The sequence below is a fragment of the Danio rerio genome, chromosome 17 (assembly GCF_052040795.2).
Source record: "Danio rerio strain M-AB ecotype USA chromosome 17, GRCz13ab, whole genome shotgun sequence".
Lineage (NCBI taxonomy): Eukaryota > Metazoa > Chordata > Actinopteri > Cypriniformes > Danionidae > Danio > Danio rerio.
In genome coordinates, this window is record NC_141037.1 from 32323993 (window position 1) to 32432651 (window position 108659).

Genomic DNA, 108659 nt, shown 5'->3' on the forward strand with positions numbered 1-108659 from the left:
TGGAGGGATGACGTAATGTTAGAAGTCCGGAGATGGTGGCCTCTGCTGGCCAGCGAGGTGGAATAACTGGGACCGAGTCGGTGACAGAGCCCCCCCCCAACGAACGGCTCCTGAAGTGAGGCGAGTCTCGACGCCGGGGTCTTCCACGGGGGCGAGGGGCCGGCATATCCGGATGTTGTAAGTGGAACTCTTCCAGTAGTGTTGAGTCAAGAATGTCCTTGCGGTTGATCCATGATCTTTCCTCCGGGCCGTACCCCTCCCAATTGATGAGATATTGGAGTTGTCCACCCCGGCGTCTGGATCTCAGGATTTCGTGGATCTGGTAGGCCTTCTCTCCATCGATCATGAGAGGCGGGGGACCCTGTTCACCGGCTGCCACCTCCCTATCCGCCTCGGCTGGACCAACAGCAGGCTTGAGCAGGGAGACATGGAAAGTGGGAGAAATACGGTACTGATTAGGGAGTGTCAGTCGGAACGAAACAGGAGATATTTGTTTATCTATTTGGAAAGGACCCACGTACCAGGGGCTGAGCTTCTTGCAGGGTAGTCTGAGGCGTAAGTCACGGGTGGAGAGCCATACCCATTGTCCTGGGGAATACGTGGGACCAGGACGTCGGTGTCGATCGGCTTGTTCTTTGAAACGCCGTACGGCGTGAGAGAGATGGGTGTGAGCTGCATTCCATACTTCCTCGCAACTTTTGAACCAAGTTTATACAGTGGGGAGTTCAGTGGTCTCGCCGGACCAGGGGAAGAGAGGAGGTTGGAAGCCCAGGACGCACTGAAAGGGAGTCAAACCTGTTGATGCCTTTCTCAGAGAGTTTTGAGCGTATTCTGCCCACATAAGGAATTTAGCCCATTCAGCCTGATTGGAATGACAGTATGTGCGGAGGAATCTACCGATCTCCTGGTTCAGGCGCTCTGTTTGACCGTTGGATTGGGGATGGTAGCCGGATGTTAGGCTAACGTTTACTTGGAGATTCTTAAAGAAGGCGGACCAGAGTCGGGAGGTAAACTGGGACCCTCGATCCGATACGATGTCTTTAGGGAGACCATAATATCGGAACACAAATTCGCAGAGCAGTTCAGCCGTTTCCATGGCTGTAGGCAGTTTGGCTATGGTAATGAGGCGACAGGATTTAGAAAATCGGTCCACAACAGTGAGGATGGTGGTATTTCCTTGTGATACAGGTAAATCGGTGACGAAATCTATGGCAATGTGTGACCAGGGACGACGTGGCACCTCCAGGGGTTGGAGCAGTCCAGCTGGACGGTGACGGGAGTGTTTGGACATCTGACAGGGTGAGCATTTATTAATGAAATTGATGATGTCCTTGTTTATAGATTACCACCAGTATCGGGATTGGATTAATTGTGCTGTGGCAGTGCTGCCTGGATGACCGAAGCTGGGGTGGTCATGTACCTCGGCGATGAGTCTCTCACGGAGTGACGGGGGAACAAAGATCTTGTTTTCAGGACAGGACTGTGGCGTGGAACTGTGTTCAGAGGCTTAAAGAATTTCATGCTCGATGTCCCACTGAATGGGAGCGATGATCAGGGGATCTTTGAGAATGGGCTCATCACCGTTATCTGATGTTTCCTCGTCTGAGAGGCGGGAGAGAGCATCTGCCTTAATGTTCTTCGAGCCAGGGATGTATGTGACTTGAAAGTCGAAGCATGTGAAGAACAAAGCCCATCTTGCCTGTCTAGGGTTCAGACGTTTGCAGGATCGAATGTATTCCAGGTTTTTATGGTCTGTGATGACGGTGAAAGGATGTTTGGTGCCCTCAAGCCAATGTCTCCACTCCTCTAAAGCAGCCTTCATAGCGAGGAGTTCACGGTTTCCCACGTCATAGTTCCTCTCGGCGGAGTTGAGTTTGCGAGAGTAGAAAGCACAGGGATGGAGCTTCTTCGTAGATAGGGATCTCTGGGACAGAATGGCTCCAATGCCAGTGTTTGATGCGTCGATTTCAACCACGAAAGGTTGCTCGGGATCAGGATGAAGCAGAATGGGTGCACTGGAGAAGCGGGTTTTGAGCTGGGTGAATGCTCGAGTAGCGTCTGGGTTCCACTTGAGGCGAGCATTATTTGCCTTAACTATGGCGGTAAGTGGAGCAGCAACTGAGCTAAAGTTTCTTATAAAGCGTCGATAGAAATTGGCAAAGCCCATGAATCGTTGCAGTTGTCGGATAGTTTCTGGTTGTGGCCATTGCATTACTGAATCGACCTTCTGTTGATCCATGGCCACGCCCTCGGGGCTGATGATGTAACCCAGGAACGATATACATGTTTGATAGAACTCGCACTTGGAAATTTTAGCGTATAACTGGTTCTGGATGAGGCGTTTGAGCACCGCCCTGACGTGCTGAATATGCTCTGATAAGGAATTGGAGTAGACCAAGATGTCGTCAATGTACACTATGACCCATTGGTTGACCATGTCTCGAAATATCTCATTTACAAAAGCCTGGAACACGGAAGGACTGTTTGCTAGGCCTAAGTGCATAACGAGGTACTCGTAGTGGCCGTTGATTGTAGAGAACCCGGTTTTCCACTCGTCTCCCTGTCGGATGCGGATGAGGTTATATGCGCTGCGGAGGTCCAATTTGGTGAAATGCTGGGCTGAGCGGAGTTGTTCGAGGGCTGCTGGAACCAATGGCAAGGGATAGCGATATTTGACAGTGATTTCGTTCAATCCTCGGTAGTCGATGCAGGGGCGTAAACTGCCATCCTTCTTTTTCACGAAGAAGAAGCCAGCTGAAGCAGGTGATGTAGATGGTCTGATAAAGCCCTTTTCTAGCTCCTCGGAGATGAAAGTATTCATAGCTTCAGTCTCAGGTTGAGAGAGAGGGAAAATTCGACCACGAGGGGGCGTGGTGCCTGGCAGTAGTTCGATGGCACAGTCATTTTCACGATGAGGAGGGAGCTTGGTAGCTTTCTGCTTATTAAAAGCCTCGGTTAAGTCGTGATAAGCCTCGGGAATTTGACAGAGTTCAGGGTCTTCGGTGCTGGTAATCGTGTTGATCTGGACTGGGGAAACAGAATGCAGACACTGGGTAAAGCACTGATCGCTCCATTTAATGATCTCACCAGTTCTCCAGGAAACTTGAGGGTCATGTAGTTGTAACCATGGTAACCCGAGGATTACAGAGTGTCGAGGGGAGTCGATGGCAAGAAGGGAAATCTCCTCTTCGTGGAGAGAGCCTATTTGAAGAGAGATCGGTAGAGTCTGGAATTTTATGTGTCCCTCTCCTAGTGGGCGCCCATCTACAGCAGTGATGGCTAGGGAGGAATCACAGGAGGTTAGAGGCATAGAGTGAGTGATAGCAAACGTGTAATCGATAAAGTTGCCAGCGGCTCCTGAATCGAACATGGCCATGGTCACAATCTCATCTCCTTTGTGTTTCAAACTGACAGGTATACTCAATGTCATTAGTGGTCGTGAACATTGTGGTAGCACTCACCGGAAGGATTTTAGGGGGAGGCTTGTTGGGGCATAAAACCTTAGTATGACCTGGAAGTCCGCAATAGATGCACAGGTGATTTCTCCTCCTTCGTTCTCGTTCCTCAGGGTTCAGGCGGGTTCTGCCCAGTTGCATGGGTTCAGCGGAGGTTTCAGGGGATACAGGACTGGAAGCAATTGAGCACAGTGGGTTACGAGTGCGGAGGAGAATGTCTAACCTTATGGATAGTTCAATCAGCTGGTCCAGTGTTTTTCCCTTGTCACGACATGCCATCTCTTTTTGCAGTTCTGGTTTCAGAGCCTTTCTGTAGAGCGTAGTAAGTGGATCATCAGCCCAGCCTGTTTGCGCTGCCAGAGTGCGGAAATGCAGTGCGAATTCAGCTGCAGAGCGATCTCCCTGTTGGATACACAATAGCTCCTCGCCAGCATTACGACCACCCTCAGGGTGATCGAACACAGTGCAAAAACGTTTGAGATAGTCATTAAACGAGGGAAATATCGGGGTGCTGTCTGGCCAAACTGCAGTAGCCCAGTCTAATGCTTTCCCTGTGAGCAATGAGCACACAAAAGCAATTTTCCCATTCTCGTCCTTAAACAGATGGGGCTGTTGGGCGATAAACAGTTTACATTGCAACAGAAAGCCTTTACATTTTGGTGGGTTACCTGAGAATTTGTCAGGAAATGCCAATCGAGCTCCGGAGACCATCGGGGGTTGTGTCACAACAGGTGGACTCAGAGAGTAGTTGGCGGTGAGTTGCGCTGTGGGAGCAGCTTGCAGGTTTTGCAGTGATTTCACAAGTTCGTCTGTCAACTGAGTTAAGTGCGTTAGTTGCTGTTGATGAGTGGTCAATACCTGAGCTTGAGCTGTGACTTCGTGAGACAAAACCTGTATGGCTGCAGGATCCATGTTGGGCGAAGTCTTCTTCCATTTGCAGTATTTATTAAGTCACACTTAATCAACATACAACACGCACGACTGTGCGAACATACAACACACACATCAATGAGAATGGGCTGGAGATGACAGACACAGAGTGATTACCAGGCATGGGTCAGAGGCAGGCAGCGTGATTCAGAGTCCGTGTAACAGGCTTTGGTCAAGGGCAGGCAGCGAGTATCAGAGTCCGTGAAACAGGCTTTGGTCGTGGGCAGGCAGAAGACAGAGCAGAGTCAGGAAACGGGCTGAAGTGATAAACGGGAGATCAGGCAGGATAGAACGCTCAGAAATGCTGGCCGGGGCTAAACAAGACTTCGCACAGAAGAGTGAGTGTGAGCTGCTTATAAAGGGTACGTGGGTCATTAGCGGAATGGATATCAGGTGTGCTGGAATCAGAGTGGAGGGATGACGTAATGTTGGAAGTCCGGAGATGGTGGCCTCTGCTGGCCAGCGAGGGGAATAATTGGGACCGAGTCGGTGACACACGCACACGCCTCGGTGCATTGATACATTGTATATTTATACAGTCCACACATGATACATTTTATACATATACACACATTACATGATACATTCTATACATATAGGCAAATTATACGTTTTATACATATACACACATTATACATTTACACACATGTATTATACACTGATGTCTAGGCCTGGGATAGAACGCGGGTCTCTGGCTTGAAAGGTGAGTGAATAACCCACTGAGCTACTGGGGACTGATGATGTGATGCATTATATACATATACACACGTGATACATTATATACATATACACACGTGATACATTATATACATATACACACATGATATATTATATACATATACACACATTACACATACATAATACATTCTATACATATTCACAAACAATATGTTCTATACATGTGCACACGATACATTCTATACATATAGGCAAATGATACATTTTATACATATACACACACCATACATTCTATATATATATATGCACACATGATACATTCTATATTTATACACTCCATACATATACACACATATTACATGATAAATACTATACATATAGGCATATGATACATTTATACATATACACACCTTATACATATGCACACATTGTATACATATAAATATATATATAAATATATACATACATACATACATACACATTATATATATATATATATATATAAAGGCAAATGATACATTTTATACATATACACACACACCATACATTCTATACATATGCACACATGATACATTCTATATTTATACACTCCATACATATACACACATGATACATTCTACACATATACACACATTACATGATACATTCTATACATATAGGCAAATAATACATTTTATACATACACACACATGATACATTCTATACCTATACAAACATTACATGACACATTCTATACATTTTATGCTTATACAAACATGCTACATTTTAGACATATACACACATTACGCATACATGATAGATTTTATACATATACACACATTTCATGATACATTTTATACATACACACATTACATTTTGTACATATACACAAATTACATTTTATACATATACACACATTACATGATACATTCTGTACATATACACATATTACATGATGTATATTATACATATATATTCTATACATACACACATTACATAATACATTCTATACATATAGGCAAATGATATATTTTCTACATATACACAAACATTACATGATACATTTTATACATATACACACAATACATGATACATTTTATACATATATGATACATATACACACATTACATGATACATTCTGTACATATACACATTTTACATTCTATACATATACACATGTATGATACATTTTATACATATACACACACATTACATGATACATATACACATATTACATTTTATATATATACACACATTACATGATACATTCTGTACATATACACATGTTACATGATACATTTTATACATATACACACACATGATACATATACACACCTGAAACATTCTACACATATACACACATGTATGATACACTGATGTCAAGGCCTGGGATAGAACCCGGTTCTCTGGCTTGAAAGGTGAGTGACTTACCCACTGAGCTACTGGGGACTGAAGATGTGATGCATTATATACATATACACACATGATATATTCTATACGTAGACACAGTTACATGATACACAATCTATACATATAGGCAAATGATACATTTTATACATATACACACATTACATGATACATTCTATACATATACACACCTTACATGATATATTCTATACATATAGGCAAATGATACATTTAATACATATACACACATTACATGATACATTCTATACATATACACACATTACATGATAAATTTTATACACACAAACACACAAGATAGATTCTATACATATACACACATTGCATGATACATTCTATACATATCCACACATTACATAATACATTTTATACATATAGGAAAATGATACATTTAATACATATACACACATTACATGATACATTCTACACAGATACACACATTACTTGATACATTTTATACATATACACGATACATTCTATACATATAGACACATTACATGATACATTCTATACATATACACAATTACATGATGCAATCTATACATATAGGCAAATGATATATTTTATACATACACACACACACATGATACATATACACACATTACATGATACATTCTATTCATATACACATTCTATACATATACACACATTACATGATACATTCTATACACAATCTATACATATAGGCAAATGATACATTTTATATATACACACACACATTGCATGATACAATCGATACATATAGACACATTACATGATACATTCTATACATATACACACATTACATGCTATTTTATGCTTATACAAACATGCTACATTTTAGACATATAAACATATTACACATACATGATAGATTTATGCATTCCATACATATACACAGTTACATGATGCAATCTATACATATAGGCAAATGATACATTTTATACATATACACACATTACATGATACATTTTATACATATAGGCAAATGATACATTTAATACATATACACACATTATATGATACATTCTATACATATACACACATTACATAATATATTTTATACATACACACACACAAACAGATTCTATACATATACACACATTGCATGATACATTCTATACATATCCACACATTACATAATTCATTCTATACTTATAGGCAAATGATACATTTAATACATATACACACATTACATGATACATTTAATACATATACACACTTGCATGTTACACACTTGTATGATACACTGGTGTCAAGGCCTGGGATAGAACCCGGTTCTCTGGCTTGAAAGGTGAGTGAATTACCCACTGAGCTACTGGGGACTGAAGATGTGATACATTATATACATATACACACATGATATATTCTATACGTAGACACAGTTACATGATACACAATCTATACATATAGGCAAATGATACATTTAATACATACACACATTACATGATACATTTTATACATATACACACATGATACATTCTATACATATACACACTTGTATGATACACTGGTGTCAAGGCCTGGGATAGAACCCGGTTCTCTGGATTGAAAGGTGAGTGACTTACCCACATGATACATTCTATACATATACACAATTACATGATACAATCTATACATATAGGCAAATGATACATTTTATACATATACACAGATTACATGATACATTTTATACATATACACACACACACACACAAGATAGATTCTATACATATACACACATTACATGATACAGTCTGTACATATACACATATTACATTTTATACACACATTACATGATATATTCTGTACATATACACTTGTATGATACATTTTATACATATACACACACACACATTACATGATACATGCAGTACATATACACATATTACATGATACATTCTGTATAGAACCCGGTTGCAACGATAACCTTCCACATTTGTTGTGAGCTGCAGGCTTTACATTTTCATGTGTTAAGAGTATTCATCTTGTATTTCAATGCAAATCAATGTATTAAGTTCTACATTTAGAAAATATTTTCTTTATTATTGTAGCCGTTTTTTTAATCGGTGTAAAGAATAACTGGTTGTTTATAAGCATTTTGATATTGGTAAAGGCGTCTGCAACTTTTGTGAAGCATCAAATCACTGGCATATTAACTATAAAAACATGTTTATGACTGCATAAATGTATTATTACTTTAAAAAAAGTGACATATTGTGCATTTCTATTATACACAATTTGTAATAAAGCAATCTAAAAAGTTCATATAAATAGGTTTTCTCTTTGCACCACCAGTCTTTGTACTTTCATTTCGAGGTTGCAGATTGCATAAGTTTTATTAATATGTATAACTTTATTTATTTTATTAATAACTATAACTTTATATATATAGTTAAAAAATATGTACCATTTTCCCAAGTGTATATAACTACTACTGTAAGAAAATATCAGAATTCGGAACATACTTTTTGTATTATCTTTGCTTGAACTGAGCCGATCTAATCCTGTTTATATGAATTGAACCTGCTCCCGATCAGGTTTGACCTAGCAGAACTGTTGCTATGACAAAAACTCTCGGATTAGCTTTGAAGAACGAAACGATCCTGGATCATGTCAAATCGTCAATATCCAAATCCAGCTAACTGAGTAATCCACGTACGAAGAACGGACCCCAGAACCTGAATCTCTGGCTTGATAGGTGAGTGATTTACCCACTGAGCTACTGGGGACTGATGATGTAATGCATTATATGCATATACACACATGATACATTATATACATATATACACACATTACATGATACATTCTATACATATAGGCAAATAATATATTTTCTACATATACACACACATTACATGATACATGCAGTACATATACGCATAACACATTTTATATTAATACATTACATAATACATTCTGTACATATACACATGTTACACATATTACACGATACATTTTAAATATATATACACACATGAAACATTCTATACATATACACACATGAATGATACACTGATGTCAAGGCTCGGGATAGAACCCGGTTCTCTGGCTTGAAAGGTGAGTGACTTACCCACTGAGCCACTGGGGACTGAAGATGTGATGCATTATATACATATACACACATGATATATTCTATACATATACACAGTTACATGATACAATCTATACATATAGGCAAATGATACATTTTATACATATACACACATTACATGATACATTCTATTTATATACACACATTACATGATGCATTTTATACATATACACACATAATACATATACACACATGTATGATACATTGATGTCAAGGCTTAAGATAGAACCCGGTTTTCTGGCTTGAAAGGTGAGTGACTTACCCACTGAGCTACTTACCCACTGAGCTACATGTGTGTATATGTATAGAATGTTTCATGTGTGTATATGTATCATGTATACATATACACACCTTACATGATATATTCTATACATATAGGCAAATGATACATTTAATACATATACAGACATTACATGATACATTCTATACATATACACACTTTACATGATACATTTTATACACACAAACACACAAGATAGATTCTATACATATTCACACATTGCATGATACATTCTATACATATCCACACATTACATAATACATTCTATACATATAGGCAAATGATACATTTAATACATATACACATATTACATGATACATTCTACACAGATACACACATTACTTGATACATTTTATACATATACACGATACATTCTATACATATAGACACATTACATGATACATTTACACACATGTATGATACACTGATGTCAAGGCCTGGGATAAAACCTGGTTCTCTGGCTTGAAAGGTGAGTGACTTACCCACTGAGCTACTGGGGACTGATGATGTCAAGCATTATATACATATACACACATGATACATTCTATACATATACAGACATTACATGATACATTCTATACATATACACACATTACATGATACATTCTATACATATACACACATGATACATAAACAGACATATTACATGATACATTCTATACATATACACACATTACATAATACATTTTATGCATCTACACACATGTATTACATGATACATTCTGTACATATACACATATTACATGATACATTCTATACATATACACACTTGTATTATACGCTGATATCAAGGCGTGGGATAAAACCCGATTTTCTGGCTTGAAAGGTGAGTGACTTACCCACTGAGCTACTGGGGACTGATAATGTGATGCATTTTATACATATACACACATGATACATATACACACATGATATATTCTATACTTATACACAAATACATGATACAATCTCTGCATATAGGCAAATGATACATTTTATACATATACACACATGATACATATACACATACATTACATGATACTTTTTATACATATACACACATGATACATTCTATACATATACACACATGTATGATACACTGATGTCAAGGCTTAGGATATTATATCATGTATCATGTAATGTGTCTATATGTATAGAATGTATCATGTAATGTGTGTATATTTGTAGAATGTATCATGGAATGTGTGTATATGTATTAAATGTATCATTTGCCTATATGTATAGAATGTATTATGTAATGTGTTAATATGTATAGAATGTATCATGCAATATACATATACACACATTACATGATACATTCTATACATATAGACACATTGAATGATACATTTTATACATATACACACATGTATGACACACTGATGTCAAGGCCTGGGATAAAACCTGGTTCTCTGGCTTGAAAAGTGAGTGACTTACCCACTCAGCTACTGGGGACTGATGATGTGATGCATTATATACATACAGTATACACACATGATATATTCTATACATATACACAATTACATGATACAATCTATACATATAGGCAAATTATACATTTTATACTTATACACACATAATACATATACACACATTACATGATACATTCTATACATATACACTCAATTCAGATGATGTGATGCATTATATACATACAGTATACACACATGATATATTCTATACATATACACAATTACATGATACAATCTATACATATAGGCAAATTATACATTTCATACATATACACGATACATATACATTATATATTTTATACATATACACAGACACATTCTATACAAATACACTCAATTTACACACAGGTATAATACACTGATGACAAGGTCTGGGATGGAACTGGCTTGATAGGTGAGTGACTTACCCACTGAGATACTTGGGACATGATACATTTTATACATACACACACACAAACACACAAGATAGATTTTATACATATACACACATTGCATGATACATTCTATACATATCCACACATTACATAATTCATTCTATACATATAGGCAAATGATACATTTAATACATATACACACATTACTTGATACATTCTACACATATTACACATTCTATACATATACACAGTCACTTGATACATTCTATACACATACACTCAATTCACACACAAGTATAATACACTGATGTCAAGGTCTGGGATAGAACCCAGGTCTCTGGCTTGAAAGGTGAGTGACTTACTCACTGAGCTACTGGGGACTGATGATGTCTCTTTACATATAGGCAAATGATACATTTTATACATATACACATAGTACAAGATACATTCTATACATATACACACCTTACATTATACATTCTATACATATAGGCAAACGATACATTTAATACATATACACACATTACATGATACATTCTATACATATACACACTTTACATGATACATTTTATACATACACACACACAAACACAGATTCTATATATATACACACACATTGCATGATACATTCTATACATATCCACACATTACATAATTCATTCTATACATATAGGCAAATGATACATGTAATACATAAACACACATTACATGATACATTCTACACATATACATACACTCATGATACATTCTATACATATACAGACATTACATGATACATTCTATACATATTCACACATGATACATTCTATACATATATGATACACTGATGTCAAGGCCTGGGATAGAACCCGGGTCTCTGGCTTGAAAGGTGAGTGACTTACCCACTGAGCTGGGGACTGATGATGAGATGCATGATATATATATATATATATATATATATATATATATATATATATATATATATATATATATATATATATATATATATATATATATATATATATATATATATATATATATATATATATATATATATATATATATATATATATACATACACACATGATATATTCTATACATATACACAATTACATGATACAATCTATACATATAGGCAAATGATACATTCTATACACATACACACATTACACATTCTATACATATACACAATTACATGATGCAATCTATACATATAGGCAAATTATATATTTCATACATTTACACACATGATACATATACACAAATTACATGATACATTCTATACATATAGGCAAATGATACATTTTATATATATATATATATATATATATATATACACACATTACATGATACAATCGATACATTTAGACACATTACATGATACATTCTATACATATACACACATTACATGCTATTTTATGCTTATACAAACATGCTACATTTTAGACATATAACACATTACATGATACATTCTATACATATAGGCAAATGATACATTTAATACATATACACACATTACATGATACATTCTACACAAATACACGATACAATTTATACATATATATGCTATACATAGACACAATTACATGATACAATTTATACACATAGGCAAATGATACATTTTATACATACACACACATTACATGATACATTCTATACATATATGTCAACGCCTGGGATAGAACCCGGGTCTCTGGCTTGAAAGGTGAGTGACTTACCCACTGAGCTACCAGGGACTGATGATACACATACACACATTCTTTACATATAGGCAAATGATACATTTTATAAATATACACACATGATACATTCTATGCATCTACACACATGTATGATACACTGATTCTCTGGCTTGAAAGGTGAGTGACTTACCCACTGAGCTGGGGACTGATGATGAGATGCATTATATATATATATATATATATATATATATATATATATATATATATATATATATATATATATATATATACACACACACACATGATATATTCTATACATATACACAATTACATGATACAATCTATACATATAGGCAAATGATACATTCTATACACATACACACATTACACATATACACAATTACATGATGCAATCTATACATATAGGCAAATTATATATTTTATACATTTACACACATGATACATATACACAAATTACATGATACATTCTATACATATAGGCAAATGACATATTTTCTACATATACACACATTACATGATACTTATACACACATTACATGATACATTTTATACATATACACACATTACATGATACAGTCTGTACATATACACATTTTACATTCTATACATATACACGTGTATGATACATTTTATACATATACACACACATTACATGATACATGCAGTACATAGTCACATATACACACATTACATGATACATTCTGTACATATACACATGTTACATGATACATTTTACACATATACACGATACATTTTATACATATACACACATGAAACATTCTATACATAAACACACACATGTATGATACACTGATGTCAAGGCTTGGGATAGAACCCAGTTCTCTGGCTTGAAAGGTGAGTGACTTACCCACTGAGCTACTGGGGACTGAAGATGTGATGCATTATATACATATACACACATGATATATTCTATACATAGACACAGTTACATGATACAATCTATACATATAGGCAAATGATACATTTTATACATATACACACATTACATGATACATTCTATACATATAAACACATTACATGATAAATTTTATACACACAAACACACAAGATAGATTCTATACATATACACACATTGCATGATACATTCTATACATATCCACACATTACATAATACATTCTATACATATAGGCAAATGATACATTTAATACATATACACACATTACATGATACATTCTACACAGATACACACATTACTTGATACATTTTATACATATACACGATACATTCTATATATATAGACACATTACATGATACATTCTATACATATACACAATTACATGATGCAATCTATACATATAGGCAAATGATATATTTTATACATACACACACATGATACATATACACACATTACATGATACATTCTATACATATACACATTCTATACATATACACACATTACATGATACATTCTATACACAATCTATACAAATAGGCAAATTATACATTTTATATATACACACACACATTACATGATACAATCGATACATATAGACACATTACATGATACATTCTATACATATACACACATTACATGCTATTTTATGCTTATACAAACATGCTACATTTTAGACATATATAAACATATTACACATACATGATAGATTTATGCATTTCATACATATACACAGTTACATGATACAATCTATACATATAGGCAAATTATACATTTTATACATATACACACATTACATGATACATTCTATACATATACACACCTTACATGATACATTCTATACATATAGGCAAATGATACATTTAATACATATACACACATTATATGATACATTCTATACATATACACACATTACATAATATATTTTATACATACACACACACATCACACAAGATAGATTCTATACATATACACACATTGCATTATACATTCTATACATGTCCACACATTACATAATTCATTCTATACATATAGGCAAATGATACATTTAATACATATACACACATTACATGATACATTTTATACATATACACACATGATACATTCTATACATATACACACTTGTATGATACACTGGTGTCAAGGCCTGGGATAGAACCCGGTTCTCTGGATTGAAAGGTGAGTGACTTACCCACATGATACATTCTATACATATACACAATAACATGATACAATCTATACATATAGGCAAATGATACATTTTATACATATACACAGATTACATGATACATTTTATACATATACACACACACACACACACAAGATAGATTCTATACATATACACACATTGCATGATACATTCTATACATATCCACACATTACATAATTCATTCTATACATATAGGCAAATGATACATTTAATACATATACACACATTACATGATACATTCTACACAAATACACACATTACATGATACAATTTATACATATATATTCTATACATACACACAATTACATGATACAATCTATACACATGGGCAAATGATACATTTAATACATACACACAATTACATGATACAATTTATACACATGGGCAAATGATACATTTTATACATATACACACATGATACATATACACACATTACATGATACATTCTATACATATATGTCAAGGCCTGGGATAGAACCCATGTCTCTGGCTTGAAAGGTGAGTGACTTACCCACTGAGCTACCAGGGACTGATGATGTGATCCATTATATACATATATACAGATGATACATACTATACACATACACACATTCTTTACATTTAGGCAAATGATACCTTTTATAAATATACACACATGATACATTCTATACATATACACACATTGCATGATACATTTTATGCATCTACACATGTATGATACACTGATGACAAGAACCTGATTATCTGGCTTGATAGGTGAGTGATTTACCCACTGAGCTACTGGGGACTGATGATGTGATGCATTATATGCATATACACACATGATACATTATATACATATATACACACATTACATAATACATTCTATACATATAGGCAAATGATATATTTTCTACATATACACACATTACATGATACATTTTATACATATACACATACATTACATGATACATTCTGTACATATACACATGTATGATATATTTTATACATATACACACATTACATGATACAGTCTGTACATATACACATATTACATTTTATACACACATTACATGATATATTCTGTACATATACACTTGTATGATACATTTTATACATATACACACACACACACACATTACATGATACATGCAGTACATATACACATGTACACATATTACATGATACATTCTGTACATATACACATGTTACATGAAACATTTTACACATATACACAATACATTTTATACATATACACACATGTATGATACACTGATGTCAAGGCTTGGGATAGAACCCTGTTCTCTGGCTTGAAAGGTGAATGACTTACCCACTGAGCTACTGAGGACTGAAGATGTGATGCATTATATATATATATACATACACGCATGATATATTCTATACATAGACACAGTTACATGATACAATCTATACATATAGGCAAATGATACATTTTATACATATACACACATTACATGATACATTCTATACATATACACACCTTACATGATATATTCTATACATATAGGCAAATGATACATTTAATACATATACACACATTACATGATACATTCTATTCATATACACACATTACATGATAAATTTTATACACACAAACACACAAGATAGATTCTATACATATACACACATTGCATGATACATTCTATACATATCCACATATTACATAATACATTCTATACATATAGGCAAATGATACATTTAATACATATACACACATTACATGACACATTTTATACATATACACACACTTGTATGATACACTGGTGTCAAGGCCTGGGATAGAACCCGGTTGCAACGATAACCTTCCACATTTGTTGTGAGCTGCAGGCTTTACATTTTCATGTGTTAAGAGTATTCATCATGTATTTCAATGCAAATCAATGTATTAAGTTCTACATTTAGAAAATATTTTCTTTATTATTGTAGCCGTTTTTTTAATCGGTGTAAAGAATAACTGGTTGTTTATAAGCATTTTGATATTGGTAAAGGCGTCTGCAACTTTTGTGAAGCATCAAATCACTGGCATATTAACTATAAAAACATGTTTATGACTGCATAAATGTATTATTACTTTTAAAAAAAGTGACATATTGTGCATTTCTATTATACACAATTTGTAATAAAGCGATCTAAAAAGTTCATATAAATAGGTTTTCTCTTTGCACCACCAGGCGACAGTCTTTGTACTTTCATTTCGAGGTTGCAGATTGCATAAGTTTTATTAATATGTATAACTTTATTTATTTTATTAATAACTATAACTTTATATATATAGTTAAAAAATATGTACCATTTTCCCAAGTGTATATAACTACTACTGTAAGAAAATATCAGAATTCGGAACATACTTTTTGTATTATCTTTGCTTGAACTGAGCCGATCTAATCCTGTTTATATGAATTGAACCTGCTCCCGATCAGGTTTGACCTAGCAGAACTGTTGCTATGACAACAACTCTCGGATCAGCTTTGAAGAACGAAACGATCCTGGATCATGTCAAATCGTCAATATCCAAATCCAGCTAACTGAGTAATCCACGTACGAAGAACGGACCCCAGAACCTGAATCTCTGGCTTGATAGGTGAGTGATTTACCCACTGAGCTACTGGGGACTGATGATGTGATGCATTACATGCATATACACACATGATACATTATATACATATATACACACATTACATGATACATTCTATACATATAGGCAAATAATATATTTTCTACATATACACACACATTACATGATACATGCAGTACATATACAGATAATACATTTTATATTAATACATTACATAATACATTCTGTACATATACACGTTACATGATACATTTTACACATATACACATATTACATTTTATATATATACACACATGATACATATACACACATGAAACATTCTATACATATACACACATGTATGATACACTGATGTCAAGGCTTGGGATAGAACCCGGTTCTCTGGCTTGAGAGGTGAGTGACTTACCCACTGAGCTACTGAGGACTGAACATATACACACATGATATATTCTATACATATACACAGTTACATGATACAATCTATACATATAGGCAAATGATACATTTTATACATATACACATATACACACATTACATGATACATTATATACATATACACACTTTACATGATACATTTTATACACACAAACACACAAGATAGATTCTATACATATACACACATTGCATGATACATTCTATACATATCCACACATTACATAATACATTCTATACATATAGGCAAATGATACATTTAATACATATTACATGATACATTCTACACAGATACACACATTACTTGATACATTTTATACATATATCATGTATCATATATGATACACTGATGACAAGGCCTGGGATAGAACCCGGGTCTCTGGCTTGAAAAGTGAGTGACTTACCCACTGAGCTACTGGGGACCGAAGATGTGATGCATTATATACATATACACACATGATATATTCTATACATATACACAATTACATGATACAATCTATACATATAGGCAAATGACACATTTTATAAATATACACACATTACATGATACATTCTATACACATACACAAATTACACATTCTATATATATATACACACATTACATTATACATTCTATACATATACACAATTACATGATGCAATCTATACATATAGGCAAATTATATATTTTATACATATACTCACATGATACATATACACAAATTACATGATACATTCTATACATATACACACATTACATGGTATTTTATGCTTATACAAACATGCTACATTTTAGACATATAAACATATTACACATACATGATAGATTTATGCATTCCATACATATACACAGTTACATGATACATTCTATACATATACACACCTTACATGATACATTCTATACATATAGGCAAATGATACATTTAATAGATATACACACATTACATGATACATTCTAAACAAATACACACATTACATGATACAATTTATACACATTACATGATACATTTTATACATATATATTCTATACATAGACACAATTACATGATACAATCTATACACATAGGCAAATGATACATTTTATACATATATACACATGATACATATACACACATTACATACCCACTGAGCTACCAGGGACTGATGATGTGATGTATTATATACATATACACAGATGATACATACTATACATATACACACATTCTTTACATATAGGCAAATTATACCTTTTATAAATATACACACATGATACATTCTATACATATACACACATTGCATGATACATTTTATGCATCTACACACATGTATGATACACTGATGACAAAAACCTGATTCTCTGGCTTGATAGGTGAATGATTTACCCACTGAGCTACTGATAATGTGATGCATTATATGCATATACACACATGATACATTATATACATATAGGCAAATGATATATTTTCTACATATACACACACACACACATTACATGATACATATACACACATTACATGATACATTTTATACATATATGATACATTTTACATTCTCTACATATACACATGTGTGATACATTTTATACATATACACATATTACATTTTATACACACATTACATGATATATTCTGTACATATACACATGTATGATACATTTTATACATACACACATTACATGATATATGCAGTACATACACATATTATATATATATACACACATTACATGATACATACACACATGTTTTATGATACATTTTACACATATACACATATACATATACATATATACATTTTATACATATACACACATGATACATATACACACATGAAACATTCTTTACATATACACACATGTATGATACACTGATGTCAAGGCTTGGGATAGAACCCGGTTCTCTGGCTTGAAAGGTGAGTGACTTACCCACTGAGCTACTGGGGACTGAAGATGTGATGCATATATTCTATACATAGACACACCTTACATGATATATTCTATACATATAGGCAAATGATACATTTAATACATATACACACATTACATGATACATTCTATACATATAAATACATTACATGATAAATTTTATACACACAAACACACAAGATAGATTCTATACATATACACACATTGCATGATACATTCTATACATATCCACACATTACATAATACATTCTTATTATTATTTATGTATGGTGTGGTCAGAGATACATTTGGTAAATCCTTTATTTTGAGCCCTGAAAAGTGATGTGAAATAAAAGCTAATTGTAATTTGACACTATGAAACCATGACCCATTTGTTCATGCTGATTGAGCAAGCTCATATGCGACACACATAAAGTTAAATAAATGAGGAGGCATGTGGACATTACAAAATATAAATCAAGTAAATTTACCATGATAAAGTCAGATTTATGCATATTAAATATATTTTCCCAACAACATAATTGTGGCTAGTGAAATTGCTGAGTGGCTGGTAATGTTGCAAATCTACTATCCACAGTGGCTGGTGATCAAAAAAGTTCATGTCAAGCCCTGATTATTACAGTGAAATAATTTATTAAATATGACGGGACAAGGCGAGATTGTGTCACAGACTCGGTACAACAGAGACAAGAACTGTGACACCGCGGTTCCGCCCGCTTTGATCATACAGGTTTGGTTTTCAGCAACGGTGTGGAAGGAGCCGCCCTCCACTCTTTCTGTAACTAGCTACAAGTTGTTTATCTAACTAACTTAATCTTACTTATCAAACAAAACATTGATTCACTAGCTTTTCTTAAACGTATTACAGTAGTAGAATATAGCCTTAGGTGGATAAGGTGAAAAAAAAAATTATGTTATGTTGCGTTGTGCACGTTCTGGCTAAAACTCAGAATCGTATTATTATTATTCAAACTTTGTATATATTATTCCATATATTTATGATGTATTGTTTTTTTTTTTTTACCAAATTAAGATGTTTGACAATGTTTGTTGCATATTGGCATGGTTTTTGACTTATTTATGAGCTATTTATGGACATAAAATTAAATAAAAAATATCCTGGATTTGAAAATATTGTGTTCCTGGCCTTCACTGAGCTTAAGTAATAGTTTAATGTACAAAAATTGTGAATGAACTTGACTGTTGATGTCTTAAATAATAATGTCAAATAACCAACATTCCTCAAACTGGATATATCTCGTTTTGCAACGAAACTCTTCATATGTTTAAATCTGTTTTTCTCAGTGAGTTTTGTTTATCATGTCTTAAAATACATTAAATCATACAATAACCACATTATTATTGTACAACACGTATGTCTGTCATTGAATGTGTGTGTGTGTGTGTGTTTATTTATTTACTTGTATTATTATTATTATTATTATTATTATATTACATATTATAATACTAGACTATTATTTGCTGTGTTTTTTTAATATGTGATCATTTTAATGTAAACTTTATAAATGCTTTTGCAATACATTTGTAAAACTTGTCATGCCAATAAAGCAGTTATTGAATTGTGTGTGTGTGTTTGTGTGTGTGTGTGTGTGAGAGAGAGAGAGAGAGAGAGAGAGAGAGAGAGAGAGAGAGAGAGAGAGAGCATGAACGCCCCCGCGCGGTGATGTGACGCAAACCTGTCTAGACCAGAATTACAGGACTGTGAAATTGGACATTGCTTAAGTAAATTCAACTGCAAAAGTATAAAAAACACACACACACACACACACACACACACACACACACACACACACACACACACACACACACACATATATATATATATATATATATATATATATATATATATATATATATATATATATATATATATATAAACATCCACTGCATATTACGACTATGTCCTCGCATTGAAGTCACGTAGCCAATCATTCCACTCTGAAGCGTTGTCAAGTAGACTGTACAACAGGCTGGGGTGCTCGCTGACTAACCCGATCTCGTTAGTTCACAAGGGTTTCGGTTGAAGTTAGTTACCGTTGGCAGTGCACTGACCTGACAGGCACACCTTCTCCCTCTCTTATCTAAGAGGGCGTGTCCGAAACGAGTCTAGTAAGCGAGGAATCACCTGAGCTCATTACAAGCAGCAACGCACAGGTGTCAAAATGGGCAAAGCAGCAGGACGCTGGGACTTTGAATGGGTGTATAATGAACAACCGCACACGTGGAGAAGAAAAGAAATATTGGGTAAGTTTCAAGTTATTGACAGAAATACACAATAAGTCAAACTAATTAAAACATGCTGATTAGATGTGATGTAATTTGGTTAACTGACTTATTTTAACTGAGTTTAAATATCCACTGAACCATCTGAGAGCGTGTTAGATTTTTTATCGTGATGCTAATATAAATAATACTCAAATGTCAGTTAAGCACTTTATCTTAGCTCAATTAAGTGTCTTGTCACAAAACAAAACACTAATTTTAAACGATGAATATGCTATTTAATGGATATAATTAGTAAAATGTAAGTTACTTCAAAAGCGTTTAATTTTGAACAACAACAACAACAACAACAACTACAGCGTTATTGCTCATTTTCGCCGGATGAAAGCGTGCGTCTTTAAGATACAAGTCTGGGTGATCTCAGACAATGGCTTCAGGGGTGATAATTTGTAAAACGATTCCTGGCATCATAAGTGCGTCTTGTTTGGTAACAATTGTCTTGTGACCATAGTTCTAAAGATGTATGTCACGAGCTCAGTTGCCTTATAAAATACATTTATGAGCAGAGGCGGACTTAGTGCTTTGGGGGCCCTAAGCAATTGCAGGTATGGGGCCCTTGCAGTTAAACTCAAAGCACTCTCTTTCTCTATAGATTTTTTTTCTCTGTAAATTCTGGATTTATTTTTTTAATTTGAATTTATTTTTTATATTTGGCAAATAAAGTGCATTGTACAAATATATTTTAAGTGGGACCTTTATATTTTAAATGTAAAAAAAGTACAGTTATAGCCATTTGCGATTAGATTTTAATATTTGCATGTGCACTATGGAAGCAACGTTCCGCTATTTATGGGGGCCCCTTGTTTTGGAAATAAGTAATAAAAATGGGCTTAACCCTTTAACTGCCCCGAAAAAAAATGTAATGGCATTTTTTAACTCCTATTGTCATTAGTTAACACACTCTGCATTTTTTTCAACACATCCCATGTGTTGGTTTATTGTAAAAGCACCTGAATTAATACATATACTATAAAAAATATGAAGTTTAAGACCAATTTATTCAAAAACAATCAAAACAAAATATTTTTTAATACCAAGACATCTTTGTTTTGTTTATTTTAAGTATGCTTTAAAATATTTCAGATTCTCATTTCACATATTTGCTTGTTTGTTTGTTTTTACAATAAAACCAAAATTAAATGTACTAGAGCAACAGGGTTATGTTTGTTTGATTTGTTTTTTTGTAAACCAGCAATGTTGTATAGTGTAAACCATTATTTAAAACAGACATTTTTTAAATTACTTTAACACTTGTTATTAAAAATGGTAAAAACATGATCAGCCATTTGGTAGACCAAGCAGTTAAAGGGTTTAAGGAGCGGACCATGATGAAATGACTAGTTCTCTATCTGGAGCATCTAGCCCCTGACACAATCCCACCCCTCCACACCCCAAAAAAGCTAAACAAAACATGGGTAGGTTTACACCTGAACTCTTTAAATATTAATAATGTATTCTTCCATCATCTTCAGACTTTTCCAGAAGGAATGTCGACACGGATACTATTTACAAAATATTACGTAGTATAGTATTACATTAATCCAAAAAAATGTGTATGAAAGAGTTCAAAACTGCTTGTTTTAAAGCAGTTTTTACAACAACACTATCTAGGGTTGAACCGGCATCTGTCAGTGCAGTTTATGGTAATTTTATTTACACACTTTATGGCGTTTGGCTATTCATTACACAGGTGAACTTGCCCAGTGTTTAAAAGCGGTGCGTACACACTGTATTACCTCAGGCTCAAATATGACTCCCAGGAGCTGCATCAGGGGTTGTTCTTAATAAACCTGTTTGAGCGTTTCCGCGACAATAGGCAATGACGGGTGTGATCTTGCTCAGCAGATACTCAAGGAGCAGCAAACGGGGCATCCAAGTATCTCCACATGCATTTGTACATGAACATTATCAAACTTTAAAGCCTGGTGCTGTTGATGGCCACAGCTGTGCTTGTTTTGTATGGGCCATTTGTTTGACCAATATGTAAAAATTTAAAGGGGGAAACAAATACATGGATAATTTGACATCTGGAAGAAAAACCAGGAACATTTCTGTGTTTAATGATAATAATAATTTTCCTTCCTGGCTAATGCCATAATCAAAGAATGATTCACTTGCTAATACAAATTAGTAAAAAAAAAATAGCAATGTGAACACTTTGCAAACAGACATTATTCAAATTGCATGAAAAAGTGTTATGGTAGATTTGCATTTGGGTCACATGTAATTTTACAGGTGAAAGTGGTCAGTGAGTCTCTTTGTGGAGCCTCTATGAAGAGATTCTATAGCAGAGGATGATGGGTAAACAGAGGGTTAGCTGGGCAAACAAATCTGCTAATTAAAAAAACGCACTCTGCTAAGGGAAGGTCTCTCCCATGTGGGGAGGATTAGTAATTACCTAACTACCTATGCAACACTGCGCCTTAACATGTTTGGTTACCACTAGCAACTGTAATAATGTGATAATCTCTATTAATCCTTTAAGTATATACTCTCAAATTCGTTATTGCAAAAAAAAGTTATAATTAAATAAAGCATTCTATAGAAAATATTAATCTAAAAGAGTTGTGTGACGTGTACTCATTTATGCTGAACACTGTGTATACATGTATAAAAGTTAAATATTATTTTTCTCCTATTCAAAGTATTATTTTGAATTCTAAACATTTTGTTATCTCTCGCTCCAGCTAAGTATCCTGAAATCAAGTCTTTGATGGGTCATGACCCACAGCTGAAATGGGTGGTGTCAGGAATGGTACTCACTCAGCTCCTGGCGTGCTACATGGTCCATGAGCTCTCCTGGAAGTGGGTGTTGTTTTGGGCATATGCGTTTGGTGGTTGCATCAACCACTCTTTGACCTTAGCCATCCATGACATTTCTCACAATGTGGCCTTCGGCACAAAGAGGGCACGCTGGAACCGCTGGTTTGCCATGTTTGCCAATCTCCCCATTGGCCTGCCATATTCCGCATCCTTCAAGAAGTACCACATCGACCACCATCGCTATCTGGGTGGAGATGGCTTGGATGTGGATATTCCTACTGACCTCGAGGGCTGGTTCTTCTGCACTCCGGCCAGGAAGGTGCTCTGGCTGTTCCTCCAGCCTTTGTTCTATGCGCTCCGGCCACTGATCGTCAACCCAAAGCCCGTGACCAGGTTGGAGATGCTGAATGCAGCTGTACAGTTTGTGGTAGACATCATCATCTACTATTTTTGGGGTCTGAAGCCCATAGTCTATCTCATCTCTGGCTCTATACTGTGCATGGGCCTGCATCCAATCTCTGGACACTTCATTGCTGAGCACTACATGTTTACGAAAGGTCATGAAACGTACTCTTATTACGGCCCACTCAACTTGATAACCTTCAATGTGGGATACCATATGGAGCATCACGACTTTCCCAGCATTCCTGGAAGCAAATTACCTGAGGTACGATTTGGGCTTTATATCAATATTTTTATGGATGCATGGTAAGAAGTTGTAAATAATAAAGGTATAGTTCACCAATAACTGAAATTGTATCATCCTTTACTCACCATGCACTTGTTCCAACCATTTAAGTTTCTTTATTCTGTAAAACACAGACGATATTTTGAAAAATTCTTAACTTGTATTGTCTTTCATAGTGTTTGTTTTTCCTACTTTGGATGTCAATGGTTATTGGTTTTCAGCTTTCTTCTAATATGAATTAAGAAGCTCAAATATTTGGAACCACTTAGAGTAAATAGTGAGAGAAAGTTTTTGGTGAACTTTCCCTTTAATGGCAAATATTATTTATGATTATACAATATTTAAAAAAATATAACGTCCATATTTTCTTCCCAAACAGAATACAAAGAAACTTGCATTGACCTTTTATATTATGCACAATAAATTTAGTTTGTTGGATAAAGCAAAGGCAATCTTAATGCAATTGAGAAATGACAGCTAAATTAATTTCCACGTCTAACCAATAAAGTACAACCAAATATGGTACATTGCACATCCCTATTGACCTTTCATTTTCTCTGAGAGCCATTAACACAGCACCCTTTATCAACTACACACACAGTGCCTGCTTTTTATGAGCCTAAAAACAACATTTTTCACTTCTTTAAATGAGAAAAATTGTAGGTTTTACAGGATTTTTATAATGATTTCCAAGTCTTCGTAATGTAAGCTGAGAATTACTTGAAAGGTTACATTAGAAAGTGATTGCCACCTACTGGTCTACAATGCATGTGGTTTAATCATATTAACAAGCCCATGTGAATGAGAATAATTTTCAGAACACTAGTGTCTGTTTGCAAACTAAATAAAATAACCCTCAACACAAAATCCCTTTCGCTTTTACTACTTTGTTTTAGTGTAAATGCAAAGGTGGTCTATACTGTCAATAAAGTGCCATTACCAAGAAGAAACCCTATTTTTAATACACCTCAGGAAGTTTACTTTTCAGTCTACAGCTGAAGTGGAAATGTCATGGTAATGCCCTGCATTGATTCTGGCAGTTACTGATTAAGAGAAAGAATTTGACATTTAGTTCCATGAAACTAACAATGAATTCAAATATTTGCTTAATTTCCCCCTCAAATTACTACTTTGTCCATTTTAACTGTGTTAAGAGATTTTAGAACTCATAACTTCAGCATAAAAGAATCATGTCCTATCTTTAAACTGATTACCCATACAGTACATTTGTTTCTGTTAATGTTTAAACCTTGAAATAAGATATGACGACAGTCAGGAACCTGACCACCGCTCCACCCTCACTTTACACCTCAGCTGCTTTATTGTTCTTCATTCTTAAGACTTTATAGTTTGCATAATGCATTTCATTCCTAGACATTTCCCAATAAGTATTTGTTTATTTCTGGATTTTCTTTTTGTCCAGGTGAAGAGGATTGCAGCAGAGTACTATGACTCACTCCCTCAACACACGTCCTGGATGCGAGTTCTGTGGGACTTTGTATTTGATGACTCCATCGGCCCCTACGCCCGAATTAAGAGACAATACACACTTGGCAAAAAGGAATAAACTAGGTGTAAGACTACTAATCTAACCAAACATGCTACTGGGTATATACACAATATATTACACAAATCTGCAAATGAGACATAATTGCTATTTGCAGGCTCTTATTTGGGACTTATTCTATTCCATTCACAGTCGCTGCATTTCATTGCATCGCAACATCCTTACAATATCCAAAGAATAATTTCACACTATCGTGTTACAGTACATGATCTACTATTTGGGTGTATTAAAGCACTTCTCAAAATATGTGCATACACTCATTCATTCCTAAATCGTGAAACTTGATGTGCATCTTATCAAATACATGTACCAGGCCATTGCAGTTTTTGTTTGTATTGTCATTTATCACCACTCTGTTCTCTCAATTACTGCATCTCAAGAAAAGAAGAGCTGAGATGGAATGGCGGACTTTAAAAAATGCCTTTATATCAGTGAGGCTTTTTTGAAAACAGAATATTCAATTTTGTGCGCTTTTGTGACAAAGTTCATACTTTACGTTCTGTCGTTTGCACTGTGACAGTTTAACACTGAACATTATTGTGATGTTGTTGTAGAATATGTTTGTTTAGCTTAACTATTTCAATAAATCTCTTTCTTACAGCCTTACTCTGAAAGACAGCAGATTTTACAGGGGAGCAGAACTGTCTGTTTTAATATCTAATGAAAATATGAGTTATTCATATTTTTAAAAAAAATTGAACGAAACGAGACTTTATAAAAGGGGGAAAAGCTTTTAAACTTTTAATTACATCAATCTCACACTCTTACCACGTGTTTAATTCTCATTTCTGTGAAACATTAACATCAACTTAAAATCAGGATCAACCCAATTAAACCAAGATACATTGTACGTTCAAACAATTCATCCCATACTTTATGCCACTTCCAATAATTGCTCACATTTTCGTGTGTGTATATACTTCAATATTTCCATGTCCATCTCTTAAACTCATCGAAAGAGTATTTATAACCTTATTTATTCATACCAATGTAAAACACAATTCAAGTGAACTTCAGCAAAAAGGAAAAGAAAAAGTTGCTGGTCGTTCAGCACAAACGTGTGCAGCTTGTACTTAAAACCAAAGGATAAGAGGGGTAATATAAAATATAAAAGGCTGACAATAACTGTCGTGCAACTTTGTATCTCTCTTATTTAATATAATACAATAATAACAATGACCAAAGAAACAATATAAACTTAGAAAACAAAAATATCTTCATTAATTTCCAACTTGTTGACTTTAAAGACTTGAAAGAGCGAGAGCAGCAAGCTGCACAGTGGACTGTCTCAACGTTCATACTGGAGGAAATAGAAAATTCAGTGAGAAGGTCTATATTTCCATCTGCTCGTTCATTCATACACAGTCACTCACTTTCCTCAGCTTTTCCCTTGTCCTTCTTGGTAATGCCTTGTGTCTGTGCAACATTTCTGCAACTGAGGTCTCCGTCCCGTTGCAGACATGTTGTCAGAATTGTTTCACGTGCGCTTTCTTGTACTTCCCCGAACCTTCAGCCATTATCAGTCGTCGTCGTTGACATTTCATAAAACTATGTGGAGCCAATTCTCAGCAGTTCCCTTCTAATGGCTAAAAAAAAAAAAAAGATAACATTGTTAACATTTGCAAGATATGAAAAACTTTTTTTTTTAATAATCCTGGATTCCTCAAAACCTACCATCAATTATTTCCTCTTTTACTTTCTGCAATTCACGAACGACCTCCTCCAAGATCTCCTTGTGAACGCAACAGATTTTATCACTGTTAGCCAACCAGTCCGTTCTCATTTTTTTCCAGCGCAATACACAGTACAGTAGTAAAGCATGATATTCTCAACCAACCTGTTTCATTCTGTCAAAGTCGAATGACTCTGCGTCACTGGTGCTTCCGAGTGGTTTTGCCCTGTACAGTGTTCATCAAAAATATTTAAGCGTCAAGAGTTCACACTTCGATATTGCTTATTAATAATAGCAGGTTTAGCATGCTGTCAAGGGAGAGAAAACCCTGAGCTCTGAGACGTCTGGTCAATGAACATGTACGGGGATATGAGTTAGTTCTCGAGAGCTCTCCCTGGAGATGGGGTGGATTCTTAAAAAATGATAAGGGAGTAATGCTAGACGAGCTATTTAAAGTGAGTTTGGAATAATCCGATTGGCAAACTAATGATTACAGATGAGAGGCCAGCCACGATCAATCAGATCAAGTGCTCCTCTCAAAATTAGTTTGTGAAACTTCACGTGAATGATCAAATATTTACCTGCAAGTCAAGCTTAAACTTCTAGATAAAGTAACTATTAACTTTTTGATGTTTACTGATGTAATCTCAGAAGCTGTTCAAATGACATTAAAAAGGTTTCATGCATTATAGTTTTTAATGCCAATTTTAATGACTGTGGTGTTTTGGGGGCTTAAAAAGCTTAATTGTGAAAACGTTTCTAAAACAAATTGCTAATGCGCAAAATTCACAATAAAAAATGAATAACAAAAAAGTATCCAAAATCAAAACAAATCTGCTGCTTCTGTGAATAGAGACATCAGCCTTTAACTTGAAAAGTTTTTGTCATTAACATCAGTCATATTTATATAAAATATAAATTTTGTGTAAGTATAATAATGGCACATTTGAGCAGCATTAGTACACTTTTCACAAGACTTGACGTGTTTAACGGTCATTATAATCTTAAATCCTTGAAAGTGTATAATATTTAGATAAAAAACTGCATCAATATATGCATTTATGCATGCATTATATCATATTTGTGTCTAATTACACATTTTAAAAAAAAATTACCGCTTATGCACGGTGTTTCTAATGCAGCGTCTATGGGGCTTAAAGTTTTTCTGAAAGTCTTGATAACACCATCATGACATTTTTCTTTTATTATTTCAACAAATGGGACTGTAAAAAAATGTATTGCACTCTCCCATTGACTGCACCGTAAGTTTACCCAACTATGGCGACTTCTGCTGCTAAGAAACCCTGAAATGTGAAAAGGGTTCATCATAATTTTTTAATGATATGAAACATCCAGTTTTTTCTATTTAGAATGTGTTTTTTTAAAAAGTTTTTATAAGAATTTTGTAAAAAATGTTATTGTATTTATTTTTGTATGTTATTATTTAGGGAGCATTTATGAAGAAGAGATCTGACAAGAGTCCGCTGCACACAATTTCATAAATGTCACATCTGGAGGAGAAATACATACTCATTCGTTTTCTTCACACAAACATTTTTGTGAAAAGATCATACAACAAACTCAGAATAGTTTTTGCACAGCATCAATGAGGCCTTGTATGTTCGAATCCTTATTGTGTTTCTTTAGACACCAAATACTGGCCTGACAAACATGTTATAGCAATTTTAGTCATTTTGCCAAATCTGCGTGAACGGATTTTAACAGCGTTTTTACTTGTAGAGCAGAGCCGCAGAGGAAATGTTTTCTGATATTAGTACATTGTTGTCATAAATGTAGCCTCGTATAGGCTCATTTTCAGAGTTATTTTCTCTGTGTTTACCCTAAACATAACACCTATACTTTTCTAGTCGTCTGAGAGCAAGCAAAACCGGCTTTGTTTGGATTTAGGTCATTGCAGGCTCATGTTGCATGAGTTTTACTATGGCCTTAACATGACCATTTGTACAGCCAACCAAGACATTTAGAGAAAACCTAGGCTGGATTAAATCTGTTATTTTACTGCGATCCATCAAGGAATGCTTTAACAAATGGCAGTATTATAAAAAGAAACATCAAAAGCCAGAACACAAAGAACTCACTGAACAGGGTCAAGAATGTGATGTTTACTGAAGCATAAATCTGTGAAAACATACCTTGACACAGCTGAAGACTTGTCTGCAGAGTTCGCCCGTTCCCATGGCTTTTTTACTGGATCTGAGAATCAATATTTACATAAAGGATGATGCATCTGCTCTACGACATTGAATACAACTTGGAATTTACCATAAAAACTTTTTTAGTTTTACTAATTTATAGTATTTTAATTTTGTAATGTATATTTTGAATAATAAGTTTGCAGTAGTTTGTAAAATAATTATGCAGCATTGTTAATAACAACAACAACAACAACAACAACAAAACAATGAATATCATGCATTAATATGTTCAACAAACATGTTTTGGGCAGACTGAAAACGCAAACTTTGAAAAATAAGATATAATATTATTGTTTCACTATTTTTTAAAGCATTAGTAAAGATACTTATTTTTAAAATTTTAGAAACAGTACTATACATTTAATGTAGTAAAAAAGAAAGAAACAAACACCTGAGTTTTGTCCACGGGAGGAAGAAGGGGATCCATTAGACTCTTCCTGCAAGTGAGATATACAGTACAACACTAATGAGATATGATATAACACACAACAAACATAAAAAAACTTATATGAACAGCATGTGTGTGTGTTTTTTTAGACAAATAATATACAAAAGTCCTACATTTTGACTGTCTTCTGGTTTCTCTGAGGCCTTCCTCCTACAGAACAACCATAGTAAACAATCAAACTTTTGTATAACCACAAACCACAGATCAAATGATACAGATCACAGATAGCAGGGCTGCAGGGAAATCTCCCATTGCGAAAATTAAGTTTTTCTGCAAAATATATTAAGATGAATACAATTTCACCAGATAATTTGAATAGCCTAATTTGACAAGAATTCATATGTTTAAACTCATTGGGATTAGTAATGAGTGCATCTGTATTAAATTCTATAAACAACCTTTAGTTGATGTGTAATGTATCTGTATGAACATACACAACATCTCTAAATGTAATGCAAAGGGAGACACTAGCTTTTACAGAGTTAGCTTAGCAAAGCCTACAGCGAACAAAGTTTGGGGACTACATCCGGGTTAGTGAAATCACAAACGCTTCAGGTTACACGTATTCACCACAAGCTTACACCCTGTGCAGCAAAGGGGAGTGGCCAGAGGTGCTGTAATGTAGCAGAGAAAGCTAAAATGCCATCTAAACGCTGCTATTTCCACAGATCTTCTTCGGTTTCTGTATTTGGGCTTCCAAAGGACATGACACACAGAGAGAAGTGCTTACAATTTAATTTTAATTATGTTCCAGAGAATTATAAAAATATATAGCTAGCATTTGACAAAGGACAGCTTCCAGAACCTCTCCCAGTTCAGTACTGAAACTCCTCAGAGGAGCAGCTTCAACCATAATAGATGAAGCTGTGGATTATGAGCCACAACCTGGAAGTATTTTTATTTGTTAAAATTGATCTATTACTTGCATAGTTTCTAGTGTAAACAACTTTCAGAGGAACTAGGAAATATGTAGTTTTGATGTTAGCCGAGAAGTTGAATAAAATAAAGTAAGATATATGAAAAAATAATGTAGTTTTTTACAAATGTAGCATGAAAACACATGACTTTGCATCTTATAAACACAACCAAGCTTTAAAATTACACAAAAAAGTGACCACCCCTTTAATAAACACATGCAAAATATATTATAATTTGATTTCATTATTTATTATTATTTGACTCTATCATGATTAGACTCCGTAGCGACTCTACAACTCCTATGTGTTCTCCACTGTGGCCAATTTTAATCCCAACTTAACATAGCACATAACTTGATGCTACTATTGCAGATGCACACATCACAATGTCAATGTTGAAACAGAATATCATGCAGCCAGAACACATAGTATGAAAACAGGACATGGATTAAGTCAGACCTCCTTGCTAAAAGGGCGTTCATCTCCTGCATTAAACCTTCTCCACCTCCACCACTGCCACCGCTGGAGCGACTGGCATCGTTCTTACTGTTGCTACTGTTGTTGCTGCTGCTGCTGCTTTCCTCTGGCTGGAGGAGATCAAACATTAAACAATCAATCAGCCATAAAGATCAGAGTTTCTACAGGTTTCATCAAGTCAAATTTAAGACTTTTTAAGAGCTTTTTATGATGGCTATGAATGAACTTTTAGACATAGACAAGGCTAAACGCCAAGGATTTTTTCTAATGGCCCAGTTAAAACATAAAAAATGTTCTTGAAAGGAAGATAAATAAACCATATTGGTAAGTAGAGTTAATAAATAAACTTTTGTTAAAACTTTTACTGAGCTGAAATGTCAGTGATCGGATGGGTGTTGGCTTGATTGGGTAGCTTTACACGGACATTGAAAAATTAAACCTGTTTAAAATTATTTAAGACCAACAACAGTAAATTTAGGACTTTTTGAGGGCAAAAAATTAGTTTTTGATATTTTTAAAAGTCTTTTTAAGACCTCTTGGATAAGACCTCTGAAATATACTCACAACTTATCACCTTATAGATTATCACACCTACTGCTAAAACAATTATTGACGTTTGGGGAAAGAATGTGCCGCTCTCACCCGCTGAACTTTACGTAGCTTGGCACCGGCTAGTGCTGCGGCCAGACCTGACGGAGCAGGACCTCCACCAGCCGGCAGTGGAGGTGGCGTTGGAGGGGGTCCTGTGACAGGCGGCGGTGGTCCAGGTGGAGGCGGACCAGGCGGAGGTGGACCGGGAGGGGGCGGCGGGGCTGGTGGTCCCACCATGGATGCTGAGGTAGGGGGGTGAACAGGAGGGGCGGCAGAGAGCATAGAGGGATGACCTGGTGGGACGGGAGGACCTGCTGAAAGAATGGAAAGAAACACTGTTGTATTGTAGACTTAGGGGTTAGTTATTAAAATGCAGAAATGAAATTCACTGGAACAAGGAACATTTGTGTTGACTTAAAGGTGAAGTGTGTATGTTGTGTGATAGGAACCAGAACTGCAAACAGGTTTACAGGACTCTCACTCTGTCTGCTACTAGTCGAGTAAATGGATAGACCCGCCCTAGACTCACACCATCGATTCAGGAAGTATTGCAGAGTGGCTGGTTGGGATGATCAAACAAACACTGCAAATGTTTTGATTGCACTACAGTGTGTTTAGTTTCTGGGAAATCATACTAATAAGGGCTCAGCAGTAAGAACTTTTTATTTTTCTGCCGGCTTAGTAGAAACTAAGTCAAGAATGAACATTTACATCAAAACATTTCTGAGTTTCTTTCTTCTGTTAAACACAGAAGTGGGTATTTAGGAAAATGTTAAAACCTGTAGCCACTGACGTCCACTGTAAGAAAAACAAATACTATGAATATTAATGGTTACAGGTTTCCTGATTTCATCAGAACATCTCTATTTGTGTTAATCAGAAGAAGGAATCTCAACCAGGTTTATGAAAAGTGAGGATTGAGTAAATGATGATAGATCTTTTAGTTTTGGGATCCTTTTAACTGAACTAATGTTTGTTCTTAAAAAAAATAATGAATATGTATTTTTGACAGCATATTTTTTTGTCAAATGTGATTAGGTATAAATAATTTAAAATATTTAATTTTGAATAATGTTTTCTTTAAAATGTGTATCTTATTATATACACTGTTCAAAAGTGTCGAGTCTGTAAGAGTTGTAAGAAATTAATGTTTTTTTTTCGGCAAGGATGATTTAAAATTGATTTAAAGTGTCAGCAAATACATTTTTTGATATACAAATGATTGTAAATTTGAAAGGAAATGACTTTCTCTTCATCAATGGGTCTTGAACAAAAATATTTAAAATAGCAGCACAATTTTTTATCATGATCAAATTAAGAAACGTTTAACATCATATTAAAATGATTTCTGAAGGACAATGTGACATTAGTTGTTTCCATCCAAAGATGCAAATTAAATTTATGTGCAAATCTGGAATATCGCTTAAAAGATGTGCAAATAAAGCAGCGTTTCCATCCAATGAGTCAAAGAGAACAAAATAGTCACTTCCTGATTAACTGGAACCAAATTTTAAAAGTAAAAACGAAATTTGCAGTGGAGAAGCTGCGTGAATCTTTTCCTTATTTATTAAATTACTTGCCCCTCTGAAGACAATGCTGACACGCATTTTAAAGACACGAGACCCTGAGCAAAGATGCTCTTGACAGTTCTGGAGATAATTAATAATATAAAAACACTAATGCTGAACTGGTTAAAGCATTTTAAAATGACCAAAAAAACATTTCAGATGTTTTACAATGTGCTCAGCCTGCTGGTTTGTCCATTCACACATATTTTTATCACATAATGTCTTATAACAAAATCACATGACCTTTTTAATGCGCATACTGGAATTTGTTTGGTAAACATAATACCATCGTAGTGTGTAGAACATATTTTTTGTCAAATAAAAAGTTTATCTTACTTAAGTATGTGTACATGTTTTTAATGCACATTTTCAAAATTGATGCATATCTTGGCATTTCCATCAACTGTTTTATGTGCATACTCAAAATGCACACAAAAAATAGGTGGATAGAAACATAGCTACTGAAGTCATAAGTAATGATTGCTGAAAGTTAATTTTTCACAGAAATAATTTTTTTTTTCTATATTATATAACAGTAATAATCATTTACAAATAATATTTGTACTGTATTTTTGATCAAATAAGTACAGACTTGGTAAGAATAAGAGAATCTTTATGGGGAAAAACCCAAAACATCTGCATGGTGATATGTGTGTATATATATATATATATATATATATATATATATATATATATATATATATATATATATATATATATATATATATATATATTTTTTTTTTTTTTTTTTTTTTGAAAAAGTGTTTATGAATTTACATAATGATTTTGTGTATATATATATATATATATATATATATATATATATATATATATATATATATATATATATATATATATATGTATATATATACACACAAAATCATTATGTAAATTCATAAACACTTTTTCTAGAAAAAAAAAATTGCATAGAATGCGAAACATTATCAATTGCCTTTTAGTTCTTGCATACTCCAAGGCATTAAGCAAATTTGACAAAGCCTCATCCATGTTAGCCAGCTAGATGGTGTTATCTTAGTGACAAACTGCCTGGATTTGCATTACAACACATCACAGAAAACCAAGCATTCAAACTTGCAAAGTAGATGTTCAAGATCAATGAACATTCAGTGCTGCAAGGTCTATAGGCCACTGTATCTATTGCCTTTTTCTGATCTTTCATTCAAATATTGTAAAATGACTTTGGGACAGTAGGTGGTATTTGTGGTAAAAAGTTTGTTTTGGTAATCTTTAATCAATATCTGACTATTTGTTTCTGCATTTGGAGTGTTGGTGCTTGTGTTGACATCAGTTTGAAGGCTTCTGCCACAATATTCTTGCCCCTACCAGCATGTAATGATTTTGCCAAGAACAAAAAACAGCATTTTTGTTCATACCTGTTCCCTACCTGTAAACCCAACCATAACTGTAATTTTTCCCCAAAATCAGAGAGGAATAATAGTATATCAGGATAACACTTGTGTACACAGTAAAAAAATATATGATCAACTAGTCCTGTAGGCATATGTTTTTAGGTCATTGTAACTTATTGAACTAAGGTAGTCATGTTTTCTAACTTAATTTTCTAAGTTGTGCAAACTGTTTTAAGTCAGTTTAACATAATATAGGTTCAATGACTCATAAGGTTAATTTGATTCAGCTTAAAAATTTAAGGCAACAAGGATTTTTTTGCATAAACCTAACCGTAAGCCTAAATATTAATCGAATCACTTAATTCTGATTGGCTGATGGGAATTTTGTTCAAGGATCAACATAGATATTAATCCAGGAACATATCCTACTTGGAGAAATCAGGTTGGTGCCTTTTACCATTAGTTTGCTATAAGTGAATGATGTGCAAAAAGAAAGTGAAGATTTCTACTCAATATTCTTTTCAGATGAAAGTACATGAACATGCTGAAATAAAAGTCTCAGCATCTTCCAGTTCATGTGGACATTAAAGGGGTGGTCCAGAGTGTATTTTTAAGGCTTGGTTGTGTTTATAAGTTGCAAAGCAATGTGTGCTCATGCTACATTTGTGAAAAATCACGTTATTTTTTTATATACATTACGCTGATTATATACTGCTACTCCGCTAACATGAAAACGACTGTCATATTTCCCAGTTCCTCTAAAGGCCCGCCCTCAAGAGGCTCTGATTGGTCAGCTAACATAATGTGCTGTGATTCGTTATATGTCTCCTTCTCATATCTTTTGCTAGTTGGTTATTTCAGATGTAGAACTCACAGTAAGATGCCGTATAGAGAGACACTGCAGCTGAAGATTGTGGCTGTTTACAGGGGTTTGACTGATAAATATGAGTGCCAAGCAGCATTTCATGCATGTAATTGATAAATTTTAACACATAAAAATACATACAAGTTGTGGCTCACAATCCACAGCTTCGTCTATTATGGTTGGAGCTGCTCCTTTTAGGAGTTTTTAGCCAAATCCAGCTCTGAACTGGGAGAGATTCTGGAAGCTATCCTTTGTCAAATGCTAACTGTATATTTTATTATAATTCTCTGGAACATAAATGAAATGAAACTGTAAGCACTTCTATCTTTGTGTACTGTCCTTCAGAAGTCCAAATACAGAAACAGAACAAGCTCTGTGGAAATAGCAGCATTTTGCACGACATTCTAACTTTCCATGCTATAACATTACAGCGCCTCTAGCCACGCCCCTTCACTGCACAGGGTGTGCGCGCGAGGTGAATGCATGTAACCTGAAGTGTTTGTGATCTCACTAACTCGAATGTATTTTTTGTAGTCCCTAAATTTAGTTCGCTGTAGGCTTTTCTAAGCTAACTCTGTAAAAGCCAATGTCTCTAACTAACTTTGAGAATATTACATTCAGAAATGTTGTTTATGTTCACACAGCTACATTACACATCAACTAAAGTTTAAAGTATGATATCGTTGTGGACCACCCCTTTAAAACTGATTCATTCAAAGAGAAAAAGCCAATACGATCAAACATAAAACCAGGGATTAGTGTAAAGTGTGATGCAACTCTTAACAAATCACTTTTGAGCAAACACACATGAACATCACTGCAATGTACATGTATGTTTACTCATAAAATCTTAAATCATCCTTCCTCTATTCAAGAAAAGAATGACGGCAACTTTTGAATTAGCTTCTGTGATTCTACGGCATGACACATACAAAAGTCAACAGCATCCCTAACAATGCAGACAGGCCAGTATTTGCATATGATTTTAATACAAAGATTGTCCTGTTCCCTTTTGAGATTAGCATATCATCGGCTCAGGTAAACTTAAAGGATGTGAGAAAGTCTTACGAAGAAAGTGCAAATCGGGGCAGCTGAAATACTTACTGCTGGCTGCTGCTGCATTCTGATAAACTGGTGAGGGAGACGTCTTGGGCGTGGTGTGAGAGGTGGGCGTGGTTTCAAAAGGGGGTGTGGTCTGGTATAGCTGCTGTGGGTGGAGGCCGGGGCCTTGGACTGGCTGGCCAATGAGAGGTGGAAGGGGGCAAGACGATTCTTGTATGGGATAATGTGGGTGCAGAGGACCTCCAGAAGGGCTTTGATACGGGTAACACTCCTCCGCCTGGCCATTGGACGACTGCTGGAGGTGCATTATTGGGTCCAGGTGGGATGTGTTAGAGGGAGCTTTGGGGCCATTATTTAGGGGTGGCAGGGGAAGGGCGACAGGCAGGCCAGGTTGCTTGACTGCCATTACAACTGGGGGCGATGCAGCGGGTAAGGGGGCATACATGTGGGCAGAGGACCAAGTGGCGTGTTTGAGGTCCTGCTGGGATGTTGGAGGGGAAAGAGGGATTTGTTTGATGTTGCGAGGTGGAGGGACCACCCCTTGCTGCACAGGGGAGAAAGCAGAAGCCAGAGAGGTGGATAGCTGGGAAAGCTGCTGGGCCTTTTTTTGAGGCGAGTCCACCATGTGGTAACCACCCTCATGGAGAGGAGGGGTGGCGGTATGGGCGGAGGATGCAGCAGGGTTAAGGTGAGCATAGGAAGGGGGCAGAGTGTTAGCCCGATATTGTCTGAGGTCATGCAGAGAGGTTTCGGACTGAGAAGCAGATGCTGACACTTTAAACTGAAGGGTGGAGACTGAGAAACAGAGAAAGAGACAAAACGGTTCAACACAAATGACAAACGAAAAGAGAGAAACGTGAGAGTGATGAAAATCAGGCATCAAAGTGTACAAAGGAAACTCAAAAAAGATGAAATAGGAGCAAAATATATGACTTTTTTAAAAAGCATGTCACATCATATGCCTTGCAAACAGGTGAATCTCACAAAAACTGTTTATTCAAACCATTATTCATAATCAGTGTCAAACTTGTGAGCATATTTTATAGTTATTCTTAAAGGTAATTGTCAAATACTCTGAAATAATCATAATTTACTCAAACCCATACCAAACCAATCCAGTAAATCCAGATCAATTTCAGGAGAAATAAAGAATTTTCAGGTTGCTAAACAATTCCTTTTTTTTATTTGAGGAAGAAATATCATTTCCACATGTATTTAAGACATTTCATGAGATTCACCAAAACAAAACTTACAAATATGAAAGATGGCTATCTCAGCTGAACTGATAAATGCTTAAGCAGAAACAGAAAGAGAGCATGTGTTTATGAGAGGGGATGGACAGTGTGAGCTGTTTGGACAGGGGATCTGTTTTGTGGCCAGAGAATTTGATATTCCTCAATGTTAACACTTCAGCAGACAATGAAGTATGTAGGGTTATTCTCTGAGTGGTTGTGTGTGTGTGTGTGTATTTGAGAGTATGTAGTCTCATATCATACTGCACAGGGGTGCAGCATCTTCAGTCTACCTGCAGAGCCAGATGTTCGTCGTTCCCGTTCCATCTGCATCTGATGCTGGTCCATCATTTGCCTAGGAATAAACATTCACTTGCGTTAAAGTTAGGCTAAATTAATTATCTCTTAGTTCTCTGTATGTTCTGCTTACTGACACAAAAGCACGCTCATTGCAAAGTTTACATTGATGTTTCCATTTAAGCTCACATTCACACATGATCTTGAATGAATTTCTTTTCACTGTGTTTAACCCCATTTTACCCCATGTAGAGAAACGTTTCCCACCTGCAATTTAGAGGCAGAATTGAAACCGTTCTTTAAACCTTTTTATTCAGTTTTAACTTAAACATGTACCATGCAAAATTATGCAATGATATAACTGATATGCATATCATATCCATCATATTCATTCGAGTGGAAAGATTTTTAGTCCAAAAAAGTCCATTCATAAACTTGATAGTGAAACGGCTATATACAAATCATATATACAGTATATATATACAGTATATATATATATATATATATATATATATATATATATATACAGTATACACACACACACACACACACACACACACACACACACATATACACATTATATATACACATCATACAAATGATTTAATATTATATTAGTCTTCATTTGCTGAATTCATCCAATCAATGACACTGACACACACAGCAAATGATTTAAAAAGTGTTAATCCAGTGTTTAGTAGTGTGCTGTACAATGTGAAGCGTCAGTTTATAGATGTGCTGAATTAATTGATAACCTTGGGTAAGTACGATCAGTGTAAAATATCAAGCAAGGTACCTAAGGTATTTGTTTACCTGATCTCACCATTTACTATTTCAAACATGAAAACCCCTAATGAGTTTAAAAATGCCAGACTGCTGCTCGTCATCTGACCACTAGATGGCACAATCTTATCTAAACTTATCATGTTTTGACAGCAGTCATGACCATCTTCATGACAGCAAATATGTGAACATTTCAAGTTTAAAATAAATCACATTCAATTCATCCAATTCATATGAACTAATTTCCTTAACACTTCTGACTGGCTTTTAGAAAGTCCTGTAAACTCATGTCATTGGTTAAGCCACAGTATCTTAGACTTTACAGACCTGAAACTTGCCTATAGCACTTATTCATTGTTGCTCTTATAGTTGTGTAAATAGCATCCTTGTCCTCATTTGTAAGTCGCTTTGGATAAAAGCGTCTGCTAAATGACTAAATGTAAATGTATCTGTAAAGTGTCACAGAGAAACTGAACCTTTCAAGGGAGTCATAAAACAGCATTATATAACCTGAAAAATCAGAAATAGTCTGTAATTCAGGCCAATGCCCAATGTTTTAAAGCTTGATAAAAGTGTGACAGATGCCTCAAAAAAAGCTAATGTCATCAGAGACTCTCTTCGCACCTCCTTTGAGCCTCGCCATCATCTGTCACCGGTCCGTTCTGACGATGTGCTCCTGGACCTGAAAAAAAAAGAAGAATGTTTAAATGTAACTGTCTTTCAGGACCTTTCCCACTACTGGCATGGGACTAGAAAGGCATAAATATATGCGGGAATAGTTGGCGGATCATTCCGCTTTGATAACCCCTGATGACTATTGCCGAGTTCAGACTGCATGATTTTCAAAGTAGTCCTATCATGGATGTTTTCACACTGCATGATTATCTGGGGTAGCTTTCTATCGGTGCTGTGTTTACACTGTAGGATGGATCAGTGAATGGTGGTTTCACACTACATGACTTTAAAATAGGAAGAATCGCCAACAACATTGTCCAAACTACGTCTCACAATGGGTGACATGGGTGCTCCTGCCAAACTTTTTCCTCCACTTTTTGGGACCAAATAAACAAAAAAAAATCACAGACAGCTCCAGATATTTAGTACGCCAAATATCTCAAAGGTGTCGGCGACTCATCTGCGATTCTCTCAGGTCACATCTTTGATAGTTCATACTGTGTGATTGTTATTCACGTGAACGAGCACAGATTTGCCTGTGTTTTCAGGCATTTGTCTGTGATTTTTCAAAACCTGTCGGCGAGTCAAAATCTGGGCTAAAATCATGCTGTCTGGACTTGGCATAAGGAAAATGAATGAATGTCTAACAGGAGATGTAAAACAGCATTTAGGTTACCTTAAAGTTCCCTGATTGTGCTGTTTTAATGGTTCCTTTAAGGTCTGTTTTGTTGTTCTTTAGTAAGCTTTTCTACTTATAAAGTGGAGAAACAATCTTTCTTTTAAAACTTCTCCTTTTCTAAGACCTACAGTACTCTGCTCTGATTGGTCTTCTCAATCCGTTTAGATTGGTCTAAATCAGAGATGCCCAAAATAAGGCCCGCGGGCCAAAGTTGGCTGATGTAACCTTTGATTTGGCCCACCATCCCATCTGAGAGAAGAAGTGAGTGTGATGGGGAGGGTTGAGGTGAATGCCTTTAACACAGAGATCCTCATTTTTAATTTGACGTAACCTTTTTTTGTTTGTTTTATTACTGAGCTAAAGAGCCAACTGACATTAAATGTTTCATTTAAATGTTGTAAATGAATCAGATTTTTAAGAAATGTAAATACTGTCACTCGATGGATAGAGGACTATGCACAAGACAACGACAAGCAAATCAAGGCAAAAACTAGTGCAATTCTGTTTTCAATTAGATTATTTTGCTTTTTATTGTAATAAGTGCATTATTAAATGTAAAAAACTGTATTAGTTAATATAAAGCAGTGTTTTCTAGTCATTTCTAAACATTATTAAATAAACTAGGAAATTACCCATGGCAACTTTATTCACCTTCGACCCACTAGCCTCAATCATGTTTGAATTTTGGCTCTTCTTAAGAAAAAGTTCAGGCACCCCTGGTCAAAAGCTTACCACACTAGTCAGAAACCAAACACACAACACTGTTTTTAAATTTTAATTTCAGCTCCAAAGACTTCCAGTATCCTAAGAAATTATGCAAACTAAAGAAAAGTAATTAATTCAATAGTGAAATATCAAAAAACTAACTAATCGACACAAACCTCCATCCCAAACAGGATTTGAGAAGGAAATTCCTTAATGGTAAGTTACAGCAAGTGTACAATAACTAACCACATAATTCTGCTGAGATTAATGAAAACGCCAGACTTCTGTTGAGCACTGAATTTTGTGCTTCAGCCAATTCCCTCAGAGACAACACAGTGCATATATGATTTAAGTAAGAAATTTATTTAAAAGCTTCAGCGATACTAATAGGAGTTGAATATCCTTTTCTTATATAGCCCTATATACAATACAAATTGTGTCAAAGCAGCTTTAGAGAAATGCGCAAGAAAAGCAATAACAGAAAATGTATGTGCCGAGGTTTTATATCTTTTTTTGACTAAATATTAAAGTCAGATTTTCCCTCAAACCCAACACCCCATTACTTATAGACTTAGCACAGTCATTCCATAATGGTTATAGGGTGTTAAGGAGCTCTGCTAATAATGGTAAACATGGCTCTCGGGTTACTGAGAAGATGACTATTTACGTCATATGACATTCAGGCACTCAGTATGAAGCATGAGAGCTGAAGGGAAGAAGGAAGGCCCACAGTGTGGGCAAATCTAATGCGCTTGATAATCAATGGTTGCTAGGTATCATCAAACACAATTGAGTTTAGCCTGTCAAAAATCTGTCTGCTGTGAATATAAGGTGGCAAGTTAGAAAGCGGTTCAGTATGATGAGGTCTTTAAAAGTTCATTATTAAAAGTTAAACAGTTTATTAGTGGTGTAAGGATTACAAATCTCACGGTTCGAATCACGTTATGGTTTTTTTGTCACAGATAGGACCATTTTTTTGGTTCAGCCAAAAAGAGGAGATGAAAAAAAATTTATTTACTTTCCCATTTATTACAAAAACAGTACTGCAAGACACTTCTGGTTTTAAAAAACAGAACTTAGAACCAGTAATTTTATTAAAATAAAATGAAGAAATAACAAGCTGAATAAAAATAAATAGTAAAATATTCAGTACTGTGAAAAATTCACTGTTACTCCTACTGTTGCTGATAACGCTAAATGTATGAATCTAACATTATAATTTGTACAACCCATATTTATTTTTATTTTCACTCACTCAAAACTTCATATTTCATTGCTGGATGTGTCATTTTTGAAGAATTATTCAGTGGCATATTCTTGATGACTGGTTGTCGCCACCTACTGATTAAATAATGTAATTGCTGCCAACTTTCATTTTTGAGCATCAAGTTAAATGCATATGATGGTGATTTTAATCTTTACCAAAAACATCAGTGATTTTATCTAAACTATAAACTGTTTTCCCAGTACTCCTGTATTATTTCACTGTTTGTAACTTCATAACTAACTCAAAAGACTAAAGACTGAATCTCTTTCTTGATTTTTGCATTTTTCAAACACAGAATTTGAAAGCAGCAATTGGAAATTAATTGTGCAGCTTACACTGAATGCATTCATGCAGGCTAACCAAGTAGTGATAGAAAACACTTTTAATGAAACCTACCACATCCCTATTAACCTACCACAACTTCTCCCGTCATCATTAAATATTACAGGAAAGCTTAAATGCTTTCATACATGTGATTTAAATGATGTGAGAGGTGATCTTTCAACGATTGTTACAAATTTAGGATTAATCTACAAGTAAAAAAAAATAAGTATTAATCCGCAGGTCAGGGATGTTCCGAACCTTGGGTTGTGATCTGTACGAATCACCGATCAACCGTAATCCGTTACACACCTACTGTTTATACACATGGTTTTAAAGGTGTTCATGGAATTTAAAAGCTGACAAAAAAGAGCAACATTTACCTGTGTTTAACAGTGTGTGTTAAATTGCAAGTTGTTTACAGGCGAATTCATAACAAGATTACAAAATATAATATAATGTTGGATTATGGCAGTTCATTTACACAATAATGGCATTTTGAAAATAATTTTAAAGCACAAGTGAAAACATTAATTATATAAACATTTATAAACAGAGTCATTTTCATCCGATCCATGTGAACGGGAGAACTTGTATGTGAAACTAACATAAAAACTCTTAAAAACATCATAACTCATCCATTTTACATCAGTTCATTTTTATGTAAACAAACTCTACTATTTTTACAGGTGATAATGATAAACAATCGAATTCATCAGTCAATTCTCAAGTATTTAAAGCTGCAGATGACAAAACAGCAGCGAAAAAAACAAACATACGTAATCTTCAGCAACAATATTCTTAACTACACCCTTTTTACCATTAGCTTCTGTGAGGTAAGGATAAGCAAAAAGAAAGCCCCGCCCCTACTCAATATTCTGTCTCTGTTGGAAGAACATACTGAATTAAATCTCTCAGCATTTTCCATTTCATGCGGATTATAAAGTGATTTGTCTTATTATGAATGGACTTGAAAATTTTGGTTGTGTTACTGTAATGATAATCACAAATAAATACACATTCAGCCATCAGCAAAAACAAAATAATCTTTAAAAACACAAGCTAAACTAGAAAGGGATTAAAGAAAGTGCCCACAGAAGAATTTTCAGCTGTCTCCTAAATATCATCAGGGATTTAGCATTAAATATGGTCTCAATGCAATCTCAGCATTAATCCAACACTCAAAATCTTCACTCCAACAATGAAAAACAACCATCAGCCATCTAGGAGAGAATAAGAGAAGTTTATTTATAAACAAATGTCGAGAGGATCACGTGCTTTTGATTGTTCACAACTGTTCCAACTTTAGCTAATGACTGATTATCCTATCGGACGATCCTTAACTCACCATAAATAACCAGACTTTACTGATCTCAATATATTCGTCTTGAAGAACCCCCCCACCCCCCCCCACCCAACCCCACTTTCCCTCCTTTCAAACGGGCGTCACGGTGGCCAGCGATTAGCACTGTTGCCTCACAGCAAGAATGCCCCTGGTTTAATTCCTTTCCAAACCAGGCGGCATTTCTCTGCGGAGTTTACTGGTTCTCCCCGTGGTCGCGTGGGCTTTCCCCGGGTCCTCCGGTTTCCTCCCACAGTTTAAAACAATCACTCTAAACAATTAATCCACAATATTTTAGCTAAACTCTGAGTACACCTTTCAACATCCATATCTGACACTTAGCTACAATAAGCAAGAGGGGGAGTCATCGAGATCTACCTGAGCTCAAACTCCCCTCTCACCTTGCAACGGGAAGGGAGCCCAGGGCTCGAGGATCTTATATGCTCAGGGCTCTCTCCCGGGACAGCACGCCAAACTAGCTTTATTATCAATCATCAGCTAAGTGTGAACTCTTGAAAGAACATTAAGCGATAAAAAAATGACTAACGGAAGTAACCAAACTAATAAAAGCAGCAGTTTGTGTTTTCCATATTACATTATTTAAACCTCAGGGCAGCCTTATTGATCATCAACAAAACAAACTCCTACAGGGCACTGAAGGAATACCTATTATATAACAAACAGTAAATACAGTACTGCATGATTAATAAGCCAGAGAGTGACGTATGCGGTTTCTTTCAATGGTTCTTACAGGCTGAGTAAAAGAGAATGATAAATGAGACCTTTACACCAGCACTTGTCAGCAGGCTCAGTCTGAGTCTAAACAAGCTTGAGAGGAAGCAGACGACAGGTGGGACTCGGCTTTCACATTTAATGATGAAATGATCCATGTCCTTAAGGTGATTATGGGAGTCGAAGCTCACTGAAGCATGCATCATATCCAAAAGCATCATTCAAATTATTGCGAGATCCACATTTTAATGAGAGTACAAAAATAACCCTGTCATAACTCTCAATGTAATGAAATTATGCATACATACAAAGCTGAAAAGCTAGTGTGCATGCTGTTTTTACATCTACGAGGGAAAACACAATCAAAATCTGAACATCCACAGAAATAAGTACATTGTTCATGTGAAGCTGCTTTTCACATTTTCCCAAATCACTAAATCACTGATAAACTTTATACCACATGTGACATAACTAGAGGTTTAATGGCACACAAAAACAATGGTGCGGATCACAAAAATGGTTCGGATTAAACTGTAAAGTTATGGGTTGGTATAGCTGGGGGAAAGCTGAACATAAATATTCTACTTGGTTGATAAAATTGCGTAACAAAACAACAACAAAAAAACTATGGTTTATTATACAAAGTATAGCTCTGCCTTTAAATAACTTCAATTGTATTTATAGTTTGCCTAAAATATACACTCATCGGCCACTTTATTAGGTACAACTGCTTGTTAACGGAAATTTCTAATTAGCCAATCACATTGCAGCATGGTCAAGACGATTTGCTGCAGTTCAAACCGAGCATCAGAATGGGGAAGAAAGGTGATTTAAGTGACATTGATGGTTGTTGGTGCCAGATGATCTGAGTATTTCAGAAACTGATTTACTGAGATTTTCACGCACAACCATCTCTAGGGTCTACAGCAAACGATCTGAAAAGAGAAAATATCCAGTGAGTGGCAGTTCTGTGGGCGCAAATGCCTTGTTGATGTCAAAGGTCAGAGGAGAATGGCCAGACTGGTTCGAGCTGACAGAACGGCAACAGTAACTCAAATAACCATTTGTTACAACCGAGGTGTGCAGAAGAGCACATGAACACATCAAATCTTGAGGCAGATGGGCTACAGCAGCAGAAAATCCCACCTGGTGGCACTCCTGTCAGCTAAGAACAGGAAACAATCCCCAATTCAATTGTGAGGCTACAATTCCCACAGGCTCACCAAAACTGGACAATAGAAGAATAAAAAATGTTGCCTAGTCTGATGAGTCTCGATCTCTGCAGCGATATGCAGATAATAGGGTCAGAATTTGGCATTACAACATGAAAGTACGGATCCATGCCGCCTTGTATCAAATGGTTTGTTTTTTTAATTGTAAATTTTCATCAAAAAGTATATAGTAAACATATATGAATATAATAAAAATATAAAAAAAGTATTTATTGTTTGAATTTACTGATAAAACAAACTGTATTTGTTTATCAAACGTAACTGTTGTAAATGAGGGCGATGCCAACCCTCTTGTGCACCACCAGAGGGAACCATCGCCAGAATTCTGATTCGACTCACGGACTCAAAATCCCATAAGCCCTGCTACCTGGCACTGATTACGGTCCAGGTGCAACTCATCAGCTCTCGTGTATATATACCACACTCACGCTCCGGTTCTTTGCGAAGTCTTGATTTGCCTGGCTGTCATTTCTGAGCGTTCCATACTCCCTGCTTCGGACTGATCTGTGTTTCTGACCCTGTGCTTGTTCTACGATTACGAAAGACATCTGCCTGCCCCTGATCTCCAGCCTGTTATTCTGACCAGTAAGATATCTGCCTGCCTTTGAACTTTTGCCTGTCCCACGTTCTGTCTCCTGGATTGCCCCTTTGTGTTTGTTTGTATGTGTGCTCTTAATAAAGCTTGCAAATGGATTCAATGCCTTCTGACTCATCACAACAGAAGACTTCGCCGCTACAGAATCCAGCAGCTTTAGCACAAGTCTCGACTGAACTTTCCGCTCAAGCCACTCAGTTAGCCACCCATCATCAACAACTCACCCATCTAACTTCTCTCACGGAGGAACTGGTGAGAGCTATGCAGCAACTCCGTCATCCGAATCCTGCAGTTACCCCGCCTGCTACCATGACAGCTTCTCAACCAACGCATGTCTCCAATGCTCCGGCTACCGTAAGTCCCCGATTAGCTTTTCCTGAAAAGTTTGATGGGTCACCTTCTCGCTGCAAAGGCTTCTTATTGCAATGCAAACTATTTGTTAACCAACAACCTGCATTATATCCCACTGATTCTAGTCGGGTGGCTTTTGTATGCAATCTGTTAACGGGGAAAGCGCTGGAATGGGCTACAGCGATATGGAAGGAGGAGGAATGTAACTATCCCACATTTGAAACTTTTCTCAAGCAATTTCGGGAAGTGTTCGAACACCCAGCAGATGGGAGAAGCCCCGGTGAGCAGTTACTTTCTCTTACACAGGGGCGTAACACAGCTGCAGAATACGCCCTGTCATTTCGCACTCTCGCCGCTCAAACTAACTGGGTTGAGGATACACTGAAGACACTATTCAGACGGGGTCTGAATACCAATCTACAATCTGAATTGGCTTGCCGTGACGAAGGAAAGAAATTGAACGAACTCATTGAACTTACCATCCGTCTTGATCATCTGATTCGCAGCCGTAGAAATCCTCGCACACAGCTCCATGTTTCAAGTGACACGCCCCCTGATGAACCCATGCAACTGGGTTTCACCCGTCTCACCCATGAAGAAAGAATGCATCGATTGCAAAATCATCTATGCCTGTACTGCGGTCAATCAGGGCACAGGAAATCCACCTGCAGCGTACGACCTCAGACACCAGTTCAATCGGTGAGTCCTTCCCATGTTCCTGCACTTTTCAGTGTACTGATTCCTGTAATTATTAAATTTGATAAAAGAATGATTAATACTACGGCTCTTGTCGACTCTGGATCTGCCGGAAACTTTATATCTAAGAAATTTGCTTTATGTCACGAACTATCTCTCAGCTCATATGATTCCTGTCTTGCAGTGGAAGCACTAGACGGTCGTCCTGTGGGTGAAGGACGCATCCGTATGATTACGAATAAGCTACAGTTACAAGTTGGTGTTCTACACATTGAAGAAATGCAATTCTACATTATTGATTCAGTTAATCATCCACTGGTGTTGGGACTGCCCTGGTTAAGGCGACATGATCCTCATATCTCCTGGAGGGACGGACAGATATTGCAGTGGAGTGAGTCATGCATGAAACAGTGCATCCAGCCCATTCACAAAATCCCATTACGAACCACCAATGTGTTACCTGAACTCGTCGATGAACTAATCCCCATTGAGTACCATGACTTACATGAAGCTTTTAGCAAACAAAAAGCTACTCAACTTCCCCCACATCGACCAAGTGATTGTGCTATTGAGCTAATTCCAGGTTCAAGTCCTCCCACGGGTCGAATATTCCCTCTGTCACAACCTGAGCACAAGGCAATGTCTGAATATATCGACGAGGAATTGGCCAAGGGTTTCATCCGCCCTTCTACATCTCCTGCTTCAGCTGGATTCTTCTTTGTAAAGAAGAAAGATGGCAGTTTACGTCCCTGTATTGATTACCGAGGGCTCAATGAAATCACCGTAAAATTCCGCTATCCATTACCCCTCGTACCTCCTGCCCTGGAACAATTAAGAAAGGCTAGATATTATACCAAGCTTGATCTTCGCAGTGCATATAACCTTGTCAGAATCCGTGCTGGTGACGAGTGGAAGACCGCGTTTTCCACCACTAGGGGGCACTATGAGTACACGGTAATGCCCTTCGGCCTGTCAAACTGTCCATCCGTGTTCCAATCTTTTATGAACGATGTCTTTCGGGATATGCTGGATCGCTGGGTCATCATTTACATCGACGACATCCTCATATATTCAAACACGATGAAGGAACATGTTGAACATGTACGTATGGTGTTGCAACGCATGATTCAACATCGTCTGTACGCCAAATTAGAGAAGTGTGAATTCCACCAGACACAGGTCGCCTTTTTGGGATACGTCATCAGTGCAGAAGGGATTACCATGGATGATACGAAGGTACAGGCAGTTCAACAATGGCCGTTACCCCAGAATCTCAAGGAGTTGCAGCGATTTCTAGGTTTTGCCAACTTCTATAGACGGTTTATCAGAGGCTTTAGTTCAATAGCCGCACCATTAACAGCCATGACCAAACGAAATTCCCACAAACTATCCTGGTCCTCTGAAGCACGCCAAGCATTTAGCGATCTGAAGACTCAATTCACCACAGCTCCTATTCTCCGTCATCCCAACCCAGACCTACCTTTCATTGTGGAAGTGGATGCATCCAACACAGGAGTCGGTGCTGTGTTATCTCAACGTCAGGGTCAACCATCCAAAATGTATCCATGTGCCTTCTTCTCCCGTAAATTGACCAGCGCAGAACGAAACTATGATGTGGGAAATCGCGAATTACTGGCAATGAAATTAGCCCTGGAAGAATGGAGACACTGGCTGGAGGGGGCTAGCCAGCAATTTACCATATTAACTGACCACAAGAATCTGGAATATCTTCGCTCAGCCAAACGTCTAAATCCCAGACAAGCTCGTTGGGCTTTGTTCTTCACCAGATTCGACTTCATTGTCACCTATAGACCCGGGAGTAAAAATAGTAAGGCAGATGCACTTTCCAGGCTATCAGAGGATAAAACCCCAATTAGTGATGAAACCATTATTCCTACGAACTTACTAGTGGCTCCAGTACAGTGGGACATACTTACCGAGATCCAAGAGGCCAACCGAGAAAACAACCCTCCAGTAGACTGTCCGAATCACCTGATTTTTGTACCCAATAACATACGTACCAGATTACTGACCCATATTCATGACACTCCCAGTTCGGGGCATCCAGGCATCACGGCAACTTTGGAGTTAGTCAAAGCCCGTTTCTGGTGGCCGTCCCTCACGAAGGATGTAATTAATTATGTTCAGAAATGTAAAATTTGCCAAAGCACGAAGGCATCTCACCAAACCCCTGCTGGCCTGTTACAACCGCTACCGGTTCCGCAACGGCCCTGGTCCCATATAGCGGTGGACTTCATTACGGATCTCCCTGTTTCCCAGAACAACACAGTCATTCTCACGGTGGTTGATCGTTTCTCCAAGGCTTGTCGCCTAATACCGTTGCCCAAATTGCCCTCTGCCTTTGAAACCGCAGAAGCCCTGTGCAATCATGTATTTCGAATGTTTGGCTTACCTGATGATATCGTCTCAGACAGGGGATCCCAATTCACTTCCCGGGTATGGTCCGCTCTCTGTAAAAATCTAAATATTAATGTTAGTCTCACCTCAGGGTACCATCCTCAATCCAACGGCCAAACTGAACGTATGAATCAAGAAGTCATTCGATTTCTACGTTCCTACTGTCATCAGCAACAGCACGACTGGAGTCGCTATCTGATGTGGGCAGAATATGCACAAAATTCATTAATAAAGCCAGCCACGGGTATTACGCCATTCAAATGTATTCTTGGCTACCAACCATCCCTGTTTCCATGGTCCGGAGAACCCACTGAGTTACCTGCTGTCACGGATTGGCTGCAGCGGAGTGAGGATGTCTGGAACCAGGCTCACAGACATCTCATGAGGGCAGTCAGGAGGAGAGAGATTCAGGCGAACCGTCACCGACGCCAGGGACCCACGTATCAACCGGGGCAGTGGGTGTGGTTGTCGACACGAGACCTTCGTCTGAGATTGCCCTGCCGCAAACTCAGTCCCAGGTATGTAGAGCCATTCAAAATTGTACGCCAGATTACTCCAGTGTCTTTTCGCTTAGCCTTGCCTAATCATTATCGTATTTCTCCTACTTTCCACATGTCATTACTCAAACCCGCTGGTGGTCCACGAGAGGAGGCGGTTGAGGAGGAATCGGAAACCAGGACCCCTCCACCTGTCATGATCGAGGGCGAGGAAGCTTACCTCGTTCGAGAAGTGCTGGACTCTCGACGTCGGGGTGGCGCCCTCCAATATCTGGTGGACTGGGAAGGGTACGGTCCAGAGGAACGGTCCTGGGTGAATGCTAGAGATATTCTAGACCCAACTCTCACGGAAGAGTTTCATCAAAGGTTCCCAGAGAAACCAGCCCCCCGACAGCGCGGTAGACCCCGGCGTCAGGTGCCTTCTCGCTTCAGGAGCCGCTCGCAGGAGGGGGGTTCTGTTGTAAATGAGGGCGATGCCAACCCTCTTGTGCACCACCAGAGGGAACCATCGCCAGAATTCTGATTCGACTCACGGACTCAAAATCCCATAAGCCCTGCTACCTGGCACTGATTACGGTCCAGGTGCAACTCATCAGCTCTCGTGTATATATACCACACTCACGCTCCGGTTCTTTGCGAAGTCTTGATTTGCCTGGCTGTCATTTCTGAGCGTTCCATACTCCCTGCTTCGGACTGATCTGTGTTTCTGACCCTGTGCTTGTTCTACGATTACGAAAGACATCTGCCTGCCCCTGATCTCCAGCCTGTTATTCTGACCAGTAAGATATCTGCCTGCCTTTGAACTTTTGCCTGTCCCACGTTCTGTCTCCTGGATTGCCCCTTTGTGTTTGTTTGTATGTGTGCTCTTAATAAAGCTTGCAAATGGATTCAATGCCTTCTGACTCATCACAACAGTAACAACACAAAAAGCTTATTGATAGTATTAAACATGAAATGCTCTGTAAAATGTCTAGCGCAGCCTAAAAAAACTTACATTAAATATTTAATGTTGGAAGAAGTAAAAGATTAAGAATGTTTGATAGCTAAAACTACATAGTACAAATACATACTAAAATGAAAAACCCATACTGGACATTTTAGACATGAGTATATGTTTACCATAACACCCCTAAATATAAATACTAAAACTTCAAATATTGAAAAGAAACATGACAAACATAGATCACTACAAAAAAGCTTAAATAGGTTAAATTATATAACAAACAAACTTTTAAATCTGAAGATCCCATACGCTTGTTTGATTTTTTATTAGTTTTGTTGCCAAAGAAGGGCAATTGTTGTTTCCCTCAAGATTCTTTTAGTTGAATAATTCTTAAAAGAACCAATGATGGTTCTTCATAGACACATAAATGGCTTTCACAATTTTTACAATAGAACGACTGGGAGAAGTGTATTTGCCATCTTCACGTGAATCACGTCACAGGAACTGGGAACAATTTCAGTTAATGATTCACCATTTTGGGGAACTATATTAGCTACTAAATTAGCTCCAACTTTAAAGCAGGATCTAACCCATCACAACAGGAACTGCAGTAATGCAAGTATTAAATAAATAGTCATTTGCATGTCATATAAAAACACCAACAGTGTTACAATGCATACACATTGAAAAAGCTAATGTAGGTGCAATAATTTGTCTAGTGGAATAAACAGTGGAACAGCTTTGATAATATATATTAGAGCCCTATAAATGGTCAGAATCTTTCAACTTATACTTTCTAGAGAATTATACTTTTCAGACTTATACTTTCTTATCTTTTTAGATTAGTTCTGTCTCTATTACCATGAAACAAACAAAACACAATTAAAACACTGCTTCACACTATCCTCCAGTTGGTTTTTTGTTGAAGGTCACACTTGCAGACATTTAGTTCATATAAATAAGCCCCATTAACACCAGAACTACGGAGGGTGTCATTTTGACCACTTTTAATTTTTGGAATTTAATTACTTTTTTTTAAATAAAACCAATATAACTACAGTACCCTGATATTTCCTACATTTCTATACATTTCATTTTAACATTTTTATTTTTTTAACATTACAAAACAAAAAAGGATTACGTCTATTTTCACCTTGAATGGCCACTACGCTCTAATTTACTGCATGTATTTTCAGCATTCACTGCTTATTCCCATGCCTCTGAATATGCATGCCTCTGTCACCTAGCAACTTTCTGCTAACAAAAACATAACTTTCAGACATGTCTTTCAAACTATCAAAACGACATTTTTACAGTGTTGAAAAAACCTGCTTGCTGGACAAAGTGAGATACGCATCTTCTGGGAAATTTAGAAACTACAAAATTGTAGGCAATATTACTAAATAAATCTTCATAAAATATGATGGCAGACATTTAAAGCTTAATTCTAAAATCTCAATAGAAGATTTCAGTGTAAAATTGACAAGGACAGAAATTCAATTCAGTCTTAAGCAAATGGTCAGAATAGCTGCATTTCCACTATCACGCCTAAAGCGAGCAAGCCAGGGCGAGCCAAGGCCAGTCGCGTTTCCACTGTCACTTCCGGGGCCTAATCAGGCCAAATTGGGGCTTTCTTGGGGCCAGCGGCCAGCCTTTTTTCGGCCCGCCGAATACCTTGGGCCAAAGAGGGCCAACTGGGACTTCGAGCCGGAGTGAAAGGAGAGGCGGGCACAATTTTCCGATCGCACACGAGTACATGCGCCAAACACATAAACAAATAAATAAATAAATAAAAAAGGGACAGAAAACATCTGGAACAAATTATAGGTTGGGGTCTTTTTACGTATGATCGCCCTTATGTTTCTCTTTTAAATGAAAGGCTGTTGCATAAAATAATAAAGTAGTTTAAATTTATAAGTGACTTCTTTGCTGCGTCCTCCTTGATATTTCAATAACGCATAATAATCTTTACACCATATTAAAGACACAACAGACAGTAAAGGTTTTCGAGAGTTTTTGTCAAGTTTAAAAGGTGTGTTGTGCGTGTTTAGATGCCTGTATGTGTGTGTGAGACCGAGGAAAAGAGCGCTACCTTCACAGCTCTGTTGATGCCGCGAGCAGCTTTTTTTCTTTTATTTTTCTTGTTTTTTTTTATTTTGGAGATAATACATAATACACACACGAATACAACAAAAAAACATTAAACTTTACAAATTTCGTGTCCACTTTTGTAGGCTCAAAACAATAGTGTCATATCTAGATAAAATAGCCTAAGCTATTTTGAAATAATTTAAAGAATTAAAAATATCAGATATAATAAATTCACATTAAATAAATAAACCAATATAAAACTAACAAAAGCTAGCTATAACAATTAGGTAGTATATCAAACTGTTTTAAAGCCATATTGAACATTCGTTTTTTAAAAGCCTCTCTGAAAAAAAAGATTTTAGATATTTTCTAAAAACCATAAACACCGGAACATGTTTTAAATATTATTTATAAAGTATTTGGATACGATGATATTAATCAAATGATGCAAACAGAGCATTTTCGGGGTGAGTGAAAGCAGAAACTAGGCGACCTTTTTTTCTGTCGCAGCTACGCAGCACTTTACAGACGCATCGGGGAAAACTGGAAGTTCAAAATGTGTTCTGTGTCCTCAAACAAGTGTGTATGTTTTTATATGACATGCTAAACTTAAAAAAGGAAATTTTAAATACATAAAGAGCTTTATTAGTGCATGGCTGCTGAGCGCAACGAAATACAGGCTATATTTTATTACGTGTTGCTCTTATGTGCTGAAACACTTAACACTTTTCTTTACTTAAGATATAATAAGCAACATCTTTAAATAAAGGGAATCACCTATTAAGTGTCATAAAGCCTTTAGGGAAAAATTCATGTTTCAGTTTTCTCCGGAGCATTTGGGATGAATATTGGACAGCGTCTGTCTAACTGAGGATGTTTTAAAATACATTTTATATGGAGTTATTAACAGAGAATTTTATATATGTGGTTTTATATTATGGATGTGTCAGTGTGCGCTCACTGCGCTGGGTCCCTCCGTTAGTGGCAAGACCACTGGATTTCGATGCCAACAGCCGGTCAGCGAGTAAATGAATATGATGAATGAGAACACAGGCATGTGCGTATAGACATACATTGTACTGCTGTACAGTAACGTGTCATTTGTTTGTTTCGGTTATCCTAATTTTAATAGTTTCGTGATGATGTGGTGTGCTTTATCTGCCTGATTCCCGCTGAAGTGGGCGGATTGAGTGACGCTCGATTCGGGGGATGTTCTAGAGGCGGGGTTTGCGTGACACGCTGCGAGCTACTAGCCCGACAGCTAATCAGATCCAAACTCACTATAAGTTGCCTGGCTAAAACTATTTCCTTATCTTCATTTTCTGAAGACACCCCCATCCACCCCATCTCCCCCCTTCCTCTTTACCAGGGGTAAGAACAACCTGATCTTGTACCCCCAAAATCTATGTATATTCATGATACAAAAAGAAAAATGTCCACTTGCACTCCATAAACCATTAATCCAATACCGTTTAAGCATTTTCTGAGTAATGGATAAATGTTATTTGCACGATTGCAGAAGTAAGAAACTGCGTTATCGAGCAGCTTGGCTAATGAGAAGTGTGTGAAATATTTATTTACTAATAAAAAAACATAATTCTGTGTTCTTTGGATTCAACTATAATTCTTCATCTCATTTAAACTCTGCAGTGTCAGTGTGTTTCCAGAAAGCATACAAAACATATTATATTATATCTCTACTGCAGGTTAAGGCAGTGTAATATGATTTATTAGATTAACATGATGATAAATGGCTGCATTTGGAGTGTATTAAAAAGGCTGATGTGACTGATGCTGAATAAACTTAATGGATTCTTAGTTTTAAAAGTCTCTCGAGAGTAAAATCCAGAGCACTGGATGTGACTGTGAAATATGGGCAAAAGCTTGGAAGAGAAATGCTGAGCAAATCTTAAGATTACTTTCTGAGGAAATCTTTGGAGATTAAATATATTGTCAATATTTGCAGTGGTTTATGACGCACATACTTTATCTTTTGGTGTTTGCGTGCAGCAGTCGAGTCCCTTTGGACCACGTACACATACCCTGATGATCAGTGAGCAGAAATGATGATGTCCACTGAGATAACAAGTGGAAACACAGATATAATCTGATTGGGTGATGTAGCCGCTGGCCATCTAGTTAATAAACTCTGACATTTTCTCCTTATAATACAATGTTGCATAATATAATTAATACATAATATCTGTAATGTATTTTTTAATGCTAATATTGACTTGGGACAAAAACACAAGTTTAACCTAAATTTAAAGGTTCGATCAGGTAAACCTGCTCTTTAAAATACCAATTGTTAATTATGACTATTGTTTGTTTGCTGTTACTGTCGTTTGCTGTTACCAGCCTCAACCACGGCGAATGAAGCTCTGCACAAGACTTTTGGCCAGCGGAGAAATTAAAATGGTCGTGCCAAACTGAGTCTGGTTCTCAAGGTTTTTTTTCTTCACTCCATCAGGTGAAGTTTTTTTCCCTCTCCGCTGTCGCCACTGCCTCGCATGGTTCAGGATTGGCAGAGCTACGCATCGATGAATTTGCTCTTCAGTGTTTGAACTCTCAGTAATGATTAAATCACACTGAACTGAGCTAAACTGAACTGAACTGAACTTAAACACTAAAACCTGGACCACACTGTTCCAGTTACTATGACCATTTATGTGAAGCTGCTTTGACACAATGTACATTGTAAAAGCGCTATACAAATAAAGCTGAATTGAATTGAACTGTATTTATTTATTTGTTTGTTTTGTCTGCTGCATACATTTAATATTCTAAAGCACTAAGCATTAAATCACTTCATAAGTTTAATTAATCATAATGATGTAGCAAATGTAAGTATCCTTCCTCAAATTCAGTTGTGTAGCAAACTATATTGTAAATAATATCTTACTAATGTTCTTCCACTTGCATTTTAACTGCACTGAATAAACATCCTTACATTATTATTTATTATAAGAAACATTTTTGTTCAATGCTTTAAAAATTTTAGACAATGCTGAGAATTGTTTTTGCTTTAAACAGTATTTATCAACAGTTCAAATTTGTATTATTGCAATTGCAAATGATTAAAAAAGCATTTAAGTACCAATAACAAAATTATTTAGCAATAAACTGACAATATCTTAACTATGTTTTATTTAAGATATTGTCGGTTTATTGCTATTAAATGTTATGTTCATGTTGTCAAAATTCCAAATAATAAAAATAAGCCCTGATTCATAATTAATAAAATTCATTCATTCATTTTCCTTCGCCTTAGTCTCTTTATTCAACAGGGGTCACCAAAGCGGAAAGCAACCTAATACTGTGGAATACCTTTACACACTCATCACACTCATACACTATGGCCAATTTAGTTTATTCAAATCACCTACTGTATAGTGCATGTCTTTGGACTGTGGGGAAAGCAGAGCACCTGTAGGACACACGTACACAGGGAGAAGATGCAAATTCCACACAGAAATGCCAACTGGTGCAGCCGGGATTCAAACCAGTGTCCTTCTTGCTTTGAGGCAACAATGCTAAACCCTGAACCACTGTGTCGCCCATAATTACTAAAATAACTTAGTAAAAACAAGAATTGCTTTATTATTTAACCATTATTTTATATTTAATTTAACAATTTAACTTTATATGATTATTATGGATTGTAATCTTTTTTTTTAATTTAAATTAATAATATTATTTATTTTCATTTCACTTAGTCCCTTTATTAAAAAGGGGTCGCCACAGCGGAATAAACCACCAACTTATTCAGCACATGTTTTTTACACAGCGGATGCCCTTCCAGCTGCAACCCAACACTGGAAAACACTTACAGCCAATTTAGCTTATTCAATTGACCTATATGCATGTCTTTAGACTAGTAGGGGAAACCAGAGCACCCGGAGGAAACCCAGGCAAACACGGGGAGAACATGCAAACTCCACACAGAAATGACAACTGATTTTTTGTATTTATTATTTTTACTTTAGAACTCTTTGTTTTGTGTGCACATCCATATAATAGCAGGGCAATTCATTAAATTATATTATATATATTTTTAGTATTTTAAATAACATTATTAATATTTTTGTTTATTTTTCTTGTTATTATTATTATTCATTCATTTTATTGTCATTTTATTAATCCAGGGGTACCACAGAGGAAGGAACCGCCAACTTATCCAGCACGTTTTTTTACGTAGCGGATACCCTTCCAGCTGCAACCCATCTTTGGGAAACATTCACACACACACACACACACATACACACACACACACACACACACACACACACACACACACACACACACAACGGACAATTTAGCCTACCCAATTCACCAGTACTGCATGTCTTTGGACTGTGGGGGAAACCAGAGCACCCGGAGGAAACCCACGCAAACGCAGGGAGAACATGCAAACTCCGCTCAAACCAGCGACCTTCTTGCTGTGAGGTGATAGCACTACATACTTTACCACTGCACCGCCATTATTATTATTATTATTAGTATTATAATAATATTATATTTTAGCTTGATGTGGCTAAATTTGATTATTGTTTTGAACCAGAAAATGTTTTATATTCTAATCTGAATTGTATGCAAAAAATAAATGAACGATCATAAAATCTGAATTTATATGATTTTATTTAAACAATATTAACAACATACTTTGTGTAAAGTAAGTTAGGAAACAGTTTTGTTTTGAACTAGTTGCACACAGTTGAAGTCAGAATTATTAGCCGCCCTTTTGATTTTCTTTCTTTTTTAAATATTTCCCAAATGATGTTTAACAGAGAAAGGACATTTTCACAGTATGTCTGATAATATTTTTTCATCTGGAGAAAGTCTTATTTGTTTTATTTTGGCAAGAATAAAAGGAGTTTAAAAAATTTTAAAGTCAAAATTATTACCCCCTTTAAGCTATATTTTTTTCGATAGTCTACAAAATAAACCATTATTATACAATATCTCATCTAATTACCCTAACCTGCCTAGTTAACCTAATTAATCTAGTTAAGCCTTTAAATGTCACTTAAAGATGTGTAAAAGTGTCTTGAATAATATCTAGTCAAATATTATATACTGTCATCATGGCAAAGATAAAATAAATCAGCTATTAGAAATAAGTTTTTAAAACTATTTTCTTTAGTGCTGAAAAAAATCTTCCTTCAGTTAAACATAAATTGGGGAAAAAAATAAACAGGGGGGCTAATAATTTAGAGTGACTAATTTTGACTTCAACTGTATAATTATGCTATAATATGCTTTTGTTGTTAATAATACAAAAAAACATATAACATGTAACATTGGTACTGTAAAAATCGACATTTTTACACATTACAAAATAAGTTGATGCCAACTGTAAATCAAAACTCAGTATTAAATCAAAATATCAATGTTAACATCATGATATGTTAAAATAAATGTGGCAACCAAACAAACAACCCAAATCAGCCGAGCACTAATGATAACTCATCAGAAATAGTCCCAGCAAACACACTCGACCTCCCAAACCCGCACACAACACACCTCGTCACGAGCTACTGACCGGCACCCCGCCAAAAGCCACTGCTCAGCTTCCACAACCACATCCTCCATCAAAACCCCACTACGGCAGCCCATCCTAGCCTTCGCAACCCATTATTAACACACTTCCCATAAACAATACTCACTGCTGAGCTTTATTACTGTAGAACTGATCCTGCGGTTCGGCCCTGGGGAAAACTCCGGCCCAAGCATCGCTCCGCGCCCTGCTCAGATGCCAGCAAATCTAGCCTCAGATATCTACAATGGTGCACTTTGAGCTCCTCTAGCAGGTGGGAAGCGGTAATAACAGTCAAGAGTTTTTGACTTCAGGCAGGTAAACAGTAGCTTCTCTCTTCTTTTCTGCATGCTCCACTTCTAACAACATGTCTAATATGCCCACCCCGGAAAGCCAGAAACACTGAGACTGTTTGGCTCCATGGGTATTTTAACCAAGGCTGAGCACCAATGGCAGACAAGCCCCCCTCCACATACGTCTTATAAGTAGCAGCAGGCTGAAACCAGAGAGGCTCGAGTGCTGTTCTTAAATAAGAGTTATAGTACACTTGAGGGCCTTAAACAGACCTAAACAACAACATTTTCTGAATCTGACTATGAGTTTGTGTACAATAGTCAAGTGGATCAAAAATGTTTTTCAGAATTGTCCTAAGACAAGAACAGGTGTTAGCTGAAAGGTTTGATGGACTTTAAATGCTGGCTGCTTTGTATTTATATGCAGATAGTTTATTTGGAATATTTAATTGTAATTTGGGTGTAAATCTAACTGTTTGTCACTATGTTATGGTACCTAATAACATTCACTTTTCTGATTCTTATTTTAATGCAATTATGTGCAACATTTGTAAATCTTCTTAGAAAGATTAATTATTGTGAAAAGCTCAGTACAAATAAACCTAAATCAGTCAATTTAATATGTCCATCTGATATTAATTCTTTAATGTAGCGGTGTGATATTTGGGCATACATTATAAAATTTAGTGAAAGGAATGTGGTTTAAATGGATAGTTCACTAAAAAAATGTACATTTACACACTGTTTGCTCAGCTTCAAGTGTTTTCAAGCTCATATGAGTTTCTTTTGTTAAACACAAAGGAAGATGTTTAGACTAATGCAGAAATATATATATATATATTTCTTATATATTTATATATTATATATATATATCTTAAATATTATATATATCTTTTTATATATATATAAATGGAGAGATTTCTTAACATTTCTAAACATAATAATTTTAATAACTCATTTCTAATATACACAGTATATATATATATATATATATATATATATATATATATATATATATATATATATATATATATATATATATATATATATATATATATATATATATGTATATATATATATATATATACAGTAAATAAATAGTATTTTTATTATTATTTTTTTAAACAAATTTTATATATTAAGAATTCATTCTAATCTCACGATTTGCAGAAAAATAATTGATTATTAACAATAATGAAAACTTTTGGGCTACATACTATTTTGCTAAAACTGTGATGGTTTTATCAGGATTACTAAATTAATTAATTACTTTTTAATAAATTAGAAACCTTTCTGGTGACACTTTACAATACAGGAAAAATACAGTAGGTAATGTTATTTAATGTATTTACTAACAGGAAACAACAATGAAAAATGTTGTACAGCATCTATTAATTATAGTTCAACATTTGCTAATGCATTTATTAATGCACTCTTAGTTAACATGAACAAAAAATAAATATTGATAAACAATTAACAAATACACATTAATGAACTTTAACAAATACACTTACAAATAATCATTAATGTATTTTCATTAACTAACATTAACAAAGTTTAATAAATACTGTAATAAAAGTATTGTTCATTTTTCCGTTCATGTTAGTAAGTACATCAACTAACATTAACTATGTGACCCATACGGTGCTTGATTTTTAAATGAATAATTTCCAGAACAAAACCAGGAAACAAAAGTTACCATGACTGATGTCTGCCATACAATTTCATATTTCCCGGAACATGACTTTACTTAGTCGTTATATCGAAAAAAGCATATTATATGATATTTAATTATTTTGTGCAATACAGCGTTATGGGTCAAACACTGTTAAAAAATAAATAAATATGTGCCTACAAACATACATCGCATGAAACATCACTATTCACGTCACTTCACTATTATGTGCCAAGCGAAAATGACTCACTCTGTCTAATATTCAAGAAGAGCCCCCAGTTATCTCTTCCATCATGTTTTCTGGCTGACTTGACTTGCTTTGCTTCCGTCTCCTGCTATTCTGATCCAGGGGCGTGCTTTCGATCAGGCTCATTATCAGATTTACTCGTGGTTTTAAAAAAAAATAATATATGCTTGACTGTCTCTTGGGCATTTTGAAAATACAAATAATATTTAGGCCGTGCCATTAGTTAGAATAAATACAGGAACGCAAAACACGAATATCTGACATTTCCGGAACAGGATCCGGCAAGATCCATTTTAAATTAAGCACTGGACCCATATTGTAAAGTGTTACCATCTTTGTTAATATTGTAATATTGTGTAAATATCTTTATTGTCTTTACTGTCACTTTTAATCAATTTAATGCATGTTTGCTGAATTGCTGTTAATTTCAAAGTGTTCAATCCAAAATCCTGCTAGCCATGAAATCCAAAAGACTTGCAATGACTTTATATTTAAAAATCATGTCAAGCAAGTCTCTAAAAATGATAATAAACCGAAATGATCCAAATAACTCTACATAACAGTAATGCATGAGACACAGTGGTAGGAAAAAAACGGGTTTATGTAAAAATTACCTGCATCTTGAGAGCCCAGGACATTGAGCGCAAACAGCATGGCAGTGGAGAAGGTGGTGGCCTCCTCTTTGCTGGCAAAGTTCAGCCCGTAAACTTGCCTTGCATCACGCCATTGGTGGAACGTTGGTGTGGCCTGGTTATATTTCAGACCCTTTACAATGGAGTAGTTTATAACGACCTGGAAGAGTGGGAAATGCACTTATATATCTGCATCGGTGACATTCTTCCTGTCATCAAACTTTTCAAATGCTCATATCCATCTAACTTATACATATATAATACTGTATTTTAAAAACCACCCTACTTCAAAAATAACACAACGTGTAATAAGGTCTGAATAAACTGACAATCATAGCATTTCTTTTTAAATCAAAATTCTGAAATTACAACTAACAAAAATTACTGTGCCGTTTACCAGAGATTCTGATCAAATGTTAACTGTTAAAGTCAAATATTTCATTTAAATGAATTATTTTTAAAAGTTCATTTGAATGAAGGATTCAATGATTCATGCACCTATAGTAGACATGACTAGTTTTAATGCTGTGTTTATTAGCATTTTTGAATGAATCAATTAAATAAATGATTCAGTGACTCACTCATAAATACTTAACTTCATCAGTAGATGAATCATCATTTCTGAACGATTGTCTTGAATGAATGATTCAGTGACTCACACATAACGGCTTCACTAGTTTCACAACTGAATGAATCAGCATTTTGAATGAATCTCTTGAATTAATAACTCTATGACTGCACTTAACCAGTTTCATTAATGGATGAATCTGCATTTTTAAATGAATCTCTTTAATAACTGACTAATTGAATTATTCATAAAAAGTTTTTATCGAATCACCTGAATAAATAGTTCAATGACAAATATCAATTGATACAATGTTAAACAGAGTCATTGAATTGAATTCTAAAGGTGCTTTACGCCATTTTGATTGCTATAGAGATTAGTTCTATTTTTGATTACTATACAGAAATTATGTGTTTGAAAAGATTAAAGACTGTAGCTGTTTCAAAATTCTTTATCCATAAACTTTGCTGTAACACTTTTCTAATTTTTAACAGCTGAACTCTTGTAATTCAATAGGATTAAGAGAGTGTGTTATGTCAAATCTTTAGTGACAAAACTAATCAAACATTCAATAAGTAAACAGTATTTCTGGGCAAATTCATTTACTGTACAGTCTTATGCAAAATATTGGCCACCCCTGATTATTTTCATTATTGCAAGCCATAGAACTGCTGGCCTTTTAAATCAGCAATTTCATGCAATAAAATGTAAGCCATAACAAGGGCAAAAATTTGGCCACCCCAACAGTATAATGACATCAATCTTAAGTACAGCCCCTTTTCACTGAAATAACAGCATGTAGACACTTCTTATAGTCAAGGATAAGTCCCTGAATTGTTGCTGAAGGCCTTTTAGACCAAGTCTATGGACTAAGATGGCCATTCTAGAACAATGTATCGTGTCTAATCTTGAATTCCTTGGTAGATCTGGAACTGTGCTTTGGGTCATTGTCCTGCTGAAACATCCGACCCTGCCGTAACTTCAGACTCTTGACTGATTCCTGAACATTATTCTTCAGAATCTGCAGATACTGGGTGGAATTCATGCGACCTTTAAATCACCTTTAAATGACAAGGTTTCTAGTACCTGTGCTTGCCACACATCCCCACAGAATAATGGGGAAGAACCTGTTCCATCATATTTTACAGTAGGGAGCAAGTTCTCTTGGAATGTAGATTTTTTCTGCCATGCAAAGTGCCTAAGATTGGGGCATCTGTCCACTGACTGTATATTTTTTAAAAATGATTGAGGCTTGTCCAGATGAGATAAGATAAGATGAGATGAGACTGTAAACATTTGAACCATTTTTCGCCTTTGCCTTTCAGATATTTTTCTTGGTCTAGTACATCTTTTCTTCACAAGAACTTTTCCTGTTGCTTTCCATTTCCTTATATTTCTTACTGTGGAGACTTTAAACCTTTGTTAAAACTTTTTGCATGCTTCTCCAAATTCATGTTGGATTCAATTATCCGAGTTTTTTAGGTCATTAGGGAGTTATTTTGAGGTTCCCATGTTGCTACTTTCAGGTTCACAATAGGGAGAAGCACAACTAACAATCAGCTATCTTAAATATCCTTTTTATGATTGGTTGCACCTGTGTTGGGATTGTTAAGGTTCGAGTCACTCAAATCATTTTTGTGTTGTAATCAATCAGTATTAAGTGACTACAGGTTTTGCAATCCACAAAAAAAAGAGAAGGTGCCCAAACTTCTGCACAGCCTACTTTTCAGTTTCAATTTAATTTAACACATCTCAATACTGCTACACTACGTACATCTGTCTGAAAAACATGACATTATCCAGCTTTCTCTAGAAACCGAATGGCATTTCACTGCGATCTTCTCTTATAAAGAAAGAGCACATTATTATGCAGCCACAAAGGGGTGCCCAGATTTTTGCATAAGACTGTATGTGATGGTATTTTAAAAGTCATGAAGAGCTTTTAAAATCTTAAAGGGGTCATAACAGCACCAGGATTTCCTCTATCACACACAAATGAAGATCTACAAGGAGACAACTTCTGATGCCTGTTTTGAACTGTAACAAGCAAAAAACTAGTACGCTTGAGCACCGGCCACACTTCTAAATTATTTTCCTTCCCACTGTGTACAGTAGGATCATATAACACACTCTCTTCTCTCTGTGATGTTGTGCCATGCTTATTTCTCACCTGCTGGTCCTGCAGTTTGACTCCCACCACGCGGAAGCTGTTGTTGACAGTGTTGTGGTAGATGTTGATGCGACTGAAGCCCTGCTGACCCGGTTTGACTGGCACCCATTTTTTGCTGGTGTCATCATAGATCATGACAGAGGCTCGGGCTTGACATATACTCTGTTCACTGTGAGGAGGAAACAAGGATGCTGGTTAACCATTTACTGTGCTCAACAGTAAAAACCACAATGGCAAATTACGACGAGACAATGATATACAGATGTCAGACTGAGGCCCCGTTTACACTAGTGCGTTTTAGTTTTAAAACGGCGTTGTAGAATGAAAACGATCCGCGTCCACACTCGCGTTTTACCCAGCATTTCTGAACTGCTCTCCGTCCACACCAAAACGCTGAAAACGCACATCACGTGACCACACACACACTCTCGGGCAAGCGCTCCAGCATTTCTACCCAGATGAGAGCTCTGCTTCGGACTGCTCATCACGCATCTCCCGCTGGATCTAATCTCACTATATTTGCTAAACGTGATATTTCATTCATGTTGTTGTCTTTATCTAATGACATAGGCCAATTCCCTGACTTTGATCATTGGAATCTATTAAGTTACTTGTTCACGGGTAACATGTTTTGGTTAAGCGCAAAGATAAGTTAATGATTAATCCAGGTACATTGACTGATCGCTCGTCTTTATTTCCTACAATGTATAAACTTGTATGTTATACTTTTATAATTATCGATTATTAAAACTGATATTCAGCAAAAGAGAGGGTGTGTTTCGTATTTTCACTGAAATTGAAAGGAGGCAGTTGTTATCGGCTCCGTTTTGTTATAAATATCCACACAGTGAAGATGACGCTCATGCAGCACAGCACCTCAACATTTCTGCTGTCTGTTAAGTTGCTAATATTAAAAAGGAAATAGGCAGTTCCTTAAATCATGTTTACATTTTATTGTTGAGAAAGTTAAACAACGTAGCCAAGGTGATGTGAATGAAGTTATAAAGTACACTGTTCCCTTTGAAGATTTACCCGTGTCCTCGGTATGTTTTCCATATCAAACTGGGAAGGGGGAGACTGCAGCCTTGATCAAACTTGCGAAGTCTTAACTTACAAGAAGAGGTTGCGAGACTGAACTGTGTGTGGGCTACTTAATATTGAGGAAAAGCCCCAATCAGATAGGCGAACGTTTGCAGCCCCGCCTCCGTTTTTAGATGTCTCCGTCTTTCCCCATCCACACTGAGACGGAGCATCAGCGTTTTAGAATGAAAACGGCCTCTCCAGCGTTTTCAAAACGCTCCGTTTTCGGCGCTCGAGAACTCCGGCGTAGTGTGGACGGATGGCGTAACCGTAGCAAAACTTCTGCGTTTTCAAACTAAAACGCATTAGTGTAAACGGGGCCTGAGTATCATAGAGACAAAATTAATGTCAAAACTCGCAACTATCTGTGTGTGAGTGCATAATATTTAGAAGCAATCAACATCTGCATGAGCTTGCGATCGCAGAATTTAAAGCAAAATCAAAAATGATGCAAAAATAAAGAGTTTGCCATTTTTTTTTGCCATTTTCAGATTTTGAGCAACCTTACATTCATCACTTGGCTCACATTCAGCCAAAGCCATTTTGAAGTAAACTGTGTGCTCTAATGCAATCACTCAACATTTCTTTAACTGTGATACAAAGAATAGGAATGAAAAAAAAAAAAACTGCTCAGTATTACTTAGTGGCTCAAACTGGGCCAAAATAGCATATGACCACAAATCTAAATAAATAATATTTACACAAGAGTATAATAATAATAATAATAAAAATAACAATAATGCACTTTATTTTTGAATGCATGTTTCTTAAACCCAAAGGGCTAAAACATAAAAACAGTACAAAATAAACTATTTACTTAAAAACAAGCTCAAATAAATGAGTCTTAATCAACTCTATAAAGTAATCAAAAGTTTTGCAAGACAGGAGTGTAACTTGTTGTAAGTTGGAGGCATAACTTATCAAGATCCCATTGAACCATGCGAGATGTCACAACGAGATGTTGGCAAGATGGCGGAAACACTTACAAGAGAACATTTTCATCAAGTGTTTTCATGAGTTTTCTCCAAATTTATCCACAATCAATTCATTTGATATATTATTATTTTCATTCATTTAGCAACTCTACTCGCTGACTTCATCTGCTTTGTTGCCCCCTGTCTTTGCAAACAACAATGGCGATGGGTCAATTATGAAAGCCTCCACAACTCACGGCTGTATTTGTTAATATCTATGATGGTTGAGTTCCGGGTTGAGAAAGATGTAAATGAAAAAGCTCTTGCACTTATAATCTTATAAGCGTTTAGAAGACTACATACAATGAATGCATATCAACATAGTTCATTTCTCTAAATCTCCTAATTTTCTTAGTAAGACAAAATTGAACTGTTTAGTTTTTATGATGAAAGCTCAGTAAATTTAATTACGTTCGATAAAGCACAATGTAATGCAGTACCCTTACAATACTGCTTGAACAAACAAAAACATCATATTTATTAAGGAGATTTAACATGGAAACATTAATATAGAAATTCATTTTTGTTATTTAGAGTTCTTTGTATATCAAATGGAAAAAGATCAAGTGACACTTTAAATTCTCTCTTTGTGTTTTCAGGGTTTCCATTAAATAATGTTTGTTGAGGTCTAAAACAAAATCAATACCGTTATCATTTTTTACAGCAAGTCACAAAATAAATTCTGCAATATAAACATAGCCATAACAAAAATCACAAATTTTAGGCCACAAAAAATGTGACTGAATAATCAACCAACAACAGACTTAAATAATCAGCGATATACTACCCCTAGCTAGTCAGATACACATCAATTATAAAAAGGAAATGTTTTATAGAAATGCTGTAAAAAAAAAAAAGTTTCTTCCAAAAAGACATAAATTAGCCAAACCCACGACGAACACTTCAAAATGTCCCTTGCCCCCTCGCTGTGGTATTACTGCACAGTAATTGCTCCAGTGATTTTGTTTGAAGACGGTGAGCGAGAGGCGGGTTTGTTTTTGCTACTAATTATATAGTGTAATAGGCAGCTAACGAGAGAAGCAGGAATGCAACTGTGTTGACTGCTTGATATGAGACCATGGTTTAATTAAAGACATGAGCTTCTTTAGGTCTCTAAATAGAAATCTTCTGTTGTCAGGGTGAACAATTAACATAAAGAGAGAGCAAAAAGTGTGGACTGTATAATCTTATCTATTGTTTAACTCTATTATGACACTTTTATTGTTGTTTTAATAGATATTATAATCATTAAATAATTTTTCTTCTTTTTTGATTAGTAATATGAATTACTAGGAATGGAATTTGAAAAACGTTAAAATAAATGTTCTTAATATTTAGATTTTTTTAACTCTCGCACTCCAGATTTTAAAATCTTGTTCAAATATTATCTATTTATAACAAACTATACATCAATGTAAAGCTTTATTATTTAGCCTTTAAAGGATGTATACATCTTAATTTCACAAAACTGGCTTAAATATATATATTATGTTCCATGTTAGTTTTTTTATGTGTATTTATTTTTCTCACCCTCTTATTTTCCTCAGTTTTACTGTGGTAATTTGAGTTTACTTGTTAAACTTTGTTGGCTTTAAGTAAATGCTTTAATTGTTGTTGTGTGATTCTAAACTGAGCCTTATGACAATTGTTTTAGTTTAACTTGTTTTTTTTTTGTGAAATTAGCTTGAGTGTTTTGCCCCCTTGAGTGTATAATTTTAAGTTTGTAGTTTAATTAGTTTAGATCAGGTGTCGTGTGCACTGAAGATATCAGGTTTCATTTTCATTATTTTCGTTGCCTAGTTTAGACGTTAGACTTATGGATTGTTTTGTTGATTTTTTTGATTTGGCTTACACTCATTGTTTTCCTTTAAAGAGAATATTGTAAATATTTATTTCTTTTTTCCATTATTATTGATATATTTTTTGTTTAAACCATTGAGTAAAAAGCTTAAATTCAGAATCGATTTCTGGCTTGATTTGTTGCATACATTGCATTTTTTTCACCAATGTTACAGCATCCCTTTTAAACATCGTAAACACATACAGTTGAATTATTAGCGCCTCTGTTTATTTTTTCCCCCAATATCCGTTTACGGAGAGAAGATTTTTTTCAACACATTTCTAATCCAAATAGTTTTAATAACTCATTTTCAATAACTGATTTTTTTTTATCTTTGCCATGATGACAGTAAACAATATTTGACTAGATATTTTTCAAGACACTTCTATACAGCTTAAAGTGACATTTAAAGGCTTAACTAGGTTAATTATGTTAACTAGGCAGGGTATTGTAATTAGGCAAGTTATTTTATAATGATTTTATAATGTTTGTTTTGTAGACTATCAAAAAAATATAGCTTAAAAGGGCTAATAATATTAACCTTAAAATGGTGTTTAAAAAATGTAAAACTGCTTTTATTCTAGCTGAAATAAAACAAATAAGACTTTCTCCAGAAGAAACAATATTATCAGACATACTGTGAAAATTGTCTTGCTCTGTTAAACATCAATTGAGAAATATTCAAATGAATTCTGACTTTAACTGTATATATATATATATATATATATATAGATAGATAGATAGATAGATAGATATATAGATAGATATATAGATAGATAGATATATAGATATATATTGATATATCATTCATTCATTCATTTTCATTTTCACAGCTGAATGAACCGCCAACTTATCCAGCAAGTTTTTACGCAGCGGATGCCCTTCCAGCCGCAACCCTTCTCTGGGAAACATCCGCACTCACATTCACACACAAACTCATACACTACGGTCAATTTAGCCTACCCAATTCACCTGTACCGCATGTCTTTTTTCACAGTATGTCCGATAATATATATTTTTTCTTCTGGAGAAAGTCTTATTTGTTTTATTTTGCTTAGAATAAAAGCAGTTTTTAATTTTTTTTAACTTTTTAAGGTCAAAATAATTACCCCCTTTAAGCTATATTTTTTTCGATAGTCTACAAAACAAACTATTATACACTAACTTGCCTATTACCCTAACCTGCCTAGTTAAATGTCACTTTAAGCTGTATAGAAGTGTCTTGAAAAATATCTAGTAAAATATTATTTACTGTCATCATGGCAAAGATAAAATAAATCAGTTATTAGAGATTAGTTATTAAAACTATTATGTTTAGAAATGTGTTGAGAAAAATCTTCCTTCCGTTAAACAGAAATTGGGGAAAACAATAAACAATGGGCTCAAAATACTGGGGGGCTAGTAATTCTGACTTTAAATGTACAAACAAATATTTACTACATATGTGTATCTATCAATATCATTTGTCAGTTTATGTATTTTATTGTCAGTGATATACTATTTTCTGAGGGCACATATCCAGGAAAGCCATCTGTCAGACAGCACGTTGTGTGAGCAATAAACTTTTCTTTAACATCTTTAAACTTCTCTTAAGCGTCAAATACACACAATGGCAATTATTTATGGTGATTGTAAAAATAAAGTGCTGGATTTTATATGATCTGCACATCAGTTTTCAAGTACCATTTAAAAGTTAATTTAGTAAAATGAGTTCCCTTTAATGTATGTTTTTTTAAATAATCATTTTATGAACACTAGCCATTAGATTAATAGAAAAATAACTATTCATTCATTTTGCTATACTGGTGAATTGTTTTCTCAAAATTTAGACTAATTAAGTGAGTTCGGAAAAGGATTAATGAATACTGAATCCAATTTAAAACAAATTTTAAAACAAATCTCTAAGTCTTTCACAAAAGTCAAACACATCAAGCATCTGCAGATGTTTACTGAACTGAACTAAGATTCTCAAACCCTGATTGCTTTGGCTTCATGCTGGTGTGCTAAGTTAAGCTAGGCAGATTTCCACCCTGACTCCTTTATACTCCAAAACACACAGTACACCACCACACCCTTCTCCCACAGAAACACCCAATTCTAGCCACACACTCCTTACTGAAGAGCAGCTGCATGTCACCAAAGCAATCCTTACAACACCAAAACCAACCAATAAATGAATGCAAGATGAATCACACTCACCGCTTTTCTGACATTACACCAAAATCTGAAATTCACACTCTGAACTTGAGAAAACCAATACATGAATGGACCTTATGAAAAAGGTGGAAGATAAAAAACACATCACAAAGCAACAGGCATTAAGGAGAAGTGAAAGAAGGGAGTTTCTTTCATTTTGTTTTTTGGAAAGGATGTGTTTGTACAAACTCAGCTCAATTGAATACAGTCTCGTCACTGCATGTTTGACTTTCAATGACAATGTCAGGACAGACAGACAAACAAGAAAAACCCAAAACATTGACCCAAATATATACTTTCCACTTATAGTGGTCAAAAGTGGATAAAAATGTGTCTCCATCTTAAAATGCATTTTACTAGCAGGGACTAAGGTATTTCTCACACTACCAGACAATTAACTATGGATTGTTACTACAACTTGAAAAGCACACCACCAATTCAAATTAACAGAATTCATATTACATACAGTGCTCAGCCTATATGAGTACACTACTTACAAATATCTCTTTTAAATTCATATTTTAAATAGGAAGCTATATAATATTATATTTGTTCATTTACATTAGATTAGTCAGAAGCCAAATCTGGAGCTCATCTAAGAAAATAACTTATGATAACGGTTCAAAAACAAGTACACCAAAATGTATATGTTATGGAAAAATATTAAATAAAAATTTTAAAAAGAAGAAAAATCAAGAGAAGCAAAACAATTGAAAAGTTTTGCTGAAATTTTGTTGGTTGTCATTTTTTTTTGTTGTTGCAATATTTAGCTTGAATTTAATTATCATTCATTTATCTTCTTTTCGGCTTGGTGCCTTTATTAATTTGGGGTCGCCACAGTGGGATGAACCACCAACTTATCCAGCATATGTTTTACGCAGTGAATGCCCTTCCATCTGCAACCTACTGTATCACTGGGAAACATCAATACACACTCATTCACACCCACAACAGCCAATTTAGCTTACCCAAATCACGGAAACCGGAGCACCCTCCACACAGAAATGCCAACTGACCCAGCTGGGACTCGAACCAGTGACCTTCTTGTGTGAGGCAATTGTGCTACCCACTGTGCCACTGTGCTGCCCCTGAATTTAATTGTATCGTCTTTCAATTTCTTAATATGTTTGTTGACTAGGATATTATTTTATAAAATATATTTGTTTAATAAATCTGTCTTGTTTAAATGCACCAAAATACATTGCCTCTACTCACTGAGAAATTGAGAAACATGTCCATTTTCAAAATAGGATGTACTCAATTATGCTAAGCACTGTAAATGTAATTAATAAAATTGATATTGTAACAGGGCTCGCAAAATTTCAAAATCCCTGGCAACATTTTGGGCAGGAGCAATTCAAATTCAATGCAAATTCAAGCAGCCCAAACAGAAAAGACATAAAAAAAACACCTATATATACTAAATAAATTTATAATGCCATTCATTATAGGCTACATGTGTATTTTTGTTACTATATGTGTTATTATTGTCTTTATAACTAAAACAAATCGTGTGGAAAAACTGCTAGGTTTATCTTTTTATTTATATTTTAATCAACTTAGTACTAAAGTACCTGTTTTTTGACAACACCCATTAATTCAAACGCGTATTGATAATGTGGCTCCTAGATGCATGAAAATTACGTATAACATAATTAACCAATTTGTAAGAGAATGCAACTGTTGTAAATATTACTCAATGTTTGAGTAAAAAGTAGACCTTTCAAAAATATTCAAGAGTAAAGAGTGTTACGCTGTAAAAAGCTGATGCATTTAACGTAAATGTAACATTCTGTAGTGCATTTAATTGTTGCATAGCAGGCACACAAAGCCATACGACGTTAATATTAGGTTAAATTTTAAAATTTTATGTCTAGTCAGCATCTAAGGACAACATCATTTTGATGTCCAATAACAATGTCAAATGAAGTTGCTGTTTGGTAGAGTTTTTTTTTATGATGACGTCAAATACTGACATTTATTCGCCAGGTATGGCAGCTTAAATCCAACATCTGATAAACGTTGTCCACACAATTTCATGCTGTAACATCATTAGACGTTGATGTTTGGTTGATTTTAGGTTAGACATTGACATCGGCCTAACATCGGGTTCTGACATCAACCCAATATTCATTACCAAATAAAATAACGACGTTGGGGTACAATGTGAATCCGACATCATGTTAATGTCTTGTACCTGCTGGCTGTTTAAGCCCATTAAGGTCATCATATAGTAAACATCCATCATATTCTCATCAGTGACATGCATGTAAACACTCTCTGAGTCATTGCGTGTGAAGATTTTGGACATCTCGAATATTTTTACTTCTTCCAAACAGTTTGCTGCAATTATCATCCATGTCTTGAGGTAGTTTATTATGATTTGATTTATCTTGTGTGTGCAATTTGATTGGACAAGAAACACAGGACAGATTTTTCCAACAAGAAAAAATAAAGTAGTATCTGCATGTTGAATGAAAATAGTGGTGTAAAAGTACCAATACTGCATAAAAATGTTCTCAGGTGAAAGTAAAAGTTTACGTTTTTAAAACTACTTAGTAAATGATAATTTATGAGAAAAACTTTTCACCGTAATTCGAGTGTTTGTAATTTGTTACTTTACATCACTGGCCCCAGGATGTCAGGCTAGTTTTGCAAGCCTAGTATAATGTAAATTTTAAACCAAAAACTTGACATTGATACAATAAAAACGCATCAGCCAGCCTCATTCAACATTAGTTCCACATAATGTTACTCTTTAAAGAGTGAAAAAGCGTATTTGTAGATTTCACAACAACATTTCTGTTAATCACTGCTCTCAGTTCTTCATTCTCGGGTCTTTCATGCTTGCCTTACGACAGAGCCTATTTCTGGCACCCATCTGGGGTTAGAGAGCAGAACAGCGGCTTCTTCTCGTGCTTATGGTTTCATTTCTCCCCCCTAAAGCAAGTCTCAAGTAAAGTGCATGGTCTTTCGTCCGCCGATGATGCTTGCTCGTCATAAATTACATCCTGACGGCTCTTTGCTTCTATAAACATCCAATATATTTAGACTCTGGGCTATCTCAGTTTACTTCTCCTAATAACACATCATGCACGGCCTCTCTCTGTTACTATTTATGTAGGAAAAACATGGAAAACGGTGCCAGCGTTGTGTCGAAGGGAGCAGAAATATTCATTATCAAATAAAATCAGCATGCCAAGAGTTTCCAATAAAATCTACACTTCTGAAGGGTCAGAGACTAAAATTTCTTGCAACTGCAATCTATAAATATCAGAGTCAGAGACATACAAAACTTACAAAGCTTTAAAGTTTGTCCCAGAACTAAATAGAGAAGCAACTGAGCTGAGTTTTGATTTTCCGAATGTGAAACAGCAGAATGTATTTCAAGTGCTCTGACGACAGTCTTTTAGCAAGTTTGGCAGAACTTATATATTAGCTCAGTGTAGTAACCAGTTACAATAAATACAACTCAATATAAATCACCTGTAAATCATATTTATTTATTTATTTTAATGAGAGGATGCCAATATTTTTGTGCGTTCTTTTTGACATTGTCTTTTTCATATCTTGATCATGATGGCTGTGCTATTAAAATAGAATACACTTTGTTTAAAATTCTAAACTTTTTTAAGCTGCCACTTATGACAAATACAACACTTCATTATGTTTACAATACAAACAGTAGAGTATAGATTACAGATATTTTAGAAAATTTGAGAATCTCTGGTTCAGAGCTCAGGTCTAGAGCGATTAAGTGTGACATATACTCACACTTTAAGCTTAGAAAAACATTTAGGAAAAATCTAAAATATCTATATCCTTTATCTATGAAATGGCTGTTAATCAAGAAAGCAATTTGATGGCTATAGCATCTATGTCTTTCTAAATGTTTAAAAAAAGTACATAACATTTTTAACTTTAAAAACTGCATACTGGTAATGTTGATTTAGAAACATGGGACCGAATTCGAAGAGTACATGCATACTCTGCTGATGACGAAATCTGCATTAGCATATAGCATACAGCATATGCATTTATGGGACATTCTGCCAAAAAGGTACATTATCTGTCCCTAAATTAGAAATGTAAATACAATAAATAATAAATATTTCATCCCAAAAAATGTCTAAAATGGACTGATGGTTTATTTCTGAGAGTTGTTTTGTAAAAGAATATGTGTATTTATTTGGTTGCCAGATTTGTTTTCTTTACTGAAAACAATTTGCAAATGTACAAACAATTTCATTGTCCTTGTAATCAGCCCAATTGAACCTACAGCTTTAATAGTTTTGTAATGCCAAAGAACTTTTATTTAGAAGAATAAAAAAACGTAAGAAATGGCAAGTTTAAGTTGTTATCATTCACATTAGTGGCGCCTACAGTCATACGGCTGTACGCACTGTGCATACCTACCATAAAAGTGCATGAGTTAATGCCCCTTATTTATTTATGACAATTTAAATTGATTATTAAACAGTATACACTACAATATATTGACAAAGCAAGAAAGTAGAAGAATAAATAAAGGTGTGCAATTGTGTGTTTTAAAGTGTGAGTACTTGCAGTGGGAGAAGGGTAAAGAAATCTACTGGCTTTAGTTTTGCTGGTAAATATAAATAACGCTTCCCCACACGGGGTGGAGAGAGCAGTCTCATCCGCACCTGATCCGGGTCAACTCCAGGCCCAGCCAGTGGCTGAGCAGCCTCCTCACATGGAACCGCTACCATCCAAGGTGTTTTAAACAATTTTATCTGAATGACTGGCACAAAAAGGCAGACATCTTCATTCTCACAAAAAGTTAATGAGTTCTCTCACCCTTTCAAAAGACTTTGAGACGTTTCACCTCAGATGCTATTCGTTATTCTTGTTTATCTAGTAGATAACTGACCAACCAAAAATATATTAAAATTAGGATAGTATGATGTGCTTTAATTTTCTCGGTCTCACTCGTGGCAGTGGTTGGTGCTGGATATGTGCGTACCTTTGAATAAAATCCTGCAGGCGCCCCTGATTCACATCAATTGGTTTGAAAACATGAAATTATATATAATTTCATTTAAACATGAAATAAATACTACAAATACATAATACAAATAAATGTACAATTGTCCCCATGTTTCGGTCAGTCTTGACACATTTGCATTAAATTTAACATAAAATGTGTGCAATACACCTTTAAGGCTATGACTTGGAAATGACATCATTTGAAGGAGGAGAAGCTGACAGGGATCAAGGATGAGTTCTATCATTGAATTGTATGATTCTTTCTATGCTTGTTTTTTTTTTTTTTTTTTTTTTTTTTTTGAGGACGACAAGTTTAAAGGTCAGGCCCTGCCACAGTTTTTGTAAGTGAATTTGTACATTTCTGGTAGAATGTCCCTTATGCTGAAGTTTATGTTAACCTTTATGCAGCCTAATGAGAACAAAGATTTGATCACTGTTTCTAGAGATTTGACTTAAAACTTTTTGACTGAATCTATGGTGGCCTGCAGGCAAGAAGCTGAAATCAGGCCATGATCAGAGTCTGATCTGATGCTTTTACACCATCAAACCTCACCATGGGACTGGGTTTTCCAGCTATGAGCCCGTTAACAGAACCTCTCTCTAATGTGCCTGAATGTGAGTAAACTTGTGTGTGTGATTGAAAACCTGACCTTGTGAATACGCTACATGATCTGAATGTGGCTGAATATAGTTCACACGTCACAGGGTGTTTTCTGAGGGCTCATGGTTGGGGTAGGAAAGAGCCCAGTTTGAGTGAAATGATTGTTGGCTTGGTCAAAGCCATTGTTGGCGGACAGTGACTGGTGTGATCAGGTCTGCTGAAAGTGCTGGAACAGGCCAGACTACATTGTTTGTCCACAACACACAACAATGTGGTGAATAATAAGTATTATATGCCTTTCATTGTCACATGTGTTAATTCTAAACTGCTCTGCGCAACTATGGAAGTTTGATCTCAACACATAAGCTGGGTTTCCATCCTAACATAAAGCCAAAAAATAATAACAATAATAAAATAAAGTTAATTAGGTGCATTTCTGTCACATTGTTTGAGTGGAGTATGGTAACCTAGTAACCAGCAGTAAACAAAGCAAGCATAATAGAGAAATGATTGTAAATTTTTTTTTCTTCTGTCACTTGTTTCTTTTGCTAAATATTAAAATGTGCATTAGCAGGCTGATGGAATAACAGATAAAGTATCACAATTGCGAGTACACTTGTGGAAAATGCATGATTATATATATTTAAATTTGTACATTTTACATTATATTTTACTTAACAGTTTATATATAATGATTTGCACTTATTAAAGAGATGGACATGGTTTTTTAAAAAGATGGCCATTACTCAGGTATGCAGTTGCGTTGAAATAATGCTCAATTGGTACTAATGAACCCAAAGTGTGCCAAGAAAAAATCCCCCACACCATTACCAGCCTGAACCAATGATACAAGGCAGGATGGATCCACACTTTTATGTTGACACCAAATTCTGACCCTACTTTCCGAATGTTGCAGCAGGAATTGAGACTAGGTTAATGTTTTTCCAATCTTCTGTTTCCCAACTTTGGCTAGCCTGTGCGAATATTAGCCTCAGTTTCCTGTTCTCAGCTGACAGCAGTGACACCCGGCGTGGTCTTCTGCTGCTGTAGCCCATCTGCCTCAAGATTCGATGTGTTCCTCTTCTGAATACCTCGATTGTAACGAGAGGTTATTTGAGTTACTGTTGCCTTTCTATCAGCTCGAATCAGTCTGGCCATTTTTCTCTTACCTCTGGCGTCAACGAGGCATTTGCGCCCACAGAACTGCCACTCACTGAATTTTTTTCTGTTTTTCGGACCATTCTCTGTAAACCCTAGAAATGGTTGAGCGTAAAAATCCCAGTAGATCATCAGTTTCTGAAATACTCAGACCAGCCTGTCTGGCACCAACAACCATGCCACGTTCAAAGTCACCTAAATCACCTTTCTTCCCCATTCTGATGCTCAGTTTGAACTGCAGAAGATCGTCTTGACCATGTCTACATGCCTAAATGCATTGAGCAGCTGCCATGTGATTGGCTGATAAGAAATTTGCGTTAACAAGCAGTTTGACAGAAGTACCTAATAAAGTGGCCAGTGAGTGTGTGTGTATATATATATATATATATATATATATATATATATATATATATATATATATATATATATATATATATATATATATATATATATATATACATACACACACACACACGCAATACACAATAAAAATACATATAAAATACATAATACAAACTTAAATGAGAGAATGTGAATTTTAGGAAATAAGCTGAAGGAAAGTAAGTGAGAGAGAAATATGTTTCAAATATTTTATATATATATATATATATATATATATATATATATATATATATATATATATATATATATATATATATATATATATATATATATATATATATATACATATATATATATATTGTTTTTTTGTGGAAAAATTAAATATACAAACTCAAAATATATTGAAATATATATTTGATAAATATTTTTATATCATATGTGAGATTTAACTGAATAAACAAGACATGAAAGTCCTACAGGAAAAATATGAAAGTAAATCATTAAATGATTTCCAGTCATCATTTGACTATTCACCTAACACAACTCACCGACTAATACATTTTAAAACTGTCGTTCATCATGTTCCAAGCTCAGAGTTCTTTCTACACTCTATGAAAGATGAACAAGTAAAGCTGTTATCGGCTTTAGACTCCCAGCTGATAAGCCGCCATAATTAATAAAAGCTGTGAAAAGCCTGGCATTTCCCATTTGGCTTCTGCCATCATGACACCCTGACTGAACCTGGTCTCAGCTCAACCAAATACGCAATAACCGAGAGACAGAGCCAGACTTCTTTTAATCTTATGTAAAAAATTACATTTTGTCTCAGCTCAAGGCCAAACACAAGGTCCAACTCTGCTTATGTCTGGTCACAAGATCTTCAGTGGCTCTTCTGCCCAGACTTCAGTGGAAAATAACTGAGTGTGCCTGAATTGGCTCTGAGCTGGCTGCATCTGCATCTGGACACATGCCTGGTGCGTAACACTCCTCTTCACCATCATTTGATCAGCATTTGATGAGGAACTATCAGCAGATATACACAAACATATGCACTAGATTCAATTACCTCCACTGTCTGCGTTCAGCAGGTGGAAACTAGTAGAGTTAATTGCACCAAGCACATACTGAGCTTTGTAAGGTGCAATCTAAAATAATTACAGAAAAAATAAGCAGGGTTTGGTTTAAATGACTGACTCCTTTTAAACAGTCAAGTGTTGGCACTATTCAGTCCAAAATTAGAGGACAACCTACAGTTTCATCCATTTGAAAGTCAATCCTGTGTCCTAAGGATAACAAATCAGTTTATTTTACATACTTCATAAGTTGAGCACAGACACAGTACAAAAAAAGTCAATGAGATTAGAGAAAAGAACACTTTTTTACCTTTATTTAACCAGGTAAGTCAGTTGAGAACCAGTTCTCATTTACAATGACGAAAAGCAGCAGTGACACAACACAATACCAATTTCACAAATGCAGATAATAACATCTAAAACCAAGAAAAAACTAAAAACAAGCACTGTGATCTTGTACTATTAACTTTTTGACTTTTTAAAGGATGATAGTGGAATAAAAGTGTTGAGCTTTAAGATCTGCTGCAGATGATTCCAAGCATCATTAGCAGAAAACTGAAAAAAGTTGTGGCCAAAGTGCCAACTTTGGGTATACAAATGTTAATAAAACTACAAGAGCGCAGATATTGACATGTTTTCGGAATGTTAGGAAATGATTGTAAATATAGTGGAGTTTTCCCAATAAGAGTTTTGTAATTTAACAGAAACCAATGAATCTGTCGATGTGATTGAAGAGAAGGCCATTTCAATAAAGAGTACTGTTGACAGTGATGAGTATTAAATGGCCAACAAATGTGAGCCACAGTTGGTAAAAATGTGGCATAGTCATTTAAGGGTAATCTGGGTCTAAACCTAAAGTGGCTCACATGTGTAAGTGCAAATGTGGCCCAGTTATCTTAAGACATATGTGTGCCAGTTTTGACAAATATTTGGCACAGTAAGCTCTGGCTATTGCAGCTGTGAGCCTAATGTGGCCCAGTTATTTGAAAACATACGTGGACCACTTTTGGCAAATATTCGGCACAGTAAACTCAAGCTAATGCAGCTGTTAGCCTATAGTGGCCCAGAGAAAATATGGAAAATGTGGCCCAGTTTTCTTAAAACATGTGTGGGCCACCTTTGGCAAATATTCGGCACAGTAAGCTATGGCTAATGTCGATTTGAACCTATGGTGGCCCAGACAAGATATGGCAAATGTGGCCCAGTTATCCCAAAACAAATTTGGGCCACTTTCAGCAAATATTTAGCAGTTAGCTCTAGCTAATGTGGCTGTGAGCCTAAAGCCGCCCAGAGAAAATATGTGGCCCAGTTATCTTAAAACAAACATGGACCACATAGACTAAAGTCACCATCATGGAGAAAAGTGTTTGCTTTAGTTGGGCTTTTAGCCCTGAACCTCTTAATATAAATTTTCTTTTGGGCTACTGTAACTTAAGAACTTTGCTTGAAAAGATTATTCATTACAGCAAACAAGCCAAGTTAAAAAAAAAAAAAATTAAGTGAGGCACAGCCTGTGATGAAATAATATAATTCACTGATGTTAACAAATATTTAATTCATGATTAGAAGTAACGTAATAACATGCTTGCACATGCCACAGAATTATAAAGGTTTATAAGTTAAAAAAAATTATATGGTTCAACTTCTGCTCACAGAGACATCAATAATTAGAGTATGAACCTCAAGAATGGTGACAATTATAAAATTAACAAAACTCACAAACCTCACAAAAAGGAGACTTAAAGTGACAAAATCAACAACGTCAACATGAACAGCAGAATCAACAGCAAATAATGAAAACTGGGCATCAAAAAGCTCTAGAATGTATTCATACTGCAGTGCATGCTGGGATTTTTGTACCTTGCCACACCCAGCAAGGTGTGGGCCAAATCTGGGCCAAAATAAAAGCAAACTGTGGCCCAGAATAGGGTCCGTTCTGGTTTATTTGGTAGAATTCTAGCTAATATGTGGTATTGCTTTGGCTTATTTGTGGCCCAAATCTGACAAACAGGAGCAGAACGCCCTAAAGTCATTCTATTCAGTATGTGGTCCAAATGTAAGTGGCTGGTGTGGGCCGGATCTGGGCTAGAATAAAAGCAACCTGTGGCCCAGAATAGGGTCAGATCTGGTTCATTTGGTTAAATTCTGGCTGATATGTGATATTGCTATGCCTTAATTTGTGCCCCAGATCTGAAAAAATAGAAGCGGACCGCCCAAGTGCCATCATTCCATGCAGTATGTGGGCCGGATGTAAGTGTCTGGTGTAGGCTGGATTTGAGCCACATGAATTTTGCTAGCTGGGAAGGCTATGGTTAAGAAACACTCCAGCCAGTGTACAGTGAAAGATAGTGAAGAAAAGCTGATCAAGATCACAGCAGAGACTATAGAGATGAGCTGAAGTTATTCCAAGCAAGGTGCTTTACACTTCATACTCATTTTTCACTTTGGCAACCTTCACATACTGTATTTTAGTTGTAATCATTCTTCATGCTTCAATGATTATATGGTTTTCCACCAAATATAGGGTTTCTGTTGAAGTGGAATGTTTTGTAAAACACTGTTCTAGCAATATGGTACAGCCACCACTAAATGTACTGATTGACAAAGATTACACTTTTAGGTCCCACTTTGTATTAAGTGGCATTAACTACTATGTATTTGAATCAAAAAATAAATACAATGTACTTACTATGTTTATAGTGTATTGAAGAACACATCTGGTGCTCTTGAGGTGGGATACGGGTAGGGTTAGGGACAGTTTTGTGTCATTATGTGTAGGTTTAGAATGTAAGGGATAGTCAAAAGTGTCATTTAAAGTAATTACAGAAATTATTACAATATATAATGACATGCATCTATTTAATCAATCATAAGTACAATGTAAAACATGTATTTACACAATACGCACATTGTAACAAATGACTGTGCAAATATAAAGTGGCACCCATTTTATTTTCTGAATAAAAAAATAAAGTGTTTTTAAGATCTTTTCTAATTCTAATCTCCATGTAGCACCTAGTTATTGATTAATATGCAGGTTAAACTAAGACATGCAAATATTTTGAAGGGAATGAAACTGATACTCAACAGCAGCACACACTCAAAATTACAGTCAGGGTTATTTTCAGCTTATAGCAAAAATGCTACACAAAGTGAGCCCTGTAAATGTTTTTAAAGCGAGTAAAATATGGAAGTCCCCTGTTATTAGAGTGTGGGAGGATGGAGCTGAAACAAATGAGAGTTTGTCGGAAACTGGGGAAGCATTTCTTTAGCTTGTTACCCAGTAATCATTTTGGGAAGGGTGGGAACTGCTCTAAATCTCTGCCTGTGAGGAAACATTGCCACTCACAGGGAGCATCTGAGGCCTAACAAGCTGGATTACAGACTGACTTGCAGCAAGATCTGGACTTCTAGGCTGCGATCTAAATTACAGAGGATTTAAAGCCTCCTGCAACACAGTAATCTCAACACACAGTGAGTAAATGCCACTGAGCATCGAGGAACAAAATGATCTTCTTCATAATCAGACCAACAGCCAATCGCTAGGCTTGTCATCACGATATCTATTTTTTGTTGAACGATATTTATTGCACCAAAATATATTGTGATAAACGATATTATTGTCATTTTATACCACTCATTATATAATGCCAAAATGACAATGTAATATCATCACAATGCAAGTACACTCTTCCGAAGAAAATATATATTATAGTCATTTTAACAATTAAATAATAACCCAATGGAATCAGAATGTGAAAACGCATATGCAAAATAAACAATAATAGGGGAGGTAACAATAAACAATAAAAAAATAAACTATAAAAAGGTGAGGTAAAAAGTAACAAAGAATGCTTTGTCTGCAAACAGATCTGCTTTCATTTGTCAGACACTGACATGAAAATATACTAAAGTCATTTACAGTAAATTCTATAGTGTTTTTTAACCGTACTGACACTGACAGCTCCATGTCGCTTCAATCAGCTAAAATGTAGCTAGAATAGAGTTTTTATGTCTGGCTGATATATATTGCATCACCAAAAATGATTGAGGTCATGTCCATGTGTTGTGCTATAAATAGATTTATTGATTTTTGTGGCAGGCCTACCAATCGTCAGACCTTCTATGGGTTAACAACAACTAAACTAAATTATCTGAACTGTACTGTAGTAATTATTAAGACTCATTTGATTAAATAATTGATTTAAACATGTATTAACGTTCAAAAATCTGGAGTAGGCAGGATTTTTTTTAATGTTTTTTTAAAAAGTCTCTTTAATTTAATAGTTTAATTCAAAATACAGATAATTTAAAACATATGCTGTGTTTGTTAAACGTGCGTGTGTTCATTTTTATGATAATATTCTTTATTTTGCATGTTTGCATTAGTTTAATATTTGTCGAATCATTCAAAATAACTTTTATGGTTATTTGTAATAAATATGGCATACAGACTTACTAGCCAATTAAATCAGCAATCTTTCGTTTTGCCTTTGCGTTCTATACAAAACGTCCACAATAGGCATGGGCCAGTATAAGATTTTGATGGTATGAAACCCTTGGATAAAAATATCATGGTTTTACGGTATCACAGTATTGTGCTCACAAAAAACAAAAACTTTTTCCCCCTTTGAACACAATATATTTAATTTTCAGAAACATTTAAATTATTTTGAAGCAGTAAACAAGTCAGGCTGAATAATTCAAACTTCTGCTGTCTTCATTTATTTCAAAAATACAGATTTATTTACAATTTAAAATGGCATGTTTGGATATTTTTCTGCTGTTGTCTTAAAAAAAAACAACCAAACAAAAAAGGTAAAAAAAAAAATCTTACACATACCTTAGAAACGGCATGAAAGAAAATTTTGGCGGTTTTAAAACCTTGACTTTTCAAAACCCCAGTTTACCTTAAAAACGGTTATCATCCTATGCCTAGTCCACAATAAAACAAACAAACAGGAAAGCGATGGGATGGGATCTGCCACTTCAGAAGCATTAATATACTAATTCATTTATTATTTTTTCAGCTTAGTCCGTTTTTTAATTCAAGGGATTGCGACAGCAGAATGAAGCGCCAACTTATCCAGCACATGTTTTACGCAGCGGATGCCCTTTCAGCTGCAACTCATCTCTGGGAAACATCCATACACACTCATTCACTACGAACAATTCATCTTACCCAATTCACCTGTTCCGCATGTCTTTGGACTGTGGGGGAAACCAGAGCACCTGGAGGAAACCCACGCGCACGCAGGGAGAACATGCAAACTCCACACAGAAACACCAACTGACCCAACCGAGGCTCGAACCAGCAACCTTTTTGCTGTGAGATGACAGCACTACCTCCTGCGCCACTGCGTCGCCTAGACTAATTCATATCAAAGAAAAACAGCACATTGCTAATATGGGAATATTTTGGTTTCAAAGTCACAGACACTGAACAAAAACAGGTCATTTGTAAGATCTGTCGCAATTGTTGCCACGGCACGTGAAAATACAACAACCAGCACCTAAAAAAGCACCACGGACAGCTATATGAGGAGCAGCTTGCTAAAAAGTCAAGTAAAAGTATTGCCATTGAAACTCAATCTAGTCACAAGCAAAGTACAATTTCAGAGTTGTTTGCAAATATAAGTTGATATCGCTTCAGTTCCACTCACCTCAATTTAGCAGTAAGAAGCTACAATACAGGTTATTGAGTTAAAGCTTGACTACAAAATTAAATCAAAATGAAATAGCAATTTTTGTCTAAATAATAATAATAATAATAATAATAATAATAATAATAATTACTTAATTAATTAAAGTTAAAGTTATAAAAAGAAAAATCGCAATTAGATATTTTCCCCAAATCACACAGCCCTAGAGCATAGTTTAGTGTAAAATGCTAAAAAAAAATTCAGAATTGTAACTTTATTTATAATACACAAATAAATTTAAAAAGTAGTAATTTGCCTGTTAGATTATATAATTGCTGCTGGACCATTATGAAAATGAATACTAAATTGTAATTTGATTTATTCAGTGGCATTTACAAAATAATGTGTCCACACACCACAAACACGAATGTGTGTCAGCTCCTAAAGCACATCACTTCACTTCAATATTGTATGTGGAACTTTCCCTTCCCCCAAAGGCCAAATCCATACACACACAAACACACACACACATATGCCAACGCTACAATAGTAGAAAGCAGAGGAGATGGCCTAATGGTCTTTTTTGCCTCTGAAATAATGTGCTTAAGTACTCAGCTAAATGTTTCAGGCAGTCCTACGAGGTTTATAAAGCTAGATTTATCCTGAACATTGCTGTCATTCTTTAAGCTGCACGCTTTCAAATAAAGCCTACATTTAACCGTTCTCAAGGGGATATATTTAGGGTAAATCTTGCTAATTTCACATATGGCTTTTGGGGAGAAAATAAAGCTTTATCTGTCATACAAGAGAAAGATAAAGTTGAAAGAATGTTCAAAATAAAGCTGGAGAAGGCTGGGCCGAGAGCTGATGCATGTCTTGTGTTTTACTGGAGGTACTGCAGAAACACTCTGCACATCTCTTCATGAGAGCCACTGGCCCGAAAGCGAACATCTACCCCGCAGCATCTCTTTCTTTAATAACGGCATAAATTAAACATGCGCCCTCACAGAACATCTTCACCGAGTTTCCACATGAACCACAGCCCTTCATAATAATTCATCAGTGAGCATCGTTTGTGCAGCAAATACTTCAAACGCTTTACACTGGGTCACAGCAGCGATGGTAAAATAAAATAATAAAAATAAATAAATATAAATAGGTGGTTCATTCTGCTGCGGCGACCTCTGATATATCAGAAACTAAGCCAAAGGAAAATGAATGAATGAATGAATGAAAAAATAAAATAGGTGGTTCGTTCCGCTGTGGCGACCTCTGATAAATCAGAGACTAAGCCAAAGGAAAATGAATGAGTGTATGAATGAATGAAAAAAAAATAAATAATAAAATAGGTGGTTCATTCAGCTGTGGCAACCTCTGACAAATCAGAGACTAAGTTAAAGGAAAATAAATGAATGAAAGAAAAAAAAAAAAATAGGTGGTTCATTCCGCTGTGGCAACCTCTGATAAATCAGAGACTGAGCCAAAGGAAAATAAATGAATGAATGAAAAAAATAAAATAAAATAAAATAGGTGGTTCATTCCGCTGTGGCAACCTCTGATAAATCAGAGACTGAGCCAAAGGAAAATAAATGAATGAATGAAAAAAATAAAATAAAATAAAATAGGTGGTTCATTCCGCTGTGGCAACCTCTGATAAATCAGAGACTGAGCCAAAGGAAAATAAATGAATGAATGAAAAAAATAAAATAAAATAAAATAGGTGGTTCATTCCGCTGTGGCAACCTCTGATAAATCGGAGACTAAGCCAAAGAAAAATAAATGAATGAATGAAAAAAATAAAATAAAATAAAATAGGTGGTTCATTCCGCTGTGGCGACCTCTGTCAAATCATAGACTTAGCCAAAGAAAAAAGAATGAATGAATAAATAAATGAATGAATGAATGAATGAATGAATGAAAAAAATAAAATAAAATAGGAGGTTCATTTCACTGTGGCGACCAGATAAATCCGAGACTAAGCCAAAGAAAAATGAATGAGTGTAAGAATTAATGAATGAATGAAAAAAATAAAATAAAATAGGTGGTTCATTCTGCTGTGGCGACCTCTGACAAATCAGAGACTAAGCCAAAGAAAAAAGAAAGAATGAATGAATGAATGAATGAATGAATGAATGAATGAAAAAAAAATAGGAGGTTCATTTCACTGTGGCGACCAGATAAATCTGAGACTAAGCCAAAGAAAAATTAATGAGCGTATGAATTAATGAATAAAAAAAATAAAATGAAATAGGTGGTTCATTTTGCTGCGGTGACCTCTGACAAGTTAGAGACTAAGCCAAAGTAAAATGAATAAAGGAATGAATAAATAAAATTTAATAAAACAATATAGATGATTTATTCTGCTGTGGCGACCTCTGATAAATCAGATACCAAGCATGAATGAATAAATGAATGAACGAATGCAAATAACATAACATAACATAACATAAAATAAAATAAAAAATAAATAAAATGACAAGAGCATTTAAGATTAAAGTGCTTATTTAACAGGAAAAAGATTTCAACTTTTAAAAGAGAGTAGAAAATCCCATATACGTATCTATTGACATCAAATCAGCACTTTGGTATTTATCTCACTCATCTGTCAAACACTAAATTCATTCATTCTAAACTAGCAAAACTAACAACTAAACATGGTAACAAATCTATGAAAAGTTGAATGTTTTATGACATTATTGAAAAGGATAAACCAAACAATAAAAGATGACAAATCAAGACAGACTACATTAAATATTGATTCACCTGAAACAAGGATATACATGAATTGTGCCATCCACAAAATAATTATTTATTTAATATATTTAATATTAATCATCTTTAATGTTTGGTCTCAAAGGGGTACTTTGAAGAAATGGGCTTTTAAGAAAATATATTTAATGTATTTAATATTAATCAAATTTAATGTTTGGTCTCAAAGGGGTGCTTTGAAGAAAATTGGCTGCCTATACAGTAGAGAAGTGAACAAAACATCGTTTATCAATTTGTCCTATAATAAGGGCCTAGGGGTAACAAAGGGTCGCAATGGTATCAACAATGATCAGAGAAATGTTTTTAAAGCTGAACAAAGGACTTCAATAAAATGACTCACTATTTCAAAGCACTCAAAACTCTGTGTTTGTGTATCTGTGTGTGTGTGTGTACGTGTTTTTGTGACATATCAGGACACAAATCTGTATAATGACATGGGTATGACACAGGTATTACAAAAAGGAGGTGAAATATGAGGACATTGGTGACGTCCTCATTTCTCAAAATGCTTATTAATCCTACAGAATGAGTTTAATCAGAGAGTAAAGCTGCACACAATCTCCTGTGATGGTTGGGTTTAGGGGTGGGGTGGGGTGAGGGCAATATAATATACGGTTTGGGCTGCATAAAATGAATGGAAACCTATGTAATGTCCCCACTTTTCACAAAAACAAACATGTGTGTGTGTGTGTGTGTGTGTGTGTGTGTGTGTGTGTGTGTGTGTGTGTGTGTGTGTATGTATGTGTATGTATAAATGTAACTGTATAAATGTAACAAAAACTCCATAAAACATACATTAAAAACAGTTTTAAAAAAGGCTTTTTTTCATTTAAAACATAATATCCTGAATACAATTAGCAAATCGCCAAATATTGCTAAACATGAAGTGTCTGTATAATGTGTGATTATAATAATTTGCTGGCTTTGTATTAATTAGGTCGATAAGAAACAACTACTCTTTCTTACAAATTTATATAACTGATCCTGGATCCAGTGAAAACCATTTTTGTTGTTTTGTTCAAATGTTCACCACTGGGGGCACTATGAACCAACTTCTACTATGTTTCCAATTTCTACTTTAAATTAAAGCCTTTAGAGAGTTATAGGCAATGACTAAACATGATAAATATTGTAAAAATCAGAAAAACTTTAATGTTTTTAAGCATGATTTCAAAATTAAAATTAAAGCTGGTGGGGAAAACTGAAGTCATCTATAAATTATTTTAGAAAAGAAACCTTCAACCAAACTTTCTGAAGCAAAATGCCAATGCACATTTCAGATCCCCAAAGTAATATCCACCTGCACTGTAAAAACGCAATTCATAAAATTTACGGTAAAAAAAAATCTGAGTATAGCTTACTGTTCAAAACACGGTAGATACTGTAAAGGAAATCAAAAAGTTATACGGTAAACTACCCTATCTCTAGGCCCACACGGAATCTGCGTGTGCAGAATTCCACACATTTTCTGCAGAATTCTGCAGATTTCTGCAGATTTGTAGCCCATCAATAATTCTGTTTATTTACTTGAGTAAATGTGTGTAAATCTAAATTTATATGGTTTTAATTAATTACAGTAATATTATTGACTAATATGAAAATGTTCATCTGATTTATGTACAATGCAGTTTGTAAAGTAATATTTTCTGTCTTTTAGTAGATATCTTATATGAGACTCTTGCTTTGTGCAACCAAATAAAGTGAATCTAATTAGATTTGCAATTTAAACATTAAATAAAAGTTTAAAAGGTATTACTTTTTATTTCACATATTAAGGTTGTAGTTATTATACTCCCAAAATTATTCTGCAGAAATCCACAGATTTTTACCAAAATTCTCTGCAGAAATAACAAGAAACGTCTGCAGATTCCGTGTGGCCCTGCATATCTCTACCGTAACACTATATATAGTGTTATAGTTCTAACATCTACACATAGTACCTTTGTTGCACAAACACCACCATAAGCATGCGGTGATGAGCAAGTCATCAGAAGAACCAATGCTCATGACAAACAGCTGTTTCCACAAGCAGAGAAACATACAAAAATATAGAAAGGCTCTCAGTGTCATTCTCACAAATAATAAACACCATCATGGCATGCAACACACATAAAGTTAAAGAAACTAATAAACTAGGGATGTCCAGAATCCAGATCCAATCACACTGTTTCAGACTCATTGGAAATTAGACATTACACACACACACACACACACATACATATACATATATATATATATATATATATATATATATATATATATATATATATATATATATATATATATATATATATATATTTTTTTTTTTTTTTTTCTTGACTTTACACGCTATTGGTTAAATGTCTGCAAAGTAGAACATGGAAGCAGCTTGAAGTGTAAAACGCGAGAATGTCTGCGGTCTAGAGGTATTATAAAGTTGATGACGACAACATTGCTATAGCAAACTGTGAGATATGTAAACTTGAGATGGCAGGAGGTAGAAAGGAAAAGGCTACATTTAACACAACAAACAAACAGAGTTGTTGAATTTTAAAATAAGGCGAGTTAAATAAAAAATAAGGAACATCCTGGATCTGTTTCTTCGTTCTTCTTTATTCTTTTTTTATGCATTGCAGAAGTATCGGATCGGGTTTCGGTATTGGTAGATACAAAGGCATAGATTCGCTCTTGACATTGGTGTGGACATACATTCTTTGAGGGCATGCCTTGAACAGCACAAATTCTGAATTTTGATTGATTGCACAGCCTTGGTTAATAGTATTACAGTGAACTCGTAGAGAACTTAACTTCTTGCATGTGTAGGTTAAGAGTTGAAAGAGCATTATTTTGAAGTCGATTAAAATATTGGTAGGGACATTTCAGTAACTGGTGAACACGTCCCATCCATCCATGGCAATTCTACACCTTTGGGTAGATACTAAAAATCAAATGACTCGGACTCGAAACCTGAACTGGACATCCCTACAATAAACATTATTCATCAACATTAGATCTAATATTAAACTCTAACCCACATACCTAAAGAGGAAAAAAACTAAATCGAACCAACAGTAATGTCAACAAAACAACATAAATAGGGAAGTGTCATGCAGGGAATTCTGGGAAAGTTAATTCATGGTTATTCAAAGTATATACTAAGAAAACTTATTGCTAATCATTTATTTTACCATTGAAATCAAGGCCATTTTTTCAGTGTGTCCATAGGCAGGGATAGGGAAGTAAAATCTGCTGCTTTGACAAAAGTCTGCCAGATGATGCAATTTGCATCAAATAAATGGTTCTCGGTCCAGGAAATATGAAGTATGAGTAAACGTTGTTCATTTACTAGTACTACCAACTCTACAAAGCAGGTTGAAAAGTGTTAAGTTAAACCATTTTTATTTATATTATGAGTTCTCTTCTTGGAGGTCCTGAAGCCAAAAACCTGTAAAGATGGATCGGTCATGTGAGAGAGCTTTATATTGTATACACAAACACTTTCTTTCAGTTCGTTCCAGATCTAAACATAAACAAACGCCAACCGATGACATTTCTTCAAGCCAAAAGAAACATCTTCAGACATGTTCTGCAATCAGTGTAAATGTTTTCAGACCTCACATTGATGTGAGCATGAAATCCCACTGACCTGATTTTGCATCCACTGGTGTGAAGACCAGAGTCACTGTGGCTCTGAGGTAAGCAGAACTGGACAGAATGAGCATCCATCTCTCAAATGCTTCCACAAAACAGATCCTTACTCTACGTCTGATCAAACCGGCTTTAATTCATCTCAAACACACAGACGTGATGTAGTACGGCACAACAGATGCGTGCTTGCAACCAAACAAGCTTTAAATCATCTAGGAGAGCCAGTCCAAGATTAAATAAGCATTTTCAAACGTCATAATCCCATCATATCCTCAAAAAAACTAAAAAAAAAAAAAAAAAAAAAACAGGCAAATGACAATCTGTGAGGTTGTATGATCTCAGCTGATGTCACAAAGTGAGGAGAAAATAAAAGAGATGAAGAGAAACATGGACAGTGAGTGGTCAACAGTAGGGTCCACTAACTAACACCCAGGACAGGTTTTTCTGCTGTGAGGGGATGGCCTGACAGTGGATGTGTGTTGTTTTGTCTAACCCTGAGGGGGATTACCTCATGACGCCCAACCCCCCACCCAGCTGTGACAGAGCAATCGAAAACGGCACAGTGCTCCATAATACTACCGCTGCTGCCGGTACACACGTTTTATGCAGTATTTCTAGCTAAGGAAGCAAAGCTAGAGGTGCACTTTTATTTTGGCAACCAAAAATAAAACCAAATACATTTATTTTTAGGCAGAACCTGTACTGGACAAGTGAAATTGCTGACTAAAATACTGCAATGCATGTCTAAAATACTGTCTATTTTGTTTTAGATAAGAACCACAACTTCAGATTTCCTATAAAGCAGCTCTCCTCTTGTTCCTGTTTTCACTTGTGTCTGACCTTGATGGACTGAACAGAAGAAGTAAGATGGTTTTTGATTCAAAGAAGGCAGATTCTCAAAGCAATAGGTGTAATATTACACAATAACCACAGTCCATTGGTAGTTCAAATGGTGTTTCAAGCCAGCACAAAACAAGGCTCTTAGGAAAATCTTTTCTTTTTTTTTTTTAGCCAAGCAGCTAGTTTGAACACCATAAATGAACCACAAATGACCTTTACTTTGGCCTGATTTAGTTTGAAATCAAGTCACATGGTTTGTTATTCGATTTTAAGTATATTGATAGACTATACCATACTGCCAACACTTCCGTTTTTCCCATGAGTCTCCCGTATTTCAGACTCATCAGTTGCCACCCTCCCGTTTAGTTATTTTTCCCGGAAAACTTCTGTAACTTCAACCATCCCCCCAGTCCTCAGCATTTTGGTACGGTCTGCAAAACCCCTGGATCGCCAACATTGGTATAGGATCTGATCACAGTGCCCGCCCGAAACACACTTCATAGTACAGTTACTAACACCATACCCACAGTACCCAGTTCTCAACAGTGTTATTCAGGCCCCGTTTACACTAGTGCATTTTAGTTTTAAAATGGCGTTTTAGAATGAAAACGATTCACGTCCACACTTGCGTTTTACACAGCGTTCCTGAACTGCTCTCCATCCACACCAAAACGCTGAAAACGCACATCACGTGACCACACACACACTCTCGGGCAAGCGCTGCTGCATTTCTACCCAGATGAGAGCTGTGCTGGTCGGACTGCTGGATTTAATCTCACTATATTTGTTAAACGTGATATTTAATTAATCTTGTCTATATCTAACGACATATTCCCCGACTTTGGTCTTTTGAATCGATTACCTGTTCACAGGTAACGTGTTTTGGCTAAGCGCAAAGATAAGTTATTAATGTAACCATGTACATTCTGTATATTGACTGATCGCTTGCCTTTATTTCCTATAATGTATAATTTTACTGTGCGTTATACTTTCATAATGGCTATTATTGTTTATTAAAACTGACATTCAGCAAAGCAGAGGATACGTTTTGTATTTTCAATGAAAATGAAAGGAGGCAGTGATGTTATATAGGCTCTGTTTTATTATAAATATGCATACAGTAAAGATGCAGCACGATGCCTCAACATTTCTGCTGTCTGTTAAGTTGTTAATATCAAAATGAAAATAGGCAGTTGTTTAAATCATGTTTTCATTTTATTGTTGAGAAAGTGAAACAACGTTGTCAGGATGATGTGAATGAAGTTATAAAGTACACTGTTCCCTTTGAAGATTTACTGGACATGTCCTCGAGGTTCTGTTCTCCATATTAAACTTGTGAAGTCTGAATTTACAGGGAGAAGATGCGAGACTGAACTGTGTGTGTAAGCTACTTAATATTGAGGAAAAGCCCCAATCAGATGACGAATGTCGGCAGCCCCGCCTCCGTTTTCAGATGTCTCCGTTTTCCCCCCATTCACACTGAGACGGAGCAGCAGCGTTTTAGGATGGAAACGGCCTCTCCAGCGTTTTCGAAACGCTCCGTTTTCGGCCCTCGAAAACTCCAGCGTAGTATGTACGGATGGAGTAACCGTAGCAAAACTAACCTCACCCCCCCAAAAAAATGTACAAAAGCAAGCACAGCGTTCAGCCAATCAGCAAAAGCGACATACCTTAAAAATGTCAACTTTTACATATCCCAATGCAGCAGAAAAGTTCAAAATTCGAGGCTCTATTTCGTGCAAGACCGTAATCTATATGTTGCGGTGCCCGTATGGTTTATGTTATGTCGGCAAAATGAGTAGGCCTTTAAAAATTCTGAAACTCACATTTCTGAACATCGATGCCCTATTCGACATTATGATCCTAGAAGTTCTGTTGCACAGCATTTCCCAGTTATGAGACATCCTGTCTCTACTCTACAATACAGATTAGGAATTGAAGTTTTGAAGTGTCCACATCGGGGTGGAGATCATAATAAATTGCTTTTCCAACATGAAGCCTTTTGGATTTTCACTCTAGATACATAGTCTCTAAGAGGTTTGAATGAGGAGTTTGACATTCATCCTTTTCTTTAATAATTCTTTAATGTTTAATTAGGTGTTTGGGTAACGTTTTTTTGGCTATATTTTGTTGTATTTCCTTGTTATATTCTGCTTTCTTTAATTTGTGATGTAATTCATTAATTTTCTTGTCGGCTTAGTCCCTTTATTAATCCGGGGTCGCCACAGCGGAATGAACCGCCAACTTATCCAGCAAGTTTTTACGCAGCGGATGCCCTACCAGCCGCAACCCATCTCTGGGAAACATCCACACACACACTCATACACTACGGACAATTTAGCCTAACCAATTCACCTGTACTGCATGTCTTTGGACTGTGGGGGAAACCAGAGCACCCGGAGGAAACCCACACGAAGGCAAGGAGAACATGCAAACTCCACACAGAAACGCCAACTGAGCCGAGGTTCGAACCAGCGATCCAGCGACCTTCTTGCTGTGAGGCGACAGCACTACCTACTGCGCCACTGCCTCGCCTAATTTGTGATGTAATATTATTTTTTTGTTTTTTCTTGTTGTGACATGATAGGAAATCATGTGATCCGGAAGTGTACAAAAAGGAGCAACTTACTGTGATGAACACTGTCTAATGAAGTGCTCGAAACGTTACATGCTTTGTGTCAGCCTTTTTTAATTTAATAAATTGGCATTTTTAGAGCTTTGGTGTCGCTGCCTTTTTGAATATATATTTTGCCAATGAATAAGTGCAATAATATTTTTGCTTTGTTTCTTCTGACAAAAAAATGACAAATTCTGTAATTTTGACAGTCTTTGATGTGGCATGAAAGATCACTATTGTCACCACTAGTAGTAACTGCACAAAATAAAAGAAATAAAAACTTACTGAAATGTCTTGTTTCATTATTTCACTTATTCAGTGTCTCAACTGCAGAAAGATGTTAATAAAACAGCTCATAAACAATATAACATTTCAAGTACATCAGAAAAACACATGCACTGTATTATAATAACTCCATTTTTTCTTTAAGTTTTCAAACTTGTTTAAAAGGTAAGACTAAATCTGTAGGGCAAACAAGTAGCTACAGGCAATATCCAATATATTATATTTAAGGAATTGTAGGAGGAATAAACTTATTTCCATAAACAAGCTGTTTTAAAAACTGCTTTGTGTGCAGTTTAAATGTTTACGTAACCTTGCTGATATAAAATCACCAAAATCTGCATGCCTTAACAGATTGGATTTTGAAAACCTGAATCAGATGATGGATTTCGTGAAAGAATTTGACCTGAAGTGAAGAGATAATTTGTTAAATTTGCTGCTTAGGATGTTTTTTTAAATTTAAGATGAATTTTGTCAGACGCATGATGGCTCTGCATTTATTAGAAAATGTATGTGACAGGTCACACAAAGGACAGTCAGCCAGGCTGCCACTGACACACATTCAAAGACAAACCAGACGACATGCTAAAAAACATACTAGGGTCAGCATTTCATCACACAAGCTTTGCTTTCAAAGAACTGACAAAACGGGAGGATTCAGCACTGGAGAGCAGTTCCACTTTAAATGATGACACAAGATTTTGCAGTTTACAGTGATCTTAAAGCTTGACTACTTAATGCTGGTTAGCATTAGTATTTAGGATGTGGATTATATATATATATATATATATATATATATATATATATATATATATATATATATATATATATATATATATATATAATTAAGATTAATAAATACAATTATCATAATGTATTAACTAGGACTGAACAATATATTGTTTGAACATTGATATCGCAATGTGTAATAAAAACATCACACAATTTGTTTATTTATTAAAGATTTAAAGATATTAAATATTATTCTTTAATATTATTTACACAATGCACTGTAAAAATATATTTGACAAAAAGTCATTTGACTACAAATATTAAGTTTCTTGAACCTACTTTAATAAGCTAATCAGGTTTAAACTACATTTTACAAGTTATGCAAAGTTTAAACTTAATATTAAGTCAGATTAGATTTAGTTTGATTGATATAAGTTGAGATGACTAGGAAACCTCATTTGATTTAACTAAAACAATTAAAGCAGCAAGTGTTTTTTACAGTGTGATCGATGACCATTTATTCATTTCTTCTCGGCTTAGTCCCTTTATTAATCTGGGATCGCCACAGCGGAATGAACTGCCAACTTATCCAGCACGTCTTTAAGCAACAGATGCCCTTCCAGCCGCAATCCATCTCTGGGAAACATAGACGACCATGTTATTTTACGTTTAATTGTTCAATTTCATACTTGAAACTGCAGAAAACCATAAAGTGTATATACTGTTTATTTAATTTTGCTTATTAATTATATTGTATGCAGATGCACTTCATAGAAAAAGACAAAAAAAAAAAACACTAAATTAAGGAAATCTTTTCAAATAGGGGTGTTCAAATCATCTGGTGAAATTATACACAAATCGGAATATATACTGCAGCAAAATCAAATAGCACAATGTTATATTTTTCCTGTATCGTGCAGCCCTAGTATTAACCCTCAAATATATTGAGGATAAATAATGGGTCCTAATGGAGGGAGACGATGATCAGGACTATTAGTTATTTTATTCAATTTATTGCAGTTCGAAGCAATAAATTGTTTAATAAATAAATTTAGGGATGCACCAAATTTTTGGTTATTTCAGTTTTCGACCAAAAAACAAACAAACACAAAAGTAACCTAAATAAATACTGTGCTAGCATACTTTACTGTGCAGCATTGCCAAGCAGTGTTCAGCATGCTGATTTCACTCTCCCTTCAGCCATTGTCACTGTGTTACTCTGCTTTCACACAGGATGCGGAAAGCGATGTGCTATGAAACCCATTAATTTCAACGGCTGCACAAAAGCGGATTTTTCAAAGGATGGCACATGCTCACTGAAAAAGCTAAGTCGGCTCAAACTGACACGCCAACCGGACATTATTTATTATACTTGTTCTTGCTGCTTGCAGTACCTCTACTGTGTTGCAATTCCAACACTGGTAAAATGTAAAAATTTTACTGAAAATAAAATGTGGTTGTTTTATTGGCTTGTGTCTTTTAAAATTTGTAATGTATAACTCAAGTTCATTCTTTCATTGTCTTTTGGCTTAGTCCCTTATTTATCAGAGGTCGCCACAGCGGAATCAACAGCCAACTATTTCAGCATATGTTTTACGCAGTGGATGCCCTTTCGGGTGCAACCCAGTACTGGGAAAATTATTCAAATTATTGAGTTCAATTGAAAAAGTCAAATTTTTAATTTTAAACAAAATTACTTTATGTTGTTTATCAAAATAACCAATTAACCAAAATAAACAATTATTTAAAAGCATTAATGGTTTTTGTAAGTGCATCCAGAATTTTCGGTTTTGGGCCAGAGCTTTCATTTCAGTGCTTTCCTTAATATATAAAATATAAAGAAAAAAATCGGTACAATAACAGACAAAGTAAAGGCAGTTCATAAATAGACCTGAATACAGCCTCTGCTCATGAAAGAGCTCAAAGATTGATACAAAAATGGCTTTTTGCAGTGTCCAACTTGTACGTTACATACAGTACCAAAATGCTCTTCAGATACTCTCCATCATCCCTAATCAACTAAATCAACCATTAAACAATCTTAAAATAGGCTAAAAATATCAGGTTTTTATCACAACTGAAAAAGCTGCTTCTATGAGTGACAAAACACTCCACTCCTAGATAAGCCTTGATATTTCTCTATAGGCAGCAGTTTCCTTGGTTATGATGAAAAGCCAAATGTCCCGCACCCTTCCCCCACCCTCTGGTCATGATAAACCAGGTGCGGGACACTCTGACTAATCCTTATCCTTAGAGGAAAATACTGAGAATTACCAGTGCGATAGCAATCAGAAACCAAAATAGGCTTGTATTAGGTTACACTCTTTTTAAAGAGGCAAATATAGAAAGAAATCAGCCCAAGACTAAGAAAGAGGAAGGAGCTGTTTAGTCAGCCTAGTTTCAACAAATCTGTTTAGCCTGGTTACTATATGCGTATGGACTCTAATAACATTAGTTTACCTAAAATACCCACACACCACTATCAGTGCCATCCATCAGGCTGTCTATGAAGCAAAATAAAGAGCTTCAAGGGAAAAGTTGAACACATGTTTGCTTCAGCTTTAGATTCAAAAGATCCCACATTTGGACTCAACCACACAGTTGTCCCTACATGGCACGCGACTCCAGCTGGTGTCAACTGCCTGGACTTATTCCCAGTTGTGGGACATCACATTTTCGTTTCCTGAAAACTGTCTTGCCAAACTCATTTCTGTTCCAGAGTAACTGTATATCTCCATTAATCTAAAAAAAAATTAAAGACATCTCTTCTACATGCACGTCCACAACATCCATATGTATGACTGCTAAAATGGTGCACCTTAAAACAGCATTTCAACCTGAAAACAGTCTGCAATACACAGGTCTAACAGCGCTATAAAACAAGACTCCAAATCCCAAGCCAGTGTCCTGGTTTCTTATTTAAACCTGTGCCTATTTTCTGCTTTTCCTTCTAAAATGCTAAATGACTCAACAGTAAAACATGGAGTGGGTTTGGGACTCTGTAGCAGTTGAACCCAAGCATGTTTTTGTAGATTAATAAACTCATTCCACTGAGGGAACAGCTGCTGGGGAAGAAAATCTCAAAGTTAACATAGTTAAAGACCCAGATTGTTTGAATCTATGAAGCTTTTTTACCCCTAAAGCAAACTTGAAGTAACTCAGAATCAGTAAGTAATAATAAAATCCATACGGGACAGATTCTTACCCATAGTCATCAAAGGAATACATATCGCCAAGTTGAAGCTCTGAAGACATCAATGTGAAAGAAGAGTCCTTACAGCCAAATGAAACACAAACATAACAGGGAAAAGGACGGGGGATAAGACTGAGAAAAGTCTGCACCGCCTCATCCTCTCAGCTAGGTAAAACACAGAGCTCGCTCATTTCTGAGACACGATAATGCTAGAACAGGGAGTGTGGGACAGAAAAAGGACGTGAAGGAGGGAAGGAGAAGAAAACGAGAGGATGAGAGCAGGAGAGAGAGAGAGAGAGAGAGAGAGAGAGAGAGAACCAAGCATGTGACAGATATGGACCAGTCACCTTATTCTGCTCACATCCATTCTTATCCACTCAAAGGATTGGAAGGCGGTCTGTGCCTTAAAGGAGTCTCTCTACACCACAGAAATACAGCCACATGATCTCTACGACACGCACACGCGCTCATTCATGCAGCCGGCTAGAAGAAGCAAAGAGACTGCTGGTATTTCTTTGAAGAAAATATTTGTTTTGAAACCCCCCCGAGACCTTTGCTTGTCTTTAGAATACAAATTAAGATATTTTAGATGAAATCTGAGAACTCTCTCTTCCCTCATAGACAGAAACATACCAAAAAATATCCTCAAATTGTGCCTTCAGTGGTTCAATCGTAATATTATCAGGCTATGAGAGTACTTTTGTGTGCACATTACACAAAAATAATGACCATTCATCAACTTTTTCTCCTTAGTGTCAGTATAGGGTGCACATTAACGAGAGCAATATGCCCTTTATGACTAAATTACTCATTTTCTATTAGCTAATGTCAACAAAGATTAATAAATATTGTAATAAACATATTGTTCATTGTTTGTTTATGTTAGTAAATATATTAACTAATACGAAATTATTGTAAAGTGTGACCAAAATGTTTTATTTAAATTATCTTTATTAATCTGAACGCATTGTCATTGGAATGAATCTTTACTTTATTAACCAAATGGCCTCTCTGATATCAGACTTGTCTGTCTCCTGAGCAAGCATGCATCTTTTTTAAGAAGATAGAGATCTTTACGGATGCAGAAGTTAACCATACATACTGACATTAAGGGTGCTTCCACACTTGTAGATGAAAAATAGGGATTAAAATTGGTACAATGTTTATTTTTGTTCTCAGTGCGGTTCGCTTTCTAACGGAAAAGTTCATAAATGAACCAAAACAGTTCAAACAAGTCACGTGCGAGTACATTCTCCTCACATTGGTCAGAGTTTTAGGGTTTATTTTTTAGAGTCCCGTGGGTTCTGCTCAGCTGTTATACGTTGTTATTTTAATTTATGATGATTAGCAATACGACATTATAAGCAAAAAGTTACACTTTAATTTTGACACCCACATACATCATCATCAGAGAGGTAAGAATTTCTCATACAGAGACTCATTTTAGATGTCAAGTTTTGTAGAAATCTATCCATTGAATCAATCGATCTTCTACTAAAAAAAAAAGCTAACTAGAATTATGCATTATAGGCTTAAACGTTAGAGAAAAATAACAGTTGGAGAGTTTGTTTCACCTCATCCAGGCAATCTCGGACCAATTGTTTTCAGGATTTCTGGATTCACAAACAGTATGCCAAACGAACTGCGCTAACTGAGCATACAAGACAGGTTCTGAAACAAAATTCTAGGTGTATAAGCACCCTGAATTGTTCATGTTTAAATAAACACTATTTTTTACATTTTGTTTGGTTATGCTTTTAAGATTTTGACTCTGTTAAAGAAAAAACTACAAATTGGAAAACATAGATGCAATAGAGTATGTAATCTTGCTGAAACTAATTTTATAAAATTGGTATTGAGAAAACTATCCAGTATCAAATTTAAAGTACTGGTATGAACATTTTTGAACGATACTAACTCTAGTCAAATGTATTTGATTACATTAAGTTATTTTGAGGTATTTAATAATCAATAATAAGTCCCTAAAACTATCATAAGTGTAAAAAAAAGAAAGGTTTTTGCATCATACCAAACCATAACCTAGAAACTGCAGTCAAATGTATGTTAAAGTATGTTTTTGTGATTACACAAACATGTAGGCTGAAGCACAAATTTTTAAAGAGCCTGTGTTAGTTAAAAACTTCAAGTAAGTGCAGTGGAGAAAAAAAAAAATTTATTTTTTCAGATAAGAAATATTTTTAAGACTGATAATGAGACTTTCGAGAACCACATAAACACCGTGGCTCAATAAGACACAAAGTGGCACGCTGTAGTAAAAATGTGTTTGTGCTGGCAGATGAGCCTTTGGGTTCATGGAAAAATGACAGAATAAATCACGGCAGCTGGATTCGATACATATTCAGATCAATTGCGCAAGTGGAATTACTACCAGGAAATACACTTGCTTCAGCTCAAAAATATCAAAAAACATCCTCACAAACAACAGCAAACAACCTGAACTTAACTGAAACTAAGAAAACATGAATATTATTAATTACATTCAAATTTACCCGAAAACAGAACCTTCTAAATACTGTTCACAGAAATGAACTCATATACGCAGAATAAACACAATCCATGCGTCTGAGTCTGTACGATTCGCCAGACCAACAGATCTCATACCCCGAGTGTATTAGGAGCTCATTTCATACACTCACTGCTTCCTGCCGACATGGGAGTGAATGCTTTACCCTTACCATGATTACCACTAGTACTAAAAATAGCCTACATTGTGAAGTAAAGAATTTTTGCTTAGGGAGTCAAGGGTTGAATAAATCATTCCACTCAACCAGTTCCTCAGTTTCCTGCTGGCGAGAATGCAAGCCGGTCCAGCACAATTTAAGACTTCCTTCTAGTCCAGACAGAGGCAGAACAAAGCAAAGGGAAAGTGGACTTAAAGGCATAGTTCATAAAAAAATGTTACTGCTAATTTACTCACCCTCAGGTTATTCAAGATGTGGATGACTTTATTCTTCAGTATAACATTAAAGGAGATTCCTAAAGATACACTGAGATCTTGTGAAGAAAATGGTTAGTCTTTGTGCATGTAATAGGTGTTGTCATACAGAATGTTTATATATTATTTGGACTGTTGCAATTAATGAATCACAAGTGACCACAGTCTCAGCTAAAAATCTTCTTTAATGTTGTACTGAAATAGCCAATCAGCTAGACATGGCCAGGGGCTGAAACAGCACATTTTCATTTTTGGATGATCTATGAAAAGCTTAAAATAAATGCACTCATATGAAGATAATGACAAACGTATGTGGACCTTCTTGCCGTTGTATGCAATTGACTCTCTATGCAATTACATGGAACTCAAAGTGTAAACAAGCCTATATTTAGTGTACACAATTAGTGATTTGCCTTAATAAGGGACTAAAATTAATTACAGAAATCAAATTTGCATAATCTAAAAAATCCCGTGCTGCTTGGTCTAAGCATGTAAGCATGTTTTGATTTCATCAGGCAACCGATTTAATAAATGGCTATTCATTCATACCATTCATAAAAACTATAAATCTGTTCCAAAATTAACTTTATTTTAGGATTACAAATATAAATACAACATGCTCGGTGCTACTGTAATTTAATTTTCTAAATCACAATGAACATTTTTGTTTCTAAATCACAAAGCATGAATCTGGAAATCTGAACACACCCAGTGAAAATCCACTGCATGGGTGAAATGAGACATGCGCATTAACTGCTCCGGTTGCTTTATGAATTCAATAAAACGCTTCACGCTAATTCCCACGGACAGTTCCGTTTAGATTTGTCATGGCCATCGGAGTCTATGCTCAGCATCTCGGTGCACTGAATAACCGTCACACACTTCAAACACTGTCCCTCTCTGCTGATGTCAGCAGAACAGAAACCAGGTGAAGAATCTGCACACTCATAACAGCTCGTGCTTTCAGTGGCTGTGTGCCAAAACCTGTAAGTTGACTACCCAGAAAGCATTTCTAAGAATCAATTTCTGGGTGTGTCCAAATGATCGCTGGTGCGTGTTTATCAGCGAATCAGAGCTTTGAAACAATTCTTTAACTCACTGAATCTTATTATACTTATAATATCCACAATAGGATATGAAGGTTATGACCATCTGTAATTTGAATGTGCGAGACTACCGGTTTCATCCTACCTGAGATATTTTTAGATTTCAGCTGCTTTATATTACAAACTAGTAAAGCCTATTATTTTAATGTATTGCCATACTTGTAACTACATGGTTTATCGAGCAAATAATTAAACATGTAGCTAATGAATCTGAGGTTGTGTGCATTCTATACTTTTACAATACAAATAAAGTGGATAATATAAGTACTGAGACATTTTACTCATACAATGACAAACATTGATAACGAAGTTGAAATAATCATTTAAATTCTAAAAGAAAATGTAAGTCTACCCACAATAATAACACAGTAACAATATCATTGGAATCACTTTAGGAACAATTATTTTACTAGTTGATAAATAATTATATTGGCAGCCTATCAGAATCCGTTGCTAAAAATGGATAATTTAAAGCACACGTGTATTGTCTGGCATATCCTTCGCACAGTTGCATATCCTTTGCCGTGGCTGACCTCTCAAAAAATGTAACTACACTTTGTATCGACGCATAGCGCAAATCTTGGTCGGCTTGGTATCAGTGATGACCGTAGGCAGTGCTTAGAGCCATGAACTCGATGGAGTGAGTGCTTAACAAGTATCAAGTCTCGTGAAGAAGCTCCAGATAGAAACTTTTATTTTGTGTTTACCTTATGATTAAGGTCCGCCAGTTCACACCTCTGAATGAGCGAGATTTAGCTTGCAGCATTCAGAAAAAACACCCGCGAAAAAGCTCGACAAAAAGGAACATAAAAAAAACTCTACTGCCAGCTAGTGTTTCGGACGTGTTATTGCAGAGCAACACAAACAGCACACAGAAGTATAGATGCATGGCTATGCACAAGGCAGGTGTTGTGGGTCACACCAATCACTCGACGCAAAAGTATAAATCCACCTTAATAAACAATTTACCGTTTCTTTGGATGCTAATGATTAAGTTATTGAGATTCACTAACATTTTTTGTACTTAATTTGTAGATTTTCAACAACGTAAACTGCACAGCTACTTATTTTAGCATTTATTTGATTAATGGTTCACATAAAAAGCTTTAACATAAAATTCCCTAGTCGCCCTCTACTGGCATAATGACGAAACTTCCAGACGAGTGAACAAATCTTTTAGTGAACTGACTCAAAAGATTCTACTCAATGAATCAAGTCACTGAGAGCTCACCCCATATGCTGTCAGTGTCTTGGGCGCACACAAGGTATGAAACACACCCAGTGTCTGCGAGTAAGTGTCATGTGCTGTGTAACATAATATATAAACACACAAAATGAAACATTTATAGATTTATACATTTTAGCGAATGAATGCATATATAACGTTACATGCAGTGTCAACAGAATGGGCAGCTTACCTCATTTTCTGATGATGTCCGAAATATGTAATAAATTATTAAAAGATGAGAAAAAAGAAACTCAGCAAAACCTCATAGGCGAGCCGCTCTATGTAAAGCTATCGGCGCATAAATATGTATGATATTGAGCTTAAATACAACACGTGTACTATTGCATATAACAATGGTCAGCCTGAATGTTCAATGCTCATCCAGCGATGCACAGCCGGTCTTCGGATCAGAAGCAATGCAGATGTCGGGAAAGGTCTACAACATATCGCCCAGTGTCACCACAGCTGGATAAAACATATCCCATGTTCAGCTCATGGTCGCGCCTACAACATCGATCTGAATTGCGGTCTGCAAACGCGCACTGGAGTTGCCATTTTCCTCCTCAGTGTTATGACAATGAGAAAGCAGCTTATAGGGATAATGTAAAAACACAGGCAAAACAGCGATCACTTGTGGCCAAAATGCCGCACTGCAGCTTCCTCCGGGCCCTGCCTTTCTCCTCGTCGGGTTACTGTTATTCCTCCTCTTCCTGTTATTCGGGCTCATTTGGTGATGTGGTATAAGCAGGCGTAAACAAATTACCTACGTTCGGTGATAAATGATGTTTGTGAATACGTGTACTGCTCTGAAGGGCATCACTGTGAGAAGCGAGAAGGGTTTATGACAAACAGATGTAGAATGTTTTGCCATATGTCTTCAACGTTCTCTTGTTATGCTTGGATGGTTGTTTTGTGATTTTTCTGGCTGTTGGGTAGATTTTTTTTTCACAGGTCATTTTTATTTTCCCCTGCCATGATGTTATTTGATATTTAATCATATCAGTCACTTGGTAGGACATTTTGAAGTAGACATTAGTGAAATAGTGTGAACCTCGTTGGTTAGGCCTAATGTAAAACTAAAGCACATTTTACAATATTGGTACGAAAAAACATTATCAGATTTAGACTGAAATTGAAAGAGTCAAAATATGTCTAAAACATATGTACACTACCTGTCAAAAGTCTTGTCACCTATCCAAGTTTTAGGAACAACAAATAACTTGACTTCTAGTTGATCAATTGGTATCAGAAGACATTTTTTTTTTACCAAAATAAGATAGATCATGCGTTGATTTTTTTTTTATTAGGATAAATAATATATTTATTGAATATTTAATTAGGACAGTAAGGTCTGACTTTGCTCAAATAGAAGTATTGTCACATAACAGAAATAATGTAGGGTATAGAATATAAAGTCATGGTGCAGTGGAAAAAGAATTAATATTGTGTATGACTTCCATGACCTTAGAGCACAGGTGTCAAACTCTGTTCCAAAAGGGCCGCAGCTCTGCACAGTTTAGTTCTAACCCTAATTAAACACACCTGATCAAACGAATTCAGTCCTTCAGGCTTGTTCGAAACCTACAGGTAAGTGTGTTGGAGCAGGGTTGGAACTAAACTGTGCAGGGCTTCGGCCCTCCAGGAATTGAGTTTGACACCCCTGCCTTAGAGGATCTCTGCAATGACTTAAATAACTTATTAATAAAATCATCTGAAAATACTCCCAGAGTTCATCAAGATTCTCTGGATTCATCTTCAATGCCTCCTTCTTCATCTCACTACAGACATGCTTAATAATGTTCATAACTGGTGGCTGGGCTGGCCAATCCAGGAGCACCTTGACCTTCTTTCAGGATCTTTGATGTGATGGCTGAAGTATGGGAAGGAGCGCTGACCTGCTGAGAATTTGCTCTCGCCTGTGGTTTGTAATGTAATGGGCAGCACAAATGCCTTGATACCTCAGGCTTTTTATGGCTTACCTCCATTCTGAATGTAACCCCAAACCATGATTTTTCCTTTACCAAACCTGACTGATTTGTGTTAGAATCTTGGGTCCTTGGGGTTTAATAGGTCTTCTGCTGTGTTTGTGATGATTGGGATGCAGTTCATCAAATTCATCAAAAAAATCTACTTTCTGCCACTTTTCCAAATGATCAACTAGAAGTTCTTATTTGTTGCTACATCTGGGATCGATGACAAGACTTTTGTCAGGGAGTGTATAGCTTAGCGGAAAGATAAAAATTGCTACAATAGTAAATAAGTTGCTGTAAAATTTGAAGCAATCCTTTTTACAGTGTACAGTACACATAGATTTGTAACAACTGCAACAACCAAGAAGTTATTCACAAAGAATACATCAAAACACGCAGTGCTGTAAAACATGCAAGTGTATAACAGTCATGCACATCCCTTAAAACAATGGGAATATAAGATACTGTTTAGTCTGTAAGTGAGTTTCTACACACACATAATATTGAACAGTTGTTCTGCACTGCACCTGCGGTTATGGATGGACACGGTGCTAGCAACAATGAATTTGCTCTTCAGTGTTTGGACTCTCAGTAATGATTAAATCACACTGAACTGAGCTAAACTGAACTGAACTTAAACACTAAAAAC

At 35.6% G+C, this 108659-nt stretch overlaps 2 protein-coding genes across 19 annotated transcripts; one reads left to right on the forward strand and one right to left on the reverse strand.

The window, feature by feature from the left end:
- Positions 1-22260: 22260 nt before the first annotated feature.
- On the forward strand, positions 22261-28730 carry degs2 (delta(4)-desaturase, sphingolipid 2). Its single transcript, NM_001163366.2, is given in 3 exon segments — positions 22261-22560; positions 25287-26029; positions 27474-28730. Coding segments are annotated over 3 exon segments (969 nt in total). The 5' UTR covers positions 22261-22478; the 3' UTR covers positions 27618-28730.
- evla (Enah/Vasp-like a) lies at positions 28329-106629 on the reverse strand. 18 transcript variants are annotated; one of them, XM_087289440.1, is made up of 14 exons: positions 106231-106619; positions 66778-66946; positions 64025-64202; positions 41740-41797; positions 40329-40390; positions 38846-39598; positions 33990-34249; positions 33330-33457; positions 32067-32103; positions 31897-31942; positions 31443-31503; positions 29455-29515; positions 29292-29349; positions 28329-29203 (listed from the first exon to the last, which is right to left on the reverse strand). In XM_087289440.1, exons 1-14 carry the CDS (start codon positions 106233-106235, stop codon positions 29166-29168), a joined length of 1914 nt encoding a protein of 637 aa, XP_087145566.1. In that variant the 5' UTR covers positions 106236-106619; the 3' UTR covers positions 28329-29165.
- Between the last annotated feature and the right edge of the window lie 2030 nt (positions 106630-108659).

Coding starts and splice junctions, on each gene's coding strand:
- evla (XM_087289434.1), bottom strand. CDS start 93,164: ATGGATGCTCATTCTGTCCAGTTCTGCTTACCTCAGAGCCACAGTGAC. Junction 41,798..64,024: donor CCTGGGCTCTCAAGATGCAG/GTAATTTTTACA, acceptor TTTTTTTTTCAG/GTCCAGGAGCACATCGTCAG. Junction 29,204..29,291: donor AAAAGAGGAAATAATTGATG/GTAGGTTTTGAG, acceptor TTTTTTTTTTAG/CCATTAGAAGGGAACTGCTG.